This window comes from Echiichthys vipera (assembly GCF_963691815.1).
Source record: "Echiichthys vipera genome assembly, chromosome: 14".
Lineage (NCBI taxonomy): Eukaryota > Metazoa > Chordata > Actinopteri > Perciformes > Trachinidae > Echiichthys > Echiichthys vipera.
In genome coordinates this window covers 19,672,148-19,816,326 of record NC_139839.1, presented here as the reverse complement: position 1 = coordinate 19,816,326, position 144,179 = coordinate 19,672,148, and the positions used below count along the sequence as shown (strand labels likewise).

Here is a 144,179-nt window from a genome sequence, read left to right as displayed (position 1 = left end):
GCCTTGTTAAATCAGAAATAAGAATTCTGATTTATTGAACTCTGCCTCTGCAGTGACAGTAGAGTCAGTAACATCTTACAGTATGTTAAAGGCGGATGCATCTCCAGGCAATATATTTTTTCTGTGTATGTAAGGCATAAAGCAGAGGTTTAGTCAGCAGTCTTGTGAATTTGGCATAATAGAGAGTGTCACCATCCCAACATCTTGTGCTCAGCAGGATGTAAGTTGCCTCCCTGGTGGTGATCTTGTTTAGTTTCTATGTTGGCGTGTGCTATAATGAATGATATACTTGCAGTTTATCCTTATGAGCTGGAATAAATGGCGAGCATATATTTGTGCTATGAAATACTGCTACCGAGACTGTGTGGGAGGAAGAGACAGAAAGAGTGAGGGGAGAAGGGGTAATTGTTTAAGAGCTTGTTATATAATCACTGAGTAATAATTGCTGTAATTAGTAAGAATGTACATCCATCTCCTTCAGATCGGCTCATGGAAAAAGGGATACATTTGACAATAGGGCAAACAGATTGTTTTGTTGCTAAGATTACTTAGAGTTTAAAATCATATCAGATGTGGGGCAAATCTCCTCTGTATTCAAGCAGTCAGCGATAAGAGTCTCTGGCGATCCATAATGTTTGTCTGCAGTAATTAACTCGAGGTGAAGATTACAGGAGATTTCTTCTCTAGTGTGTACACATCATGCAGAATTCATATTCTGACCTAAGCCCAAAACAATGAGCCTCATTTATAGCTTCTGCTCCAGCTGATAGAGAATGGGTTTGACAGCGATCAAAACTGCACAAAAATCTACCCGGCTGGCATTTGTCATTGATATGCATTTATGGCAACCGCACCATGCATTTTAATGCACTTTTACATTATAAGCAAGAGAACCAAAGGAGCAATGTACAATGCTACTGCAAGAATCAGACAGAATTGACAGAAGGAGTTCATTATATTAACTGACAATATTCAGGTTATCATATTATGTCAAGGTGTTATGTAATATGATTATTTTCAAACGGAAAAACGTCCGTATGTCGGCTCAGCTGTAGAATTCTCTTTACTTTTTGTAAGCATGGTTTGAATGACTTGGTATAAAATTAGGTGAAAAAACACAAAAAGCATCTACAGATAAAAAAAGTCTCATATATGTATTTTACTTGGCATTATAGTATAATTCAGAAAACTATCTACACTATAGAGTGTAGTCTGCTTAACTAAAGATGTTTCTTTTGGTATATTTCTTGCTTATTTGAATCCAGTCAAAATGACACAACTGAAGACAGGGCCGTCTTATTGGCATGAGGGCCAATTAAACTGAGCAGCAATTCACACAGACTAAAAGGTTTAAAGTGCTAATCTCAAGTGTTCATCTTTATTTTCAGCTTTGATCCAAAATCCCAAACATTTATCTTTAGATATTATCAATCATACTGTCAAATATCTTAGCATGACTCTGTTTATACGTATTTTAATTTATTTAATTGGAAATTATTATTGAAGTGAATAAATTAGCTTTTGCATCAGACAATGTTGCATATATTACATTTATACATATTATTGCAGGTGGATATGTTTTATGAAACAAAAATGTGATTGGGGTAATGAGAACGATTTAAACACAGTTAGATCCTATTTGAAACTAGCTTTAGCCTTTCAGGTTAACTGTCAAGAATAAATGCCATTATACTGTCAGGGTAAAGAAACATCAATATGGGTTTTTGAAAGGGTTAACTATAGCACTGCATCCTCAGCCATCTGTGGAAGGACATCTCTTTAGATTGCTTTTCTCATTGTTCTTATGTGTTCTAGGTTTTGGGGAGTTGTTTACGTTTTCCTAGAGAGCATGGGCAGGGTGGGTAACTGTTGCTGATGTGGGCCTATAAAACCTGAGGAGGCACTGAATGTGATATACAAATAATCTTGACTTATCAAAAAATTGTTCAGATGGTGCTGAGCTGCAAGAGATGCACTCAATGCATGGTGCTGTTGCCCTGCATGAATGACACTTGGATTTAAATTTGAAGCCCCAAGTCCTTTTATGATTATACATTAGCATCTTCAAGAACAATTGTAAGCTGTATGTGCCACTTCCCAGTTAATCCATTATACATCCATCACCCATCTTAAAGAAGCCACCTCTTTTGCTCTCTGAGCGCTGCACAAGCCAGGGAAAGGGTTTGACTGTAGAAGCTCCTGCTATTAACAGAATTAACTCCAGCCAGGAGCACAGCTCAGGGAGAACACACCAATTCCATTATCTCAGCTGGACGGTGGCCATTCTCTCTCTGCCACTCTGCAGCCAAAGTGCTCCAAGCATGGAGCCCACCAAACCGATTGTACAGTGACACAACATGCAGCAACTCTCAAGTGCACTCTATCAAAGCCTTTCTGCCTGAAATATTCATCTAGCTTGAAAACCACATTTGAATCTTAAAAAAAAAAAATGGAACAAATATTTGATTTGTTTTTTCTATTACACCTTACATTTAGTGAACTACAATGCACCCATGAATATTTGGTATACTTCCATTTACATGAATACCCTTTCCTAAGACATTTCCCCCCTCAAATGTCCTTACTTTTTAATAAATATGAAGAGACAATAGTTTGAAAAATTATTATATAAAGAAGGAAATATTGTTGTAAATAATTGATAGCATACATTATGGTTCATTAATAATGCAATACTGGGTGATAAAGTGGTCATTACATGTTATATGATAATTATAATAATGAAAATAATAATAATAATGGGGAAAAATTGGAAATTGAAGGTTTAGTTTTGCTACCGGATAATAACGGGCCAAAACAATAAGAATAATAATATAGAAGGCTAACATCAGGTACAGGGTAAAACCAGAACCCATCAGCTACCTGTCTGATGGCATTTAGCCTCTGGGGGAAACAGATAACCTGTGGCTATACTCGTTATCCGGATCGAGACTTCCTCGCTATTCACTAATAAAAAGCTATATTGTCATGAGACAATAGCCAATGGGTTCCGTGATTGCACTATGGCAAATGCATTCCGCCTTGTTTGCTCTCCACACGGACTATTTGCCTGCATGCAACCAAGGCCTGCTCAAAATGATTGGTAAATACTTCAGACTATAAATGGAAACCAGAACATGTCTGCTACCCAAATAGTGTCCTCTTGTCTACTGATTCTACATTCCTGTGCAGAATCTATTAGAAAGAGGGTAACTTTGGGGCATATTATTATAACTAAATAACAGTAATGTCACACGTTTTCACAGTATGCATGGGTATTACAATCATAACATCAAAGGACCTACCCTCCACACATTGGTGACTTTGTTTCTCCATCTTGTTTTGTGCCTCCCACAGTGAGCATAGCTGTGAACCAAATGGACATGGACATGGAAAAAACAATTAATAATGATATTACCAATAAGGAAAAATCTGAGATGTGTTTTCTTCAGTGTTATTCAGCTATGTTGACCATATATGAATATTAAAGTAGAAAAACACTCCGCTCAAAGCGACTTGACTTGTCACTTGGACCCGAGGAGGGTGTCAGTGCTTCATAGTCAATTTACACAGTTGAAATACAGAAGGAAGACACAGATGCTTAAGAGTGTAATTATTTTGATTACTACTTTGGATAGATTGAGCAGTGCATAGCATAAGGTAATTCCAAATGAAGATGTTTATAATTGGCTGTGTTGATTGTCTTCCAGGTAAGTTTATTGGAGGTGGTTCAATTGAACATAACAATTCTAAGTGATTGTGAGCTGTTGTTTTAAGGCTGAAATTTGACTGAGTGATTCTATTGGGTTAAGAAGAAGAAAAAGCTTCTAATTCAAGCTGCCATCACATTATTTTAGTTTGAAGAGTGAACATAGCTGGTGTGGTTTATGGATTTAAAAAGCAATAATTAAAACAATTATTAGATTTTTCATTCACTCTTTTGAAAAGGGATGTTACACATTCCCACATTTGTGAAGACTGCGAAAGAGGAATGTGGGAGCCTATAAACTGTTACATAGTTAAGTGTTCCAACTGTTACAACTTGATTGTACATGATTGAGTGTCTAACAGTAAATGTATCCTTGCTTCAGTCATGTATTCAAGTCTAAATTACAACAACACAAAACTATACTATACACTATATTCTGTACACACTGCTACTGTAAACTAATAGTAAACAGGTTGGGATAATTCAGCTCTTACAGTGCAATATAAGTTAGTGGTTAACATTTCCTTTTCCATACTTTCTTTCATTCACTTCGTTTATTCACTCTTGGCTATTAATTATTTCCAAGTTATGATGTAAAAGAAAATATATATGGATATCCCATATGTTACACTGTTGCCCATGAAGTCAACATTTTTTACCTCTTCTCATGAAATGATTGTTACATGTGATTTATTCTTGATAGATAAAGTGTATATCTTCTCAAAACTTTACAGATCAATCTCTTCCAAATATATCACAGTTGACATTAAACCGCATTTAAATAAAATTAAAAGAAGACAAAATTATTCCAACTGTATGGGCAACAGTAAATTCACCTGTCATTGTTCAAGTTAAGTTAGAGGGCAACATTTTGTGATATTAAGTATTAAATTGTTTTTCTACAGTATATCGTTGGATGGAAGCATACTCTCAAAGCCAAGGACAGTTTTCAAAACACACAATACACTGTTAATATTTGTTGTGATTTACTGAAGGCTGTATATGCACTCATCTTTTGTGGGTGATTTTTGCGATTTGATAATAAAAAGTTTATGTTATGAAGCAGCATTTCTGGATGTTGCCTAAACATGAGAATATCTGTCAGCTGAATTTATTGAGTATGTATTATCATTTCTGTCTCAGTTTGCAGTCTGCACTTTATGAATATCCTTAAATGGAAATGTCACATTTAAAAGTAAAGTAGACTTGTCATGTTGAGGGCAGATAATAAGAAAGTCTGTGAACACTGCTGCAGTTTTCCTGTGGTTTCTAATGGAACCCACCACCCGCCCACCTGTAAAGTTAAGCAATTTGTCAACCGAAGAGCTTACTTTTGTACTTTATATATATATAGCCCGTTGTGTCCTTGTAGGCACACAAGAGGCTATTATCATACTGTAAGTAATATTTCTCTTCAGTTTTATTGTTGAATGTATAACAAATGAAGCTTTCTTTTTCTCCTGGTTGTTGGTGAAATGGTGTTAGAAAGAAAGAGAGAACACACAGGCAAGGCAGGTAGAAAGGGGAAAAGACCAGGTAAGGAATACAACAATAATCAAGTATTATCAAACACATGAGTTTCACCCAGGAGACTTCCGCTCCTGCTCCTGTTCCTTCGTAAACCAAAAGTCGACATTGACTTATTTTAACTTACATTACGTATGTAACCCACGCAACTCACATTATGTACTTACTTATGTTATGTCACATATGTACGTTACATAATAAATGTACTTATTCAAATCAAAACCACGTTGGTCTGTTTTATTGCCCATATGCTCAAAGAATAAGTTGAATAAGACTTGAAGACAAAATGCCTTGTTATTCTTTTCCATCCTTTTTTAATTACTTCATGTTAAGCAAGACTTTTTTTTTCGTTAACCTGCCACACCACAGAGCAACTATTCGACCAGTCTTCACAGCCAAGGAATTCTTCCATTGTAGACTCTTGACCGGGTAGTTCTGTTGCCTAAATGTAATCATAACCTGCATTGATGAAAAAGGAAGCCTAAGGGGTATCCAGAGCATTAAAAATGTGAAGCCTGGGGTTGTGACTAAGCGGCCATAGAAGTTTAGAGTGAGAATGTGTTGTTGCAACCATTAACCATTTACTAAAAAATAAATCCTCCTGGTGTACATGAGCAAATCAGGGGAAACATTGGAATAAGTCCTATATTGTTGTTGCACTGCGACTTGTTTACAATATCCAGTAATAAGACACAAATTTATTACCGTATGTTTGACACATAGCAACTGTTGTTCTTCTCTAATAGAAAATAAGCATTCTGGAGCATTCTGTGAAAAACAAAAACAAAACACACATTCTTTCTTCGCACGAAAACAGAACACATTTATGTCTTAGTGTTTCTCAATGTAGGCATCAAAGAGAGAGGCAGACACAACGAGTGCAAGGCAACATGAGGAAAGAAAAGCTAAGACTGCACACTGTGTGAACTGCATTGTTATTTCATACAGAACACTCCCGTGACATTTTTTGCAACATACATGGGTAATTCATAGCAAGTGCAGGATCAAAACAATAAAATAAACTGTCAGAGAATCATATTGAGGTTTTCAATACATCCCAGGGGAGATACAGGGAGAGGAAAAAGAGAGAGCATAACAGAGACGGTAAGTGACCAGGTAGCTCAAATTATCAAATAGAGCATGTCAATGGTGTTTAAAGATTATTTTCTGCAACTTCATCCCCCAGGCAATCTATTCTGAGTGACAGAAAATGTTGTTAGTGATGCAGTTTGGTGAAAAAATGCATCACTTCCAAATATTCATCCATTCTAAATAATTTACATTTGGAACACTAAAAGTGTATTAACTAATGCAGTCCTTGTAGTGATCCTCAGTTTCCACAGTCTGCACATTGCAATCCTCTTTCCAAGGTTCTTTAAAATCGATATAAGTGGGTGGTAGTAGTACACTTTGGTTATAATGAAAGCTTGCTTTCTCATGGGCCACTGATTTAAAGAGTTCAAGCTTCAGAATTTAAACTGTAAAACGAGTAAGTGTTGAAGAGGGCCTGCCTGCAACACTGAGTATGATAAATAGATCGAAGGACAAAATACATAGATTTAAGAAGATTGTATAACTCACTGGCCAAGTGTGAAAATGAGGTACTCAGCATACATTTAGCTTTGCTTTAATTTAACAATGAGCATCTGAACAATGGGACACAATTCTGACTAAATGCAACATCTTTAGTTTGTGTATTGATCGATGAAGATGATGATGATGATGATGATGATGATGATGATGGTGATGATGATGGTGATGATGATGATGAAAGTTGCCTTCTCTTTGAAACCCTTATGATTGGAATTAGAGTGGGATGATGATTCTTTTAATTCTTGCAAGCTGTCCAACTGCAGTGAAGACACTCAGGGCCGGTTCATTTGATTCATGATTAATTCCTGAGAATGTGGCTGATCAACCACATTTTGTGGAGAGCAGCCAGCCAGAATTGAAGTCATTCCCAAAGGCAGGCGTAAGATAATTGTGTTTGTCCTCGACACTCGTTTTGTGCTAGCAAACTTGTCTACACACTTAGGTCTGTATAGGGTAGGCTATTGTACAACAACTGGACATTGATCTATTTGCAGTTTCAGCTCAGTTGAGCCATTTGATTTCATGTATTATTCAATGATCCAGTGTTAATGCCTGGATTTGGAATAAAATGTCAGTTACAAGTGACATGGATATCTCATACTGTCACACATTCAAGCTGAAAATAACCCAGAAATAAAGTACATTATTATAAATCCAGATGTAAAGTACCTAAAAATTGGTTATTAAGTAATATGGATTGTTAATGTTAATATTTTAAAAAATACTCTCAGGCAAATGCATTTAAAACATAATCACTCAGACACTACTCTTGTGATTTTGATTAAAGCAGAAGGGATGATGATTTTTGGCACTTTGTTCTGGCAATAATGTACACTTCTGTGCCTGGCGGGGACATAATATTTCAAGGTCAAACTTTCAAACTTTGCAAATATCAAAAGTGATTTGACTTAGATGAAACCAAGAAGGATTGGGCGGTAAGTTATTTAGATGTTTTTGAATGTTATATACATCTGTAAGTCAACATTAGATTCCAGCGTTTAGTGTAAAAATGCCATTTTACTCTGCTAAAGGATCACAGTGTGTTAAAAACCACAATCCCAGTATTGATATTACTTTGATGAAAATGAGGATGTCTTGAACTTGCATCAGAAAATAGAAGATTAAACGATTTCTTAACCAAACAAAACAAGAAGCAAATTAAGATGCAAAGTTGAAAAGCCTTTGGCTCACAGTCAAATCGAGCATTAACTATTCATGCTTTTTATTTGATATTATAACCAAGACAAGTATTAGTAAACTGTGTGCAGATCAACACCAGACACAAACCAGCTTTAAGTAGTAACAAAGAGTGAACAATAACACAGAAAAGAGTGCACAGTATTAACAGGATAAAACATCTACAGTCCTCCCAATTAAACTTCCCATTTTCTAATAGTGCTGTAGTAGTAGGACACATTGAAACAGAGTATATGTCATTCAGACAAGGACTGTAGCTGTACACAACCTTAACATACTGATGACAAGTCCTCATATATTTATATTCATATTCATTCACCATGCAACATACTACTGATTTCATTTGAATTAGTTAAAAAATTATTCTTCATGTAGAAAATGAGATTGGGGGCATACTGGTGGGAGAGAGGTTGGGGCACACATTACTTGGCCGCAAGATCCCTGCTTCTCTACTCTCATTTCCTGTCCATCTCAACACTATGAAACTGTCCAATAAAAAGGCAGAAAGCAAGACTGACGAGTTCAGGTTATAATAAGATTGAAATGTTAAGGCCAACAACTACAGCCCTTTATATAAAGCCTTGCATATCATATATATATAACATTATAGACTTGAGCATCGAAAACACTGCATCAGGGTTGTTGCGGTCTCTGATAGTCTGCTGCACTACCGAGAGACCATTTCATCAGACTCATTAAAAAACCTAGTAATTAAATGTGCCTTATATGCCATCCAAGCAATATGTGGTAGATCATAATACACTCCAGCTAGTGCTAGTTTAAATGGTGCAAATAAGTGTTGCCCTAATTTCCATGATTTTTACAGATAGCCTTTTCTTTGTATTCAGTATTTAAGTGTTATTCCCTCTACACATATACATACAAGCACATTTGTGTTCTCTTAATCTCTGCCAGAGATTGGAAGCTGCTGTGTAGTGTTTAGGGTGTATCTTCAGTGTATACAAGCTTTATAAATGAGCCCTCAGAGAGACACATCTATGATCTGTGATGTCACACTGATGTACAGCCCGAAGCTGTTCTTCTACTTCAATGGGTGGGAAACTGACTGGGAGGATTTCTTAACCATTATTTATCAAGCGAAACCTGGATAAGCACACGCTACTGTTCAATGTGATTGTAGTTGATTCCCACAGCAGCTGTCTAGTACAACCATAGTGTGATACTATTGATCAGTCAACCTCTGCACTTCACCGCCTGAGTGTTTTAAAAGGACAATATGTGATTCAGATGTTAGCTAAAGGACTGACCCACTGCTAAATGTCAAAACCCCAGTACCTGATTGGCAGGTCTATTAATACCAAAGCAAGAATGCATCTAAATTATTAATGCCCGATAGTATTAGAGGATTGTTTGCATTAGTATTATTAGACTTTATATTGCTATATTGTCAAACATTTCAATCAAAATAAGTCTGCAAAAAAAATTGATTGGGCCCTTTTGTTCCTTTTTCTTATTGTCTTGTTGGTTATTCATCACTGAACACAGCCATCTGTGTCCTCCCCACACATGTCAATCCACCAAGTACCATTTTACAGTGTGGCTGAAGGCTGTATAACTACGAGAAACCATTTATCATTCTTTCCTATCAGTATTGTCAGCTAGTTTGAGGATTCAAACTAGCAATTTTGCAGTCACTTGTCTGCTTTTCCAACTCTACCTCTTCAAGGCAGATTTTTACTTTTACACAATTCCTACTTTCTTGCCGTATCATCTTTGTGAAATCCGTTCAAACAAAACCTAACCTAAAACATCAAACTCTGTTCTGCTTATGTCACAGTTTCCTTTTCTGTCCTTTTCCAAATCAATTATACATCAGTGTGGCATCACAGATTTGGGGCTAAAACAAACTCTTTTTCTGCACAGGAGGAGACGGTGGTGAGTGTTCACTAATGCTGAATAAACTGTCCAAGGGCAAAGGGATTGCATCTCAAAATCATCCAAATTTATTCAAATTCACTGGGATGGAACTCAATTGAGAGTGTTTAATATGCTGCTAGAAATCCAAGTATGTGCTATTTTATCTATAAAAGCTAGAAATTATCTGGAAAGAAAAGAGGAATATGCAGGTTAAATGACACAGAACAATTTCTGCTCTTATGTGGACCAAAGAGGTTAAAGGCTTTGCATCCATGAGGAAAAATGCTCTCCCCATGCATTTATTTATACGCTGGCTGTTATGGCTTTTTCAACTGTCCCTACAGTGCTGTCTGCACTTCCAGCACCTCTCCACTCTGGCGTACATCCCCTGGTGGGGCTTGACTGCACTGGCGAGCATGTAAAGCTTGTCTCAGAGCACTCTTCCCACTGCCTGGGGAACAACACCCTCAAAAAACACCTACATGGAAATGCAATTAAAAGCTTCTGTCTCTGAATAGTACAGACTGTTTTAGGGGAACAGCGGCAGGACATCTAGTGTGCGAGCAATATGGTGCGGGATGGACGGAGGATGAGGGACTGGTGGGGGGGAGTATGCCATCTGCATACTCCATCTAAGCCACTCATCTTACATCCATCTTTTCAGCACTCAGTCTTAATTTAACAGTTTGTATCTGATGAAACACACTCATGTTGCGCTTTATTTTTATAGTAGGACTAAACATAGCCATTCTACTTCCTCCACAATATGTTCAGGTTTTTTTTTCACCACAGCACATGGGTGTATATACATACAACTGATTTCATACAATGACTGACAGTAGGCTACAGTGCATGACAGCTTAGCAATATATCTTATACGATAAAGATCTTACAGTCTGTATTTCTTCGATTTGATTCAGTATTCTAAGTCATCTAAAACGGTGTAGAGATTGTTTTCCATGAGTAAGTCCTACCTTTGAGAATGTCCATTGAGTGCAAGGTAGCAGGGGAAAGTGGAGTATGTGAGCCAAATATTTAATTGCACAAATGTTTCTGTTAAGGATTAGTCCGTCTCTTAAGAATTCTTGGAAGGACGTTTCAACCATGTGCATTTCAACCTGTGCTGTAGTTATGGATTTCAAGCAGTGTCTAAGTATTTCCCTAGAGCTCTTAGCTATGATATAGCATACTTTTCCAGTGGATCTCCATTAATCCTGATTTTATAAAGCAAACCAATCAAAAGACCTCATACCTATCCCCCTGTAGCCCTTGTAAGTACAGTTAGGGCAATGATTAAGTTGCTTCCCACCGTTATATCCACTGTGGCTGTCTCTCATGTGTTTGCATATGATTGTGCAGGCCTCTGCATAAAGAGCTTAATCTAGGTTTGTATGTATCTTTGTAATTGGGTGTGGAGATGTGAAATACCTTTGTGATATATGGAAAACCCCCAGATCCAGTATAGCATTTGGTGGAAAAATGCTGTCATCTCTTCAGGCAATGATCCTTGTCACTTGCAGTTTCAGGAGGAATCCTTAAATGTGTGTTAAATAGGGTACATAGACACAACATACCCTAGCCAACACAAGTATCTTCTGGCCAGTTACGCCTCAGTTGAACAAGGTGGATATAATCGTGGATGTCTTGTATTTTTTGTGTGCAGCAGATGCTGAACAGTATTAAAGATCTTTACATGCCTTATCACTGACTTTAAAGCACTGAATTTTAACATTGGGGCAGTGCAAAGATTACATTTGTACTTAGATGGCTGCTGATTTTAGATGCCGATGACTTTAGGCTCAAGACACACGCAAAGTGCTGTACCAACATTTTAACAAGAGTTCTGAAGCTGGTCAAGAAAACACAGTGTTGTTGTAGTAGCAACTATGTCATTTATCAAGTGTTATCTCCTCTGTTAAAGAAAAGAACAGGGATTCAAGTGCATCTATGTGGTTTTTATGAAATCTGGGTTTCTGTCATGTTGTTGCTTGTTGAATCAGAACAAAAAAAACAACAAAAGAAGTCATTTAGTTACAACATCTCCTCCGTTTTTTTTAGCCATGGACCATTTGTGCGCCGCTGGAAGGCTATCAAAAAAATAATTATCATTTAACAACATGAAATTTTGTTGTTTTTTGATTGCAGTGTGGGAAGACTAGAAGACAGTTATAATTACTTAGAGATTACCATTACTGAAATTTATCCCATAATATTGTATGAATGTAGAGTTTCTATAAAGGCACACCATAAGTTGTGTGGGTGCTTGATGCGCTTGCACATGCATTCAGTGTCACTGTATAATGAATATATGGGTAACCATTATATATATATAGCTGGTTTTACTTCAGTACAGTACATTTGTATTGTTAACTAGCCCAATAGCTGTTTTTCAGGACTGTACTGATGAAACTTCCAACATAAATGGAAATGTGCAACACAGTCAGCTTTTGAGTGTTGCTATGAAATACGGAAGGGCTCCTTTTGTTGTGTTGTTTTTTTCTGTGCACATTACATACAGTACACTTGATTTAATACAGTCTTATGTGTGTGGTGTGATTTGAGGGAAGGCAATATTTGCATTTTAAACCCCATTATGCTTTGAAAACATTGTCAAAGAATGACAAAGCTGTGAATACAAAGCACTAAAATAAAATGCGGAAAATTAGATGGTGAATACAGGCTTTTTGCCACACCACTGTACACCATTTGTTCCATTTTGCATATTAGGCCACAGAGTGTAAACATAAATATGATTTTTAGTGGTTCTTCTCTTCGTCAGCACAAATGAGATTGCTGTGTTTTTGGCCCTTGTTTGGTCTCTCGATGCAAGCATTCCACTGCACAGTGTGCTCTAACCCTAGGTTCATATTGCCTGCGCTGGAAATTACCATGGGCTTCTTCTCTACTCTAATTGCTTTAGATGCTAATTGGACTGTGGAAATGGCCTCCTGAGTTTCATTGGGGATTTCCACGATCTGAATTCAAAAATAAGCGAAGAAGCAAAAAGGTTTTCCAATTGCCACAAGACATCTGGATGGCCTTGCCCTGAAAGCATATTCATAATTAATACACAAAGTGTGGTGGAAGGTGGCTTTTTTAACTGAAAGGTCTTCCTGCATTACCCCAGCTAAATATGAAAAGATGTAAACGTGGCATGCAAGAATATGACATTTGAATTAGAGCGTGCAGCTTTCATTAAATTTAAAGTATAGAGGCTAGACATAATTTCACTGTGCACTGCCTTGTCAATGAAAGTGAAGAGCGGAAAGTCCTTCAGATGATCATAAAACCTCAACACAAACATCAGGTTTTTTAAGTCTCTCTGTGTTTCTAAACATGCATCTCTACACCACACATTGCGCCGTCGCTTCAGAAAAGCATCTCTCTCCCGATGTGGTCGATGGGGAGATGCTGGAACACTTGTCACTCCACTCACGGCCAGGAAACTTTTGTTGGCTTTGAGGAGCTGCAGCATTTATTAGTGCACAAACTGCAAGCACTTCTGTACATTCACTGCTACTGCATAAATCACTGCGAAAACTCTCTTCTCTGCTCCACTTGCTTACTCATCCGCTTATTTGGCATTCATCAACACAGACACACTCCCTACATGTGAGCACACACACTCACACTGGCTATACAATGCTATTCTCTTAATGAACTACATAATGTTTCCTTACGGTGTATGCTGTCAGTCTCCTAGCTTATGGTGACGGAGATATCCGGCTGCTAATCGATTTTGTGTTTTGACCTTTTAAGCAGCGTTAAACTCTGTCTCAATTACCATGCTTTGTAGGTGTAACTTTTATTGCTGTGTGTATCCCTCACCACCATTCATATCTTCTTTGTGTTTCAATGCTGGCTGGCAAACCAGCTTATATGTGCACTACTGCCACCCACTGGACCGGTGTGTAGAGCGATGTATGGCAGGAAAAATAACTATAACAAAACTTAATCCTCTTATTATTAGGTTAAAGTATGATTAGAAGATGTGTACTTCCCATGTCTTTCCTAGCAGATTCCTAATGCAAGCATTCATATCTATGAAAATGTATAGGTACTTTAGGTTTAATTGGATCAAAAGTGTGACTATCAAATGAAATATTTGAAGAAGAAAATGAAAAAAATTACTAAAAATCAATAACTTTAATTTATTAAAAACTTCACACGGAGAACCAATTAAATGTAGGGCCTTAACTCACGTTCAGATTATGAGATTGAGTATTCTCAATAAACTTATCGTTAATCAAGTAAATATTAGTTATCACCAATAATTATCAATCAATTACCAGAGTTCCTTGGGGCACCACCGTCATAGACGGAGTGACAACTAATATAAAAGTCTCATTAAATATATTAAACTACTAATTAAGGGTTGAACACCGATAAATGTAATAGTTTGATAAGTTGAAGGATGTATAAGTTCTTTTCTTAGTAGAGGCTGGCTCATTCACCTTTGTGTAATATTAAATAAACAGACATACGGTAAACACTAACATTTATTAACACATTAATAAATGCAACAAAAAAAAACACACAATAAACTAACTAAAGCTAACAGCAAATGTGTGTGTGTGTGTGTGTGTGTGTGTGTGTGTGTGTGTGTGTGTGTGTGTGTGTGTGTGTGTGTGTGTGTGTGTGTTTGTTTGTGTGTGTGTGTGTGTGTGTGTGAGTGTGTGTGTGTGTGATGGGAGATGTTTTGCGTTGCTTGATGCCAGTGGCTGATTGAAGAAATGTTCTTGTTCTGGTTGTTGCTCTTAGACAAAAGAGGACTCAGATCGCTCTTTGTTCTGCTCACTTGAGTTGGTAACCGGTTGGTTAACCTTTGCCAGTGATCCTACACCATACAGGCCATTTTCAGGGCCAAGGGGACAGCGGGCAGCTGTTCCCTGGATCCGGCAGGAGAGCGTTGAGTTGGGTGTGAAGATTCGAAGGAAGAGAGGCCAAGAGAGGTGGCCAAGAGAGAGAGGAAGGGTGTGGACTCACAGTTTTATAGACACTGATGATGTCATCACCAGAGGTCAGGTCAGCCAATGAACAGTTTGGGGGTCCCTTGGAGAATCACACCTGGGTGTGACCTGTGGGGGAGAAGGTTGCATGGCAGGCCTTTGTTTGTTACAACCCCTCAAGGACAAAGGCTGCCAAGCTTTGGGCCTAGTTCTCATAATCAAACTGAAAGCTCATTTTAATCCAGAAATGAACAATCATCTTTGGGGTGCCGATTGCATCTACAAATGTAACTATGATTAGATTGTTAAGAGCACAAAGTCGTTTATAAGAAATAGATAGATACATAGATTTAGCCACTTCATTTTGCGCTCATAGTGCACCAAAGTTTCTTAGGACTGGATCAGTGGTGAAGTGTTGATTTTATATATGGCGTGTGGTGTAGCATCAGACATAAAGGTCATATAGTGTTGTGCTGCCATCATTGCATTTTGAAAAGTGTGGCAAACTAAAACGATGGCTGCCCTGAATGACTATGTTACAGAAAGGCAGGGCATCTAATGGAGACAAGCTCTTTCTATTACAACACCATCTGTTCCACTGAACAGTACTGCTGGCAGCTGCACACATGTTGGAGTGAGACCTAGAAACTAGACAGAAAGGTCTGGGTCCCTGTGCTCTGAGAAGACCTGACAGAGCCAGTTGTATTATAAAAATGATCTAATTAACTAAAATGATCAACAGAGGTTTGTAATATCGTCAGCTTGATGTGTTTTCTGACAAAGTGTGTTGATTGTTGAATTTAAAGGTGATGTAACAAAGGCATACATTAATCATAGTGGAGTATTCATATTTGTTCTACTATAAGGATGTGATTAATCAAACTAAATGAATGACCTTATTTAATGTATGAAAAATATGTGCTTTAGTATGAATGTGTTCCATACAGTCACTGGCATACTATAAAATACATGAAAGCAATAAAATGTGGCTGGTGATTTGGTCAGAGGGATTCAATGTGAAGCCATCCTTCTACATGAAACATTTATGTCTCCTAATTCTCCTTGCAGAACCTTTGAGTGGTAATAACATGTTTCTTTCCGCTTGGTCGTGCCAGACGAGCGACAGGAAGACTGTAGGCCATAATTATCCTGTTTGTTCAGAGGCCCAGTGCTTTTTATTATTTAAATCTCCTAGGGCTGTGAAAGTGCTGAGAGGCAATTCTTTCTCCCATTTTTTGCCATGCTGTGTTAGTCAGTGTTAATGCCGCTCTGTAATTTTTTGATGCTCTGTTTGCTCAGTGTTCATCAAGAATGTGAAAGATGCCATAACCAAGGAAAAGAAGTGGCATTACAGTGTAAACAAATAACTTGAACAAATTGCTTTGTTCAGACATAAGTACTGATGATAAAAAAATCAAATACCCGTATTATTCTGAGGCATCAATTATTGCACAGGATGCAAAATTAAATGACTCCCTTCAACAGTACAAACACACAAGGGGTTATAGAGGTGGCAGTATTTTTCTTTCCCCTAGACAGATTGCAATATTAATGAATTGTTATGACTCTGCATATAGTAGGTAGGTATAAACTAAAAATATCATAAAACAAGAGTTCTCTCTAACAACACCTTTCACACATTGCCAACACATTCTAATTGTTTTCTGTTTGTGTATTTTACTGCAACATACAAATCAGATTGTCTGAGACTGGAGAAAACTTGATTCAATTAGTCAACATCAAGATAATTCTTATAATATACAAACTGCAAGGGGTTATCGTGACATCCGCAAACCCGCAAACCTATCCATACAACATTTTCTCCCACTTTTTCTTTCTCTCATCATCCATGGCTGACAACTTTTGTTGCTGCACTGTATGTGTTGTGGAAGTCCAAGATACACCAGAAAACCAAACGTCTCTTGTGCTAAATGGGAAGTTTTTCTAGTGCTAACCAGTGCTAACTTGGTTGGTAGAGAAGCACAACTGAAAGCTTCAAACAAGTAATAGACATATATTTACACAACTTACCTAGAATTTGAGCTTCCTTGCTGACTAGCATCCACAGCATTACGCAAATTCGCGTGAAAAGTTCAATATTTTCAATTTGCATGATGAGGCAATAAACGTGGCAATGCATGTTTCACATCATGTTTTCCCATCGCATCTGGCCTGAATGCAGGTTTAAACTGGCCCCACATGAGAAACATGGTTGTGATTGGACCAGGAAATCCGGAAATCTGTCTGATGGGAGAGGGCCAAACATATCTGACAGAACAAATGAAACATATATTCAGCAGATTTGTCTGGTTTCAAGGTTAGGTGGGTTAAGGAATTCCTAAAAAAATAAATAATAATAAAATTCCCACATTGCGGTTATATGTCTCTGCCAGTCAAGCAGTCAAGACTTTGAATTAATTTAATAAAAATATGTTAAAGTGTAATTCCGGCGCAAAATCATCCCATGGTCTTTTTTGGCACAGACATACATATACACATCAGTAGCATGATGACAGTGAATGAAGCACCAACAACGTAGTTAGCGAACCCGGAGTTTATTAAAAGAGTGTTTTGAAAGACTTACTAACTTGCCCCGGTACCGGCTCCTCGTAGTAAAGTCCATTCAAGACGATTACCAAATGCAATCCAAAAGGAAGGAGCCCATTGGTGGTGTAGGGATACTAATGCTACTGCAGATGTTTGGTGTTATATTGAGCAGTATTAGTGGTTAAAACAGTCATTTGATGACTTTTTTGATGTATGTAAGTGCCGAAAACAATCATTGGATGATCTGCGCCAAAATTATACTTTAAGTCTTCAACCTGGCAGCACAGAGACAATCAGCACAGTATTAAGATTAGTGTCACCAATTAAGTATCTGACCACGTCTTCCCTCCTGTGACTGAGTTCTGAAACATTGTCACAGTGAAGTTGACCTTCAACCTTTTGAATATAAACTGTCCCCACTTCATCATTTATCCTATTAGACATTTGTGTGAAATATTGTCATAGTTAGTGTAGGAATTCTTGAGTTACCAAAAAAAAAATGCATTTTGTGAGACCACAGTGACCTCGACCTTTGACCTCCAAAATCTAAACAAACAAAACTATACATTTGTGCCAAATTTAAAAAAATCCCTCAAGAGGTTCCTGAGAAATTGTATTACACATGTTTTTTTTTTTAAGGTTAACCAACGTAGCTACAGACTTATGTCCGTAACAAATCAGTTGAACCCAAACCTTGATCTTTTCCTAAATATTACCAATTAATTATGGTATCTCAACTTAACCAAGCAGTAATGTTTCAAGCAGATTTACCATGTGTTCAAAACTGTGTGACAATTTAACAATGTTAAACAGAACTGTCACATAAATCACTTAGGGAATTATTGGCAAACAATCTAACATGTTGCTTTGTTATGAGGAAGTGCTGGTAGTTGGGGTCTCTTGTCAGGTTTTAGATGTCCAGGAGTTGTTAGCAGTTTCACCAAAAGAACATTTCCGATGTATTCATTGAAATGAAGCTCTGCATAAGTTTAATCAGAAAGACTATTGAATGTTACTCATTCTCATTCCCCGCTCTCTCTCCAATCACATCCATACTGTCAATATTTTTTAAATGTTTTCCTCTTGTTGCTGTCAGCTGTGATTTCAGTGTGAATCATCGTGACTCCCCTCCACCCCATTCAGCTTCAGTGTCCAACGCTCCTCTTTTCATTATCCAGATCTCAGCACTCTTTTCATCCACTACCAGTGTCTAGACTCCATCAGGGGGCGATCTTATACTACTCACAGCTCCTGTAACCCTCTAAAATATGATGACAACTCGATAGGGTCTTATCTCCATAGGGGCTCATTTATCATCTATTGTGCACTTAATATAAATAATTGTTCACTATAATGAGTTGCTCCTGATGAAACAACAGACATCCTGCTGCATTAGTACTGATAATAATGTATTCACTTTTTTTGCCATCTGTGTCCATAAAAACACATTGTACTGGCACTATAAAGATATTCTACAAGTCACTCTTGCTTTTTTAAATTTCTACTGTCATTATGAAAACATTTTCTACACTCTATTAAAATATTTCTTTTCTATGTGTCAACCCCCCCACAGGCTTTCTATGGAAATTAATTCAGAGCTGATACTCGGCAGCTCTCAGCACACAAGCTCATACAAGACGAGACAATTGGAAAAGAAAGAAGCCAGAGCCTGGGAGAGCAGATATATTTGAGCAAGCCTGAAGAAGCGTGTTTTGCTTATGCTGCTTGGAATGAGACCCCAGCAGGGCAGTACTGTATCCTCTGTTCACTCAACTGTGTACCAGTAAGGGAGTAGGCTTTAAAAGGTGCTTTGGTTAGTCTCTTGCTGCATTTGTGGGTCTTCCTATAACTCTTAGTATAGTTTTAGACCCCATCAGATGACACTTTGCTTAGGTTTTTTGACAAACTGATTTCAGCACTTGTTTGACCGTGAAAGTAATTCACACTTTGTTGCTGCTCATTAAGAGCTACTTTACTGTCTCCAGCTATGTTTATGACAGGGTCTGACCAATAATAGGCTTTTATTACACATCAGTCATTTAATGTTGCTGAGGTTCCTCCTTAATCAAAAATAATAAACCCCTTGCTACATCTTTTCTTTCTTCCACAGTTTGGATCTACAATGCCACGGGGGTAGGGGGGTTTCTGCAGCTAATGTGGCAACAGCCAATTATAATTTGGGATTTAGGGATAACTGTGTTCAACAAACAGATTTTTTTTGGATGTTTGATGCATTTCATTCAAAACTTCTCTTTATATCTTTTAGAAAACCTTTGTTATTAGCGAGTACCAGCCAAAACAGTAAGACTTATCATAATTGACCAGTATCATGTTGGTATAATGCTGTAAAATGCATGACAAGTGGATCAGGGGGAGGAGGTGGAGGAGGTGGAGTGCTACAAATACTTGGGAGTTGTGATCGACAACAGACTGGACTGAAAATCTACCACTGAGGTGGTGTACAAGAAGGGGATGAGCAGACTCTTTTTCCTGAGGAAGCTTAGATCCTTCAACGTATGCAGCAAGATGTTGGAGATCTTCTACCAGTTGATTGTTGCCAGCGCCATTTTCTTTGCTGCTGTGTGTTGGGGCAGCAGCATCAGAGCCAGTGACACCAACACACTTGATAAAATCATCAAGAAGGTTGGCTCTGTACTTGGTCTCAGGCTGGAGTCTTTTGAGTCTGTGGTAGAGAGGAGAACACTGAACAAACTGTTAGCCATCATAGACAATGATCAGCCCCCTCTCCATCACACAGTGGTCAGACAGCGGAGCACCTTCTCACACAGGCTGCTCCAGCTCTGCTGTCGAAGGGACAGATACAGGAAATATTTCCTGCCACATGCCATCAACCTGTACAATAACAGTTAAACCTTTCAGAACAATACAATCGGAAGCACCTTATGTTTTTTTCTCATATGTCCACTGCACCTTAGATTATTAAATGTTTACAATTGCACTACAATTAGTCCGGTTATTTATACATGTTAATTTTTAGGTATCTTTTATATTGTATTTTTAAATTACTGCTTTGATGTGTCTGTGTGTAATGCTGCTGTTACACTGCAATTTCCCAGCTGGGATCAATTAAGTATTTCTATTCTATTATTTTCTATATTATATATATTCTATAAAATAACGCTGTTTGCAAATCATTCCACCAGCCATTGCTATTAAGTAACCGACGGCAGATCGATGCAGATGCAGATGCAGATGCAGCCAAGCCATAGCCAGCATAGGTTTTGTGAGCTAACATTAGCAAGCAAGCTAACACCAGCCAACTAAGCTCACAATATATTTCACATGTCAGCGTTTCTTCTAGTATTGTTATCAGCACTGGGGAAAAAAGGGTTTTGTTTAACCACTACACAGTCCACAGATGCTGCAACTCCGCAGCAGACTCCCAGCCAGCGTAAACCCCCAGCCAGTGTAAACCCCCAGCTAGCATAAACCCCAGCACCGAGGGTCCGAGACTGCTCCAAGTCTGATTCCTCACCAGAGCAGTAAACTAGTTACAAAACAGCTGCCAACCTTAGGTACATCTCCGGGCCGCCACTGCATAATGTATAACGGAAGAAAAACATGTGCAGCCAGTTCGTTTGTTGACGAAAGTGGACTCAATTTAGCTAGCACTGGTGGCTGTAATCGAGCTGGAAAGAGACAAGGGGCTCAAGTCTGGAGCGTGCTAAACGTCACTTCCTTTGGATTTCCCCCAGAAAACTCGTTCCAAACCTTTAAGTCCACAGGCTGTTATAGGCAACCGAGAGAGTTGGTAAAGGTCTCAGTTTTTAAGTTGGGTAATAATCGCATCCCCTTTTCTTAGCAATAAAAAAAATAATACATGTAAAACGTTACACACCGGACATTTAAATATGTATTTGCAGTTTTGGCCTTTGGCATTTGCCTCCCTATAGGGGAGCATAGGGCTTAGGTCAATCATCACAATTTGAATAAGGCCGGAAATCCAGCTTACGCTGCCTTACATCATGGTGCAGCACAGTGCTCAACACTTTCACACGGGCTGTGGTAACAAGTACGATAGCATAATTAGATACTAATAGAATATTTTTCATCCTAGACTTTTTGGCAGAGAATATATGAGCTCAATTATCAAACCAAAACAAAAAATATGAACCAAATCATGACTGAACATACCTGGAAATCCTCACCTCAACAGAGGATGCCTTCTCCTCTTCTTGACCCTTTTCTTCCCCTGCTCTATGAAGCTGTCTCCAAAATGATACCAGCCGGATATTTACAACCCTTAAAAGCCATTTGACAGCCCCGCCATAAATTAGCGAGACATGTTTATCAGCAGTGCCAGGCCACACTTGGAATTTTAAAGAAACAATCCTCGATAGATACAGTAATCTGTCTTATTCATATCAGAGATATAGCAAATTTTAAATAACAAAGAAACCATCATGGCACAAAAGATGAAGGTTGATATCGTTCTGTCATTGAGATAACATCAGGAACATTTTTCTTTACTCCCAAGACACTAACTTACAGTATGACATTAAAGTATAAGACCTAAGGGTACCACTGTCCTTTGGTAAATGCTGAGATGGCACAAAAGCATCTCTTCCCCTCTAATGCTGCCTGTTTACAGTAGGCTGGGTAACAGAGTTGAGGATTTATAGGCAGTTGTGAAATGAACGAGCACAAAGACATGAAAATGTCACAGTTTGTCAAATGGCTTGTGACCTGGAAAAAAAGAGCACAGTTTACAAAGCAGTATGAGACTTTTCAGGGTGTACACTACCACATGCATAACAATGACTAATGATTAGCCCTGGCATATCTTTGCCACATGCTTTCAAGTTTCTATAGTTAAGAATGAGCAAAAGTTTGCTCGGCAGATGAAGATGAAATAATCACCAACCACATGCACATGAGCCCCTAACCTAATTATAGCTACAGTAAATGTAAGGCATACTTCTGCATGAAAACAAGAACTCCATTTAGTCTACTGCAGTGACTATGTGAACACCCACACACATGTTCTCCTTCTAATGTAAATCATTTCCTCCATGCAAATTACTTTGATCGGGTGTGTAGTCATCCATTCATTTAACTGTTTGCAGCATCAACATAAAAACTAAACAGTGAGATTAAAATTGAACTGAGCGAGCCAATTGCCTGTGAGATAAATAGCTTTTTATTATGTTCTGTGTTGCCAAAAGGCATATCTTGCCAGAGTTTAGCCTCTCAAACCTGAATCACAGGGGATGGAAAGGATTTCCTGGGTGTTAATGTATATCGCCAGTGGCTGCTTATATGTTCTGATGTGGTTTTTTAATATAAATGGAAGTTATTTGTCAACGGGTGGTGGTGGTGGTGGTATTTAACTATCAATAGAAAGGACCTTTTCAGTCATTCATATTTCTGATGTGTTCCCTAACCTCTATATGTAGGCCTATATATGGACAAAGACCTTATGGTTACTTGACTTTTCCAAACAGAGTGGGAGGAATTTGTTTTTGCAGCAGCAGGTTAATTAGGTTCAGCTCAGTGTCAGCTACATCGCACATAGCCAGACACCTATATAACATCATAACACATCACCATGATTCACTAACCTACCTTACCTAACCTAAAGCTGCCTGTTCAATAAATCCCTCCATACACACATTTCTGGAATTACTAGTCAAGTCAAGTCAAAATATACCAATTATAAGAAGCAGAGTTCAGAGTCCTTACTCCAGATGGGAAAAAAAAATCCTTCTTAAAGTTGCAGATGAATTAAATATAGTCGTGAGTGAAGAGTGTAGAAACCATCTTTTTCTTAACATCACTCATAATGGAAAACCAAATGTACACAGATAACACACAGTCAGAATCCTTAATTTAAACACAGGGCTGTAAAAACCCATTATCAAGGAAAACTTTCATTTATCTGATAACTTTAGTGTCATCAATGTTTCGGCACATTTCTTACATGTTCTTGTTGTGATCCAATATGGTTAATGAGTCTTGCCAAGTGGGTTGTGGGATTTAATGGGAGCCAGCTGTGCATATCATTGGTTTTAATAGCCGATTGTACAGATGATGGTTTCTTACTTTGAAGCATATTATTATTATTATTGTTATTATTATTATTCAATTAAACAATTAATTTAATCACTTTAATTCAATTAAAAAAATAATCTAGGATAATGAATTGTTTCATATCCTGAATGATATACAGGGTTTAAACATCATGCTAAAACTTCAAGGACAGGACTTCAATTGTCAAGTAACAATCACTAGTACTAAACACTGCAGCAAATGTGGATCTTATTGTTAGGTTGAATGTAAATTGGCAATATTTGTTAATTATAAAAGAGGACAAACAGCACTTTGATTCAAAGGCTACAACAGCAAGAACCCCCAAAAGGCTGAATCATCTGTGGCCAACTGCAGCAGTATGGGTCCACTTGTAGTTCTGCTTCCATGAAATATTTGCATAATTTTGCCTCTCTCTGTATATTATTGGTCTAACTTTTTAATAGGGCAGTATTTCCAGTTGTCAGTTTCAATTGCTGTTCCCCCCATCCCCTCGTCCTTATATTCAAACCACTTACCTTCTGTGTCCCACATGGGTTTAAAGGCAATTAAACGTCAACAAATGTACACAAAACAGCAATCAACCTCCTAGTTATGAATGCTGCCCTGAAGTGAACTCCCGCTGCATTTTTCCCCCTGAATTTGTTCCTGCTTGTCAACAGCCTTTACCAAACTTGTCCCCTGAAGTGACACAGCATTAAACGATATGAAAAGATCTGAGGCAAAAGGTCGAAGCTATATGACTGAGTCTAATATGAAAACAAATCCTACTCGTGGTCTGTGAACGCTGCTATTACACCCCACAATATGAAAGATTTGGACGGAACCAAGATGATTTCTGATGGTTTTTTTAGCATTCATTAACTGTGTACAAATGATAGAAGGGTTTGAATTTGAACACAAAGTCAATGTCAAAATGAATTTATCCGGAGTTTGTTGTTACATCTAAGGTCAAGATAAACAATATTAGATATTTTCTTCATGTTTGCTTTTTGGTCAGATTTAATCCTATTAGACACACTTTGCAAGGTCAGTGCACAGTGACAAAGGTTAAAGTTCAAATTATTTGAATTCAGTGGGCAGCAGAAGTGTAAAATCCAAGATGTGTGTGCAAAGCTCAGCAGGTTTAGCATCATAGTGTTCAGAGTTAAACAATAGCTCAAGCTACTGCACATCGATTTTGCTACTGTGTATGCCTTAGAGCCTTACTGTTAGTGACACTTAAAATATTAGGTTTTAAGCTGTGGTGTGGTTTGTCGTGGTGATGAGATGGAAAGAACTTGAACTGGATTTGTATATTTAAGATAGATGTAGATGTTCAGCAAAGATTGTTTGTATATTCATGAAAATAATCTTTAACTAACCCTAAAAATTTAGCCCAGCACTATGTCACGTTTCTATAGTAACTTATCATAGCCACTCAAGCACAGGGCTATCTAACTGAATTGTGACATGGGGGAAAATCATTCATTTTCAAAACTAGTATGGATTTGTTTGATTTGATAGAACATAACAGTTCAATTTCATAGATTATTATTTATTTTTAGATAGATTTTTATTTATTTAATATGGCAATTATGTTGTATATAATGTAATGAGACCTTGTCACCAGGAGATGGCAGCAACACTTTGTTTCAGTGACAAAATCACTTCCCCTCCCTTTCTCTGGCTGGTTTGGATGTATGAGGTCAGATTAGTATCCCTATTGTTTATCCATTCACTGTACATTTGAAATCAAATATCACTGCTCAGAGTTTTGGAAGGTAAAGGTGCACCACACGCGCAAACACACACATAAACACACACACACACACACACACACACACACACATAAACACACACACACAAACACACACACGCACACACACACGTTGCCACATTTATATTGCTGTTTATACATATTGTTTTATTTCACCAACAGCCTACCAACAGTACACCTCGCAATGCCTCAGCTATCATTCCTCAAAATCTAGTCAAGCACTTCTCATACTCCAATGTATGTGAATAGGCCCTATCTTCATTACGTATCAGTTAAGATAGATATTAAGTTGGATTCAAGCAAATCTTCATAATATATTTCCTCCTGGTGGAATAAGTCTCCAGTTTCCCTAAACCTTCGATACAGGTTCAACCTAAATACCTGATATTATTTGGCAGCTGGTTCTAAGAATATGCTGGGAAGAAAAAGACATGTATTTAGTCATGTGGCGTGACACTCATCTTAAACACCAGATTACTGTTTTTCACCACTTGATGGCGGTGCAACAGTGTAACTGTGGACATCTGCATTTAGCTAAATGTGTAAAGCCACCCATGTTACATGGAAGCTTAAGGCAGCAGTGATTTAATTTAAAACATATATATTAGTAGGGACACATACACAGCATGCACTGTAGAAATAGGATAACGCCACAAACATCTTCTCATGAGAATGATAGACCAACAGAGAAAGGCTAGTGACAAAATAGGGTCCAAGAGCACTTCAATAGGCATGTTTCTACTTTTCATTGGATCAAAAATAACATTAAAAAGGATGAAAACACATTCTATATAATAAATATATATATATATATATATATATATATATATATATTGTGGCATATCAGTCACAAAATATCTTGCAATCAATCATCTTGCGATGGGATCACACTGGCTGTGATGCCAAAAGTGTTTGTGTCCCTGCTTACTTCCTAAATCCCTACTTTTGTTGTTCACTCCCATCATCTAATTCAGTCTGCATTGTGATATCAACTATACACCTGTAGTGTTTTGTTACTTGTACAGTTGTGACGCTATTGCGGTGACAAAATCTGGCTGCAGACAGGCATACAGAAACATAACTAGAGAGACCATCTTGTGATGGGATTACAAAAGCTGCAAAGCCAAATCGGGCTAAGATTGTAATGGTGGGCCGGCCCCTTCACTACTCCCTTACCTCTACTTCCAGCCCCTTGCAGGGGCCACATCCATCTACATATCTCCACACTCATCTACATTGTGTTTCTTGCACAGTGACACCATCCATGTGACAAAATCTGGTCACAGATAGATATTTAAACACCTAGCAAAAGACTTAATCACCTCTGTGTTAGTTACTACTGCATTAGGTGTCTTCAGGACTATGTTTTGGCATGATGACACACACACAGACTCCAAAAATATGAGCATTGCTTTTGGAGATTGGGATCCTATGTAGTCCTCTCTTTCCAAGCACTCAGATTACCATAGTATATTCAATTTAAATGTCTTCCTTATCAACCTAGTTGAGCAAGAGAAGTCCAGCAGACAGCACTGTTTGAAATGGTAAACAGCATTGTGTTACCGTCACCATCAGTGTTATGGAGAGAAAAGGCAGCCTGCTGGCTAAGTTTTAATGAATTAAACAGAGCACTGTGTGCTGTTCTAAGATGAATATTTCATTATGAATGTCACTAGCATGCAGTGAAATGACCCCTGCTATGTATAAAATGACCAGCACCCTGCTAATGTCTGTGCAGTACTTTGGCAGGGATAATTAGATGAATCTCTGCCCTGAAGATGTCAGGCTGTTCTGGGGTCAGTGGGGTGTCCAGTCTGGTGCAAGGTGAGTGCAATATAATGTAATTATGTATCTAGTGTACTACCCACTGAATGTTTTTAGCTGTTGATATCTCTAAGTGGGCTACCCGTGGGCATATCAAAGCCATCCACTTTTCTCATCGCTGTGTCCACACACTGCCAGAATAAATGTAATTTCAGCTTGATTTTGTTCGCTATCAATTTTGATAGGGATAAAAACAACTATAAGAAAAAAAAGAAATAGTAAATAGCTATGTTAAGTTTGATTCTTTTGCAAAACAAAATATTTCATATTCCAGTGATTCCTTGATATATTTTAATTTTGTCAAAGTTATCTGCCAATGAACTTTTCGCAAGCCATGTGTGTCAGCCCAAGTTAGTCTCTGTGGCAGTCATTCAGCAGGGAACGTGGTGAAGTTGTACAAGGTGTGTCAGTGAGATACAGCAGAGTCAAAAGCCTGGGGCACAGTGTGTATTAAGGTTAATTCAAACTGATTAGATTAAGCGGTGGTGCTGTTGCTGTGGGGAGCAGGAGTATTGTGGCTTGCCCTGCCGTGAAGTGTGTGTGTGTGTGTGTGGTTGCTTTCTCATCTCATGCTTCTAAGTGAGCTTGTAAGGGTGCTTACTTCATCCTTAGGGATAGCAGGTCACATGAGTTCACTTATTTGATAGTATATATCCAGCAGCTTGTCACGCTTGATGGGAGAGTCAAATTGGCAGGGTCTGGAACATGGGACGTACTCTGGAGGAGGTTGGTGAATGCTAGTTTTTATTAATAGCACAATCCTCCTGACCATTTTCCCATTACTTACTGCTTATTATATTTAGTTTTCTCTGTGTAGTGTCTCAATATTATGTAGTCCATCCCAGGAGAGCTAAAGTCCTCCGTTATTCTTCCTTTTCTTATGCCTAAGTTTCTATAATGCTGCCTGAAACAGAGCACTAAGCTATCTGCATGAACATTACATTACATTGCAGCCGTTTGTGTTTGTCTTTTCCTACTTTGACTGTGTGATGTCTGCTAATCAAAAGCTTCAAAAAAAAAAATCATGAAAGGACCTTCCAGTGCTTCTCCACGGGCCTTTTGGAAGCCCCTTTTTCATTCTGTACAGCATTTACACTTTGAGTGTGTTAAAACTCTCAACTGAGCTACTGTATTACAACATCAAAGATTTGAGGAAGAACCCAAAAACTCCTTAACAGTTTTTCAACAAATTTGCCTTTGAGATATCCTAAGTAAAATGTGTTCAAACAATAGTAGGAGTCTACAACCACGCTAGTAGCTCTATGCTTTATGATCATGTGATGGCAATGTTAAAAATCCCATTCAGACACATTTTAAAGTAAGTAAAAATGTTCTGCTGTGATTAATATCTGGTATAACATGCTTTTCCCACATAAAAAGTAGAGGGGGAAAGAGTAGTGAAATAGAAATTCTGATCTGGCCTCGGCCCCGCCCACCACTGCTGCTTGAGCTATGTTGACGGGTGAAAGATCAATGTGCATCAAAATGGCTAGAAACATTGGAGAGATTAAACCATTCATATTTGAGTCTCACACTGGGTTTAGAAAGGAGATGGAAGCACTGTGACACTTCCTTTCAGTGCCCATGATAATCAATATGCTGCAGATTCAGTGTCCTTTCTGAACCCTGTGTCAGTCAGACAGAGACTCAGATGAGGATTCTGTTGTTCATCATGATCCCCGACTAGCAGTATATTGTAGTGTTAAGTGTATTTAGCATCTTTTATTTTTTAATGTTGTTTGTTGGCTTGCGGCTGGCAGTGGCTGACACAGCTACGTTGATGGTGTGTTTTTGCTCTCAGTACTGACAGTCTGCTCTGCCCTGGAGGTTTCAGGTTTGAAAGGTTTCTGGCTTTGCATATTAGACAATGATTGGCTTTTGAATCTGTGACGTAGCATCTATTGCTTGTCCGGAGTACGTTTGAATCTCAGAGAAAGGTGCACAGACATCTCCCCCATCAGTAGACAAGACGAATGTGAAAACACTTCTCTGGAGACAAACTTTGCACGGATACATGTCAGTAAAGGTCAGACAAGAAAAAACACATTTTTGACTGAAGGGGATCTTTAAAAATCTGATGTTCGGCAGACCTCCTTTCACAACAGCCCAATACTATACCACTACATTTAATACCTAATTCCTCGAGATATATATATATATATATGATATATTTCTAATGCACTTTTTGTATGTATATATACAGAACTGAATATAATTGTAAATATAAATACGATTTAGTTTTGGTTGTGACATCCTTTATTGCCTATTTAATTTAATATTCATATATATATTTTGAATATTTAATCTGTTTTTACATTTTCTGTGTATGTTGCATGGACGGGGCTACAGAAACATTTCAATGTGTAAACCTATGTTATCCTAATGTTTACCATGCCAACATTTGCTATTTTTACTAAACACAAAGTACAGCTGAGGCTGATAGGGATGTTATTGGTTTTGCAGGTATTGGTCATAAAAGAGTACTGAATGCATGTACCAAATGTCATAATACTCCAATCAAAATGTGTCAAGACCTTTCACTCAAAACTAAAAATGTCAATCCCATGATGGTGTTACAAGCATAACTAAACTTTTTCACAATCCCAATATGATCCAGTGAAATACCTAGAGAATTCCTGCTTCCTCAGACAGCTTAATATTTGACAAAAAAAATAAATTTATCATATTCCTGTCAGGAGTCAGTTAACTAGTGAGTGAGTTCTGCAGAGTATTATCCCAAAATTGTTTATTTGCATGAAAAAGGTAACTCAGACAGAATGAAACAATGAAACAACTCTAATGAGCATGATTTGTTATTGCTTTTCATATAATATGTGTGGCTGCTAAACATACTTATTCCTAAGTATGTTTGCACATATGTACAAATAATTTGGCCTGGTGATGATGTGGTGTAACAATAAACAGTGAAAACGTATAAAGAGAATATGAAAATGTGCAAATTATTACGGATAAATATATGTTATAAAATACAGTTGTGCAAAAACGTGAAAACTATTGTCCAGCAGATGTAAAAGTTCAAGTAAGTGCGAACATATAGTATGTGCAAAAAGGGGAGATGATAATACGGACGAACAATCAAATCCTTATTTGCATATTGTGACACGTTGAAAGGCAAACTGTCAACTTAATAAATATTTATCACTAAATAGAAAATATATAAATTGTGTTGCTGAAAGTGAAATATGCAGGAAATTAAAGTGTTGGTGACTGTGCCTCACAGAAAAAGATGAAAGGAAAGAGAGAGACCTGGTTTACTCAGAGATACTAAGAGAAAATAATGAACAGCTTGGTTAAGCTGACAGGTCTTAAATCTGTCTGTGCTTTTGTTTAGATATGCAGATCCATTGGCTGTGAGGATGTGCTGCAAACCTAGCTGATAAGAAAGATGTAAACAGCTGATATTACATAAAGGAGTGCCAATTAAGGTACAACCAGATGTGATGAAAACATTAGAAACCTGAGACTGGAACTACCTGTATACATATATATATATATATATATATATATATATATATATATATATACAAATTACAAATCAAAATACTGTATTTGATTGCTTGGGGTTGGAATGAGAAGATTAGGACAGTGCTAATTTGCGTTTTGCATTGCACAGTTTGTTTATATGGCGTCATTCCATTACAGGATTAAGTTGAATATGCGTGGTGCAGTTTTTTAATTTAGGTAAAAAAAAAGCTTTTAGATGCTAAAATATGCAACATGATGACTAGCAGCAGTGTAACCATTGACTAAAAGGTGATCAGATAAAAGCAACGTCACTGTGCACAGGAAAGAATATGGCATCAATTAAACCATTTTTTTTTAAGATAAAGAACATTATGTGAGAACAGTACACAACTATGTTTCCTTAGTTCATTTCTTGTCACTGTGATTGGATTTTTTTGCAAGTAGATTGCTCATCTGCAGATCCTCAATAAACTTTATGTTATTCAGTGCCAACTTCAATCTGAATTAAAATATATACATCACCTAACGAAAATTAAATCTCAAGAAGACATGGCTGGATATGGATGGTACACTTGCATTAATGTTAACATTGTTTAAAATCACATCAGCCAGGAATGAAAGTGTCTACATCTCCCTTCCAATTAAGCTCCCTTTACATATTAAGTACTCATTTTAAGCTCCGGGCAGCAGAGGATGCATTTCAACAGAGTTGGATTTCCTTTCATTCTGTCTGACATACAGTATATGTGAAGAAAAGAATTCTAAGCCCCACAAGATTTTAGTGTTTGGAGCAAAAAAAATAAATAAAAAAATAAAAATTCTGCAGCCAAATTGAGACTCTTCATCTGTAAGCTGCTTTAAGCCTCACTAACGGCTTAGCTTTCCCTTATTAGTATTGGCTGCTGTGTAGATTCAGCAGACATCCCCTTTCCCTCTATTTGCCACCCATCTATTTACCTTTGATGCAACCGTGTGCACTGATCATTTCAAGCAGACCCCTTAAGCTCCCTCCCCCACATCTTTGAGTTGCATGTTAACAGAGTGTTGTGGTTTTATGCAAGTAGATCTTATTGATTGCTCAGCATCTATGCTCTTTAAACACGGATTCCCATCTCAAAGTCTACCTGAGGATACATTGAAGCAGAATGTGTTAAAATCAAGTAAATATGATTTGAGCTGCCTGCTCAAGTGAAAATGATTGCAAATGTTGTCAATAGTATATTTCACCATTGGAGGTGAAAGTACTAGGTGAGTACTTCTTGTTTCCGAGGACAACATTTTATATCTGTGAGAAGCACATATTTTTCTGAATAATCAAAGAATATGCTGATTTTCCAGCTAGATGTGCAGTGGGTAGCACCTCTCCTGGGAATTATTGTAAATGTGTTGGATATATTCCTTTGTATCTTTGCAGCCTTGAGAGTGCCATCTATTGTATGTCATGTATTGAATTTTCTCCTGTGTGTTTGACACCCCAAATGACAGCACTGAATGAACAAGCGTCTAGAGGCTGCAAACGGCTTTATTCTTACTTTGGTACATTGTTTGGAATCAAATGGATGCTTTTTTATGTGATGGAAAGATAGGTCTGAAGTCTTGCATATTTAAAAACTGCAAACAAAGTCTACAAACTATTTATTACGACTTAGTGAACATTAGGGTGGTAGAGGCAGAAAATGTGTTGCTTTTGAGTACTGCATTCACAAAAGGGCTGTCAGATTCCCCTTATATTGTTTGTTTACCACAGCCCATAAGTAGGGGGCAGCAGTGCAGTACAGACCGTTAGCTGCTGTTGTTAATTGCTGCTTTGGGAAGGTGAGAAAAACAGCAGTGGCAGAGAAGGCAGATGCTTGTGGCAGAGGTTGGATAAACATACTGAAAAGTGTAAATAGTTCACAAATGAGCAGCTACTCTAACTGACTTCTAACTAGTGAACTCTGAATGTAAATGTATGTCACTTTAGAAGTCCTGATGCAGATTGGTGGGAAATATGATTTGCTTTGAACACAAAGCTAAAACCAAAACAAAAAAAAAACAGGGCAGTAAGCCAATGGCAAATATTTAAAATAAGTACTTCAGCAGCTGCTCAGCACCCACAGCTGTGGCACAGTCTATTTGATTACCTCCTAAAATCTTTATTATGTCTTCACATAATATACTGTATGGCAGACAGAATGAGAGGAAATCCAGCTCCATTGAAATCAATCCTCTGCGGCCAGCAGCTTAAGTTGAAAACGTGATACGTAGTTAAGCTTAATTGGAAAGGAGATGTTCACACTTCATATACTTTGTGAATCCGGTTGCTTCTGTACAGTAGATATAAACCATAGAGATAAACTGAGTAGAAAGGACACTGAACATTGATTGTTTTCTGTGGTGATGTGACTAGCACAAAATAATAAGAGTGCAGTGTGTGCAATGTAATGAGTTCAATAGTTCAATGGTTGAATTACTGTAGTTCAGTACATCCAAACAACATATATAATCTCTATGAACAGTTTACACATGTGAAAGCAGTATCTGTAAGCAGCATCTGTAAGCAATGGGAAAATATTTGGGTAGTGGAAGCGGTGTGGTTTCTACTCGTAGTCTGAGCACTTGACAACTCATGTTGAGCAGGCTTGGGTTGCATGCAGGTAAACAGTCCGTGTTGAGAGCAAACGAGGCGGAACGCATCGGCCGACATGCAATCACGGAACCCACAGGCCATTGTCTGATAAAAATGTAGCTTTTTATTAGCTTTTTGTTATTATTTATCTGCAGAATGATGCTGTCTCTCAACTCCAAATCCATTATCGTGTCTGAAGTTGCTATTCAGACGATAAGCAATGACCACCGCTGGAAAGAGGAAGTCTGCTGGCTACACCAAATAGCCCAAAATATTAGCCGTTTACCCTAGGCCTATCTGCCGTTAGACAGGTAGCAGATGGGTTCAGAGGCCGAACAAAATAAAACTAGAACCAAAAACGTAAACCCATGAGATCAAACCAAGGAATATTTACAATTCCCTCATGAGTTTATACCCTCGTGGTTGAATGCACTTCTTTGAAGTCGCTTCGGATAAAAGTGTCAGCTAAATGAAATGTAATTACAAAGGCTGCTCACTGCACTGTTGGCTCATCACATAGGTTTTAGGGTCAGTATGGTCAGTATTTAATTCAAAGTATTTTAGGCTTGATACTTTGCATTGTCCTGCATTTTTTTGCTGTAGATCGGGAGCTCTCCCTCTTTTTCGGGAGGCAATAATGCTGACGATGGTCATGATGGAAGCTCAAGGAAAAAGTCCTGAAAGATAGTCTCCTAATGGGTCTCAGGAGAATGGCTACTGGCACTGTGGTATTCTTTGTCATCCACTACTAAATAGGGCTGTCCCAAATACCATTTTTTGAGCTTTAGTACTAATCAACAATGAATATTTGGATATCAGTTGCCAGCAGAGGGGAGGGGGTTGTTAGATTAGCAACATGGATCAGCCGGTGCTGTGACAGTTTGCACTGGTACCTATTATAAGAGGTCACTGTGTCTATCTTCATTAGATCCCCTGAAAACGACACCAGGCTGCTACAGTGTAACTGTACAGACCTCTACAGACATCAGACTGCTTGTTTATAATGCATATTGCTAATCAGTGGAATAGGTGAAACCACTGGCAACCACTGTGTACATATACATTATCATACAGATGCAAAAGTTATACAAAACAGAGATCCACTTACATAAAAAAATAGCTCCATAGAGGTCAAAAACTCCACAGGGAACCTTGAAATCCTAGCATATGGATGCAATATTATATGACATTGCTAGTTTAGAGCCAATGTTGGTCAAACTCACTGGATACAAGTGTGATGTGGAACTTTGAATCCCCCAGCGCACAGACACTGCAAAATGGACTTTTCAGAGGAGGATACTATATCCAACAGTTAAACTCTTGGAATTACCTGTATAACTAACTATTAATTATGTTTATATACTGTTAGATTCTGCACTTAAAGACAAACTACTTTAAATTACTTAGATTTATTGTTATGTGCCATAAAACATGAGTGGTTCTTTAAATCTGGCAAAATAAGGCTTAAAGCATAACTCCGGCGAAAAAAGGAAACTACGGTCTTTTTCGACATAAATATCAAATATGCCACCGAGACGAGTTTTATGGGTGATCACCTATCAACAGAGAAATCCCGGAGACTCACAAACAGCCAGAGGTGGCTAACATTGAGTAGCTCGGGGAGGAGCCCGAAACCATCCAAAACGGCTTTTTTTAACCACCAATATTGCTGAAAAATAGCACGATAAGTAGCATGAAACGAAAGCACCAACAACGTAGTTAGAGAACCCAGAGTTTATTAAAAGAGACTGCTACAAGCCTTAGCAGTTGGCTATGTCCATATTGAAAGGCAACCCGAACAAGTCGATTAGCGAATGCACCATTGAAGTTCGATAGCACTGAAATCGGTCATCGACTTGTTTGTCCTTAAAACGAAGTAGGAGCGGTAATTGGCAGTGGCACATTAGAAGACTATAATGAAGCAGTTGGATTAAATCCAAAATTCTCCAAAAACTAGACTTGCTCAGCAGTGTTACTTACAAAGTTACTTATAGATTAGAAGTTACTTGAATTGTTTACTTTTAGTTGTTTAAATTAAGGGTTGGGGTCAAGAATAAAAATCTTCTATCATGGTTCACATACTTTTATTACACACTGGTAATGTCATTATCTACTTCCTATGCCTACATTAAAAATACCAGCCATGTGACTTGTGCTGCCAAGTATATCATTAATCACTGTTTTTAATACTTAGACAATGTCATTTACCAAGCACTGAGACTGCTATGCTGTTTAGGTAGCTTATATGAATGTAACACAGCAAAACAAAATTAGGCCTAATGGCCACTGCAGAAATAATTCATCTGCCTGCTCATATTCTCATCATCTCTCAAAAACATAGCCTCCAAAAATATCAGTCATCATACAAACAACAGTCCTACGTTTGAAAAAAAGTAATACACTGTCATTTACTAAAGGACTTCACTCAGTCAATATTAAATCTTGTGTACAGTATTAGGGATGGCATGTTACATTAACAATACTTGACAATGTTCTCTATCACTAAGGCCAGCCGTATAGGCTGCCTCTGCCTTCACTTCACGCTTCTTCTGGCATCAGTGGATAGTGGAAGAACTAAGTTTAGCTGATTTACTGCAGTGACACCTGGGGGCATCGCTATAGCTAAGTCTTCTATTAGAGATGACAAATGAAGTTATAGCATTAACAAAGTTCAGGAGCAAAGATATTTATAGCCTATTGCTGTTTAAATGTCTCACGTTCATGTGTATGTTCTCAGTAAAGCAGCCTCACCAATACCTGTCTTTCTAAACCTAATCACTTATCCGTCTAATTTTATTACCTGATTTAGCAACAAATAATGAGCTTCAGCTTGGACATTGATCTTGCTAATGAAGATCTACCAATTATTTTCCAACTGTCCACCACCCTCAAGCTGTACCACAGTCTTACACTTTAGCTTCATTATGGGGGGACTGACGATTCACCAGTCAGTACTATGGGTGGACTAACACCATGGTCAAGCTGTGTGTGTACATAGATAACACTCGCAAGCCAATCATAACCAATTATTTAAACATGCTCACAGTACGTCATCGGCTCTGCCGTGCTTTGCTGTAGCCTACTCCATTGCTATAAAAGGGAGTCTAGGGGCTACTCTTGCAGTTGTAAAACAGTGGAAAATTGTCTTGAATATCGCAACCTCCGCAAAATGACTCATTTGACTTGTTGTTTGGAAGGTCTAGAAGAGCCACATGATGGAATTATTTTACTCCTACTCAAGTTAGCATAGAGCTTAACTGTAAATTAAGTTAAGCCAGCTTGGACTGAAAGGATCTTTTAGGGAAAATCAAATCCCTCTCTGCCATGGAAATCATTTAGAGCACAGGCAGTGTCCGAGTGAAGATTGAAACGTAGTGTAACCAGTAACTAACTTGACAATTTTGTCTGATATCAGGCCATTGCATTACACTGGAAAAATCCCATAGTGAGAGAAAATGAGACCATCATGAAGCCTTACTGTATGGTGATACAGTTTAAAAATCAGGCAAAAAATGAATTATTTATTGTCGAACTTTTAGTTGTAATTAAGTATTAGTAATTATTGTTTCCCAACTGGTATGATTCTGTTTCACAAACATCCTATTCTGACAAAATAATTCGGATCTTAAATATAGACATTTAGCAAGTGTAAATAATAGGGAATGACGGTTGGGGAACTTGTAAGAGAAACATTCTGTAGTGTGGTCACAGTATAATGTAATACAGTTCTCTAACATGATACATTCAACTGGTATGGTAGTATGTTGGTGATAAAGGTTTCTTTAGGGGATATATTGTAAGTCCTTAGCCCTTTTACATTGCCATTGATGTTGGAAACAGCTTCCTCGCTGTCATATGGCTTTATACCCACTATAGCCTCTCCTTGCTAAATTTGAACATCTGAAGGTGATATTCACAATCACCTTCTAATTCTTCTTCTTCTTCTTCTTCTTCTTCTTCTTCTTCTACTTCTTCAGACACTGTTGTTTTCAAAACTTGCTTTCAAGTAAAACGTGTTGTAGTGTTGTACTTTCTGTTCCTAAAGCTTATATCTGCTTCTTCAACAAATTTGATTTCAACAGCTGAATTGTGCTATTGGGCCTGTTTCATGCCAGGGGATATGAATCATTATGTATATGAAACAATGGCACAGCAATGATGTTGAGTCATATATCATCCTTTCCATTCTGTCGTAACCCCATAGAAAGGGGTTTTGTTCGGACTGATGGTGGGATCGGAAATGACTGGCTTCAATGTTGTGGCAATTCAAGTGTCTGAGTAATGTTAGGGTAGATGTAGTAGGCTTCATGTGAGTATAGGTCTGCTGCCATTTGTCTCACAGACAGTAACACTGTACAACACAGTGTCCTTGGCTGTCCAAGGTTGAGAGTCAGGAGTATTGAACTTTCCACATCAAGTGTGAGCCTGTACACTATCTCCATCTCACTGCTATGTTCAGTCATCACTGGGAATACGACTTCTAATGTTATCCTTCAGCTACAGTTAAATCAGGGCTTACTGTATCTGTTGCACCAAGATGCTATGCTAAAAAGTCTTGTATGAACTAGGGCTGCTCAATTATGGCAAAATTCCTATCTAACACGATTACTCATTGACAGTAGAAATATCATGCGTTTATTGAACTTAAAAAAAAAACTTGTCTTTTATCAGTGGGTTTTCGTGAACTAGAATATAGAAAATAGAAATAATAAAAGATTCACAGTACAGCCTGTAGCGGTGTCATGGCTGGGAGCTGAGGTGACAGGGTGCAGTAGTGGTGGATGTCCAAAACTCCCAAAACTCCATTTCAAAGCTGCAGAAAAGGATTTGCTGCTTTTTACACTGTCTCCGCTCTGCTCCACACTCATAAAAGGGTAAAGGACAACGCTAGACTCATGAGACTCGCATTGATGAGACCATAACATTAGAGTATGTTACTATGATTTCTTATGAGGATGAACAACATGGCTGACATGGTTTACAGTGCACAATCAAATCTAAAATCTAAAGTGTGGAAAAAATGTGGAGTCTATAATAAGAAAGGAAAACTTGACAAAAGTCTGGCCATGTGGGGCAGTCTCTAGTACAACTGGGACAGGCAAGCAGCAGTGCCACTTTTATAGATTAGCTTATCTTAATTTATTATGGAAAATGAATGTCTTCATTAAACAAATATCACGGACGCTATCTGATTGCATTGTAACACACATCAAATCATTATATGTTAAATTGCATCGTTCCCTGAATTGTATCAAAGCCCCTATAAGATACATATCAGATTGTAGGTGTAAATGGATTTATAGATGAAATTTAGAATCATCTGAGCTAAAATATAAACAGTGGTGCTCTGGTTTGAAAGCATATTCCATCTGAATTAGAAGAACAGATGAAAATGAATGAATACCAGAAATGTATTCCCTATATTCCCCACTGGATTTGTGTAGAGGTGCACCCTGAACTACCTTAGCAGTTACTGCCCATGTGAAGTAGCAACAACAATACCAAGGTTGTTTTGGATCACTTAATCTCTCACCCTGTTACGCAGTATGAGGCCATAAACCTACGGTCACTTATATCCACACGCTCCTTCCCTTGGTCATTGCCCGGAAACTTCATGACCATAGGTCAGGGACACACGGAAGACTGACCAGAAAACGTAGAGTTGGAAGTGATGCGCATAATCGGCGGTCACACTCACTGTTCCTCTAACTCCCACTCCCTGACATACCTGAACTCTTCTGTGTGGATCATAGGCTCCTGTTAATGGAGAGTACCATCTCTACAGAAATAGGTGCAGCCTGAGCTTGACTGTAGTCTAAAATGAATATATTTTTTCCTTACAGAAATGCTTATTTATGCGGCAAAAGTCCTCCAAAATCTAATCAGATAACTCCTCTACTGTCGAGGAGTGCACGGCAGGTTTCGAGGGGAAAACCTGTGGTGCACGTATTAGGTTTCTGGCATGTATTGTTCTTGAGTTATTATGTTCTCAAGACTGTGCCTACACAAGCAGATGCCACAATGATGCCATAAAGTCCCACAACACCCAGATGACAGACACCTTTCATTAGATTTAGCTCTGTTCTTCTTGTGAATTGGAACCACTGGGCTATATATCTTCATAAAAATATAGAAATTATTAGAACTGCACAGTAAGGGACCAGTGAAAAACATAAATCTGAAATGGCATACACTTGATACTTATCCTGGTTCACATCTATATAGTTATGTATTATGTATATAAAAATCTGTGCTTATTTGATTTTACAAACAAAGAATCAAAAGGGAAGAGAAGAGACACATATTACTACAATGTATTTATCAATATTCAAGAACCTTACTGTCATTATGCAAGCACATTGAAATTGCTATGGCATCAATCTACAGTATTGAGGTGTTGAATGATGTGTGGTTGGTGTAGGAATACTGCACATAGTTTGTGGTTTGGAGTGACATGTAAGTAAACTATTCAGAACAGAAAGGAATTGAAGGGAATCAGAGGATAGATTACAGCATCACTGGCAATTAATAAAATAAAGGATTAATGGTATACAGTGTGTGTTTTAAATTTCTAACTTGAACAAGTATTATTATTAAGTAACCTCTGAGGCTGAAAAATACCATAAATACAGTGCCTCAACTGGCCACCTTGGGGCTGGATCCAAAAGTGAGTCATGTTAAAATACCCAACTTTATAGCAGGAATTCACATGGCTGGTATTTTTAATGTAGGCACAGGAAGTAGATGATGAATAATTGCAAATATTTCCCTTCATGATTTCTCTATAGAGGGTGAATTATTTCATAACTCACCTGTTTAAATGATATTAAAGATTAAAGTTACGCATAAGAGTGTGCCACTTTGAGTGACAGGTGTGTCCAGTCACAGGTTGTTAGCATACTGTTTATTCTAGGTTATCAGGCACACATGACATCTCTTTTTCCTTTGGGTGACATTACTACATCCATTATTTTATACAGTTTATGGATTAGAATTAACTTTTTGTTTCATATTCATAATTTACAAGGGGTTTTATACTGTAAGTGACTTAATCCAATTTTTAAATGGAGCACTAACAAATATATTGAAATAAAAGGGAAAATCTAAACATGACATTAGACTTGTAGCCTGTTGTCATGTCAGACTGACTGATTGAAGTACCATTCTGTTTAAAGCATTCAAACTGCCAACATTGACACATGATCTCTTTTCGGCTCCGTCTTATGGCTTGTTTTTCTATTTCCTTTTTCTTAAAACCAGAGAGCCATTGCCGTTTCAGAAACATCTAACAAGATTAAGAGGTGAGTGCTACATAACTCTCTCATCCATCTCATCCTACCCGTTTGAGGCACAGAAAGAGGCCATTTCTATGGAAATGCAATGTTTACACGCATGGGAGAAGTCTATTATCTGCCATTTTGAAAATGTTAAGAGCACAGTGCTTCCTTGGGTTTCTCCCTCATTTTGCTCTCAGCATTTTCTTCATTGTTTTTCTATTTTTTTCCTGTGCTCATCCAGAGGAAAAACAAATGGTGTAAATATCCTTGCGCCTGATTAAATAAAAGCCCTTTCTATCTCCTACATGTCTATATCGCTAGAGGGATCACTAGTGTCCCCCAAAGTACTGATTCCACTTCAAGAGGCTGAATGGGGCCTTTTTCACCTTGAAAGCATTTATATGGAGTTGGTAGGATTGGGCCCTTCTCTCTCCACTCTAGTAAGGTGTGTCAGGAGTTCAATGGCATTTTGTGGAGCGTGAAGGTATACAGAGGAAGCAATGTGTCCACTACAACAGAATAAAGTGATAGTAATGCATTGACAACGCCATCCATCTCCTTGAAAAAAAAACTACATCTCTTCAGAGGAGACATCTTGTGGTGTCTAGTTTTGATTTCAAGAGTCCTCTACACAATACTTTAGGAATGTCACCAGAACAGCCTCAATCTAGAAAACTCTGGTACTTCATGGGGCTTCCTAATATCATTACAACACAAATTTCAATTAAATTACAATAATTGAGCCATATTTTAAAACCATGAAATGAAGATACGTCAGACATTTTGAGCTGCCTATTTAAAACCTGTCTGATTGCTTGTGTGTGTGTGTGTGGGTGTGCGTGTGTGTGTGTGTGTGGGTGTATGTGTGTGTGTGTGTGTGTGTGTGTGTGTGTGTGTGTGTCTGCTCATCCCATTCATTTAGAAACAACTGAAAATATGTGGAAAAAACATGATCACAAACAGCAGATAGGCTATTTTATTAGCATAACAGAGCTAACACATTGTGTTCCTAAACCATCTGTTGGTACAGTCGATCGAAGAGTAAACCATTTTGTCACTTATGGTAACACTATCAAATGAATGACTGCACTCGAGGTCAAGATGACGGAGTTAGCATGCTAATCCTGACAACTAGCCTCCTAGGCGAAGTGAGGGCCAGTGGCTAGCTGTCAATCAAGATGCCGCGCCCCTAATTAATAATAAACTTTGTCCTCGAATAAAATAAAAACTAACCTGGTACAAAAATTCAACCCCCTCAGAGTTGTCATGGAGATATGGCCTAAATAGACGGACTTGAATGTTCTTTTTTTGGTACCATTCCTTAAATAGGATTAATTATGTTGTGAAAACTGCTCTATTATGAAACCTACCCCTAGTGGCCACCCAACAAACTGCAAATTTTGGCACTGTATCGGATCAACCAGGATTTCGCCAACTGGTCTATTTTTTAAGCGTGACACGGTTGGATAAAGAAAACACATTTCTAATCTATTATAAACAACGAGCCTATAGATAGCCTATATTATATGTGATATAAATGATGTAAGTCTGCTGAGCCCCTTAGAGATTATTTCTGGGCTGGATGTGGCCCCTAGACCGCCAATTGTATAGGCTGACTGTAGGCAAACCAAGGCATCTAAATCATGTATACAGAATATTATCAAAAGGTTAGTGCATGAGAAGCCAGTGCCGATGGTCTCTTCGGAACTATCTTTATGCAGATCTTAAATGAGATAGGGATTTTCTCCTTGAACAGTCAACTGGACCTTCTCCACTTCCACAGTCTGCCTGGGGGGGGGGGGGGTGCTCAAGACAGAAACTCACCACAGCCACCAAATGCCCAAGTAACTGCAACTGATGGATTATACAGTGCATTACAACACAAATTATCTCATATGGAGCAATTTACAAGTTAATACAGTACAACTTTATTTTTTCATATGGAGCAATTTGAGAGCCGGAGTGACCCAGTGATCTACAATCCTCAGCTCCATCCACGCTCCACCTCTTTGCCCATTTTTTAATTAGCCGGTAGTTAGGGGATGTCACTAACTGCCAAGATGGTGACAGCCAGAACCTCCCACACTGAGCTTCACAATGGCTCTACATAAACCTACGAGTGACGTCACAGAGACTTTGTCCATGTTTTATACAGTATGTGATATCAGCTTAACACAGTACTATCCGCTTGTCACTGAAATTAAAACTGGTACAGCAAAACGAAAGCTGCACACATTCAATTATTGTTTGGAAATAAACCCAACCACAACAACAGTGTTCACATATTTTGATGTAGAAATTTTAAAATGCAGTATGATAATGTGGCTTTAACCACAAAAATAGTCTACTATGGCTTTTAAAATTTCTCTAGTTATACATAATACGAAAATACTCATCATTGTACATTTCAAGGCAATGTTTCAAGCATAGACTGAGCACCCTACGCTGTTAGACAGAGCTTTGTCACTTGTATACAGATCTTGGCTTTGTGGTCAGGACACATGTCTACTCTGTCTACTCTCACTAAGGCTGAGCATGCCTGGTGTTGAACACACTGTCACACACACCATCTGTTACCTCCAACACTCCTGGCTTGGACAAACATGGTTATGAGCAGGTAATGGTGCGGACAAAACTTGTGACCTTGACACTGTCTTCTATGTGTGATCAACAGAGAGGGAGAGGTAGATTGATGAGAGTCAGTAGCCCTTTTGATTTTTGTTTGTGTGAGAAAGGCAGCAGAGTCCCACGTTGCCTGGAAACATGTCTGTCTCAGCATGTGATGAGAGATGGAGTCTTTCTCTGCCTCTCTTATCTTATTCAACTTAAAGATAAACATCAATTCACCTCACTCAATAAATGTACATCCTCTTTTTCGACCTTATGCTAGACATAAAATGCCATTATGCAATTACCTAACCTCATGCCATTTTCTTCTGGATTTCTCCATTTTAATGCGATGAACTGTATATCAAGGTGCTTTTCATATCATACCTATTTTGAGAGGCTGTGTTAATGTGAGATGTTGAGAGTAAGACTGGCTGGTTTAAAGTTGACCGGTATCTATGAGTATACAGTAATGCAAGTTCTTTAATCTATGGTATTATTATTTACAAAAAACCCAGTCCAGTTTTATCAATCATAGTGGTTTATGATTTCATATGATATAAGTGCAGAAATTAATAAGGACTGCTTGAAAATGTTTCTCATATTTCATTTACTTATAACATTTGTCTTAAATGAGCAGTGTGTATGATTTAGGGGTGTTGGGAGAAACTGAATATTAAATTTATAACTATTATTCGGGAAACTAAGAATCGTCTTTTTGTTCAACATATTCTCATCAATGGGCTTGTTAGATATCCTACAAAAATGCACAACAATTCGTATGATATCTTATTAAGTAAGACATCCAATGTAACATTTTGAAAAGGGTTTGTATGAAATCTAGCAAACTAATATTTAACTAAGTTAAGGCAACAAAGGGTGAGGGTTAAAGGGTTACCTTACCCATTTTAATCAAGGTCCTGGTCATGGAAATGTGGGCATTGTGCTCAGATGAATGGTGTTTGGCATGTTTTGGTGGCGAAAATTCCTACTAAACAGAGGATTGAAGATCTGCCAAAATTCGCCAGGTGATGCGTTTCCTGGATACAGTGCCCACAATTGAACACAATGTCAACATTACCATGACACAGACCTGGATTAAAATCAGCATCATATCTCCTTAAATTTAATTTAAATTCTCCCCTGACCTATATCCAATTCAGTTCAGTCCAATTCATTCAATGGGACGTTATGTATCATTGCATCCGATGCCGCAATCCGATGCCGCAATCTGATGTCGCAATCTGATGTCGCAATCTGATGTCGCAATCTTATGTCGCAATCTTATGTCGCAATCTTATGTCGCAATCTTATGTGTGATTTAAGTATTCCCTCAACATAATTTTTTGAGCACTAAATATTAAATGCCGAGCCTAAACAATGAAATGCTGTACAATCAGCTGACATGAACTGTCCTGACAGATGTGAGCAAATCACATGACATATTATCTATAATCTCTCATTTGTGTTAGTTACAGTAGGTGCAGTCTATGTTGCATACCACTTAGCAATAACTATATATGAGTTGCAGTGGTTTCATCTGAAGGCATGTTCTTCATACTGTCCCAGACATCATGTCTATAACACTTACTGTGTCACTAGATGATGCTTATTAATCATCACATTTTCCAGTGTCCTGACTAAACATTTGAATATTTATATATTTGCATTTAGATACTGACTGAATTTTGGCTTTAGCTCCATTTCAGTCTTCCACTATGTCTACTACTTACTCTCCCAATTCTCTGTGGGCAGAGATATTAGATTAATAACAGCATTTTTTTCTAACACTCAGTGTTCATGATGAACAGCAGCATCACTGTGTATGAAGTAATTTGGTACAGTTAGGACTAATGTGTTGTTGAAGTTTGCTTCTCATTAAAGTTCACCTTGATGCTTTTGTGAGGTTATTAATTTCTTCAAAGGCCTATTTATCGTCTCCTTGTACTTCTGAACGACAGGGCGTGCAATGGGTTAAGGTCACACTTTGTATAAAATCTGTGCATAAATCTGGAACAGTCAGTTACAAGTAACTTAAATCCTCCACTGCACTGTGGTTTATCAGAAAGGAAAATAAAGTATTTTGTTGTTTTGTTTTTTTCAAAATGCCAAATATTACAGCACTTCTGTTTTTTGAAAGGCATGTATTATGTAAGCATGAATAAAAAGCTATTGAGAGGCAAGAGGTCTTCACAACACCATAAACTGAGCTGAGCTGCCATAAGAACAATCTGACAGGAAAATTATATTGAAAACCTCATTCTGTGATGGATGAGATCTATCCAATTAAAATTATTGTGTTCACTTTACACCTCCTTCATACAGAGCTCAATTTAGCCATCGTTGACAATTACTATTCAATCTACTGCCGTGAACACAATGCCAAAAATGGTTTAATTTCACCCTCTGGATCAATAACACCTGATACAGCCCATCTCATTCTCGCCTCACAGCGAGGAGCTGCATTTATAATGCTATTGACAATATTGAGCAGTATTGACGACAAGGATAAGCACCTCAGGCAGCAGGCGGGAATGAAGTGCCATTTCTTTACAGCTGTACACCTTTTGTAAAATCTTTTTCAGCCATGAAAATGAAAATAGGATGACACCTGGTAAATCTGATAAACCTGGTAAACCTGGTTTGTATTCTTTGACTTGACACGTTTTGTTTTTTGCAGGATGTAGTACACAAGGATTAGGAGTTCATAGGAGAAAAAGTAAAAAGAAATAATGCATCAATTGAGGTCATATCTTTAAGACTGAGGAGGTGTGTATATTTATTGGACAAACAAAATGGCTCCAGGGACAAAACTGAACTTATCAAGTTACAGTTGCAATGCTGCATACCAGAGCATTAGAATGGGGAAGGTTTATTTTCTTTTAATTGAATCTTACTGATATACTTAATGTGTAAAGGTAAATCTGGTAGACTGTCCTTCATGTTAATCAAATAGATGGAACAGGAGAACAAAAACTTAACAGAAACCCTTTTGTATAATAAAATTACATTTGATTGTTTTGGGACAGCCATGCAATTTCATATTAAAAATTATGATTAAAAAGTAAATCAAAGGTAGTGTTAAGACAACTCATTTGTACAAAAGCCAAATTGGAAGAATATCACCTGACTGAATCTATCAGCCGTTTGTGTGTTAAATTGCCTCCCAGAAAAATGAAAAGAACCTCCAGTGAGCGCCATTATCAGCATTAAATTCTCCAGAATGCAAAGTGTTGCTGAGTTTTAGTGTTATGATCTGTTGTGTATGTTATATTCGCTGGTTAGTTTCTCCCAGGGCAGCAGAGAGGAGAGGAGAGGAGAGGAGAGCAGAGGAGAGCAGATCAGAGGAGTGGCTGCGCTGCTGCACCGTGCAGCTATTCACCTCTGATTGAATCCCATCTCAACCTTTCATCTCTCAACTTGTCCCGCGTGAGGATGGGCGCGTTTCCCTGCGGTGGGACCCGGTAAAGTGTCAGAAGAATGCGGTCGGGCGGGGAAACCGTCAGTAACTGGAGTGTCTTTTGGCGTCGGTGATGTTTGCAATTGGTGACTGCAGAAATCTCCAACGTGTCGGCGAGTCGACGGACCTCTGCTCTACTGGTGCGCTCCTGGAGAGGAAGAATAGACATGTGAATGATTTCTTTCAGGTTGAAACAACCGATCTGGTTCTTTTAGTTCAGTAACCCGAAACAGTTAATTATCCCAAAGTCGCACAAGTGGAAACAGGATTTATTCATTGATTGTTTATTTCGCTTGAGGAGGAATTCATGCGCCGATAGCTTACGGGGCCAATATGCCAGAATGGGTCCGCTACAGTATTTATTTCTCTGTGGACTTCTCTACACCCAAACCGACGGTAAGTCCATCCACACATCTATTACTAAATGTTATGGTTGGAATGATGTCTCGCCTCCCGTTTAGCCTCAGAAAGACACACTTGGCTGTGACCTGAAGCATATTCGACCCATGGTCTTGTCAGTTCAAGTGCATCAAATACAGTAGTACCCCACATGATGTACAGCGGATTTGTTGTTCCTCTTAATTCGAGTTTAAAACCATGAATGCAGCATGCCAGTGCGCCATATCATACTGTTGGTCCATTCGGTCTCGACATAATAAATTGTGCCAGCCTGCCAGGCCAACTCTTTATTGTCTTAGGTAGGAGAAAGTTGCTCATTTATTCATAAGGGCTGCCCTAATTGAACACATTTGTTACTGGAGAACAGTCTTTGGCAGCTTTAAAATGTCCTGTATTATCACAAGTAGGCTATTGTCTTTTTTGTACCACTCTAAACTTTTTGCCTTCCCAAAGAAAAAAAGGTCTTTATTAATTATGTTTTAATTAATTGAACTCCCTATATCCCATTCTGGTTGTCTTTTACTTGTATAGTACTTCAGAAGTGTCAAAAACCTATCTTGTATCAGACTGTGCTCACTGTTTGCTATAATAGACTTATCTTGGGTCATATCCTGTGTGGCCTTCAATGCAAAAGGTTGCTCAGGCAGATGATGGAGCAAACTGTATTTCCTATAGGGCTAATGTGTCAGAGGAAAGCTGCTTACTCATACTGTAAATTCTGTAAATTCACCCCTAACTGTTTGTGGCAACGATACATGGACCAAAGAGACATATCTTAGCTTCTTGACAGGAAGTGTTGTCCTTATCCTGAAGTGTTTTGTACTGTATTGTCCCCTGTAGCCCATACAACATAAATCTTTGTCAGTGGAGTAAATGAAGTACAGGTGTGGATTTGGGTGGTTTCAGGACACAGGAGTTGCTGTGTTGCCAGTTCATTTTTGACAGCACATTTGTTAAATCTAAAACAAAGCAATACAAACACTGAGGGATTAATCCTACAGTGTCTTAGTGAAGGTTATAGTGATGAGCTTTTGTTGACATAAATCAGGAAAGTGTTGATTGAACACCAAAATCATGCTGGAGGCTGCATTTTGTATCGAACCGCTGCTGAAAGGAGTTTCTAATATTTTGGCTGCTCCATTTTACACGCATGTAATCCGCACATCTCGGACACAGTCTCAACAGAAAAATGACAAGCTTCCTAGGATTAAATACAGAGCTCTCTATTTATCTATCTATCTATCTATCTATCTATCTATCTATCTATCTATCTATCTATCTATCTATCTATCTATCTATCTATCTATTTAGCCCTTTATCTACCTACCTACCTATCTACCTATCTACCTATCTATCTATCTATCTATCATAAATATTCCAGATTTTTAATTTGCACTGTTTGGATCTGTTTTGTGGTTGCAATGTGTCAAACTTAATTTTCAAACGATTTAGTACTTAAAAGATTGGTGCTCTTCTCTGAATATTTTGGTTATAAGCCGAAATTGAGTTTCTCTGAACTCCATTGGTAGACAGATGTCACCTCAAAGTCACTTTTATTAGAGTGGTCCCTGCTTACAAGCCCTGACATGTTCCTGAGCAGCTTTTTTCTGCCAGACCTTGACTTTCAGCTTCAGCACCATGGACAGAACTCCATAAACAGACCCAGTGGTGGAGAAAAAAAGGCCTACAGTAGGTGTACACAGAGCCTGATGCTTAACATTTTTAAGCAGTCCTTAGGCCCATTTTTTTGACCAAGAATCTTTCATTTTAAGACATCATTGCATTTAAAAACCTTAGCAGTTGTCAGTACAAGACTATTCAACACTTAAAATGCCAACATTTAATTCAAGGAGCCACATAGAAAAAAATACATATCCATCAATCTATTCATTTTCTATACCCACATATTTATATTCATATAAATATAATGTATACAATATATTGAGAAGAAACCCAGCAAACCACTTAGATGTGTTGCCAGTCCATCAAAGACTGACGGAACCCCGCAGGACCTTTTTGCCGTTACATGACAGTACCAACCACTGAGAAACCAGGCCACCCACAACTTAAATCATCTAATTTCAATTCTGTTTTTCGACAGCACAAGTCAAATTGTATATTAGCCTCAGCAGAGACTGGGTAATGGTACAACCAATTAGAAGAAGTCTGTATTCCATGGACTGTGTATTTGTTTGTTCGTCCTTGTGGATCCACACAAATGTTACTTACCCAAGAGACATATGCATAGGTTTTTAAAAGCATGTTAAAAACATAATGTATAACCACGATTTGGCGTGTTGGCGCCAGCTAATGGAATGCTTTCTGTCAACAAACCTCTTAACATTATAGACAGGCACATCAATTTTACTCACATTTGCAGCTTTATTTCTGTTGCTGTGTAGCAGCCAAACATCATGGTTGCCGTTGCAATTTGTATGATTTGTCACCATCAAAGGCAAAAAGACAAGTTACTGTGTAACATCATTGTAATTTATTTATATCTTATTTATTACTTTGCCTTATGGCAGTCTAAAAATCCTGTTTTAGCCTGAGTTTTCAATACTCACTTACTAGGTTTGTTTGCATGCACACAATGGAAAAGTAAGACCTTTTAACACAGATATCATAATGTGCTCATACACCATGAAGCAGATGAGAGTTGTGATGTTGTGTCTGTAATCAAACACAACATATGGGTCATTCCTCTGTGACGTTTAGAGGCAAAATTTAAGAAAGCATTTGGTAATTCACACGGCCCAAAAAATTGGAAGAGTGCGCACAGTTAAGGTTGCCAACTGGTTTGCGTTTACACAAATGATGATTGATGATTAGTCTTATTAGGATAGAGTTGTTCTCATGAAATTTGCTAAGGATTAACTATTAAATACTCAGGTTAATATAATAATGTAGTTTTTAAGGGAGAATTACGTATCCACATGGAAATCCAATACAGCAGTCGCTGTTCTTCACTCACTGAGACAACATCTTTGATGATGTCAGTGTTTGATGGAACATGTTAATGAAAAAGCTAATGAGATGTAATGACTCTTCAGCTCCTGTCTGAAAGTAAATATGGGAGCCTGAGTGTAGTAACAGTGCATGTAGGAAAGCCAGTAAGAACCCAACACTTATCAACTTTCCTTTCAAGGACTGGAATAAAATCATACTTAGTTTTAGTCTACCAATCACATTTACAAATATATGTACATCTAATGTACCCTGTTTGAAAAGCAGTGGAAATATAGTGTTAGTGAGAGATGAGAACTATATAAAATTTTTTCAAGATTTCCTTATTTTCAGAGACATGACTACATGTATAATACACTTCTCTGTAAACGTACTTAAATAAGTAGTGGCATGGTAATCAACAACTCCCTTTCATGAACTATTATTTAACTATCGTTTTGCAGTCTTGCTGCTGCAGCAACATTTTTGTGCATTATTTATGTGTATGTATTTATTATGACTATTTCTTTTATGGGACTTTTAACTTTTCACTTTTCCCTTTTCCCTCTAGGGTCTCGTCTCCGCCAGGAAGACTTTCCTCCCCGCATTGTGGAGCACCCCTCTGACCTCATTGTGTCCAAAGGGGAACCAGCCACACTCAACTGTAAGGCAGAGGGCCGTCCAACCCCCACGGTGGAATGGTATAAAGATGGGGAGCGCGTTGAGACGGATCGCGACAACCCCCGCTCCCACCGTATGCTGCTGCCCAGTGGGTCCCTCTTCTTCCTACGTATCATCCACGGACGGCGCAGCAAGCCCGACGATGGCAGCTACGTGTGTGTGGCCCGAAACTATCTGGGAGAGGCCGTAAGCCGGAACGCATCTCTAGAAGTAGCATGTAAGTCTGAGTTTTCATCATATCCCTCTAGGCACAAAGGTATTGCCCTGGTCAAGGGAATATCAGTGTTGCATGACAATAAAATGGAAATATTGTGATGCAGTATGTATTGAGGTTGGTGACCTTTTGTGGGGTATATGAAATGTGAAAATGTTCATGTTAAATCTGAAAAAAGGTAGAATGTATGTTAAATTAAGCATAACATTTTGGGGCTGTTGTGCTGAGAGATCCATATATGAGATGCCATCTGTCATAATATGAACAACGTCGCCGTTCCACCTACGAGTGTGTGTATGCTTAGCCGTGTGCATAACGTGTGTGTGCATATTTGTATGTGAATATGTTTTTCAGACTGCTAGTGAGACCTGTTTGGATGACCTGTTTGAGTAATGTATGGGCAAAGCTGTGAATCGCTCTAGGGAGGGAGAGAAAAGGGGGCATGATTTTAACCTAGCTAACTCTCTCTCACTGTTAGGATTTGGAAAGATGCAGCCTGCTCCCAGCCAGTTCTCTCCCTGTGTGGGAGAGATGCGCTCTGGGCTATTCACATTTCCATTATGTGCTAAACTGAGCTGATTTCTTGCCATGGACAAGATACACACACGCTCGGATGCACACATAGATATACACGCATGCACACACAAACACCCACTCTGTCGTTCCTGCTCTCATAGAGATGTAGTTGAGTAAATAAGGAATTCCAGGCAAACAGTATATTGCAATTTGATTTTAAATTTATAAAATATTTATATGCCTAATTATTTCTATATACATGACTGTTTAAATCATGAAATATTTTAGATGTTGGACCAAACTTGACTAAGATATATCCTGTAGTAGACTCTCCCCATTAGAATTATGGGCTTCACAGTGGTATTGTGGCATGTGCTGATTCGTCACCCACTCTGGTTTTTGCATTTGGCTTTAAGGGGAACTTATGAAATAGGAACGGGGGTGGGGGGCTTTGGGGTGGAAACTGAGATAAGAGCCCTGAACCTAATAGCGACTCAGTCGAGACATTATCTGAGATCTTTGTGTTGTTTTGTGCATCACATTTTCCCTTTGTCTTATTGCCTTTTTCACATTAGACACATTTCCACTGTCTTCTTTTACTGTAGCTGTTTCCCCTTGCTTATGAAACTTATGAAAGGCTGGGTATACACGCATATGTGTGCATGTTGGATTACAGGATACAGCATAGACTTTTACATATAAAGTAAATAAATGAGACATTGTGGTGTTTGATATTCTAGTTGATTACTATCTAGTACTAAACTACTATAACAGTATCCTGGACTCACTGTCATCATAATTTACACTGCGTTATATTTCACATTTACATTATCTTGAACAATACAGCTGTATTTTAAAGGACCTGTATTGTAAAAAGTGACATTTCCTTTTTTTTGTATTATGAAGCTGGTTGAGGAGCCATATAAGAAGAAATGAGTATCAAAGTGCTCAATCCACAGAGAAATGCACACAGCAAATATTCAGGAACTGTGTCCTTAAAATAGCCGTCAGGACCTCTGTACTAAAAGAGTTTCAGTCAGAAGGTGAATACAGGAATATTCAGGCTGTATGAGAAAAATAACGTGTTTTTAAATTGAAGCATGTAAACATGTGCTAGCTCAAAATATACAAATGAACCTGAAAATGAGCATACTATGTCTCCTTAAAAATAGTGAATAACGCTCTCTCATAAAGAAACCAGAGACCCAAAGCTGTCGTTGAAGTGTCAAGAGACAAATGTTATAGCCGCTCCACTGATTCCCTTGAATGAATAGAGGCTGACTTTATGAACACAATGACTGTGTCAGAGTGATTTTGTGGGGATTTTCTGGTTCTCCTTAAATACAATAAAGCTCATTTGTATTTTGCAGCTCAAACAGCTATTCTGAATTCATTTTCTGAGTTAATTGTCCCATTCATTGTTCTGTAGGAGCTGCAATTATTATTGACAAATCATTTTCTTTCAATTGTTGGAAAAGAGGTACTGTATGCTTCATATGTGTCAGCAACCCATATGGAGGGTAAAGTAACAAACACATTATATTATGAAAATAACAAGCAGCAAAATATCCGGAAAATAACCCCATATCTTTTGACATCCACTTCCTAGTTGTAGAAGCTACATCCAGATATCTAGCTCACAATGTTCCCACAAATTTAGTTGTACCATTTTGTTCTCATGCAGACAATGTCAATAGGTTGTTTTTTTGTGTGGACCTTCTCTTACATAAAAAAAAACAGTATGTCCAAGGCAGCCTCTAGTCTTCTTTGTGTAATTCAGAACAACATGGCTATAGGGATGCATAATCGCAATACTCCTGCAGGGGCTACAAGATCCTGCCAGTATTGCTGCAGCCAAAGTTGTCATGCAATGCTGCGGGTGGGAGCGAGCGGGTAGATGAAAGTGCTGTGGGGATGCTCTGACAGTGGGCTTAGCTCAAAATGGTCTGTTTCCTTAGAGTCCACACACATCTTCAAATGTTCTAATGGGCTGTAGCATTATAGTTCAACCACTGGCTTAGAAAATGTTGCTAACTTGAGGGGTGCTGCCTCCTCTGGGCACATTTGTGCTGTACAAGCTCAATTTTGGTAATCGTCATGCATTTATGAGCTTCAGTCTGACTTAAATTTGAAGGGGCATTATTCATTTCATGTGATGAAAAACACTTCAGCTGTTTAGGATGGTAGCAAAGATTGAAATATGTAAATTATGTAGACATGGCAGAAATCTACATCTGGCAGCCTGGCAAAAAACAAATAATAAACTTCACAACAGTTGTTTGTCCTATAAATTAACCAAGCCTTAGTAAAATAAACTTATTTCTACACAGTTGCTTTTCCATACACATTGCACAGTAGAGCTCATGACAAATAATCAATAGACAGTAACCTTGCAATTTATTGTATATCTTGTGTTATATTGATTCTCTAAGCTCGCTGTGGGTAAAATGCCAAAAAAGAGGACTACACAAAAAAAACAGGAAACCCCCAAAATATCAGGTTTCCTTAAATTGAAGACATCATTAATGTTTTCCTCACCATGTATTTATTCCTCTTTTATTAGTTTTTTAAGACATTAACATATGTGTTAGTATCTTGTCGTTACAATATGAACATACGTTTAATCCATTTGCGTGGTTCTTTCAAATTTTCTAAATATTATAGCATATTGTACTGTAGATATTACAGGGAAATGGTTTGTAGCCAGATTATGTACAGTATCTTGCTTTGGTTTAAAATGACTGAACTAACCCAATAAAAGATTTCTCAACTATGTTATTGTCAGACTGGATAAGAAAGCCAAAAGGAAGACCCTGGAGAGTAGCAAATTTGATCCAAGGCCAGTAAGGGAAAATTCACTGATCAACTGCTAGGCCATCACTAGGGCATTAATCTGAGTATTTTCACCCTTGTTGAAATTCTATTTCCTGAAGCGTTGGATGCATAATTGACACAAATGATAAAATCAGCCATTTCACAAAGAAACAAGGCCATGTCTGTTGGTTATTAGATGGACGGTGTTGTATTTTTTGCTTGATAAACAAGCATTGTGTCTCTCATACTGTTGCAGCATGTCACTTGTTCTTCACATCCAAGTATGCAATTTTAATAATCAACAGCCACCTGCTGTCAATGTGTACAATCACACATGGCCAACCACCGAGCCAGCTTTTCACATCTTCAGTCTGTTTATTCAGACGCTGCAGCTGAGCACTACTTCAGAGCAACGTCAACAAACAACTGTGCGACCTCCAGGCCACCAGCGGACTGGCACTAATCATCAGAGTGAGTGGCTGATGATGGAATTAGAACAGCTCCCGCAAACTATTAAGAAGGGACTGAAAGACATAAATAGTGATGTGTTGAAGGGAGGTGTGGGTGGAAGGGCGGCGGATGCAAGGGTTTTTAGTACAAAACTCGAGCAAGATGAGCCCCCCTCTGTTTGACTGTGTTAAGTGAATTAGAGGTATAGTCACTCAGCCAGACAATCATCAATTAAATCCTCCCAGTTTCAGGCAGCCAACATAGTAAGAAGTAAGCAGCCACAATGGTAGATAAATCTACTTTTTAGTGCAGTGTGGTGATTATTTTGATGAGAGGCTAGCTGGACATTTATTTTAAACGTTAGTAGAATAAGTGGAATAATAACTGTTGTCATTATGTTGTTACGTGAGGCTATACTGTATATCATGAGTTATTCTGAGAACCAAACAGACATTCAGCACCCCCATATAGCCCAAATGGAATGATCCATTGTTTCATAACCTAATTTTTCACGGATTCAACTGTGAGATTGAATCAGGCTCCCTAGGTCGAATCATCAAGTAATACGTTGGTATAATTTTACAATGTTCACCACAGTTACTGCTTAGCACTACACATGTGTATGACTTTGAGTATCATAAGTGTTATTTTGCTTAAGCTGATAGGAAAATCATTCATTTTGCAGGAATTTGGTTATAAACCAAAAGAATCAGACAAATTAAAATGTTGACTCTATGATGACATTAGATGGACGTTTGTACCAAATTTTGTGCCAATCCATTCATTAGACATTTAAATATTTCACAAGATAAGTGAAAACTTTTACCTTCTGGTGGAGACAAGATCATCAAGGTCATTAGGTTTCATCCTCTGGGGATCATGAATGTTTGTCATGGTAATCCATGCAATAGCTGTTGATATAGACCAACCAAACAACAGACATTGCCATGCTATTAGCATAGCTGAATATATAAGCATGGCTATAAAGCAATAGGGGTAAATGAGAAAATATGTTGTTTGTTTTGTTTTGTCTTTTGTAATTATGGTGAACTAACCCACAAACAGAGTACTGGCTATTGAAATTGATATAATGCGATAGGCTAGATTATTTCATTAGAGATGTCTCACCACTGCAAAACCAACATTGAACATAGCAGAATGTTAGCCAGAGAGGTGCTATTTTTGTTGATTTTCTCCATACAAACAGTGTTTTGCCAGCTTACCAATAGTTTCACTTTAACCTTTGGCAAACTTACTTACAAAACTAAAACAACGATTTTCCAAAGGTCATCTCCATCTTAAAATGAAAATCTGCTACCTGAAAATGTTTTGCTTTCCTGTTAAATAAATAAAAAAAGAGATAAATAAAACATTTGAGAATATGTTACTTAGTTAGTTAACTCAATAGATTTGTTAGTAAGTTAGCAAGGCCAGAGACCAGGGGCCTGTTTAACCAAATATGCAATATTCAAGATGTGATTGGCAACATGAGATTGTTTCCTCTCTCTCATTTTCAAATTGCACAAAACAAAACAAAGGGCATAATTACAGTACTAGTTAAAGTGGCCCGGGAAAGGGAAGTTTTGGAGTCCCCTGCTAAAGCTGCTGCCCCCGCGACCCGACCCTGGATAAGCAGATGAAGATGGGATGAGATGAGATGAGATAATTACAGTACTACCCATGAGTATGGAGTCAAAAATTGATCTGCAATTTACGAGAAGCATCTCTCGGAAGCATTGCTCGGAAATCCCTTTCATGAAACTGGCCAGGAAACCAAGAGCGGATCCCTTATGCCCACACAAGTGAGCATCCTAGAGTCACCCATTCATGTCCTTTGAAATATGTAAGAAGCCTTTAGCACATAATCCGTGTTTATAAACTTAAGCAAATGTATCTTAAGCAAAGATATATGTATTTTGTGTAATGCTATAACACACAAGATATATGAAAAATCAAATGTGAATTTAATGTTATAAGGTTATACAATTTAAGCCATTAAGGTTATCTAAATCATGTAAATTTGACCTCAACTTGTGTTGTATTACTTCCATGTTAAGAAATCAACCACACCCTCATTCTCTGCTTCCTTGTCACTGTTTTCTCTTCACTGACGGGCATTTCTTTGAACCATTCAACACAGTAGACTTTGCAGTAAACAACATTAGCCTAATTGGCATAATTTGAGAGTCAAAGCCGTTCTTTCTCCAGGCATGAAAAAGTGTTCTCTCCCAGAGCGCATCACATGGAAGGAATCATTTGTCCCACCTCCATATTTGTGCTTTAAAACTGGCATACACCACAATTAGAAAGTAGGACAGGCCTGGGTTCTGGTTGTGATTTTTGATGTGGAACCAAAAATGAGGTTATGGTCAGCCGTAGATATTATCAAGCACTAGTTAGGGCTAGTGTTGAGATTCTGAAAATGTAGAACACTTACAGTAAGGTTCAGTAGGAGGCATTCTCTGGTGTTTTGGAAAGTGGCAAGTTGCCATCAATCATGCATTTCACTCTTTTCCATTGACAACATCCAAGCCCGCCAGCCCTGTGTGTTCCCAGGCAGACTGTCAATGTTTTCTTTGAGTAGATAGGTTGGCCACATTGCACCATCTGTTGCCAGTCCAACAGCCCCCCTGTGTACTTATCCCCTGTTTGCCTTCCTCTGCCTTGCTCTCGTTAAGCCAGTAAAGACTATGGAGTTTTGTGAACTCAGCTCTTACTGTTGCTCTAAAACTTTTTAACAGAGAGGAAACAGCGGGTTTTAGTTAATGGAGCTATTGTGTCAAATGTCCTGGTCCTGCCCCCCAACCAGAGTCGTGTTCCATCACCACTCCTTTTTATTCTTTACACAGATAACTGCAAGTATCATATGGAGGGTAGCTGCTGGGTCAGATTCTCAGACGATACAGCACTCTTGTCTCTCCTTCAGGGTTCAGTCAGACCATGGCAGCGCCCAAACTACAATTGTTAACTGGTGTGATGAGAAATTCCCTGACCTACACGTGTCAAAAACAAAGGAGTTCATCATTGATTTTAGGAAAAATAATAACATACCTAAGGCTAGATTTATTTATCTCGAGGAGGTCCAGATTGTTTACACCTACAAATATTTGGGAACTTTGTTCGACTCTCAGTTAAAGTTTGATGCAAACACCAATTCTACTGTTATACTCGGTCAACAGAGAGTATAACAATACTGAGAAAGTCTGTCAATGTTTATAATTTTAATCATGTTTTATCAGTCATTTATTGAGAGTCTTTAAACCTTCTCATGTATTTGCTGTTTCGATGGCCTCTGTGTGAAGGACAGGAATAGCCTGAAGTATTGTGAAGGTGTACTCCAAAACAATCAGAGTTTGACAGATAGACTTATTTTCCCTTTGGGAGAAGCGTGTGATCCAAAAAGCTAAAAAAATAGTTGACCAAAACGACCACGCCATCTCCCAAGAATTCATATTAATAACTTCAGGCCGGCACTTTGTAGCACCACTTAGGAAAAGAAACTGCTACTCAAAGTCTTTCATTCTGTCTGCTATCAGGCTTTTAAAAATCGACAGTAATCTTTGGAAATGAACATTTAATAGTTTATACCATATTGCTTGTGTATCACTGTCTCAACCTTAATTGTATGATCTTTTATTATTTTTTTGAACTGTATACTCCATGCTCAGCCCATTGTTTTCGCTCTTACATACTCATGTGTCCTGTCTGTTGTCTGTTTGTACATTTTGTTTAGGCTGTGGACTGCTGAATTTTATTGCCCTCTGGGATAAGTACAGTTGTTTGAACTTGAACTTGAACTTGAACTAAGATGTGTAAATCTTTCAATATCCCTGCACTACAAGGATAGTATTTTTAAAAGCCTTAGTTTGTAATAACACTTAAAAAACAAAATGTAAAAAAAAAAAAAACAGTTTTCACATATATTTCCGATTCCTATCACATTGTGGCATTTCATGCAGTGGTGGCATGCTGCTGTTGTTAGGCAGCACATAATCTGCTATCAGTGTCTTGTATGCCAGTGAGCTACACACATAACTGTTTATAGCAGCTATGTTAAAGCAATCAAATACACAGCAGTAACTGAAACACTAATCCGAATATATAGCCGAAGGTTCAAGTGCCCCACTAATTTTCCCTTAGCTTGATGTGTGTTGTTTATGTCGTGACAAGTTTTTTCCGTTTAATCAGATACTGTAGCTCCGGGTAGTCAGTAATAGGCACTTCTAGCATTTTTCTCCCTTTCTTTTGTTGACAGTGCAGTACTGAAGGACCCCCTGAGTTCTTATGATTAGGCTGCAGAGAAAAAGCTGTAGAGAGTTTATGTGCTCAGAGTTGAACTTTTTCGAACTTAGGGCCCTTAGAGCTTTTGTTCAGTAACAGAAAACACTGAGAATTGCTTTAAGTCCTTTTAAATTAATCAGAAAAATATACTGTCCAGTACTTAAAACTTTGCAACTCTATAATTTGACCCAAACATTGCAGTAAAGCAGACTTTTTTTTTTTAGAGGGTAAGCTTGTTGTATTGACAATAGCTTTAATACTGCTGAATTGAAAATTAATATAATAATGACAGATGACTAATTGTGGGCCATTTGCAGCCTGCGTCTTCAGTCTTGACTGATTAATTTAAATCTGCCTGCAATGATGACGTAAATGAAGGTTAGCGTTAGTGTTGTCTGGTCCTATAGGATGACAGATGAAGTCAAATGTATGCATACTGATGTACAGTTGTTTACAATCTGTGTTCTCACTCCATTTAGAGTGCTGTAGTAGAATCCCATTGGACTATTTACATTTTGTGCATATTGCTGTCCAATGCAGTGTTGATTATAATAGCATATTTGACTGTAATATGGCTGATGAAATGACTATACAATCTTTTGAAAAGCTAGACAGTCTCATCAGTTGTTAGTCAGTCATCAGTTGTCCATGTAAGATGGTAATACAATAATACCAATTGGTTTCCTACAGCTTTAGAACCATATAGGATATTTATTTATGCTTATAACAGTGTAAATGCTGAGGTGTCCAGGGTAGGCAAGTGGAACTAATTTATGCATATTTTTTGGCTGAAGACAGTGAGATAAGGGGCTAGCATCTGGTGCTAACTGGACCATGCTCACTCCTTGGAGGTCTGTGAATTACGAGGTTCGCTAAGTTAGCTAAGGGCTAGCATCTGGTGTTAATTGGACCATGCAAACACCTTTAAGAGCTCTGGTGCACTTTCTTACAGTTGGTTGGAAGAAACATATGCCTGGTGTGAAGAAGGATTTACTGTGTTGAAGCGTGTTGTAGCTCTCTAATTCTCTTAAGCTGATGTATGGGTGTGTAAATTCAAGATACAGTTCAACATGTTGTACTTGTCAGATTCATTTTAATACATTTGTACTGTATATGTTTTCCAAAATGTTTTTACACATTCAGTGGCCACTTAATTAGGTACACCAGTACATCTTAAGCAATCCAAAACAAAGGTTCTGCCATGAAGTCTACTTTTTGATGCCTATGATGTTCAGCTTTTGTTGAAACTCATAGATTATATTTCTTTGCCTTGAAGTCATCGTCAGTGCTGGTTATCTGCATTATATTAAGAGGTTTTTCTAATATTCTCGTGCATGTAAATTGGAAGGACAAAAAATAAAAGAATAACACTTAATTTCAGACACACAGCAAAAACGGAACATGTGAGCTTCATAAAGCAGATGTTACGCCAGGGCTATTGTAATGTATAGCATTCGATTGACAGGTTCCCTAATAAAGTGGCCACTAAGTAATTTTCTCTTACCATGTTATATTCATTCATTCATTCATCTTCAACCGCTTGTCCCTGTCATTGTCGCGGGGGGCTGGAGCCGATCCCAGCTGACATCGGGCGTGAGACGGGGTATACCCTGGACAGCATGCCAGTCTATTATTATATTATATTTAATATTATAAATAAATAATAAAATATAAAAAATATAATTCTCTATAATAATGCTACATAATCAACGCCCGTCCTTTAAGTAATGTTCATATTGAATTCTGATTTAAATGTCAATAATACACCAACTCACCATTACATCTATACCCCCAAAAGAAGCAATGGTAATTTACAAGGAAAATGATGACAAAAGATATTTTTTAATCAGTATGTTTCCATGAAAAAGACTAGAGTGCTGACTAAATAGAAATAGACTATTGAAGCAAAACGTATGATTAAATTATATAATCTGGATGAATGTAGTGCTCAGTTGATTTGATTTTTTTAATTTCCCCTCCCTCATATAACTAATTAAACCTTCCTGGGTATGCTGTTTTATAAAATGCAACATCAAGTACAGGGCTATTGTTGGATCTTCTTGACCATAAAAGACATAACTAAAACCATAGTGTCCATAGGTGCCTGATGGGAGGTATTGTAAAGAGTTCATGAAATAGTACAACTTGACAGTGCTTTGAATGTTATCAGCCAATTAAATGAGCGTTATCAGTTGTTATAATATTTCATCATAAATATAAGATTGTATGGCCCTACTCTACCTCCTAGTTTGCTCAGTATAGGCGAGTATCACCTTGGTAAGCTGGATCATCCAACCCCTTCAATTTGAGGCACTAGGTACCTGCTCAATCGCAGTGCTGTAGCATAATGAAGTATGAAGAACAACATCATAGGAAGACCAAAAACCACATAAGAAAGATGGTTAGGATGCTGGATTGGGGAAACAGACATAGCCAGGAGACAGGAGGTTTGTTTGTGTGTAAAACTAAAAGTCACTGTTGAGTAACAAATCACATTGGCTATGCAAGTTAACTCTCTTATGTATCATTCTTAACGTATTTATGCCACAAACTAGTGGCGCAATGGACTAACATTGATCAGTATTCCATGTGGACCAATATCTCCGGTTCGGCACACAAGTGATCTGCAGATTGATTTATGAAAAAAGCTGTGCGCATGTTCAGTCGACACACTTGTTAAGAGCAGCGAGGTCATGGTGAGCGGAGGAACTGAGGAGCTTGAACGCCCCGCGCCATTTAAATCCACTGTATGGGAGCATTTTGGCTTCCCTGTCCAGTATAATGATGAAGGAAAGAGGCTAGTGAATAAAACCGTGATGGTGTGTAGGCACTGTGGCACAAGAAAGCCATGTGTGAGAGTCACACAGGCACTCATCTTGTGTAGGTAATGACACAAGCATTGGAGGAATGGAAAAATAATGATAATAAACAAAAGACAAGCTCATGTTCATTTTCTTGTCTTTTTCTTTTTTTTTGCTGATCCAAAAAATGATCCGATCCGTAATTCTGATCCGAGGAACGATCCGAACTGTGAGTTTTTTGATCTGTTGTACCCCTACCATAAAAAGTAAGCATTTTACCTGAACCACAATTTTTTCTTAAACCTAACTGTAGCAGGGCTCACTGACACCATGAGTAACCCTCAGCACAGCGACAGCCATGGCAGTCCGTTCACAGACCACACAATTTATTAAACGACGGCTCACACACTCTCATCATAAATTCTACAAACTCTTCAGCCGTGCACCTCATTGCCAGGCTTCCCTCGCTCACAGTCCAGTAGCTCACAGGTGTAACACATTTGAATAAACAATCTCTCAAAGTTCAAAGTCTGCCTGTGCGAGGAATGTGGCAGTCATCTAAAGGCCAGCATGTTTCTGCGTTTAAAGGGAGAGTATAATTGCACAATGTAAGTAAATGTAAGTACCAGCCTCGCCAATTAGATTTCTTGGCTTTGCTCTCATGAGCCATCCCCACTAATCTCCCTCCTGCAGCTGATTGCCAACCATGCCCACCTCCACACTAAAAAAGCAGTTTTCTTGCCTTAAAGTTACCAAGTAAGGTTTATTTTGTTTGGATTCACACCAGGAGCTCCCTGGCCAAGCTAATAGCAACTATTACCATGTGACTAGATGATAATGGCCCTCTGGACCTATTAGTAGGTATAGCAGGTTTCTTGTTATCCATATCTATGAGGCTGATAACCACTGATAACAACCATCTAGTGGAGTGATGCCATTCGAAACAGGAGAACTTGACAATATAAATTCAAAAACTAAACAAGGCTGTATAGACCATTTCCTGTTGCAGTGTATGTGAGTAACATCAACCCAAAAGAAGTTAACAAGGACCCAGGCCTTTGCCTAAAAATGGAAATCCATTAAAAAGGGTCTGTCAAGTCCAGTCTAATGAAAGCAGCAGTCAGTGCCATCCATTAAGAAAACTCTGGTAAAGGTTATATTGGGTCAAGCTGCTCCCATGCACCTGTCATAGCCTGTGACTGTGGATCCCTGTTATTAATACACCAGATATCCCTCTGCCTGAGGTATCCTGCCCACAGATTAAAAAAAATCCTCCAGCAAAACAGTGTAGAAGGGTTCAACTGCAAGCTACTCCATTCCTGACTGACAGAAAGTTAATCTCATACAGTGAGAAAAGTTTACCGTCAGGGTAGCCTTAAGTGTCAATGCTTAAGTTGCAATATTCCAAGAAAAGTGGTGAATTAATCTTATTAATTATAGTCCCTGCAAGTAATTGTGATTAATCACATATCAATATGACTCAAGAGGCAACATTTTTCAATTTAAATGGATTTTGGTATATGACTTAATCAATGAATAGACACAAAAATTAGTTTAAACAACACATTGTGTATATTTATATCAGTGAGCACTAGCTTTTTGTAAACTTTTACATCTGAAACACATTTGTTTTGGTTTATAAAAAATAAAACAGTACTTAGTACGGCATATTCAAGTTAAGTGGAATCCTAACTTTGCAAAAATATTTAAAATAATGTCCATGGCATTAACAGTGCTTTTTCTCCCATGTTTTCAAAAACACAGAAACAAAAATGATCCATCAACTAATGATAATCCCTCCAGTGTTGTCTGTGCTAACGTTAGCTGCAGCATGTTTGGAGGCTGAAGAGTGGGAGGTGAAACCTTTCTTGCACAATTTGCACACAACTGTGCTCTTGGTCGTTTTTTAGAACTCAAATGTCCGGGCACTCTCATCGGTTTCATTTCTCTCGTGTTGTGTCTTGTGCGTCAGTATTATAGGCCTTTCGGATACTCATGCAATGAGAAACGTTCAATACATTGCGATTAATTGTGTTATTTTTTTCAATTGTGTTAATTTTTCTTTAATTAATTAAATTTTAATTAATGTGTTAAAGTCTCAGACCTAATTTATTTACATACAGACAAATAAATATTTCACACTACTATCTCTGTCAGATGCACAACAGTCACCAATGCTATACATATAGAAACATCATCAATTTTTTTTGTGTGTGTACACATCTGGGCTGGGACTTGGAAAAGACCATACCACACAACCCATTTTCAATATGATGGATCACAAAATGATTCATTACACGCTGCTGTCTACCTTTCAAGGTTGTATATTGTGATATCATACACAGTATATTATTGGCTACAATTTAGTGCAGTCGTGTTTCAACATCTGAATTTGAAATATGGCTATACGTCTCCTTTTAGATGAGTTGGCGTTGGCATAAGCTACTCCATTAGCAGACCTTGAATGAGGCCTTCACACTATTACAGATACAGCTGTAACTTATTGCTGCTGTCGTCAATGGAAGCCTGCAGCTGGGTGTAGCCTTTAGTTTTCTAAAAGCTACATCCACCCTTTTTAAACCACTATATAATGCCAGGTATCAATGTCGGGATGAACAGAAGGGATTACAGTTAAAAAGGTAATATTCAAAGTGACCCCTAGCATTTCCATGTGCTCATACAACATGTGTCTCATGAGTGCATTTCCTCATGATTGATTGTGTGTGCATCTAAGTGTGACAAAGCAAAGTCATGTGTCTCTCAGCAAAATGATAATGGTTCATAATTGTTGCTGTGTGGTGACTGATGTGCAAACTGCATAAAAATTATGGGTAAAAAGGCATCTTCATGCAGATCTGCTTCCAATGAAAAAAAGAAAGCTCACAGGCCATATTTACAAGTAGTTGTATTACAATGTGGTATCTTCATACTTTTCTGCTATTTTAAGCTGGACTGGAAGATAGTCACTTTGTTGAAATATCTTGTCTTTTCATGGTGTAATGCCACTCATTTGAGTAAGTTTATCCACTCCCGTCAGTGGTCTCCAGTCTGGCAGGGTTGATGAGAGTGAAGAACATCACCAGCCAGCAAGAGAGACTCTGTAGTTGGTTTATTATTCATGTGGCCTACCCAACATTCCACCAATCTAGGCCAAAGCGCTGTTGTATCTGCTAAGTGTGACCTTCCAGACTTCCGTTCGCCCGTTTATTCACCTACATAACATCAGTTTGCCCAGAACTCATAAACAACTCCTTCTATCATTTCCTCCTCAAAAGAAGAGGAGAGTGCCAGGGTCAGGGCAGCAAAAAAATATGACATCAGAGTTCTCCAGTGTACACCTCAGTGAGTAAAAAGGAAAGGGGATATCCGGAAGCTTGATTAATTCATGAAGTCCGCCAAATGTAGCGTCTTTCTTTTATCCAACCCCCCAAGCCCACACACTCTAGCATGTGTTTCTGCGTGCTTTTTACCTGGAAGAGGTTGTTTCATAAATAAATGCTCTACACAACACAGAGTGAGCACCGTTCAATGGCCTGTCACAGCTTTTAATACCAACGAGTGCTGCACCCCAATGCGTGTCAATTCATTCTCCACTGTTGTACAGCATGTAATTGCAACAAAGCAGCATATAAGTTTACATCCACATATGGCGTGTGTTTGTGTAGAGCAAGCAATAGTTACTGTTGGTGTTGTGAGGGCAGGGCGATGGACTGGATGACAGATTCCGAGCCAGTGTAACAGGGGTCTAAATGCTTTATCTGAGCTGTTAATCACCCTGCACTGCATGCCTTCACTTTCTGTCCTTTACACCAAATTGACTGTTTTGAAATCTCTGTCTCTTCATTATCCATTAACATTGTTGAAGCTAGGAATGGCGTTACATCCCGTACAATAAATCAGGAAACCATCATATTAAAAAAGGTTGGTGTTAGCTGGTGTTAGCTGGTGTTAGCGATACCAGTAGTTAACAATGCAATCTGCGGTATTTGCACATACAAACACCGTAGCAACATGTCCACCAACAGAAGTTTGACAGTAGACTGCTGTATGTATGCCTGATGTAATGAGACACATGTATATTCCTAGGTCAGGGTTGGCAAGCTTCTCCAGACTTTCTGAATGGAGAATCGGGCTTCAGGGGGCGTTTCAGTTGAAATTTCCAACCACGAATTCAGATGTTCCAGTTCCAATGGAATGCCTCAATAGTTTTGTCTTTTCTGACTTTACATTTTTTCCAATAAGCCCCTTGCATAGTCTCCCACCACCCCCCTCCCTAGATTACTGCCTCATCTCCAACATCAAAACAACATGTCATTTGTTGTCCTTCAGTTCCTCAACCCATAGACCTGGTGATCCGTGACCTCCAGAGCTTACATATTTACTCAGTATTTGAGGAATTTACAAACCCATTTGGTTTCCAGGATTTTAGTATTGCTTTTTGGTGGATTTGTGCACTGCTACTATACTCCACTGACTGTATGCTGTGAGGACTTTTAAGTCCTTTGCCACAGCTGTAAAAATCCCTTATCTGAATTAAAAGTGATAGGAAGCACACGTCTTGAGCTACAGGGCCTATACAGGCTTTACTTCATACTTATAGACACTTTACACTAGTTCACAATAAAGGATGGCATGCCATGTAATTGCATTTGTTGTAGAAGTGAAACTTTTTTTTTTTTCTCAAACGCTCTTTCCTTCATAACCAGTGATTTCTTTTTTAGTCTTGCAGGAGACTGGAGGAGCTGCTGTGTAAGTCAGAACAAGGGTGATTGTAGGCTGAATTGTGGGTAATTGTGTTGCAAACACAACAAGGATGTGGATGTTGCACAGTAGCAGCATTTGGTAGATCTTAGAAGCCACAACACTTTGCTATTTACTCATTTTACCTTTTCTTCGCAGCGACCCTTCATACCCAGGCCAAGTGCCCAGGTAGGCACAACCAAACATCGATACTGAGCCTAAATTCATATGCATCATTAAAGCAAGCTCTAAACACTGACTGGCTATCGTAAACATTTGACTGTACTTCAGTGGTTATCTCAGCAATACCTGGCTATTAAGTCTAACGTAACACCCTTTCAAATTTCCAGGTCCAAACTCTCCGTTGAAATAAAACAGACACAATGGCCGAACATGTGAACCATTACGATCACCTCTAATGTCAGTTAGACACCTTTTTCATCCTTAAGAAAGACAAACAACGGGGAACACGGCACTGCTGCGTTGTAGAAATATGAGGCCTGGACCGGCTTGGACCCGAAAATAATATTTTGAAAGGGCGTTACGTCACAACTTAACAGCCGGATAGAGGAAGTCGAAATAGACATTTTAGTTTAAAGAATGCAGGTAACATCCATTTAAGTACACAGAAGGCAACAATGTGGAAAGCAGTTTCATTAAGCACTTGTGTTCCTGTGTAAAGGATGATGCTCTCATGGTTACTGGGTTAGCTTGGTCTCATGCTCCAGTAGTTAATGTGCACTAGTCCATTGCTGCAGATGTTGTCCGCATGGGGACTGGAACTGAGGAGTGACCAACAGAGCTCAGCATGGGGAGGGATGGACAGTGTGTTCCAGAACAGATGTTTCCAGCCTTTTGTCATTTGGGCTTTAATCTGGTCAGTGGAGGGCATTAGAGAATACAGAAGGCAAAGGGGAGGGACGGTGCATGCATGGGGACCCCAGCTGTCTGCACCCGTCAGAAGACACCCATCTCAAATTCACATTCAAGCTCCTCCCAGTCAAATCCGTGCCCATGTAGACATGCAAACCAACCAAACAGCACACACTTTGTAATTGGCTCAGAATTAGGGCACATGGTGTATTGTTGAACCTGTGGAGATTATGCATTATGCTTGAATCTGTGGAGATTATGCAGGGCTGGGATATTATGCTTCCATTTCCTCTGATTGCCACTGTATTATTTCCCTGCGTCTGCTGTGCTGAATATCCCACTCATTTCATCCTATTTTTTCTTTCTAATATTGAACCTCATTTTCTTTTCACTCTCCTCTCAATTCCCTTCTGTTGTTCTGTACTCTGTATTCTTCTCTCCCTTAGTACTCTCTTTTACTCTCCCCTCTTCACTCTCCACCCCTCCTCTCTGCTTCTCCTCCTTAGGGCCTCTGGCTGTCTCCCCACAAGTGATGTTCTCCTGGCCAGATGATGCATGCATATCTCTTGTGTCTTCTTGATGCTAACTCACGCCGACATTTGCACGGCATTGTGGGATTATGCCCTCGGTCATATTTCATGTAATGATGAAAATGATGATGGTGATGAGGATTCAGGGAGGGAGGGGCGGGGCGCTTTTATTTTCTGCCCTTGTCTTTCCTTCAATATCAATCAGTGCAGTAAGATAAGACCGGACACAATGGGTGTTCACAGAAAGTGAAGAAGGAATAACAAGTTTTGGTGTGAGTTTGGATGGGTTTGATTTGACTTTCCATATCTCTTGAGTAACACTCAGTCTGCTATGTACAGAACCAACTTTTGGTATTATTGGTATTGCGCATCAGTTTTGAATTTTAAACTGCACCACTTCCCCAGTTGCTAATCCCTCGGTTGTCTGCTTCTTTCTCATTTTGGATGTTTTTTTTTCTTCACCTCACGGGCAACCATGTTTACACGAACACCATGTTCTGTTGAAGAGTCAGGAAGTGAAAATTGTCCCTAATAGAATAGCATTTTCCTTGCAAGCACGCTAACAAGGGGAAATGTGTTCTAAGCAAAACAGAGTTAGAGGGAAACAGGGAAGATAAACACATTCAGGGAAACAGGGAGGGGTATGAATATTGGACTAACCCTGGAGATAGGGAGGATGAGTGGGGGCTATAGCAGACTTTTTACCCTCCAACAGTGTCTCTCCTGTGTGTGTGTGTGTGTGTGTGTGTGTGTGTGTGTGTGTGTGTGTGTGTGTGTGTGTGTGTGTGTGTGTGTGTGTGTGTGTGTGTGTGTGTGTGTGTGTGTGTGTGGGGTGGAGGGCTGTTCACATTTCAGAGACCTGCTGGTATAAGCAAAGCTGTGTCAGTGGATATACCATCAATGGAAGAGAGATTTCTTCACAGTCTTTGCTACACCCTAATTAATCTGCTTAAACCTGCTAGGGCTGTCTCCAGCACTCTTACACATCAGGAAAGCCAGGCAGCTCTGAATCCAACCAGGATTTTCTCCATGGATGCCAGTGGAAAATCACTCGAGCCCCACAGCTGACAGCTTTCTGTCAGAGTGTGCAGAAATGCATATAAAGTAGAGACAAACATACACCTCATCATTTCCCATGATGGATGTTGTGTGGGGAAGCAGTTGTCATAAGGGGTCATAAAGGCCCTGAAACAATCAGGTTGTTGGTTCATATTGCCTGCCCACATCCTCTGCCTGTTGGGTATGCTGTAGCTAACAGATGAAGCAATTAATGGTGTGTAGTGTTCTTTTAGCCTTGCCCTAGGCTATAGTTGTGATCAAGACCTTACACAAATACCAATGACAAAAGGGTGACAATCATTGTTTGTCTCTTTCACTAACTGTCACTGCCAGAGCTGATGTAAAGGTCTGTAAAAAGTAATTGAATAGAATAGAGTAAATTCAGACATGAATAGAGTCAACTGTGAAAGCTGTTATGAATCCCAAACTTAACTTAAATCCAACATATACACGTAACTCTATTCATGTCTGCTAAGCAATGTGCTCTTAGGAAGTTTTGTCATGCACCATTATACAGGTCTTTTGCCATGACAGACTGCAGATTCAGTGTCAAATAATTACAGCTGGTAATTGCTAAACTACTCTTTGCAGGGTATTTCATGTATTATTATTAAATGTTAGATTTTACATAGCCAATTTAAGATAGATAAACTCTGAATCTAAGAAATGATCGTAAAAACAACACAATAAACAATATAAATAAACATTAGATTTCCCTGTTTACTTATATGGTCCTATCTAGGATTATGATTGGATCTGTACTAAGGGGCTACTTCCTGACTTCATGTTAGAATCTTTCTGTCATGATGTGTAAGAGTGAATACATATAACAGTGCATCTTACAAAGCACTTTATGAGTAAAATTGTGTGGTTTTAGTTGTGATAAAGTAAGGATGGATGAATTAAATAAATAAATATATAAACGTGTGTGTGTGTTGATTCTGAGGAATTGGACTACAATCTAATGAGTTAGAGCTTGCTCAAGGACAATTAAGTAGGGAAAAAAACAGTATGTAAGTGTGTTGGATATCTAACCTGTACCATTTCAATTGCAAGACAATTAAGGTAGTTGACCTGCCTGTTTTGTGGATTTGGAATTTGCATTTGCCATCATATATCTTGAAGACAGACCTCTTTGAGACAGTCTGCTTGAACTTGCTTAAGTAATATTCAGTCAGATGTTCAAGTGCTGCAGTTTTGTGGCAACATATTCACATGTCATAGTGTATTTTTGTTTAATTAGGGAAATCCCCTGCCAGCCAAAATGGCATGATAGACAAGACTAAATGACTAAGTGTGTGGTTCTCTTACTGTACAACAGGGCTAATCAAAGCCATCATTTGCTCAAATCCCTTTAGAGTTAAAGCTATCAAACCGTATTTTAGAGCAGAAAATAAGCTTTTGGTTCAATATAAAAAAAAAATCATGAGATAACTACATAGTACGACATAATACATCTTGATTTGTATGCTTCAATATGGGATAGTGATGTAGGGAGACATAAGTTTAGTCACAGCCGGCATGCTATTATGTATAGTCCTCACTTATCAAAGGACAGCAGCACTATCTAAAGTCATTTGATAAGTGGGAACTATTTCTTATTCCTGTGATCTAATGGTCACCCTCTGTACTCAATTTGGACGACTGAAAAGTGCCAATTAAAAGTTGTTTGCTTCATACAGCTCACAGCCAGCGTGATGCCTCACTTTGCCAACTCTTTTTTCCAAAACAAAGATAATGCAACAGATGATCTTGACACACGGATGTCCATTATCAACATTAACGTACCATAATTATAGCCCACTGATGAATTGACACGACTAGTATAAAAAGCTCAGAATGTCCAGAAAAAAGCTGGCTTAAGTGGTACAAGCAGTGCTAATTTCGCATAATTTGCAATTCAGGGTACAGGTTTGTGTGAGTGCACTTGTAAAGAGGCCTTTCTGTTTCACTCCCAGTTTGATTCAGATTGCCTCAGATAACCAGATGCAGTTCAACACAAGTCTACCCTTGTGCAGTCATCCGTACAGGATGTTTTCCACCATCAAATATGGACATTTATCTTTTCTGGTTTGCATATTTTATAGAATTAATTCATGTTTCCATTAAGTATTTACAATATTAGCTTTTTTTATTACAAGACTATACTAAGTTGAGTGCCAAGGAAAGGGACAATTTTGTAAATATTTAGTTCTGTTCTTCAAATTGATTAATTTATAATCTTGCCCAGGCTCAGTACAAGGGACTAGTATAAATAACAAAAAATGATTATTATCGCTTCACAAATTTAGTTTAGAACTTATGAGTAGGCATGTTTGAATCTATATAACGCTATTAATAATAATAATAATAATATTAAATAATAAATAATTATAATAATAGCTAACTTTGAATAGTTTAATTATACTGTGAAAACGGCCTATATAACATGGGGAGGTTATTGAGAAATTGCTATATTATGAAACATGCCCCTAGTGGCCACTCATGAAACTGCAATTTTTGGCTCTTCAGTATTGGATCAACCAGGAAATTGCTGTTGTTGGGGCTTGAGTCTGACTCAAGTTGGATTTTCCTGATTTCTGATTGTAGTTAAATGCAGCATAACTGTTATTGAAATTAGGCCAACAGACCAACTGCTGTCAGCATTGCACTAACTTGGCGGCTTATTTACATCTAGCCCGGGAATGCGGGAATGTTGCCACAGACCAAGACTAGTACAAAGAGGCTAAGTAATCAATCAAAGATGGCGCTGCTTTGGGGGTATAACACATGTGCAGTAAAATCCGGTCTGCAATCATATTGATTGCCATGATGCTAAATAGGTGGCACACTATCATAGAAAGAGAACAGCACAGCTCTAGTTCCACTGCGCATGTGCCATACCCCGAAAACAAAGCCATCTTTGATTGGAGGCCTTGCCTCTTACTATAACATTGCCACAGACAGGGATAAAAAAAGGATAGTAGAAGCGCTTTCATTAGTAGGTCATACGATCAATCACCATTATTTTAACTCACTCTTTGATAGATAGTAACTTAAAAGACATTGGAATAGATGGAAATCTTATGGAGTACATCTTTAAGACATGCATGCACACATGCAAGCATACACACTGACAAATGCACACACAGTTACAGGCAGACAATCAACAAAATTATGTTTTAATTGGACTTCCGGTGAATGCTAAGGCAGAACAATTCCAAAACCACCATTCTCCTTCTGTGTTAGCTCAATTAATCCCTGATTGGAACTAATTACTTGTGGAAAGTCTGAAACAACGGCGGATATGAAGTAGGCTGAGCGTGCTTGGCTGTGTCTCCTTCACTGTTTAATGCAGTCTTCCTGCCAAACAAATCAAATATTTGATGACAGAGTGTCTAATTGCCTCCTTTCTCTCTCTCACACACACTTATTCTCTCCCTGCCTTTGATTACCAAGCATAGACAGGTGCATATGTAGATGAGTGGTTGTTGAGATTTATATCCACACACGTTGGTTTATACATTAACACTGCAATAGATGTTCTCATTGACTAATTCACCAGCCACCAGTCCAATAGCCGTACTTGCTGTTCTCCAACCATTAGAACACTCTGGTCTGGCTTCACCCAGGCTATTAGAAGCTGTTAAGCTGTCTGAATAAACTCTGAGCTAATGATTAGAATGCATCTGAAATCTGAACTCCATAGCATCACATTTAGCAGCACTTAATTAATCTTAATGGATTCTGAAATAAGCCAGCCAAAAAAAATATCTTATCCATAAATTACTTTTCTCTATTCCGTACCACACATTGCCACAAAGCACTCCCCAGGGTCACTTAACTCTCACACATTAACGTATATGTGTGTGGACGTGGCGTATGTGTGCAAGCACTTGCAGTAGGCACCAACTAACACACACATCCTCTCCCGCAGAGAAAGTGATGAAAAAGTGTTTACCACAATATTAGCTCCTTAAATCAACCTCTCTTCCATTTTTCTTCTCCTCATCACCTTCATCCCGCTCTTTAATTTTTTTTCTTATAAGATAAGTCTTTGTCTGTCTTTTTATGATGTGAGTGAACAGGGACAGTTAGGCACTGCACCATTGCAAGCTCAGTTATTTGAAGGGATGCCATTTAAATTTACTGTTGAAGTTGAATGAATGGTTTCAGCAAGTGGTGTTTGCAGAATTATGTTTTATTTGTTTGCATGTGTGTGTGTGTGTGTGTGTGTATGTGTGTTCTTGATGGTGCGTGCGTGTGTAGTGCCTGCCACGGCGTCCTTATCACCTCCTCACACACCTGCTTCCCTCGAAGACTGAGCCTCCCCTCTTCTCATGCCTCCCCATCAAAGCCAGATTCAGCCACAGTTGTCGCTTCCCTTTCCCAGCATGCATCCCCCTCCCCCCTGTCTAGCTGGTCTGGCTTGCGTTCAACAGCCATCACTCCCCTTGTATCAATGTGTAGTTCAGGCAATGAGACCTTGCTGGTATCATACCATCCCTGGAAAGAAAATTCATGCAGCTTGGCGGATGTACGCATAGGTGCTGTGTCTCTTGGAAGGACTATTAGGGATTAGTCTACAAGGACTACAAACTGCTAAAAGCGCAAATCCTAAAGTTTGTTGGAACTGGGGGGAAGGACATTTTACTGCAAACTAGAGGTACAAATCACATCTTTTAGCTAACAGTCACTGTCATTGAATGTGCAGTTCCTCCTACTAACAGACACATAAGCATACTGTACAAGGATATCATTTTGCCCCTATTCATTGGCTAGGGGCTCACAGTAAGTTCTGTCTCCACCCGACCATCTTATAATTGTGATTGTGTGAACACTAATGACACTTGCGCACTTAGCACAGATTACAGTCCATTCTTGAAATGTGTTTTTCCCTAAACCACAATAAAACAGCATCATTACCAGTCATATCCAATTAAAAGGCATCTGTGTAGGTGGTAGCGATTTAAATCTTTTCCAGTCGGCCACAGTTCTCCATTGGAAACAGATTCCTTCACAAACAAAAATACATTTTAGAGGAACTTTAATTAAAGCTACAAATCTCAAGCAGAACAACAAAGAGAAGAAAGAAGAAAGACGGTAAATGGCAGAAATGCATCTCAAGTTGTTGTGAGTATCTTTAAATCTTCTCTAATAGCTAATGCAGGAGTTTCTTGTTTTAGTGTACACTTTGGCATATGCAGTGGTGTCAAATAGGGCTGCGACTAATTTTTGTTTTCATTATCGATTAATCTATTCATTTTTTTCTATATTTAATGTTTGGTCTGTGAAAAAGTGGAACATCAATCACCATTTACCAGTGCCCGAGTTACAAGATAAGATAGATAAGATTAACTTTATTGTTCCACAAGTTGGAAGTTTGTCTTGGGCAATTCATCCATGCTGCGACCATGGAAAACAACATATACAACATGAAACAGAGGCATTACGACAAATATTAAATGACCCTAATGGTGTGTAATACACAACATGGTGCCACACAGTGCGATCTCAACACATTCCTGATGAATAAATAAATAATTGTATATCCATGAAGTGACAAAAACTCTTAAAAAATAAATAAAGAATAAAATAATGAATAAAATAAACCCTCGTCATCAACATCAAGTGCAACAGTAGCCTTGAAGAATGCTAACCCAGGCCTATTCTGGCTTTTATCTGCCACTATTTAGAAGCTTAATAGACACAGGAATAAATGAGTTAAAGTCTTCAAATTAATTATTTTGCCTGAGCAGCGTCCAAACCCAAAGATATCCAATTTAATGTCATAGAAGAATCAAGAAACAAGCAAATATATAAAAATATGAAGGAGGAACCAGAAAATCTAGTATTTTATCTTTAAAATGGCATAAATGATTAATTAATATTCATTCAAATTATTGTAGATTCTTTGTAGCTTAATTAATGGTTTCTGCACTAATATATAGTATCAAACTAGAGCTCAAAATAGAAATCATGATATCAAGTTCCTGTGAAGTTGGAGGGCCTGCACTGTGACATTTCCCAGTGAGACGGAACATTTGAGCAGTGTACAGGATATAAATGAAATCCTTTACATTTGATTGAACCTCTAAAAAAGTGGCCAGGCTTAGACTTTAGCATGATGCAGAGCTACAGAGCAGAGGACTTTTGGCTCCACACACATACCTCCCTTACCATGTGTTTAGATCAGGAGGCCCTCCATGCCACCAGCGGCCAGGATCTCTCTGCTCACCCGTCGACAAAAGTCTGCATGTACCTGAAGCAACTCAGACTCGGCCAAAAGCCTTGTAGACCTCAGCCAAATGTTTGGAGAAATAAAAACGTTGGGTACATACCTTAACCCCAGATTCTGACTATATGTATTTTTGCCCACTGACACAGAACACATATCTCTTCCCACCTCTTCCCATTTTGCCCTTTTAGTTACTAGGACCGTGTCTGTGAGTCAACCCACTGACGTTTTTTTTAAGACTGGTGTGGCTAGCTAGTCGCCCAAAGTCTCATTTAATTTGAATCATTTTTTGTAAACGTCCGTGATTGTAGGATGAGTCATTAAGCATTTGAAACTGTTTTACTTTACAAGTGAAGTTCAATAGGAAGAGAGGGGACAGGGATTTTGATGTAAAAATACTCTGAACCAGATTTTCTTTTTACATATACTTGGCATGGATCAAGAGATGAATTAACAATGAATACAGGGAAAGAGGATTTACACTGGGAAAATTTATTTTTTAATTTAATTGGAACTTTAAGGCCACTGACTATTACTCACTGCAAAGAATTCACCAGTCTACACTAAAAACACAGACTGAATGTATTCATTGTAGTTAGGCTGCAAATATTTTCCTTCTGCACCTGTTCTGTTTTGTGGACACAACTCTTAGCTCATAGGCCTAGAAGCGATGCAAATTCATCTCGGTTCTGTAACATGGCAACATATATGAATGTTATATGAATCTATTTTTTAATCTTCTTTTCTATAACTAACAAGACCTTCAATCAGCCAACCACTTAACACTTTCAAACTGCCTCCCTACCTGTCATTGACGTACATACAACATGAATTCACCATTAATTTCCCTTCCTCTCCCCTGTCATTCACTCTCCTTTCACTCTCATGTTTCTTACCTCTTCATTGCAGTGGTAAAGTGTGCACATTTTTAATTAACTTTGTCAAAAGAAAGAATGTCTTTGGATTTCTAATTAACAGGGTCTGGGGTTTAAGTATACTGGAGAACTAAAATGAGAATCATTTCTTTGTCTCCCCTTGAGGCTAGGATTTTTAGGAGCAATTTTGTGATGTCTCATCAAGCATCTAGTGCAGGGTTATCGTATCAGGGTACTCACCACTTTCCTGATTGGTTTGATGATAATGTGTCTGGTAAAAGATTACATTTTGCTGGGTGCCTTTTTGTATCTTTTTTCATAGTGGATGTGCACTCTTTACCTAACAGGAGCGGCATTTTAGTTTACTCTTTGAAACAATGCAAACATCATTCATGCATGTAATGTAAACAATCCTGCGTCCAGTCACGGAGATTTTATGCCAGCATCTGTATGTGTGGCATGCGTCCCTCCCTCACTGCCTGCTCAGCCCTCCCCAGAGAGCTGCAGCATTAATAACTGTAAGTGGATAATGCCCTAGCTTGAATTCCGATCAAGGTTTAATAAGAGCATGATTCAGTCGGCCACTGGCGGCAGGAGGCACTCTGTGTGTGCATGCGTGTGTGTGCGTGCGTGTTTGTGTGTGTGTGTGTGTGTGTGTGTGTGTGTACATGTGCCTTAACGTAAAATGTAAGTGCATTACTGCTGTCGCATCCATGGGTTTCTGAACTTTTGTCTTGAAACCACAGAAATCTGAGACCTAAATGTGCGTCACATTTATCCGTCCGGGCATCCAGGTCGAACTGTGGTCAGCAAAAATTAACAGGAGGATATCATGAGTCATTAATAATGTAATCAGGAGGGCAGATGTAGTTTTCTGCTAATGCACCTGTCTTCTGTGTACTGTGGTTACAAACCACTGCAGGGCCTTCATTTTTCATTCTGGGCTTGTGCCAGTGCATCAGTAGGTGACTAAGATGATTGTGTCATGGCTTGTTCTTGCATCTACACATTGGCTTCATGCTTGCAGCTGTAGATGGAGCATCTCTGCAACACTGTCGAACACCATGCACAATCAAGCGCGGTACAGCTCTGCATGTATCGTCTCCAGTGAAGTATAAACGCAGCTCCACAGAGTTAATTGGAGCGCTGCATAGATTGTATATGCCTTCAACAGCCAGTATTCTAATACAAACAGACTGGTAGGCACTGCAACACTGAATAACATAATACATAACAGCATGAAGAACAGGGAACTCAAAATGTACAGCAACTTCACATCGAAACACTTAACAATTATTAATGTTTCTATGTATTATGTAATATTAAGTTCTTCATAGAAGCCAAAGGACAGTACAGAGGGAGCATTATTCATGTTGAGAAGATGTGTGTCTGTGTTATGCTGAGAGCCATTAAACATGCTATCTGTTCATTGCCATTAGCTCCAAATGCTCAAAGTGCAAACCTGACTTTGACATCTAATCCTCTTACTCGGAAGAGGACTAATGCAGGCAGAGTGCGCAGTCCGTCCCACAACCAGATCCATTTTTTATGTGAATGCGTTGAACGGCATTTGTATTGATGAGAGTCCTATTTTCGTTGTCTCCCCAATCTCTTTTGACTCCCCATCTCTGTGCCTGTCTCCCCCTCCCTCCATCCAACCAGATGGCCTCCCTCTAACAGAGCAATGACACCAGATGTGCAGTTCCAGTGTCGACTCAGAGACCAGCTGGGCTGAGTGTGCCAGTGGTTCTGTTAATGAAATGGCTATGCTGTATGTGTGTGTGTGTGTGTGTGTGTGTGTGTGTGTGTGTGTGTGTGTGTGTGTGTGTGTGTGTGTATGTGTGTGTGTGTGTGTGTGTGTGTGTGTGTGTGTGTATGTGTGTGTGTGTGTGTGTGTTGTTTACTGTGGTTCAGTGGCATGTGACAGTTGGGAAACTCTCTGTGGGTGAGGGTTTCAAGAGTGAGCCACAGCGAGTTGCACCGCAGCTCAGCTCAGCCATGCAGTGCTCAACAGCACACCCACCAAGGTTGAAACTATACAGCTACCCATCCAGAATAAACTCTCTCTCTCTCTGTCTCTCTCCCTCTCTCTCTCTCTCTCTCTCTCTCTCTCTCTCTCTCTCTCTCTCTCTCTCTCTCTCTCTCTCTCTCTATCTGCATTGTATCCCCACTCAGCATCTTGCTATGAGGCATTCTGTTTTTTCATCTGTAGAGCTGTCTCTCACAACCCCCATCTTCCCTCATACATAATTATATATTCTTTCCTCTTACCTATTTAGCAGCAAGGGGATCACTGGTCTTATTACTAATTCATACATGCTCCTAAAACAAAGAAGTAAAAAAAGTCTAGGGTAGAATTTGTCCAGCCGCAATTGTTTATAAAGGAATATTTTAATTTTAATGAAATATTGCTCTACCAGACAGGAATGTGAGTGCAAGCTAACACTATAATGAAAGTTTCATTTTGATAAAACCTCAAGCCCCAGCTAATGAAGTTGTTACTACATGCTGCGCTCTGTAATTTAGGAATTTGCTTGGGGAAAAAAAATCATTATTATGTTAAAGATAGTTTTGCAGACCAATTAAATGATAAGGAAACAATGAAGTCCTGTTTGTGTGGCAATAACTCTGACAGTCTCCATAGGACAAGAAGACAAATGAGCTAAGTGAAAATGTTCTCGTGAAAAAGGTGCTCCTTTTAGAATAATGTAATGCAGAAATGATGGATATGGAAGCCTACATCTCTGTGATAGCCTAGTTATCTGAGCTGATGGTGTTTTGCCCCTATCTCCTAGCATAGAGATTAGGAAGGGGGGCTTAATTCCTACACCAAATGGCTGACGAGGTGGATGAGATTCTGCAAGCTCTTAAGCATGCTCTGAAAGAAGATTCTCATACTTACAGGATAAATCATAGCCTTTTGAATTTTTGAAGGGAACGTGGAGTCCACTCACCTTTTTACTGTAATATTTTTAGCTTTTTATGAGCCAGAAGAGGTGCAGCCGAGTGACACATAGGATTCAGTCCATTAAGCCAATGGGGGCAAAGATGTGATTCCAGATATTGGAGACTCTTAAGATCTACAGTAATCTTTCTTGCTGAACCCCATCATATCCATGAATAGTTTGTGCCTGACTTTTATGAGATAACAGTAGTAAATGGTACAGACATGTAAGAGCATAATGAATAATAATAAATTAAAACTCTTAAAATAAGACAATTTCCCCTACATACGGTATTTAAGACTTGACAGTCACTAATTTCACACCTTTTACACATACATTCACATACGTGATTCTCTCAGGGTCAACTACTGATAAGGTTTGTAGAGATCTGAAGATAATGTCAGCCATTTGGTCAGTTAAAACCACTTTTTTGTCCAGATTGATTTGTTTGGGCCTATGGCTGTTATCACAAACACTTTCAAAGTATGAATTTAACAAGGGGAAATATGACAACAAGAGTACAGCCATGCATCACTCAGTGCATTAACATGCAGTTTAAAAACCTGATTATAATGGGTTTAAGGGCATACTCCGGTTTCACACCACACCCGGGGTTAAATCGGAGTTCTCATACCCCGGTTTACAGACCTAGAGAACTCCTTCAGTTCCCTGATTATTCATGTATGTAAACAGCATTCCTGGATTACAGTCGAGTTTCTCGCCCGCGCATGCTCCCCACTCCGTGGCAGAAGTTTTTGACCCGGAAGTAGAATAAACCAGGAAGCTAGGTGCCAAAAACAACGCGAAAAAAACATTACTACCAAGAAGACCCGTTTCTGTCATTATTCTGTCCAAAAGTTGGCCATTTTCCCCCGCCTTTGTTTTTGTCAAAGGGGACCTGGAAAATAAAGCCACATTTAGATCAGCTGTATGTTGGTGGAGCACCACCTACTGTACCGGAGGTCGAGTTACTCATTTTCCCATTCAACCCCCACTCATGAATACTGGGAACTTCGATACTCTGATTATTAACTCAACCGGGGTTAGGCCATTTCGGGTTACTCGTGCATGTAAACACACTGGGCCTCATTTATCAAACTTGCGTGGAAACGGGCGCAGATCTGAGCGCATAATTGGTCGTAGGAAAGGACCCACGTGTGATTTATGAAACATTCGTATCTGACCAATCTCAGCGTACGAATGAGCGGGCCTTGATAAATGCTGCGGCTGAATGCGATCGCCATTAACATGTTACGCCCTTAAATATTCCTGGTTCGGAGGCCTCGCCCACTGAGGTCAAACATGGAGAGGAAGAACGCTGGTTAGAAAAGAAACTTTTCCGACACACAGATCGGCATCCTGACATCCGAGATGGAGCAAAATAAAGATGTGCTTTTTGGCAGTCTTAAGACTGGAATAAAAGGGGCCCATAAAAACACTGTATGGAAACAAAATAACAGAGGGAGTCAAACCGAAGCAGCACTCCACTGTGACCCGAGTGCGCGTGTGCGCACTGTTGGACAGGTGTGCCGTATTCAGCACCCCTGCTGTGAAAGGCACCCCTCGTATTATAGGTGATATTAAAAAGATCCATTTAATTCATTTTGTAATTATGGCTGCAGTTTATTTCCACAGAACATACAAAAAAGTTTGTGATTTTAACTCTTTAAAATAGTTTAAAGACTGTAAGTAACCAATGTTCTGACCGTTGTGGGTTACCTGTATATAAACTACTCCTATAGGTGGAAACAACAGCCTTCTGATCTAGAATATAACCTATAATGTGAGGGGGTGCATTTCACGGCAGGGGGCTGAATACGGCACAACACCGGCGCTACCGGCGGGTCATTAGGTATTCCGTAAGAGGATACCTTTGTCACCTAGAAGAACTATACCAAGATGTTAATCATCTGATACCTTGTTTGATTTAATGCAATTTATCGAGGGTAGCCACGAACCGAGGAGATGACTTTGGCTCTGCAGTGCATCTTGCTGCGGCCGTGCGCCAACTCAATCATTCATTAATTCATTGTCGGGGTCGCGGGGGGCTGGAGCCGAGCTGTTTTGATATTTAAAATAATTGCGTGTGTGTGCCCCCCGGCCACCTGACCACCACGTTTAAAAGCGATAGCAACATCACCTGTACATTTATGGAGTGGTAGTTTTGGCGATTGATGAATGTGTAATCGTTCATGGATGGTGCCTTCAGACGCACATGAGTACAATAAATTGCTCCAACCACGATTTTTATTTTTTTTATTGGTTTTAAGAATCCGTTTTGATCTGTTCTTAATATGTGACTGCTTATGCTTAATGACAGCTGAGCTTTGTTCATTATTTTCAGCCAGATTTTGCTGTGCCGCACCGCAAATACACAGGCTGAAATGTGCGTACACGACCTCAGACCAGACATGAGATTTGATCGTAGCTCACGTCCAAATTGATAAATGCAGTTAACAGAAGTTTGCCAGGAAATGGTCGTACGCACGTTTTTCTGCCGTACGTTCGTTTGATAAATGAGGCCGACTGTGTGCTGTGTTTTAACACAATGGTGCTTTGAGCTAAATGCTAGCGCCAGCAATCTAATATGCTCACAATGATGCTGATGTTTACAGGCATGTCTATCATGTTGACCATCTTAATTTAGCATTAGCACAAAGTGAATTGAGTTGATCCCAGTGCACTTTGGGTGTGAGGCAGGGTTCACTCTGGACAATCTGGTCGTCAATCTTTCAAAGGGCTATCACAGATGGACTGATACACATTCACACCTACTGGCATTTTCCAATTCACTGAACCTGTGTGACTTTGGACTGTAGAAGGAAACCAGAGCATCTAGAGGAGACATACACAGATACAGGGATGCAAGTGATGACAGTGTTTACCACTTTATGTTTGTGCTGCCCTGTGGATTTCATTCTAACATGAACTCAGATATACCTGTCTATGAATATTTTAATACAGAAATAGTTCATCTACATTTTAATATACATTAAGTGGGGGCTCAAGACTCAATGTGTCAGTTGGATTCCTGCATATACCGTTTTTACATGTTAATCTTCACCCAGGAATTGTTAATTATTAATAATTCTTAAGCACTACTTGATATTTTTATGCAAAAGCAAGTCACTTTTTGACATTGCCTGTACTGTGTTTATTCAACATTTCTGATTCACAAAATGTTATGCTATACTCAGGCACCAAATATGAAAACAGCAGCCAGGTAGACTCCACACGTACTGTAAGCCAAGTAATAATTTGCCGTGGGACTGTATGCTCCAGTGGGTGTGTTGTTCCACGGCGTCTCATCAATTACATTCCCTGAGAGAAAACACCCGGCTGTTTTCTGTTTCTTCCAATGCCGGGGTTAATGGTGCTTTTCTCAAAAGCCTTTGCCAGCCAGTAATTGGAGCAACTTAACAATCATAAGTGCAGTCTTTGTAGTGTAGGGAGCACAGACTGAATGCAGCTTTATTAACTATGAAAAGCCAACTTTTATTGATTGACCCCTTCTTCATTCTTCCATTTCTTTCATCTTTCACTTGTCAGAGCTTCTTGGTTTTTGTACTTCACTCTGAAAAACAACACCAACCATCTTAATAGGACATTATAATGAGTAGACAATATCCACACATTCTAGTCCCCTTTTAACATGTATTTGATAGCATCTCAGTGCTTACCTAGAACATTAGAAGGTTTAATAATTAGCAGGGGAAGGAAACAAGCTGTTCATTCGAGTTAGCATTTCCTGAACAGTCAGTTTTTTTAAAGCCATTAAATTAATGAATGGAATGTCTGAATTATTTAGCTGTTTTTCTGCCCGCTGTAAGTTTGTCGAAGGCCAGCAATGGGTTAGTCAATGTCATCCCATTTCTGAATTGCTGTTAGTATAATCCCTGTTTAAGGTAAATACAGAGGTTTGCAGGAATTTTCTTTTTTTTTCAATTTTTTCACCATGATTTTATTAAATAGTTTAATACATTTCAATAGTGAATTGAAAGAGGACAGGCTGTGGAAGCCAACTGGGCATATTTTGTTTGCACTGTCTGTTTGTATGCTGTGGGAGTGTTGGTTGATTTTCCTTATCCAGAAGATTAAAGCAGGATTGTCAGTTTCCTTATGCCTTGTACCCAGAGAATATGGGTTGGCATCCATGTATGTGCTTGCATCTGTCAGTCATTTATTACACATCCTTCACTTCTGACCTTTATTCTTTCTGATTTGGACACAGATGTTTTTCTTGTCTCTTTTTTCTCTCTCGTTCATCTGACCACAGTCCGGGATCGGGCACATGGGGCGTTGTATGCAGATCAGACAGTTCAGCCAGTCCAGATTGGCTCCAGTGTGTCAGCAACAGAGAAGTGCAGCACTTCATACTGCAGAGTCAGCCTTTTACAGCAGTCATTTTTTTACCATGATTTAAGGGTTATTACATTGCCTGCAAAAAAAAGAACCAACCAACCCATTGTTGTGCACTGTACAGTATTTCATCAGAGAGAGCTCTCAGATAGCCTGTCAGTTGGAACTCAGATTCACAGGTTATGTTACCATAAAGCAAATATGATTTGATCCTGATAGAGTCAGATAAAGCATGAGGCTAAAAAATTCAAGATTCAAGAGGGTTTATTGTCATTAAAGCCATATACAGAGTGCACAGTGCAATGAGATAACGATTCCCTAGAACATTAGTGCTACATAGAACACAACATGCTACATACAGGTATATAGGTACTCTAAAAGTCTTACTTACTATAATGCAACTAAGTAAATCCTAAAATGTGGATGCAAATAACGACACTTGGCCCAGCTGGCACAAACGCAAGTCCCTGGTTAAGATTCTCCAGGCATCTCTTATGAGAGATGAAACTGTATATACATTTCATATCACAATTATAGTGACCAAAATTGTCACGGTCATCATTGTCGTCCCACTAATGTTAAAATGTGCTGAAAATGCTAATGCTAAATGCTAACAAATACTGATACAGACCTATTACCCTTATTACATATTTTATATCGAAAATCATCAATAAAATTTGCAGCACATTTTTTTTGTATTAACATTACAATAATAACATTTTCTCTCTGCATGTTCTTCAGCACCCTTATAAAATAGAAAATATGACGTCACTCCAAACTCCAAACTCTGTTAGAAGGCTGAAAAATCTCACCTTACGCCATGTTTTCATTGAAGCAAAATAAACCTACATTGCTACACCTGCATATGAAAGAATGGTACTAACTTTGGTTGATGCTGGACAGAATTTACTGTGAGTTTTTTCAAAGTGTTTTAACGATAATTAGGTATAAAACGTATTAAAATTAATTAAAATTAATTAAAATTATTAAAAGGGCTACACGGTGGTGTAGTCGCCTCACAGCGAGAAGGTCCTTGGTTCAAATGCCGGCTTGGGCCTTTCTGTGTGGAGTTTGCATGTTCTCCACGTGTCTGCGTGGGTTTTCTCCGGGTACTCCGGTTTCCTCCCACATTCCAAAATACATGCATGTGTTAGGTTAATTGATGACTCTGAAATTGCCTGTAGGTGTGAATGGTTGTCTGTCTCTGTTCGTCTCTATGTGTGCCCTGTGATAGACTGGCGTCCTGTCCAGGGTGTACCCCGCCTCACGCCCGATGTCAGCTGGGATCGGCTCCAGCCCCCGTGACCCCGACAGGGACAAGCGGTAGAAGATGAATGATGAATGAATGACGTATTAAAATGTAATACTATATTAACCATCGGGAATTTTACTACAGTTTATCTTTAAACTATTTCATCCCTAAGCACCACTGAAGGTAACAAACCACAGTGTCTGTGGATAAGCATGTACTGCTGTGCTTGATGAAGAAGAGGTGACAGTGGTCATAAATGTGCCACCACATGCGGACATGTTCAGCAACAGCTTCGTCCAACTGGTCAGCCCGTGCTTATTTTGAGCTGAACTGAAAACAGAGGGTGTCAGCTCTTTGTGTTGTTTGGTGTTATAGCAGCCCTAGTGGCAATGCTTAGACTGCAGCTCACAGCTGCTTTACGATTTTCAAGTGACACATTCAAGAACGCAGCTATGCCTGAAATCAATCTTGCGTAGATCAAAGCGTCTGCGTTCATGCGTGGACCATTCAGCCTTTAAGGGTGCCACGTGCGTCGGTATCAGACGCTGAGGGCGATTGACTAAGCTCTCTGTATTTGATGAGTTGGGAGTGAGAATGGGTTTTAATATGTGTTATCTTGCAGAGCAGTACAGTGTTTCTTTCTTAAAAATATTTATTTTAAATAAACCTGCAGTAAAGAGAAATCATAGAAATAAGTTACCTAACAATAGCAACAGTTCAGTTGTGTACTGACAAGTATATCCTATGGTTAAGGTATACCAGACACATTATAGCTCACTATAATTCACTTTCATGAAAGTATTGCTCACATTTTAACCTAATTTCAGATGATTTGACAAAAGAAAAGCATTGTGTTTGCTTAGGCTATTATTATAATAAAAAAATAGTTACTAACTAGTTAATAATGTTACAAGATTTCACATTTTATATTCCATATTTGAAAAAAAAAATGCCCCATCTCTAGTGATGTTCTGCTAAATTAGTGCATTTTAATTCTGATTCTGACAAAAAAAATTAAAGGTATTATTGTTATTTTATTGAATGAAATTGTGTCAGCCACCTCTGTTTTCTCTTTAGGTGTGAGAACTGCAGAGTGTAACATTTATTTAAAAAAAACGCCATATGATGCATCACAAAGATTTTCTTGTTTGGAGCTGCTCTCCAGGACCCACAGATTCATAGCTTATCATGTCTAAAAGTGAGCGTCAGGCCAGTCTGCTGCCTTTAGCCCACTTGGCAGCCTGGTGGCTGTTGCTCATCTGTCCCCAAGCCAGTGTGAGCACATCACCGATCTGGACCAGGATTAAAGGACCTAATACTAACAGCTGTGCAGAGATTAGCCATGTCAGTATTTACAGTTATTTTGTCAACCACTGCACCGCATACTCTGTTCAAATAATAAACTGCTATATTTGAATTCCTGCCTCTATTTACTTGGACCTTGGCTTTAGATTCACTTTTGTCTTAAGGCAGGCGGAGATTGATGGAATGATGTAATGTGGTAGATTGTTTTGGAGGACAATGATGGTTGGGACTATTACTGAGGTACGTGGATAAACAGAGTTGGAAGAAGGAACCTCCTTTGTTTCACAAAATGAACTATAAACAGGGTGTGTGGATGAAAAGCAATAGAGAGGAAGACGAAGAAGACGAAGAGATAAATGATTAACTTGGAACATGAACGTCTGCAGCATAACGATGTTGATGGATCGAACAGTTTTATCATATATGCGTGTGTGTGTGTGTGTGACACAGACAGGAAGAAATGTGTGCGACTGTGTTTGCACACGTACCTCCCTCTGTGTGTGTCAGTGTGTACCTTCACCAGCAAGCGAATGAATATGCATGTGCGTGTTCACACAGGGACTGACGTGCTCTCTCAGCGGAGACTGATCACCCCATGATGGGCGATCACTGGAAGATTGGACTGATTTTCCATACCTTTCCGTCTATGGAAATGTCATATATAAAAAATGAATGCCATTTTCTGAAGTGGCGACACAGTCTTTCATCTGATAGATAGTGCATTTTAATCTGCTTAGACACTTAATGTGATGGAAGATGTAGAAAGAGATCCTGGGAAGGTGTTGAAAAGCTGCTCTCTTTGTAGGCGCAGGATCTGTGCTGGGTGGCCTTGGGTCTACCAGGGGTGTGCATAGATGTGATTAACAGAGATTTGGGGTGAATAATCTTCTAAGCTGCTCAGTACAGCATTGGTGATGGGGGCTGGGGGGGAGATGGGAGGAGCTTAGGGTAACTGAAACATATACCTGGATCCACATCTTTTCACGTGGGAGCCGACTTGTGGCTTTCAAATGCTCGACTAGGACCCCACCGAAACATCATGGAAAGCCGATCTGTACCTCTTAGATATATGTCGACCAAAAGTGACAAGAAATTGCAGTAGAGAAGTTCAAACTTTAATTGTTTGCAGTGTGTCCACCAGAGAGAACTGAGTTTTTTGTTTTACTGTAAAACATCCATACGTAGGTTTAGGTCCTGTAGCTTACGCTAATATAGCAAAGATGGGACCATTGAGGGTGATTAATGTCCAGCGTTCCAGACTCAACTCTTTGAATTTTATGAGTGCAATGCCTGAGTCAGTGTGAACGCACTATGCACTCAAAACATAGACTGTGAGTACACAGAGTGCACAAATTGAGCATGTGTCCAACAGTACATTACGTCAAAATGAAATTTAAAAAAAAAAATTTTAGTCAATATATCATTATCAGATTTTTTTTACATATCCAAATCAGTGTCCTGATTTGGGATGTCACGAAAAATGAATACTTGCAATACCTTCGGTTCTCAAATAAAACAACACTAATGATGCCTATTTCGGGAGATGGGGGGGCACCGGAAGTTTTGGTGCTGTGACTCTTCTGGAACTAATGAGGTCAGTATAGTGAGTGCTCCAGTCATACTTGCATTCAGAAATACGAGGTCCCGAAGAAGTGGAACTTACATGCCATAACAAACCACATCTGGGAGATGGCAAATTGCTTCGCCCCAAATTGTTGATAAAAAAGCCACCATGAGTTGTGTATGGAAGTACTTTGCATATGAGGCAGATGGCCGACGCGTTAGCCTCAATCCGCAGAAGCCACTATGCAAATGATGCTACCGTGGTCTTCAAGGGAGGCGATACTTCCTTTTTAGAGTTTACCTCAACAACAATAAATGTTTAAAACGCGACTGACACATTTCCTCAAACAAAACTATAAAGGCGGATTGCATAGGTAACGTTATGTTTAAAATTGTAATAAAGACTAAACAAGGAGGCATTCACAAGGACTGCTGCGGTACAGCTACTAATTCAAGGTGATTTTTGTTTTTATATATATATTAACAACATCCAATCGTTTTAACAAGTTAACATTTTTCTTTTTTGTCTGTCATATTTAAATAAAAGATACATAACCTTTGGGATTTCTCATGGTCACATCTGTTGCAATGCCTTATTCTATGTAACATACTTGCTTTAGGTTTAACGTTAGCCTGTACCTCGTAGTAATGCACAGTATGAATGTGGAGTTAAGGCAATGTACAAGTCTGATCCAGTTCAAAAAGATGTATAAAAAAGGAGTCTTCATAAAGTACAGAGAGGAAGAAGGAAGCCATAATCACAGATTATGAAGATGTACTAAAAAATAAAAGGATTTCAATGTGATAAAGTTTGAAAATGGAGAAGGGGTGGGATAAAATAGGTTAGTAAAAAGTAGTAGTAGTAGTAAAAAACAAACAAAATACTGTTATTCTGATTTTGTTATTATAATTATTATTATTATTGTTTGTTGTTTTATTGTTGTTTTTTCCTTTCCTTTACATTATTTGTAATTATGTGGTTATTCCATTCACATGTTTGAAATAAAAAATAAAAATAAAAAAAAGAAATGCAGCCTTGGCTAATCAGTTAGCATGCCTCTTTACATTTCAATCCGTCTTATCAAGTAAATACTTTTGCAAATGTTCGCCAACCTATTTTATGTTAATGTTTTAACATTAACTACCTGCCACCACCATGTCTATAAAAATGACTGCATCTACTGTAAGTAATTAGGTGTGCGTGTGTGGGTGTGGGTGGGCTGGTACCAATGTGTGCATTCTCCAGAATGAATAAATTATAAGGTGTTGCACTACGACCAGTAGTTGTACTGTATTCTGTTACAGAAATTCATGTTTAAGTAAATGGGATCTTAGAAAATCCTTCTTTTTTTTTTACTTTGGTATCGCATTGGCACTAAGAATCATGTAATTGTACTGGTATTTGCACTGACTACTTAATTTTTGGTATTGTTATATCTCTAGTCCTGACATCAGTATATGTCGCGCTTGTGTGTAACATGGTGCACGGGTCCGGGGCTGGGGGTAAATGTATTTTGTCCAGGAATGGGTTTACCTCCATGTCACATGAACCTTGTGTACTCTACTCATATTTTATCATTTCAGTTAATTTTCTCATCTAGAGATCAAAGGTCAAATCAGTGCATACAAAGCATACCATACATTATCAGCTCATGCAGTATCATGACATTACCATATTAATTAGTTTTCTTTTGTGCTGAATACCAGCAGTACTGGGGGTGCAGTTTGCTTCGTAGCTCCAAGCATTTATTCAAATGCATTTGCACATATCTTTATACTATCCAAACATGCACATATTGTGGCCCATCTGTATGGGCCCATGCAAAGAAAGACATAACCAGAATGTTGAGGTAAACACAGCTTAGTGCCACCATCTCATGAGATGTGTTTGATCATGCAGGGTGGTGCAGACGAACAGATTATCGCTGATGATTTTCGCCTTCTCTAACATTACTTTCTTCCATTAGATCCCAAAAGTCAAGGCAACAGGGAAATATGATATATATGAAAAATGTTTAAGCCTTTTTAACCTTTAAAGGTCTGCAAGAGAATGCATTTTTATCCAGTTCACTCTATTGTGACGGTGACGACGATAATGACTATGAAACACAGCAGCATGCATAATTTTAGTTAGAAAAGATGAGTGCATGTAAGAAAGCTCCCTCTCTCTGGGTGACCGCTGCTTTAGTGAAACAAGGCGGATAAAAGGCTAGATTCTGATCCCTGACTCATTTTCCAGCTCATGTTGTACATCACCGCAATATTGCTGAAAGAGTCTGTGATATCCATGGTCTTTGAGGAGAAATAATCAGATCTTCTTGTTCTATATCTTGCTTTCTTCTATTTTTTTGCCATTTTTTCTTCTCTTATATTTATCCAATAACAGACAGAGCAGTTTCCAGGTTCAATTAGATTTGGGAGAGGTTCCTTTAAATACTCAAGAAGATAGTAAAACAGAACATTATAATTAATTAGGAATTTAGCATCCTTAAATGCAAATCATGAACTAAGGTCATGTGCAAAAATTTGTATAATGCCCTGCACACAAATGTGCATCTGGATTTACAGTTGTAAATAGATGAAATAGTCAGAGGAGCAGGCAGATTCACAAAGGTTAGTCTGAGAGATAGAGGAATGTGTTCGAGTGAAGAAATGTGTGGAGACAGGGGTAATTAATTATAGATGTGGAAATGTGGTCTGAGGGAATGCTGTTACTGTAACTAGAGGCATGGCAAGTGAGGGATGAGGGGATGGTGATGTGGTGGAAGGGGGGAAGGGGAGAACCCTCCTCCTATACCATCTACAATTTCAATTTACATTACATGACAGGAGAATGGAGGTTAATTAAACATGACAATGCTTGGGCGTTTATTGTTAACCCTTCATGGTGGTTGACTGGCTCCTAACTAAAAGGCCAAAGAATGCATAACAAATATGTTCCAGTCCGCGCCAAAGTGTGAATTTCCATTCAAATATCTCACGGAAAGAGAAGTTATGAGTAATGATGAGTAAAATGGCCCTTATGGTTGTGTGTGGTACAGATTTGATTGAAAGGGGCAAAAAAGCAAAAGTCCTTTGCATGTTTAAGACCAAAAATAACGGGAGTAATTCTAAAGTCAACAAAGGGAAAAACAGCATTCATCATTAAATGTTGTTATCCCCAGTTTATACAAACTCAATTGCATCTAAAACTCTGCTAAATTTTGTTTTGCCAGAGGCGTGTCCACTCCTCACTGTGCATCTATTTCCAACCTTCATATTGATGCTAATTGGACTCGACACTAATGATACTAAAAAAGCAAAATTGAAGCAGTGCTAGGTTTTTTGAGGTTGGAGACTGCTGAATTTGATTACCATGGAACTCCTGATCTCACGCTGCCTTGGAGATTAGACTTTATGTTTGGTTTCAAAAATGGAAATGAACTTGGGTCATATTTGGTTCATATTTGCTACAAATTGTTGACGAATATGTTTGAATAAAATAAGGGACATTTTTTTTACTCACACACTCAAGCAATGGTCAGTAATTTGAATTAATGGTAGTTACGGGACAACAACCAATGAGTTACTAGAATGAAATGATAAAGTGATAATAATGAGTAATATTGAAATGTTGTCTACATGCTGGGCGCCATATTCTTTCTGTGAACATGGGCCTTGATTTACTCATGTAGTGCCATGCTGCTGGAAAGGCAGGATTATAATAGGTAATGCACTTCTGTACTGAGCTTGTAGCCTTGGGGGACACTGTGTAAACGTTCCCCATCTCCCTGCTGAGCTCAGTCCTGACTGATTGCTGATGACTTTTTTAGGGCACAGACATGTTAAGTTGTTTATTTATTCAAAAAATCCCCAATGCAAATAGCCCTCTCCACTCTAGATTTATCCTGCCTCACCCTCCACCCCACCACCATCACCAAAACACACACACACACACACACACACCCCGATTGTGTGTCGGCATATCTGTCTTTCTTTTTCTGTCTGTCTCTTGAGCAGTGATGATATGTTGTGGTGGTCATCAGCAAAGTTTGTGATATAAGAACAGGGCATCTTTTTTGTTTTTGTTTATGTCTGTGTGTGTGTGTGTGTGTGTGTGTGTGTGTGTGTGTGTGTGTGTGTGTGTGTGTGTGTGTGTGTGTGTGTGTGTGTGCATCCATCAGTGTGCCTTTTATGCATGTGACAGATATGGGACATTCTTGGCTGCCGTTGTGAAAGTGACACAACCCTACAGGCTATGGTGTCCAAAATGAATCTTCAGCAAACTCCAAACCACAATTTAGCAGACCACTGTCATAAGAAATCACTTAGCTGTTGTAATGCATTTTCGGAAGCTGGATCACTAACTGTATAAAGCTTTACAACAGTAGTTTGGTGAGTTTAGTTTCAAAATACCTGACATGATGCTCAGGCACGTAATATATATAAAGGAATAGCACCTGATTGTTGTTTAAACCTGCTATGCCGAGAGCTTGTCCACATGCAGTACATCTCCTCTTCATTGCATCTGGGATTTCCAAATGGTAATACAGCCATCTGCTATACCCAACAACTCGCAAGGTGTAAGTGTCTTCATCTTGCCTCATATACAATTCTGTTTCTTTTTGCCTCTGCCCTGTTGCTTTTCAGTTCTACCACAACAGTTTTCTTTTGGATGGGGTTACAAATTCCCCTGCCGGAGCAGCAGCCTGCCTGCACAGGCAAACACACAGACACAAAGACACACACAAGCATGCACAAGCAAACAAGCAGATCGCTTCAAAAATAAACAAAATGATGCATGAGTTAATTGGGTTGTAAGTTTGTTACCCATCACCATCTGTATGTCACACCTGATTTACTTACCATTATTGGTTATGAAGTGAATGAATGTCTTTTTCAATTCATTAATGCTCTGAACTTACTCAATTAGCGCCAAATTAATAGGTCAAAAATGATTAGAAAATGCAACTCCTTAATCGCATCAGAGTTTGAATCTCACTAGCGGCTGTTTCTGTCACAGATGCATGAACATACATGGATACTCTATATCTACATCTGCATTTTACTGATGACATTGATTGTCCAGGCCTATTTAACCTTATTGTATTGCCTTTGCATTTTATTGTTCATTGTTCAATCTACATTCCTTGATGATGTTATGTACATTAAACAACAAACAACAAATTGAAGGAAGTCATTATGATAGGAATACCCTTTACTTAACCTGATATGACAGATGGTTTGTTACAGAGAACCATCAGAGAAGCCATCATTGGAAACTGTTTGTTAAAAGAAAGGTACTTTCAAAGAATAGTTGGCAGGTTGTTGGATGAACCATCTGCCTATCAAACTCTTGCTGAAGCCAGTTGGAAAAAGAGTGAAAAACATTTTTTCCATTGAGAAAAGCCGTCAGTGCTGTTCTTTGCTGTACTTTGCTCTTATTTCAATGAATAAATATTAAAATAACAATTGCTAACAATTGCAGCATCTTCACTGACCTCTTTAGGAGTTGCTATTGTTGTCTTAAACAAAAGTCTCCTCTCTCTGTCATCACGCTCACCCCTTGATGCCATGATTCTTGTATGATATCGTGAGAATCCACCTGCTGTGCAAAGGAATACTTTTCTATGACCGATGCTAGAGACCTGGTTGTTATTCAGCTTTAGCTTAATGTCAGCGAACCCCAAACAGTAACACTTGAGCTGCTTACTCATTAGAATGATTTAAATTAAAACAAGACTAAAAATCTACACCATGCAAGCATCTCTGTAAAGCTGCAATTGTGGTGGTTTGAGCCAACTGCTAACACATATCTTAGTTTAGCGTGTTAGCATGCTTACATTTAGAAATTAGCACTGTACACATCAGGGCTGTCAAGTGTCATGCATTGAGCGTGACAGTCATGCATTTCGGTCTTTTATCATGCACTCCTGCCACACATTGTATTTCTCATGCAGAAAAACATTTTATAATAAGCTGCAGCGCAGTAGCGCCGCTCTCACGATGGAACCGGCAGGAATCAAGTGCATCTTCTCTGGAACTCAGTTGAGCTGCCACTTACCAGCCAATCAAAAAAAAAGATGGGGGCTACACAATGGTCAATCAGAAAATCGCACCTTTGTATCTGGGTGAGATTTAACGCAACAACCAATTAAAAAAAAAGCATAGTTTTATTCATGTGATTCTTTTTTTTTGTTTCGTAACTTTATTCACTCAAACAGACTTACACCATTGATTACTGTTCGATCTTCAAACAATATAACAATAGTAAAAATAACAATATCGCTCGAGGTAGTGCATATATCATAATTAAAACAAAACATTTAAGTACATAAATCATTACAGATCAAATTCATTACAAATGGCTTTGGTTTTCGCAGCTTTACAGTCGGTGCAATACTTTAGTGTGTCCAGGTGGGACTTAAAGTAAGGAATGAAAACAATTAAATTAGGTTTCTGGTTTGCACATTTAGTGGTATGTATATAGAATGTACCTTATAATAAGAAAATATTCATGACATAAAAATAACCCATATTTGATAAGAAATATTTTTTTTAAATACCCTTAAAAGAGGGAAATGTCATGTAGTGTTTGACTAAAAGAGCATTCCCTAAAAATATGTTGTGTTGTTTCATCTGTGACATCACAAAAGGAACAGAGAGGATCAACATTTAACAGATATCTTACAATGCCAGAATTAACAGGATAACATCTGTGCATCCTAGGGTAATGGGAATTAAGCATTTGTATTATTTCGTAACTTCCCAAAGTATGGGACAAGTTAACATTTTGACTAAATGATGGGAAAAAATTATGTGGATCACAAAAGTTATTTCAGTTCATACTGAGGAGGATATGAATGTGTGAACCAAATGTCATAACAAAACATCCAATAGTTGTCAAGACATGTCAACTAAAAAACAAAAAAAATAACCTAACAGTAACTATAGAGGAAAGCCAGGGAAACAGCAAAATGATTCAGATTCCCCCTTGGTGGAATAGTTGAATAGCTGTAGAGATATTCACTCTGGGCTAAAGTGGTGGACTGACCGACAGACTGACATTGACACCCCTAGAGCCATAGAGATATTCACTGTGGGCTAAAGTGGTGGACTGACCGACAGACTGACATTGACACCCCTAGAGCCATGCTGCTAGCATGGCTTAAAACAAAGGTATTGTTGGTGACAGGGACTGAGGAGAGTTGGAGGTCCCATAGAGGTCCCATAGAGGTCCCGTCATGACTGTCAATGTCTGTACTAAATCTCATGGCATTACATTTTACTCTAAGCCAAAGCGGTGTAACCACAACTGACAGACAAAATACATTGCCATCCCTCAGCCATGACAAGGTGACTATGCTACAAACAAAAAGCATTGTTCCTTACTTTTATTATTTTGGCTCTGTCATAGCATAACACTTAGCAACTCTGACATGAATCCTTATAGAGAGACAGTAAATGTATACAAGCCTAGTGGATACACAAGGCATTGTGTGTGCAATAGGAAATGCATTATCTGATAAATGTGCTGCAATGTATCATCACCTACTGTAAAGGAATAAACAGGCTCCTCTAAATGAATGTATTTGTTACCAAATTAAGTTGATATTCTACATTAGAATGATTTGGGAAACTGAGCTGAGCAACGTGCATCAAGATCTCAAGTGGGAACTTCATGGATCCGCTGGTGAAATGGTGAAATGAAATCCAGTTGTAGAGTGCTGCTGTAGCTGAAGAGGGTCTCAAGAAATCAGGATGGTAAGACTGAATATCTCAAAATGCACATCAACCACACCCCCCTCCCCTCTCATATTAATCATATAATGAGTCCCTGTATAGTTATTTGTATTCAGATACTTCCACCTTGTCCCATTATTTTACCACCCATTGTGCCATGAAATGAAGCCCATTTGCAAACCATTCTCCTTCTGATTTGATAAATGAAACTGGTGAACGAGTGAGCCCCCTGAATGCCGTGTTTGAATAATTGAGCAGTACTCAATCAGACAACATTAGGCAGTGGTGGCGGGCCCCGCCATCTTAAATAATTACCATCCAACAACAGACTACACAAGGGTGCTGCCTCCACAGGGGCTCCACATTTGAGATCAATAGATTAGAACAACACCACCACCACCTCCCCCCCCGCCAAGCACACACACCACACACACACACACACACACACACACACACACACACACACACACACACACACACACACACACACACACACCACACACCACACACACATCTCCCATGCCTTGATAAACACCACCTACAGCAACATGCAAAGGCCTGTCATAAAAAAATCCTAACCACAGAACCGACAGTATCTATGTATTTCGACAAAGACCCCACCCCCATACCCTTTAAATTCACAGTAGACATTTTGTGTAATTAGTTAGTCACTTCCAATTTATCCAGACATGATTTATTATGTACACTATCAATCAAAATTGTAATTTTGGGATGATGTGCAAATTGGAAATATCCCCGAAATTGAAAAAATAAGTAAAACGTACAGGAGAAATAAGGAATTTGAGGACTTTTAAATGAGGTTGATATAATTGCAAATGGCCGCGACCTTAAAATCTAGTACCTGTAGAAGCCAACATAATATATTTCGTTTATTCTGTTGCTGTTGTGTCGCAGTTACTGTACATAAACGTTATTGTTTAATTAAACTATCAGTGCTACTTATAATAAAAATTATATAATGATATATAATAATATGATACTGTACCCATTATCTGCCTTACTTTTGTGTAATATGTCTTGAATTATCAATTTTTTTCCTGTCTGTTGGGTTTTACAGTCTCTTGAGGCAAGCTTTGCTTTTTCAGAAGCACCTATAATGTGACAACACATGAACAGAAAGGTTGTTGTGTGACCGGATGAGTGTTTTCTGTTTGGAATGGGTCACTAAGCGTACCGTACCATGTGTCAGCCAGCCAAGCATAAGGTATGTCTGTGCCAAAGTGGTGTCTGCAACTGAGACTCATTTACTCCCGCACAGACTGGCTGTGATCGACAGCTGGGCCGAGGGGGCCTTTGGCTCCTTCCTGATTTTCTTTTTCACTAGAGGTGTCCCATGGGACTTGGAATTTGTGCTACAGTATATCAGCAGAACAGCTTATGGCTGTAATGAGAATGAAAAGCAAACAGAATACCGAGCCAGTGTTTTCATTCTATGTTGCTTCTAAAAACTATCTTTTAGTTTTAGTTATGCACCATGGATTTGATGCACATTATACACATCTAGTCTCAATATGCTGTTGACTCACAAAACGTCATAAGTGACTATTCTAGTTTAAGTTTTGAATGAAGTCACAGATGCAACTGTGACACAGATTAACATCCTGTAACAAAGTTGGTTAACTTAAAAAAGTCAAATCTGTTTGTTTGACCCATCCACCACCCCAACATCCTCCCTACACAGACTTTAGGGCTTGTATCTCATAATAAGATGCTTGCACAATGGAGCTATACAGATGGGGAATCTGATGTTTCTAGCAGAAGTACGTAAATGGAATAAACAAAAAGAGAAAATTGCACAGATATCAAATCCAGTGATATCATTTTATTCCTGCAAGTATGATTTATTTTCCCCTGTTAGTATTCATTCTGAAATTAGAAATGACACTTGCCAGCAAATATGTACTCACCAGAGTTTCTTTGACAAAAAAACATATTTTATTCTTTACAACTTGTTTCTTTGATTTTCACAGTTGATTGTAGCTGTTGGCACACATGATACTGTATTATTCAAAATATGCCTAGAGTAACAGTTTAAGAGTTTGTGTTCACAAAAACAACATGTCATAAGGTATTAATGCAAAGCGAGCACAACTCATTGCAGGATCCAAATTGTAATCTCTATTTTTAACCACAATTCCAGTAATGGCTTATAGTACAGTTTTTAAATTGATATTTGGGATAACAGTTTTGACAGAAGTAGGAAGTTTTGAAGCTGTAACCTTTTAACTTAGCAGCAGCTAGCTCATATCTCTGTTCAAAATGCACAAGTAAGGCTTTCACAGGCATTGCTTGACGATTCTTGATGTTCTCGCTCCTTTGAACACAAACTCAAGAACAGACATCCCTGCCATTGATAAATTACATGCCTGTCCAACAGTGGAAGGATGCAAGAAAAAACACTCATAAAAGGTATTCTAATGAGCTAAAGGTGTGGATGTTCAAGATGTAAAAAAACTAAACAATTTTGGCATATTTCACCAGCTGTATTTCAAGTAGCTGTCATGATTGCAGGCTATTTTGTTCTGTATTATAGAGTTGTTGCCCTTCTGCTAGCTACATTATTAAATCCACTACAGAAAAGTGTACTGGTCAACTTTCCACATATTTTTCAACAGGAACATCGCAGAAACATGTGCAGCTGTTGATAAGATATTCTGAAGCCATTTTACCCCTGGTCTTAAATGAGACCTTGCACATGTTCCCTCGTCATTTCATAAAGCTACATAGAGGAGTGTTTCAGTCAATATCTCTGGCTCTTTCATACATGCTGTGGTGCAGCCTCTTTTCAAGCAATCAAGGTCTGACCCTGTGCCTGCTACAAAGTACAGGGCCCATCTTCAAACTGCTGTTTTCATCCAAGGTTTTAGAAAGAAAACTGTTTCAGCAAGACTAATATATTTTATCGGTCAAAATCATTTGAAAATATGTTTTTTTAGAGCCTACAGTGCAGCGTTTGATACTGTAGAGTAGATTGAATTGATTATTGTATCGCATTTTTAATATAATGTTGCGAAATGTCTCTGTTGCTATTCCAGGTTCCCAGTGGATGCATTTTTAATGATTTGATGACCCTTTGACTTTCCTTCCAGCACAATCATCAGGCCAATAGGTGTATACTTTAATACTGTACTTGTACACAAGAAACTACTTTAACTTTAATGGACTGAACTCATTCATACTCCCCGGAGGATGAACCTGTGCTATTATGGACTCCATAAAGTTCCCTTTTCACACAAGCTCCAGGTCAAATTGTCCACCTGACTGCCCAAACATGTGCATTTGCTGTCACCACTATGTGGGTTTATAAAAAACGACTGGTGTTTTAATGTTCATTATGAAGTTAAGAACAGTATCAGTTGGTTATTGTTCTATCCAACATTTTCCCTAAGTGGGATGTAAAGATATTTGTATTAGGAAACTGTTATAGGTCTGTAGAGATTTATCGAGTAGTTGACTTATTGTCCTAGACCTCCCTTGTGTGTTGCTTCGAAAGTTTTACTTTCCTTTTATGTTTTTTGCTCTTCTGCAAGTGTCTTTACCATATATATTGTACTGTTAAGCCTACCTGGCTTTCCACGCTCTTACATTTAGCTACTGAGATCAAAGATGAGCCTATACTTATACCCTCAAGGGGATTGCTGTGTTAATAAAGACAGAGAGATTGCTAAAGGTCCTGTGAGGCAGTCTACTTGATAAAATTATCTTTGGACTCTCACATTAGAAAAGGGTGGTAGAGGTCAGTAAGCCCAAGACAGCTCAGTCTCAGAGTGCCTTTCTGGTTCACTGGAATCTGATGAAACTTCAAATTAATAAAGTGAATGGGCCACTGTTCCAGTTGGGGGTAACAACCACTGCTTCCTTTATTTTAATCTTGTAGTGTTACGTGACGACTTCAGGCAGAACCCACAGGACGTGGTGGTGGCGGTTGGGGAGACTGCCAGTCTCGAGTGTCAGTCTCCACGCGGTCATCCAGAACCCACCACCTTTTGGAGGAAAGATAAAACTCGTCTTGACCTCAAAGACGATAGGATCACGGTGGGTTACTCTCCAGGGAGCACTCATCTGCCTTTTATGTGACCCTTAGACTCTGAATCACACACTCCATGATTCACCAGTTCACATTTGCCAGGAGCTGTTACAGTGGATACCACTTTGTAATCAACTGGTTCATTGTGAATTTTTTTGTCAGGTTCGTGGAGGAAAGCTGACCATCTCAAATACCAAGAAGAGTGATGTGGGGATATATGTGTGTGTGGCCGCCAACATGGTTGGGGAGAGGGAGAGTGAAAAAGCTCAGCTGTCAGTGTTTGGTAAGAATTCTGACATATACTCTTTGCCAAAAGGAATAAAGCACGGTATTGACTGCACACTAGCACAAACAGTATCTACCAGTCTGTCAACAGTATATTAAACATCTGTGTTATGTGTGCAACCCACATCCAGAAAGACCAGTGTTCGTGCAACGGCCTGTAAACCAGGTGGTCTTAGTTGATGAGACTGTAGAGTTCAGGTGTCAGGTTCACGGCGACCCACCTCCTACACTGCGCTGGAAGAAGGAGGACGTGGACATTCCCCGCGGCAGGTGAGGGTGTTGTGCATTTGTTCTTGGATGCATGTATGTTTGTGGGTATATTCATAGAATGGATATGCTGAAGCACAGCTAATGAGAAAAAGATTAAAGATATTACACACCAAAATTAATTTTCTTTGAGCTACTCATGCTAACAACAAATGAAAGCCTGTCCATTGGTTGCTTTTGACAAATTCTCACTTTCAAGTACCACTGTACTTTATACATGTGTGTACATAAGACACTAAAATATGCATAGGTAGACACTAAGCAAGATCATATTTACAATCTAAAGCAATCATATACAGTAGCCCCACGTGTAGTAGTATATATGTGAAGTTTAAAATGCCCAGTCAGTGATTCATTTCTGTGGTAATTTCTTTGTGATGCTGTTGTATTGGATTGCATCATATTGTAAGGTGTTCCTGGGTTAGGGTTCACTCTTGTGTACCCACATCATAAGCACATGTTAATTGCCTTGCAATCCCATTAGAGCACTTATTTTTTAAGTCATTATCAGCCTGTCATGTGGGTCTTGATAGTTACTGCTCAATGCTTTATACTTTTAATTACAATATGTCTCATTATACAATCTGGCCATCCATCAAAACCTTTTAGTTCCTGCACAGTTTTAGTATAGGTTAAATAATTTGTATTCCTTCTTTTAATCATAAAAAACTATTAACAATACATTTAGAACATACTAGTATTAAGACTGCAAAAAGGGATGACAAACTGTGATTTCTGCAAATGTTTTACGACTAAATTGAGCATTAATTACTATGTTTGTAACAAACAGTTTAATTACAAAATACAGGCAAGCATTCTCTCTGAACCTGTCGACCATTTCCACGACAATTTTAAACACATCAGGAGAAGGCATTTGGCTTTCACTTGGTAGCTTATTTAAACTGCTTATGGATAGTTGCATGTAAATCCTATAACATCTAAAATAACCTGGTTGATCCTGGATAAACCTTACCTACTTGTGAGAAGCCTGATTAAGATGCCTGATTTAATTTTATATTAAATCAGACCTAGTAACCGAGTAGTAAACTGTAGCAGTGTTTTTCCATATAGTCTTGTAATTTGTGATTTATTCCTCACTTTAAACTGTTCCTCTGCTTTTGATTGATGGAAATTTGTCAGCTAAAACTAATTATGAATGCATAATTAACTATGTAATTATGCATGTATAATTAACGAATTTGTTCTTGGATATGTATTAGGTTACTGATATTGCTAACAAGCATCAGTTAAATCAAATACAAGAGTATCAATTTAACAGCTAAAACATGAAGTACACATGGAGCATGTGATGCTCAAAACCTAGTGAGTCAACAATGATAAATAGGTCAACTAAAAAATTTTCCCTACAAAAAGAGAAAAGTTTACTTCTGTTACAAGTTTAATTAACACCTGTTGCAAGCCATCACTGCTCCATGAAAACAGTGGTGCGTCAGAATATATTGTGAGGTAGACTAAGTGCCTGTGTCTCTGTCTGACAGTCCGTCTGCCTACCTGTTTTGTGCCCTCTACCTCAGTACCCCTTGACTCTAGAAACATGTCCTACTTTCAGACCTGCCTCGCCTCACTTCCCTCCTTCCACTTCTTTCATTCTTTTCTTAAACCCGTCATTCTCCTGGGAAGGCTGTATCTGGGTCAGAGATGTGCTGTGAATGGAGTCCTCAGCAGTCTCTGGACAGACCCTACAACCCCCATCGATATTCTCCCCACACCCTTTGCAACATCTATTTCAAATGTGACTTTTTCTCACCCCTTGTGCCATTTCTCTGCCTGACTTCTCTCCCATCTCTGAATCAGTATGGCTGGCTAGACAATTTCACAGGATCTCTCATGCCAAAAGGGACCCCAGAGAGGGAGAACCCGACTCCTTGCTCTTCTACTCTTTCTGTCTGTAGCCCCTCTGACGCGCTTATCTAAACTCTAGTAGCTGAGATGTTTCTCCCACTCACCCACACCCACCCACAAGGGCACCACTGCTGCCTTACAGCATGCTACACTGGTGGATGCACACTGATGCATGGAACATATCTATGAATTAGTTATTTCTTACTGCTCGGCTCATTCATCAAATTCAGTTTGTCAGACTGTGCCACTCCCTTACTCTCAGACTGTTTGTCTATCTCTTCCTTTCTCTCCATCTCTTTGCTCGCTCTCTCCCACAAAGACACACTCCCCCCACACATATAGTATAGCATACTGCACAGCCCACACCACAGCGGGTAGCTCGTCTTTATAAATATTGAAATAGTGGAACAGTCAGGGTTCCAGCTGAAAGCACCTTTCATTTTGCCATGCCTTCATCTCAGCATAATTGCTCCCCTTTTTCTCCTTCTGTGGCAGTGTGTGCAGCAGGGAGTCTTAATTGTCTTAGAAAGTCTGTCTTTATTCTGTCAAAAATGACACAACCTTTATAAAAGCTTTACTCAGTTTACTCAACCTTGATTCAATTTCTGCGTTTGTTGATAGTATTTACTTTAATAAAATGAGCATTTTTAATATGCATAATTGCTGTTGATCTCCCCGTTTTTTAACGTGAGGTGTCGCTTGACTTGATGTCACTGTTACCTCTCTGTCACCAGGTATGACATCAGATATGAAAAAGAGGACTTCCTGCTGAGGATAAAGAAAGCATCAGTCAGTGATCAGGGAACCTTCACCTGCCTAGCAGAGAACCGTGTGGGTAAACTGGAGGCCTCTGCGTACCTGACTATCAGAGGTGGGTAACTACTTGTGGACTCACTCGTAGCAAAGCTCATAACCCATCCCTCATATTTTTTGTGTCTCCCAAGCAGACCCAAGGACAATCAGTCCTTTATTGCCCACTTTAGGAGCGTTATTGCCCCCCTGCTGTAAGGCTCGGGTCTGGCCTCAGCATTTCTTTTATACAGCGGGCTGATGTAGTTGATTGCTCCAGATCTCCAGCCAGGCTCCAGATATGAGCAATCCAACCAGCTTTATGTGAACTGTTATGACTTCTCCTGGGGGGGTCATTCTCCATCCTGCCCACTCACTCCATATTTACAGCACATCAATGTGAGGAAGTTATTTCTTAGTAACAGTTGATATTGTAAAAATGAAAAATATTGCTATTTCGCAAATCAGTCCCCCCCTCTGCTTTCTATTTACATTGTCATTATAACTTATTCATAAGGAACACCTGGTTTTGGAACCAACCCGCAACATATTCTTAACACCTCGATAAGCATATCATACATACTGTACACATCACAAAACTCATACATAAACTTTATTGCTTTATACTTTATACATTCTTATTCTTGTTCCTATTACTCATGCATGAATTGTTTTATATCCCGAAAAGATGTCTTGACCCAATCTTAAGAGTAGTCAAACAAGACATATATTAAGTGATATAGCCCTTATGTCAAGCCAGATTTGTGCTTGGGTAAAATATAATAAAACATGTATAGTGAGTTAACACAGGTCACTAATAAAAAAAAAAAATGCTGCACTGAGGCAGTAAAACTGGACTGGACATTTTCAAAAATTTGAATTTTTCCAAGGAAATCACATTAATGAGGTAAAAGATAAACCTTAACTGAAGGTTGAAAGAGACAGGTGCTTAAATTGTGCATTTCAGACAGAGGGTGAATACAGTTGTATTCAGAGAGACAGCATGAGAATAATGTGTTTTTATGGACACTAAAGCATGTAATCATGCTCTAGTAGGAACCCCAAATAAAAACCTGAAAATGACCGTAATATGGGACCTTTAATCTATTCTAAGTGTGCCTTTGTCAAAGATCAATGTGACATAAGTGTTACAGATACAGTTTGAGCTAGTGGTTTTTGGCAATGGTTACCCTCTCCCCTCACTTTGCCAAGATGCCATTTACCTGAGGCCCATGCCATCACCAGCTTTTGGTGACTGAGCTCCCCCCCTCATCCCCCCTGAACATCATGGATGGAAACCCAACTCCATCTCATTCATTTCTGATTTTCATTCTTTTTTTCTGTCCCTCTGGTATACTACTCTGCCTTCCTTCTCTCTGTGTTAATCTCACCCACACCATTGTTGTGTCACCAGCTCGCCCCGTCGGTAAGTAAGAGCTGATCCCATTGTGCATGCATTGCTCTCTTTCTGTTTTTGATCACACACAAGTATGCATGTACTTTTGTGGCATTCCACAAACACATTCATCAAACTAATATTGGACATGCATATCTACATTGTCACTATCAAACCTTGACTTCATCTGACAGACTTCATAGGCAGCTTGGATTCCAATTTACCACCTCACTTTTTTCAAGGTATCCAGATACAGTATGATTGATATGCCTTAATTAAAAAACTGCAATTGAGAAGGATGTTAAGGTACCCTGCAAATGATCTGTTACAGTTCATTCTGATGTTCTGGCAGCTGAATGAATGGCTTGTGTGATTGACATAGTCAAGAAATAGTTCTTTAAGAAGTAACAAAGACCTAGTGCATGAATCTTTTAGCTTGTAGCTGGTACTTCAGTCCAAGCAACTTTCTTTTAAACTAGTCCTTTTTTAATATGCACTTTGGAAGTATTTGTGACTGTGTATTTGGACTTGCTGCTATTGTGTTATGGTTTATTTTACCTTTAACCTCAGAGGCGCCCCAGTTCGTAGTGCGACCCCGTGACCAGATTGTGGCGCAAGGACGAGCAGCTACCTTTCCCTGCGAGACCAGGGGCAAACCTCAGCCCACTGTCTTCTGGCAAAGAGAGGGTAGCCAGGTGAGGATACTGACTTTGAAAAAAATTTACTTGTATATGTTTATCTATAGGTATGCATAAACAAACATACATTTTGCAGAAGCATCCAGAGTACATCAACTAAAATATAAAAAATGGCCAAGGATCTGACTAAAAGGATCAAACCAGGTTACGGTGGTTCTGTTCCGCACACAGATAATGAAGTGGTCATTTATCACCAATCTACACCAGTGTGACTGGCAAATTCACTTAGCAAGAAACGATGTCATGTGCAGCATTAGAGTCATTAGACATAATGAAAGCAGGCTGATGTCCTTTCCTGCCCGTCAGCTTGTCTGCTTGGGGTGCAGAAACGGACAACGCTGATGCCTCAATTTCATGCCCATGACTGCAGGTTATTATAGCAAGATTATCACTCTGGGGGTATACTGCCATTCAGACCTAGTAGGAAAAAGACATTGACCCACTTTTCTGACTAAATTGTAACTAATTGAAGGAACATGTAAGCAAATTGAAGACATGTCTTGAACACAGCAGCTATTCTTTTAAAGTCAGTTGTGTTGGTCATACGATGGTTTTTGTTTCGGTATGATTTAAACTACTCAAGAGCCAAGAAATCGCATTTGAGTTCATGAATTTTACCAACAGAGCTACTGGCAATGTTAAGGATATGTGCTGTAATAGCCCCAATAATCTATTTAAAGCTGTGGATCCGTTTTTGCGGGACACAATATCCATAGATATCTATATGAACTATAGTTCATGAGGCTTTTACTTCACATTACAGTCTTAAAACAACTCGATACAGAAGTTTTAAAGAAAATTTCTCATCTCATCAAGTGCATTATGGATTCCAATTCCTAGATTGTATACCTTTGGGTTGTTATTGTATTGACATTATTTTCCACTTTTACTCCCTGTAGGATCTTCTGTTTCCCAACCAGCCAACACAGGAAGACAGCCGTGTTTCTGTGTCTGTGAATGGAGAGTTGACCATTTCATCTGTGCAACGCTCTGATGCTGGGTATTATATCTGCCAGGCTCTCACCGTCGCAGGCAGCATCATGGCCAAGGCCCAGCTTGAGGTAGCAGACGGTAAGGCTGAACTCACACATACTAAAATATGAAAGACACTTTATTTTAGTTACATTATGTAATGAAACAGCACTAACATTGGCTAATAGCAATTATCTTTAAACAGTGTAAACCTTCATTCTTATTGTTGTGCCCTATTAGTTTAATTACTGTATGCATCAGGGAAGCATGCACAGTATTCGTTAATACAACACATTATGTCATGATTGCATGGCTCAATAAACAGGTAATTTCACCAGAATAGAACCATTGCTTGCCCCTGCATTGTATTATCTGGTCCTAATGCCTGGTAGTTGACATAAACTGCTTTATATAATAATTTCCTAGAATTATGGACAAAGTATAAACTTGCAATTACAACAGCAGTTTGAAATTACAGTTTCTTTCATATAGCTTAGGTTTTACTTCAATCACAGGATTGTTGTAGCAATGTTGTCGGAGGTAGCATAATAACAACATTATAATTTAATAGCCTTGTCAATAGTATTCTGTATTTGTATGTGATGCGTTTTAATTGTGATGCATAGAGGGATTTAAAGTCATACAACAAACAAAGACATATGCTTGCAGCAGTCTGGCTATTCAAAGGTTATGTGTCTGCCCACACTCAGATTGGCAAAGAGGCATATGTTCTAAAAGCCAGTCACCTACAATCATTCATTAAATTATCACCTAACTGTGGTAAATGTAAATGGTCTGAAAAGACTGAAGCTGTCTGAAATAAAACTATCTCCTTGATGGAGAGACACTTTACTTTTTTCTTCCTTTTTTTTGACAAATCTTTAATGTCAACATTAAGTGCTGAGCTGCTGCCAGCTGGGAGCTGTTTATGCCCTTCTCTCCATTTGTTTCTTGGCTTTTTCTCCCACACATTATTAAATTAGCATCTGTTGAAGTGTTTTTGGAGAGGAAATGACTCCAGTTCTGTCACTCAGAGGAAATTGATCAATATGAAAATGTTCAGTGCAGAGCACCAGGGATGGGGGAAATGTGGTTGATTGATGGCTGTAAATGGAGAGTTTCCACATAACTCAAGATTAGGGATGTCCAAGAAGATCCTGCTCTGGATGTGAACTTTCCAAACATCCAGATAAGGAGTAGTGCTCCAACCAGGGCGTTGGGTCAGAATGCAGGAATCTTGCACTCTAATGCGCATACACCCAGCATTCATGAGCATGCAAGCTGAGTAAGGGTGTTTGTGAGAATTAAAACTGAGGCCATTTCTTTCTGAAATTTGTTTGAGAAGACAGACAAGTTGAGATGCAGCAGATGTGGTTCGTTCTATAGATATGAAACTGGGTCAGCATTAGAATTCAATGTAACTGCTGGGAATACAAGCTGACCATTGCCGCTGCCCTCAACAGAAGCAAGCTACACTCTGTTCAAAGCAATATTTCAAGCCTACAGGGGAATATTTGATGCTAGATTTTTTGTGTATCGCTTCAACCGGTCCAACTGATTCCTACAGACGCTCAGGATGCCTGGAGGTTGAAGTTGCTGTGATGCTTGATCAACTAGTACAAAGGTCGGTCCGTGTACATTTTGACCGTTTGTTTTTTTCGTTTAAACCAATGAACGAGAGAGCGGAAATACCATGTTTTTTTCGTTATTTCGTTTTGAACTATAAACGAACAAACAAACGGTCAAAACGTAAACGGACCGTGCTGTGTCGTAGAGGGATTTATGCTTCTTATTTGATATATGAACTTAACATCACATCCTTAAAGACCTAAGGGGTTTGACTGTTGGGAGTTGTGACTGGTTTTGTTCAAAGTGCTGAATTCTTTCTTTATGGCATATTGTTTTTGAAATGCTAGCTTGTTGTTGTTACCATAGCTACGGTAAACATTCAGGTAACGTTAGGTACGTTAGAGTACCATTATTATTATTAATATATGGATAAAATACAGAACGACAACCCATGATACTTTATTGATATACTAAGAGCTATAATTAACGTTAGAGGCCACAGAAGCTGTATAATTTAGCCTATATTAGCTTAGCTATAGGCTTCAAAACAGTAAGACATGAAATCCAGCATTTCTGAACAAAATCTTCTACAATAGCAATAGTCAGACCCGTTAGAAGAACCATAGCCAATGTGTTACGATAAGTTATTGGATGGCTGTTAATCCACAACACGTCACTGTATCACAAGTCAGGCGCCATTCACTGGCATGGTCCCTATCCGGACACATCCCGTTTAGAGCAGTTTCCAGTCTTTTCTTGGTGCTTTTAGAATTAATTTACATACTTCAAGTGAATCTACAAGTGATATTTCATATTTGTACATGGACATTTGTACATCTAATTAATAAAGAAAGTGATTTTAATGAGAGAAAGCAGTAAGAAAGTTTGGGCGACGCTCAGCCTGAGCGGCTCAGGTGGAATGAAGAAGACTTTTACGCTGTATTTTGGAGCTATTGAAGCATGTCATTTATTATGAAGGAGCGAAGTATGTTCCTGGATGTGTTGACAAACTTGTCTCTGTCTGGAGCTCAGTGTTTACGGCGAGGATATCAGGGCGTCCAAGTATGGCCAAGGGTACCATACGGCTAACGTTAATTCACCATTGTAAGCATCCTTTTGAACGTCTACTGTAAACACAAAGCTAAATCTGGCCGTTAAAACAATATATGGTTACAGAAGTAAGAAGTTAGACTTTAGTTTAACACCATTAAATAAATGAAAAACATTACATGAGCATTCATATTTGTAGGTTAAACAGAAGGTTTGATAGAATTTAAAAACTGTCTAACTGGTGACATTAATCTGTTACATGGTGATGTTGTAAGATACTCAAGCAATCTAACGTAAATAAAGAAATGGAACACAACCATAAAGACACACTACCATAATAGCAAATGTAGTGCTTAGGTGACATTTACCCACACAGGTAAAATAACACCAGGACGTGGTCTGAGCAGCCTCCTATAGAGATAAGTGATAAACAATCCCGAAAAGCAACATTTCATTATTACCTTTGTCACAAAAGCCCGGAGTGATTGCATTTCTAAGACGACTGCAGCTAAATTAGAAACAGCAATATGTTGTTGTTGGCTCTATAATCACTTGGGGGTAATGGTAGCTTGCTATACGGTACATGTAATGTTTTCCTGAAAATATAATACTAGACTGCCTGCCTTTAGCCAATATAAAGACTAATGCTCAACTGAAGTTGCTCATGAAAGACTGTTTATTGAAACATTTATTTAATCTTCATAGCACTTTCACATATAAGTGAAATCCCAATAAGTGCTTGTCAGCAACACGATGTAGATAGTGTTTATAGTAATGTCCACAATTCTTCCTCCATAATCATTGGCATATCACATATGGTTCTGCTGACTGCACCTGCACCTAGTTGTACTTGATTTCTCTGCTTTCTTGAGTTGCTGTGTTCCTCATTGTGCTGAAGGAGGTGTGATGACAGATAAGGCAGGGGGAACCTGTTGTAAACACTTGTACGAATAGAGGAAGACCTGATAACAGTGGAGAGCAGCAGTGAGGCAATTGGAAGTGTGTGGGTGTGTGTGTGTGTGTGTGTGTGTGTGTGTGTGGGGGGGGGGGGGGGGGGGGGTTACAAGACCTAGAGAGCTTCAGCACTCCAGAAATTATTGTTGCAGAGTGCAGAGGCTGTTTTCTGGATGATATAACATGTTTTAAAAAGCTTTAAAAGAGCTGTATTGTTGTTCTTTGTGGCATGTTAATTAAGGGTTTAGTTTTGTATGTGTGGGGGGGGCGGAAGTTGGCAAGAGGGAGGGAGTACAGCCATGAGTCAGAGCAGGAAGAGAGCACCATGGGTGAAGCATAGTTAATCCTCACCTAGTAATTAAAGCTCAAAGGTGTGATGCAGTGCCATGAGCGCTCTAACTGTGGGGAAAGGCTCACAGAACCATCACTTCCTCTCACAACAAATCCATCAGATTGAACCCGAACATCTTGGGCCTGCAGTCACTAATGCAATTAACGCAATCACAAATTAACACCTTATGATAAGGTCATGTGTTGTTTTTTTTCTCTTCAGATCAGGCAAACTCTTACTAGACTGCAGCATGGCAAGACCATGACATCAAAATTACAGTGCTAGAAATGTGTATGTCAAAAAGTAACACCTCATCCTTGATTATTATCCTTAGCCTTGAAGGACCGCCCTCCACCGATTATCCGACAAGGCCCATCCAACCAAACACAGGCATTAGGGGGTGTGTCGGTTCTAAGGTGTCAGGCCTCAGGGGACCCAGAACCCACGGTCACCTGGCGAAAGAATGGCGCCAGTCTGCTTGGAAAGGACCCACGATTTTCCCTGCTTGAGCATGGCAGCCTTCAGATCCAGGGTACCAGGGTGAGTTGGATTACAGAGAGATGTACAGGTATATACATAGGAGTTAGGCTGCTGCATTGTACATGTAGCATTATGTGGCACAATGGCCTTATATGCTAGACACTACAGGTGAATAGGGTAAAATGTTTAAGTGATAGATCTATTACACATTTTCTGAAATGTAATCATGAAAGATGCAAATTAGGTGTTAGGGCATTCATTATGTCTCATAATATTCCCAGAACAGAAATGTGAATATTGGATAGAACCAGGTTCAAAATTATTTTTCATTTTGCTGACATATTACAGTCAAAGATTGTTACAGAGGGGATTTTGAGTATTTATTTTTCTAATTGGAAAATACTGCCATAAAAATTAATAAATAAATCTTCTCTCTTTATGACTTAAAATTCAGGCTAATAATCATATATGAATAAAACATTCTGTAAAAAACATCAGAATAAAGTTCTCAAGTCATTTTCAGAAAACAAAATAAACAAGTATGTGTATTTTGTTTTATTTTCCTTATTTCTATTAAAAGAATATTTATGGAAGTGAAAACAGCACATAATCTTTTGCCTGAAGTGGCCATCAACTCTATTGCATATGATAACATTTTACATGGGGACTTTGCTACAATAAAGCTTAAGCTTTTGCCAAGGTTCCCTTCCTTTGGTCCATGAAATTGTAGCAATCAAGTTTCACAGACAATCATTCTATCAGGACCTGGGGATTCATTAGTAAAAACAAAGGATTGTTAATTACTCTGTGAGATAATGTTTTACCCCAAAATGAAAATAGAGTTGTTTCCTACAGTATATCAGTTGAATCTCCAGTAATTGTGAGGACACACATTTCACGTTCTACTTACTGGAAAGTTCTTCATGTATACAGTGCAATGCAATTCATTTAAAATAGCTGTGTAATAAATACACATATAACACAAAAGCACAAACACACATCTAGTGTTAAAGTTTTTTGTCTTTGTACATCAAGTCCTTGCATGTGAAAGACGAACGAGAAACCCTCTCATCTTCGAGCTGATGTCAGCTGAATGTAATTTAAATGGACAAGTGCAGTCATGTTGCTTTTAAAAGATGAATAGTGAATATTGATTTTGAAGTTGTTAAACGCTGCTATTTAGTCTGAATCTCTGAGGCAGCAGTTAGTCTCGAGGACTCAAGGACAGGGACAAGTGAGAGGAGTCTAAAGGGGGTAATATTATGGAGGAAGTGCAATATACAGTGTCCTGTCACAGTGTCAAAGTGCTCTTACGGTGTCACTATCTCTTGAGATATAGCATAGTTGTGAGTGACTCCTAAGGCATTGGCAGTATAAAATAGATTGTCATATCTCTTATTCCCTGTGTCAGCACTGATGATGATAATGTTGATGGCTATGGAATATGAGGTGACTATTATTGGAGGAAATCAATTAAGGAAATTAATGTAAGCTTTTACTGGGCTCTTTTTTCATTGGCCAGTGTTAAAGTTTTCTCATCTACTCTCCGGCTTTTCTCGAGCCAAATGCAGGCCAGTGGAGGTTAATGCATTTTTACTGTACTACTAGCTGTGAACCTTCTTCACAAGCCCAGAGTGACGCAAGAGCTTGTAGAAACCATCTGGGATCAGAGTTACAAAGACTATTGGAGTCAGTCGAACAGGCTGAAAATCTGTATTATCTGTATTACAGAGAACATCTTTATGGTTCAGTTTCATACAGACAGCTTCACCTAATGCTTAGTGTTCAATTTGGATACTGTAACAACTCTGAACTCTCAGCCTAGTTGCTTAAATTTCTGCAGATTAAACGGAACTTTGTTTGAGCCTTAATAATAATATAATAATCTGTCTTCCTTAGCTGTCTGATTTGGGGTCGTACACGTGCGTTGCCACCAGCTCCAGTGGAGAAACATCGTGGAGTGCCTACTTGGATGTCAGAGGTCTGCTTCAGTGGAAATAATTCATATGAAAAATTAACATATGCATATCAAGCATAACATTGCTTAATGTATTCCAGGTATTCATTTAGTCTCTCTACATTTCCTCCTTTGTCAGACTCCACCGACCTCTTAGACTTCATGTCTCACAACGCAACAGCCCTCCCAGGGCCGCCCTCCAAGCCAGAGGTCACTGATGTTACCAAGAGCAGTATCTCATTGTCATGGGAACCAGGGCCAGAGGCAGGCTCCCTAGTGTCCTCCTATGTCATCGAGGCCTTTGGGTATGTCTATGACCTATGGCCTCCAGCTTTATTTAGTGACCCCAAACTTGCATGGCAGTAACAGTTGTGGGGGGTTCTGTGGGCACTCAATCAAGCCAGGGCAGTTTCAAGCAGAATATTCTGGAGGCTTACAATTCAATTCAGTGAAAAATTGTTCTGGTATTTAAATTTGAACGTTAATGATTTGGCATGTAAAAGCTCACTTCAAGCATGAAAATATTGGCACCTCAGAATTAGCTTTTTATTATTACCATACCAAAAAGTTGAATATGAGAAAGGACTACAAATGTATACTGAGTGATTACTGTTAAGCCTTATTACTTTGTTTGATGATGATAGAAAGGGTTTCTAAAGATTTAATAAGAGAGTATGGCATTTTATTATTGTGACGTGATTTATGCTTCAAGTCTCTGAGAGCCAGTCTACCAATGTTGCCCAGAATAAACTGTCTACACTACTTTTATGAGAACATCTTCCTAATTAATTTGATTTAATCATGCTCTCTCTACAGTCAGTCAGTGAGTAACAGCTGGCAGACAGTGGCAGACCATGTGAAGACCACTGAGTTCACAGTCAAGGACCTACGACCCAATACTGTCTACCTGTTCATCATCAGGGCGGTCAATGTTCAAGGGCTGGGAGACCCGAGCCCCATGTCTGAGCCTGTCCGGACCCAAGGTAAAAAAAAATATTAAAATAAAAATATATTGTAAGGGAATCTTAGCGTTAAGCATCATTACTCCACTCTTCATGCCTGCATTTCTCTCTCACTCTCCCAGACATTAGTCCCACAGCACAAGGAGTGGACCATCGTCGTGTACAGAAGGAGTTGGGAAATGTGGTGGTCAGCATGCATAACCCTGTGGTCCTTAGCTCCACTTCAGTGCAGGTCACATGGACCGTGAGTAGTTATATAACTTTTTCTTAATTTCAGTGATTTATAGTAGTTTTACCTTCAAACCAGAGGAACAGATCCTGCCTCAGCTGATTTAAGAACTTTATCCTTGGCATGTCACTATGTTTTGGATAGTTGGCACATGCACAGAGTAAACACTGAGGGATGGCTGGCTACACATTCATAGTTTGAGCAGCTGGTGCTCCATCAATTTAGAATGGTTTGAGGTGATGCAGGAATCAAGACTAATGTTTCTGTTCAGGACAAATACATCACCATTAGGTGATACATGTGTCAAATGAGGCAGTTTGCAGTCAGTCCTTTATCTGGGAAATGTTAGTTCTGTCTGTTGGCAAGGTGTCCCTACTGCCTGCTGCTGTAAGTTAATGATACACCTTGGATGGGCTTGCACTAGTTGGCTATTTCATGCTGGTCTGTACAACAACCATGCACTGTAATACTACTCTCAGATTGACACAGTGACAGTGTGTGTGGATGTCGACCGAGCACCATTTGCAGACTTGTTCATTACCCAATGTAAGGTGTCTGTATTGAAGTGGTTTGTTCGATTTGGTCTAACGTCTTTGTTCATAGTTATAATAATAATATGTTATTTTAATGCGCTTTTCAAGGGAACCAAGGACACTTTACATGGAGGCAGAACAAGTGACAACACACAGGGCAAACAAAATTAAACAAAATAAATAAATGGAATAGTGGTGGAAATGTTTGCCAGGAATAATAAGTATTTAACAGAGTCCGTAGACTGTGGAGGTGGGGTTTTTTTTAAGAAATGGATGTGACATTACGGGTTTCTGCCGGGAGAGAGTTCCAGAGTGTGGGGGGTGCCATGCTGAAGATGAGTCCTTGAAGTGATTTGTTTGTGAAGAAAGAGGATTTTGTAGGAGATGCTGGACTTGATCGGGAGCTAGTGGAAGTGGACGAGCATTGGGGTGATGTGCTGCCGAGGGCTTGGTGCAAGTCAGAACCATTGTAGCTGAGTTCTGTACATACTGCAGCTTCTCCGGGGCTTTGCTGGGTACCCTGAACAGAACTCCATTTCAGTATTTAAGACTTGAGGTGATGAAGGCATGGATGAGTCTGTGACTGATGGCTGGGGCCTGGAGGTGTTTTTGAGATGGTAGGAAGCATTTTAGTGATGGATTTGATGTGTGACTGAGAGGAAAGGGTGGAGACTGGGGATGAGCAGATGCTGCAGCCGCTAACATCAATAGGAATATCTTTAACCTTCCTGCTTGTTGCCTTGTGCCATGTCGTTTGGGAACAGTGTCACAAATATATTTTTCCCATTTTTTTGGATTTCATATTTCAGTAAAGTTTGATTGGACAATCTGTTCCTCTGCTAGATGTCAGGCAACAAAACACACATGTGTCACTCATCTAGTTGTAACCATAACCCTTATTCCAGATTTCATCTTTATTAGTTCTGTGACTATTTTCTAAGACAATAAGAAACACACAATGGTTATTTATTTTTATCCATGGCCTCAACTACATTAATTCTTATTCAAGTAACAAGGCTACAGAGGGAGGGAGAGAGAGCGAGAGAGAAGAAGAAAAGAGTGTGGGGGAAATTCTACCGCAATGAGTTTACTGTGATGTTGAAATAAAGAATTCTCAATCAACTAGAAGTGTCTTGTTAAGTTAATTCTTGCAAGAAGGAATAACCCAATCACAGAGTCAAAAGAGTCTACCAGTGAGCTTCAAAGAAAAGGAAGTTGTACATTAGCTTATATAGATGTGTAAAGGCCATCAGAATGTGTCAAAAGGTCAAACACATAGACTGTATAAAAAATGGACGTAGCTTCTCTGTCAAGGTCCTTTCTCTCAACTTGATCCAATCGTACTCGCCCCTGGGAGTCGCCATTTTGTCAGACTTTAACTCCACCTCCTTTCCTCTTACGAAAAAAGGGCATGATGTGACGTTGGGGGGCGGGAGATACGTCCATCTGGATGAAGTATACCTCCGAGGAGAAGTAAGGGCCTAGCTGTCAAAAAAAAATTCATCCTCTTCAGTGTTGTCATGGAGTAATGACCTAAACGTACAGACTAGAATGTATTTTTGCACCAGGCCTTAAGTAGGTATAATTATGCTGTGAAAAACGACCTTTTTAACATGAGGGTCAATGAGAAATTGCTCTACTGTGCCACCTGCCCCAAGTGGCCACTCGGTGAACTGCAATTTTTGGCACTTCCTTATTGGATTAACCAGGAAGTCGCTGTGGTGGGGGCTTGGTCAAACAGGAACCATCATGTGGTATGATGCATACATTTTCTAGCAGACGCAGACTTGCTGAAACCAGACGGAGCACATTTGTTTTATAAAAATCAGCAGTTCAACTATTTATTAAACAGGAAGTGTCATAAAAGAGGGCATAAAAGTACAAATTGTATTTTTCCATTACAATAGATCCATCCTAATGTATTTTGACTGGTCTGATGATAAACAACTGTTTTTTATCACTTGTAAAAGCCTTGTCTTGCTTCTGTCCTTGTTAACAAGCCATTACTATGAGTTTTATGTGTTACATATTTTACTCTGTCCCTGAAACGCACCAGTGAAAAAGAAAGAAACTGTTTTGTTACAGTATTTTGAGTCCGAATAGTACTGAAGATATGACTCAGGGGTGCTGTTCAGCTTTGGCAAATAGACTACAACTGCCTCCATGTGCTTTCTTGCTCCTCTGCTGCTAATTAAACTGTATGATTAACTAAGCGTGCATTGTCACTGACAGAGGACACAAACTGAATGCTGATCCACAGCTCCAAAGCACTTTACTCACAGATGTACACCACCTTCCACATCATTACCGTACAGCATGTCTTCATTCCACTTTCTCCTTTTACTCTCCTCTCAGGTGGAGAATCCATCCCAGTTTATTCAAGGCTATCGTGTTCTGTACCGTCAGACGTCAGGTCTGCCCTCCCCAGGGCCATGGCAGATACAGGACTTGAAGGTCGCCTCAGAGAGAGACATAACTCTCTCTGGTCTGAAGAAAGGCATCGTCTACGAGATTAAAGTACGGCCATACTTTAATGAGTTCCAGGGTGCAGACAGTGAATCCATGACAGCACGCACCATGGAAGAAGGTAAGCGACAAATTCATTCTCAGTTCTTGCTAAAAAATCAATTTCTCTGCTGACTTTATGTTGCAAGAAATGTAAGATTTAGTTGCTTATGCATGAGCAGATGCTCTTGTATAAATGGTTCTATCCACTCTTATATTTAGTTGCCGCTAGTAATGGCTTCATGGCTAGATAGTAACGGATAATGGCATTTCAAGTACACCAACCCACACACGCATGCTGCTGCAGTGCCTTGTCCCATGTGTGTGAAAACAGGTCTACCAGACAGCACAGTGGGGGTCTGTGACAAGCCTGCGCCTCTGTGGGCTGGTGGGCAGAGGGGGGAGGGCAGAATCTGTCTCCTTTGACATAAGCTCAACCCTCTCTGCTCCTCTGCGGGCCCCTGCTGCCATTTCTCCGTCACACACCAACCAGACCTTCGTGATATGATACACTATGATGACACACACATTTTCAATCACCAATTTATTGGTGATAACACTTCTTGGTGTCCTGCTTGTGCGCCAATCGTGCAGGTCAATCAGCTACTGATTCTTCTGAGGTTAAGAGCCAAAATAAGTGTAACATAACATCATTTTCTTGCATACTTAATTAATTTCTAAAATGGACATCCTCCAATATAATGTGCTTAGCTAATTATAGGCTTAAGAAGTAAGGGCTTGTCACAGGATGACAAAAAAAAATGTCACTCCTTCTCTTAGTCATAGCTTAATCAGATCTGAACAAACATATACTGTATGATACACATGTTGTTACATCAAATTGGATCACTATCTTCAGTGTCCAGTCTGAATAAACATCCATAAATCTGCTCCTGAGGATGTTCCTTATAACTTGCCTGAGAATCATCACATTTTGAAGTTTTCTTCAGTATCAGAGTAATCCAGTGATAGTTCTCTATATTTTGGAATCCTGACCTGACACAGCACATTTTTGATTGAAAAATCAGTCGATCCAATGAGGGCCGTCTACTTTTCAAGTCGTGTTTACATTTCTAGTTTGTTTTTATTCCGTTTTGCTCCACTTGAGAAAAACTTTGCCCATCCTCAACCAGTTCTGTATCATTACAACATGGCGGGTACATTCAGGTGGAGAAGTCTGTGCCTCATCATCTAGAGGACCTCTGCCGGCAAATGAGCTGGGAGCGCCAGGCAACACAAAGGGCAAAGTGAAATTTTTGAAAATGTTTGCTTTAAATCCACTGCAAAACAGAATGTTGCCAGGGCTACATTATGTTGGTCTCTTGTCATTGGTTAGGGATAATCAAATACCCATCCCCTGCGGAAATTGGTTAGAGTTGAGGCAATAAGACTGAAGATGGAAACGGAGTGTAATAAGTTAACAATAGTACATTGGAAACAGGAACTGCTAATTGCTTATTTTGCATATAATAGTGCCAGTTTGCCAAATGTTAAAAAAACAAAAAAACAAAAAAAAAACAGGGCTAGCCTGTAAATGAAAAGAGAAGAAAAGTCTTTCTGAGTCCTAAAAGTGGTACAGAAACATCATAACAGCCATCACCATAACAACAAAGCAAACTCCATTCACTGATGAGGACCTATCTCATAAGGTTGAAAGCTCAGGAACAAGCTGGCCCATGAGTTGAGATTGCTTCCAAGGTCAATAATGAATTTGCATGTTTACTTCACAAACCCTGTATTGGGCCTGCTGTTTTCATTGATTTGACTGCATTCAGGTGCTGCACCAGCTGGACTGTGTGGACTATGGCTTGTACTGAACTAAGAGCAAGTCATGATGGGGCCATTAATGCATCTCACTCACAGTAGGAGGATAAGGATAGCTATGAATACGGGATGCAAAGGGAAATTCACCTCACTGTAGCCCAATTAAAATGGCCACACAGGATCACTAGAGGTCTTTGTGGATTGGGGCACATGCTCTTGTTACTTGGTAGCCTGGAAACGAGGCATCATGGTACGGGAAAAATTGGTTTGATCTGCTGATACTCGAGAGCCTGGAAATGTGCTGCTCTGCAGAATTATGAGAAAAACACTCTATCCATCAAAGGCAGATTGGGAATGTGTCACTGCCTTAGTGAAACCCTAGCAGAGGGCGTCTTAGTGGTCGCAGAGGTCAAAACAGCTGGTGTCTTCAACTGCATACAGGGGGGAATTGTGTATGAAGATTAATGATCCTCATATCCTTTCAATGAGATGTTGGTGTGAGCAATGTGGTCAGAGGCAGTAGGCTTTGTGACCACACCACCATCACTGTCATCCAAAGGATCCTCAGGCTTTTAGCCACTGCCGATGGTGAATCAAAGCCAATGCTATGGTGTGCTGAAGACAGATAGATAGAGTTTATTTTACATTACATGTGTGTTAAATGGGGACAGGTATGTTGGCATAGTAATGTGTGCTAATTCCTGAATTAATTAGTTTAATCGATGCACTCATTTACATAACAGGTTATGTTTACTACTTTATACGACCTGTATAGCAGGACATTAAGCAGCTTAAGTGCCTTTTGTTTAATTGCACAGCTGTGAGTAAAATCTGGAATGTTCCCTCAGACAGTGGAAGCATTAATTGCTTTGAATTACTCTGTTCAGCAGTCTTAATATCAGCATTAGTCACATTATTAAGAGCATACTCTGACTTTTTCCGCTGCTGTGACTGTTTATTGTAATGTTATCCTGAGTCATTACTGGTATTGTAGCCATTATTCATCTTCCGGGATTGTCCTCGTACATACAGAAATTGCAGAACTACACCTAATGGTTCCTGTCCTCTCCTAATGTAAACCTTTGACTGACCTGGCAAGCTCCTTCAGTTTGCTGAAACAGCACCACTGAAATACAATTTTGAAAACTGGAGCCCACTGTCTTGATGCTGCAATCACATAAGCCAACCAAAAATGTGTATGAATGTATGAGTTAAATCTCCTCTTTTGTCATGATCATAGTTGAAAGAACTATGTGAAACTCAATGTCTATTTTAGTCATCCATAGTTATTATTGTTTGTCCATGTGCGAGTACAAGTGTCCAACAGCTGAACAGCTGTGTATCAACCATTTTTTTCAGAAAATTTAAATGCAAAAGCCAAATTATAAATTAACAGCTTTGTAAACTCGACGACTCTCCAACACTGGTGGCAGTTTAAGGTCTGTGTTGGACGTTTTCTGTTGTTTCCCTGAATAGATTTATGATTAATATTTGATTTTGCAAAATGTGGCCAACAAAGATATTGGATTGCCTTAGAAATTATGAGCCAGAGAGCCACAGAGAAAGTCTTGTTTTTCTGAATGTTCATTGGCAATCCAAATAAAACTCCCACTGTAGTCCCTGTCTAATCTTTGTTTTTTAAGCAAAGATTTAAGATTATATGTGTCCATGCCAGATGGTATCTCAGAATAAATATATCATAAGTGTAGGAGTTCTATATTTGGCTTTCCTGTCATTAAATGAGTCATTTTATTAGTGAACCGTAGAATCATCACTATATTGTGACAGTACATCTGTGCGAGTTGGTTTAACAGTAATTGCTTCAGAAAGTCAATAGTCCAAATGGCTGAATATAGATATCCTCAAACTGGGTTGAGTCAATTTGTTAAACGTAAAAGAAATGAAGTGTCTTTCATATGGCAGATTTAATTCCTTTGTACTGCCAGGCTGTCAGATATTTTGCCGACATGCCATATCTGTTTAGAGCCTCTCTTTTAAGCACAAGTTAAATCATTCAGGGAATTTGTTTAATCTTTTGAACTTTAAAAAAAATATTCTTTCTGACTCAACTGAACCAGATGTTGTGTGCTTTCCAGCTGTCAGGGGACTGGAAGAGGTCAATATCCGACCTGGACACTCTTTCTTATACTCCTTATGGCCCGGCCCTATTTCTCTGATCAACCAATACAATCACTGCTTGCTGTTGCCTTTAGAGACTCTGTGCATATGTTTGTTCCATTTCTCTCCAACCATTTACAGAATTAAGCCCATCTGGAGAACAGTCACAGTAACCATGTTGCTCTCTGGCCAGGTGGCAAATAAGACAATCCCATCCAGGCCCACCTGCGTTGGCTTTTCTGCACTGCTGTGGCATTCAGTGCTTTGCTTACATTGATCCACCGCAGATAGAATTTTTATTTTTTCAGTTCCTTAATTGGGTTCAGAGTAGTTATTTCATCTGCTCATTCAGAACATAATGATAGTTTTAATGGGAATCGTGAGAAACTGCTTGCCCAGAGCGGTTGTGTAGTCCATTCAGTGAGATATGGTGATTTACTCTGTTGCATAGACATGGTGTATGCCTCCTGCTACCTGCAGTCTCTTTAAATCACCAATCTGTCCATGCAGGTTATCAGGCCGGAGTTTGAATTTGGCATTGAGAGGCATAACGCTACATTTCTGTTGACAAGCCATCTCAGAGTCCTCGTTATATGACATGGACACTGACCATTTTCATTCAGATAAGATATGCAAAATTGAATACAGCTACTTTACAGCCACATTTACATGGGGCTGTAATGCTTCTAGTCCATTATGGGAATGATGTTAGCTGCTGGGCTCAGCCATTTTTTCTTGGCCGAGGAAATTCCACTCATACCTAAGCTTGTTGGTCTGCTTGGAATGGTTTTCATATGTGCAATTAGTAAAGTGCAATATGGACCTTAAATGCTTGTGTATAACTTATGATGCCAGGAAGTTAATAGAATATTAAAGCCAGTATAAGGAATGAATGGTGCATTGTTTTAGGTCCCAGTGCATCCCCAAAGAAAAAAAAAATCCTACCATAAAGATATGGATTTGAGATGAAAAATTCAGGGCTACTTTTCTCTCCGGCACCATCCTGCGATGCGATCACACCAGTCATGATGCAAAATTAGGCCAGGGGTGTAAAGTGGGCAATAAAGACACATTGACATACCGACACACACACACACACACACACATACACAGAATCACAAGATGAAAACAATACCTGTGTCACTGTTGCAGCTGGTAAATACAGTAAAAAAATATATAATTATTTTGGATTTCCTTTTTCTTTTATCTTTTCATCCCCCCTTGACCCATCAGCACCTGGTGCACCTCCACAGCAAGTGACAGTGTTGACAATAGGAAGCCATAACAGCACGTCCATCAGCGTGTCATGGGACCCTCCTCCCTCTGACCAACAGAATGGCATCATCCAGGAGTACAAGGTAGGATCAAACTGCCCCTGATCCACTGTACAAAACTGAATATTTGAGTAATGTACTGCACAACATAACAATGAATTTTGTCTGGCGTGTTTTTCTTTGTCAGATCTGGTGTCTGGCCAACGAAACCCGCTTTCATGTCAATAAGTCTGTGGATGCAACCATCCGTTCAGTGGTAGTTGGGGGGCTGCAGACTGGAGTGCAATACCATGTGGAGGTGGCTGCAGGCACCAGCGCAGGGGTGGGGGTCAAGAGCAAACCCCAGCCCATCATCTTGGGTAATCCACTCACACATACACACACACCAAACCTGGAGTCAAATGAAATGACCTCATAATGGGGGACCTAGGTCTCCATCGCAGACAAGGGGGTCTGGAAAAAAAAAGATTTATCAATTTATTGCATTTGAAGAAAGAAGATTGCGCTTTACAACGCAGACGTCTACTGAGAAATCAATCGTGGTTCATTAAGTGTAGTGTCTGGTAACAGTGTGCCAAGTACTGTTAGCCATATCAATAATCTTCTTCAATATGTTGGCAGCTGGTGCTAACAAAATAGACAGTATTTTTGTAGGAGCTTATCAGCCTATCACATCTTATCAAATAGCTAAAAGATGCCCAGAGTATATAAGCCCAGAATCAATATGGGAGCCCAGGCCAGTGTCCAACAGCTGTGACTTTTGACTGATATATAATAACACCCTTAACGCACAGAGAAAGGGAAACACAGGCCTGTGGACTGAAGCTTAATGATGGTGGTGGTGGTGGGGGTTCATGCTGGAGACTCTGAATCTAATTTCACAGCACAGTAGCTGCAACGGAAAATCAAACTCTGTCAGAGCTGCTCTGTCAATCTCATGTCTTGCAGCTCAAGTTGATAAGTGCACTGCTGAATTGATTTACTCTGCCTACATATTGGATGCAGTGATGCCGTTTTTTGTGTGCATTTTTTGGGGGGGGGTTTCTTTTGTTGCCCCTGAATATTATTGATATATATTTTTTCATTTCTCCCTGGCCTCATCTTTTAGCTGTTCTCATGTTCCTTGTGTATTTAATATACGTTGTCTTTATTTTCTGTTTAAAATGCATAATTTATCCTCAACAATGGATATTTTACTTTTATTGGAAATATATATATGTTTTTCCTTAATTGAGTTTCCTGTAGAGTTATTAAACCCACACTTACAATTAGTCAAATACTACTGATAGTTTGTTCATTTTTCCTTCCTCTTCTGTCAGGTATTTATTTTTTTTGTGTGTTCACATTTCAGGCATTTTTGAAACCACAATGGGAATGCAATTGATTTTATATTTATCAAAAATTATTTTCTTTCACAGCAACTGTAAAAATATAATTATTTGTTCATTTGTCTCTTCCGTGTGGGTGTGTATTTCTATGCGGTGCCCCCAGGTGCAGAACTGAAGGATGTAATGACGGGATCGGAGGGCAACAATAGCATCTCAGACGTGGTGAAGCAGCCGGCCTTCATCGCTGGTTTGGGAGGAGCCTGCTGGATTGTCCTCATGGGCTTCAGTGCCTGGCTGTACTGGAGAAGGAAAAAGAGGAAGGGACTCAGCAACTATGCAGGTAAAAAGAATCAATTTACATGGTTCTGCACCAACACAGATTTTCAAAGCACACTTGGTCTCTCTTTCTGAGAAAAGCTGATGTCATCACAGATGTGACTCCATTTGAGCGGGCTAAAACGCAGAAAAAAGGAAATATATTCAGCACAGATGGAAATGGGCCCTATTTACTTTAATTCACTGTGCACTGGTGTGCAACAACTGTGCTGAGTTCCATCAGCACCACACCTCAACAGTCTAATACATTCATGGGAGATAAGTAATTTAACATCCCCTTCCATTATCAGAGCATGGCTGGTGTTGTTTGCACATTAACACGAGACGCGTCTGAGTTTACATATGAAATATTCTTTTTATCCCTCTGTGAGTCAAGCATATAGCTGTGTGCCATTATCATAATGTGTATTGCAGCTATAGCTGTAGTGACTTGGGGAGAGAGTGCTGTGATTTCCTAATTCGATAGGGATTTCCACGATTGATTGCTGCTTCTGTGATCCCTTCTCTCAAAATAAATTGAGGAGTTAAATCCCAAAACACCGTTTGAAAGAAATTTAGCATTTTTTTAAGAATGGTTAAGATATAAAATATTCTGTAATTTATTTCTAACTTCAGTTGTATTTATATAGAACACTTAATACTAATGGTGTGTCACAATCAAATAATGAAATACAGCATTTCATATCCAAATAAACATTTTGTTCCTTTCTCTTTTTAAGACAGGGCCCATACTCTAATTTGTATTTTGGAAGACGCAAATTAATAAAATGATGATGGTGCACATCCCCCAGGGGTCAGATGTGTCACCTTCATTTGAACTTTATCCCTCAGGGCAATCAGCATAATTCAGAAAATGCTGGAATGCAGAGGTTAGATGCATTACTGCCTCGAGTTTCATTACCATGGAATCAGTGCTGACATGTCATCAGTGATAAATGAACAGGCAAAAGCAAAGATGAAAGGATATTTTCAGACCTGCTTTCCTGAATGTTCTGCATCTTCTTTTATATGATCCATGACACTTTATCTACTTTCTTCTTCTTTTTAAATTGCAGTCCAATCCTTCACCTTCACTCGTGCAGGTATGCCTTTTGATTGTGCATTATATAATTAAAATATCACAGTAATTTAGCTGCCTACATTCTTGACAGCAATAATGTTTCAGTCATTCAAATTGATGGTGGTACTTTGCATTTTTAGACAAAATAATTGCTTTTTTTTTTCTCATTCCTCCATCTTTTTTCTATAAGTTACATTCCAAAGAGACAGAGGCCTGATCCGAAATGGAAGGTAAGAATTTAAGTTACCTTACAAAACCCAAGAAACCCTTCAGCGAGATCTTTCCCACTGACACTGACATTTTACTGCCACACAGAATAATGCTCAGTCTGCCTTCTCAAGAGCCTATTGTTATACCTGTAATGAAGAGTTCTTTCAAGATGTATGGAATTTGCATACATTTTCCAATATCCCCGCTGCTTACTCATTTCAGTGTATGATTTGCACTGATGTACTCTTGATGAAATCATTAATCACTTCTTTGAAGTGCGTGCTACCAGCTAATGCAGGTGATAGTTCTATTCACTGGCTCTCCCTCGGCTGCATCTGAGGTTGCTGGCAGAGCAAGAGGTCGTGGGAGGAGGAGAGGGGTGATGAATGTGCTGTTTGAAAATGCTTGGCGTACAGTACACTGTGATGGGTGGCATTTGGGGATGGAACAACAAAAATGCTGGACCTTGAGACGCCACTTAGCGGCCATGAGAATCTTGTGCCAGCCCAATATGAAGCTCACCTTTGTATCTACCAAACATTAAAGAGTACAAAAGAAGGGGGCAAATTTGCTTAGCAGAAAGTGAAAGAATGAATGTCCTTTTCTTTTTCTTTTTCTTTTCTTTTTCTTTTTCCTCCCCATTCCCTCTTTCCACTTTGTCACACCTAAGCAAGCAGATAAGCCCAGAGCTAGAACAAATGTTCCAGATAAACAAAGAAAAATAAACAGTTTCTTGCTTAACCCTGTGTGCATGCGTGCATGAGTGGGCTTCTCCACATTATATACTCACAAATGTGTTATTGTGTTGGTGTTGGCACATGTTTCTAAGCAAATGTAGGCTATGTAAATGTAGGTTTGTGCTTGTGTATTCTAATATGGAAATTATTGATGTAATTGTTTGAACACCTTTGAGCCATCACCAAGTCAGCTGTGAACAATTCCCTTGGCACTTGGCGAATCAGCCTCAGTGGAAAATTCCCTGTGTAGCTGCACATTAAGCAAACATATGTGAATGGGATGCACGAGGCATGTGAATGTTTTGCCGTTAATGCAGCGGCTTCAAAGAAATGGTTGTAAATTGTCTTTTTTTTCTCCTTGAATTGCTGCCTACAACTTTCCTACCTTGAAGTCAAAGCCTGTATTCATGACTGTTGTATTTCACTAAGACAAAATGACACGGTAGCTTTCCTAAACCACCTAATGGGCTTTTGCTGTCTCTGTTGCTATGGAGACAGTGCAGCAGTGTAGCTGATCTGCCAGAGGCTCTCCATGATTCTCAATTTAAAATGTAAATTTCTGTTGTGCTAAGGCTCTAAAGTGGATTTAGTGTGTATTTAGGCCTGCCTTGTTTCTCCGGGGAGAGTTAGGGGTGGTGGAGTTAAGGGGAGAAAGAAGTCTGATTTATAGACTTGCCATTTTATGTCTCTCTGTTGTTTATTGTTGCCTGTGCACCGCACTGCTCCACAGGCGAGAATATGCTGAATGAGTTTTCACATCAATTTGTTGTTGATGCAGCAGGAAGAAAATGAGCAATACTGTTACGGTGCAAGCTGGATATTTAACTATGTCGGCGGTTTTCTCTCTTACCCCTTTTCCTCCCTTTGTTTCTTTCTACAAACATCGTCTCACAGTCGTCCAGGGCTGTTGAAAGCGGGTGACCCAGGCCTCCCCTGGTTGGCTGACTCCTGGCCCTCCACAAGCCTCCCAGCTAACGGAGGCTTAGGGAGTCCAAAGGGCGGCAGCAACTTTGGCCGAGGAGGTACGAGACATAAACAGGCAGTGGTGTGGGAAAACAAAGTTTTAGCAATGCCTGGTCAGACAGTTTTGAAGCTCATCTATTGGGAAGTGCAGTGACAGGACATCACGCATAAGCATGCACACACAAACAAACACATGCATGCAAATTAAAAGAGCCTTTGAGGGCAATACTTTACTAATTTGATTTGACAAGCCTGGTATTTGGCTTAAATGTGTGGTGTTTGCATAATAGTTTTTGCCTGTCTCATGCCCTGCCATTGTGCATTTTTCGAGGTGATGTGAGACTGATAGTTCAAGTGCATGTGTTTATTATGTATTTTTGTGTTTGCATGTTCTCTCTGCTCATTGGATCCCTGTTGAGATGCAGGTTATATGTGTGCGAGACAGTAGAGCTGAAGGTTAGCACTGTTTGAATATCCCTCTTGTGAACACTCCACCATGCTTCCACAGCGTGTTGCATGCTAATTGCGGTAGTAGATAATCACTTTCATTTATATCAAGTCCATTTGAGACCTGTATTTAACTAATACAGAGTGCCAGAGCAGCAGGGAGTGTTAATGACCTTAAAGATCGTTAACTTCATGTCAGTGTATCTCTCCATGATCCCTTTTCCCCTTCCATCCTCACTCTGTCACCCTCCTCTTTTTTATCTCAGATGTTTTACCGTCTGCAGCAGTGGAGAAGACGGGCACCATGCTGTCTGATGGTGCCATCTACAGCAGTATTGACTTCATGGGGAAGGCAGGCTACAGCAGCCCAGCGCGAGGCAGTCAGCCCACTCCCTATGCCACCACCCAGATCCTCCAATCCAACAGCTTCCATGAGCTGGCTGTGGACAGGCCAGATCCCCGCTGGAAAGCTTCTCTCCAAGCCCAGCAGGAAATAGCAAACCTGGGCTACTCGCTAACTGACAGACGCCCTGGCAGTGGTATGAGCCATGTTGAAGATAAAGCGCAATTCTTTTTTTTTGTTTTTTTAGGTGTTTTTCTTAGTTGATGTTTGCACTCTTTTAATGTATCTGTGGTCTCTGTGGAGGGATTGCAGCCATAGACATAGTGGACGTAGCGTCCAGGTCTGAAAAGTGAAGCCTTCTTATTTTTGGATGTTGTTGGTGTTTTGGTCCTAGAACTTTGACCATTCACAGTGTGTTTTCACTTCATAAAATGTAATTGTAACATTTTGGCTGCCTAAAAATGCTTTGTTCAGCGTTGGGTTGCACCTTGTTAACCAACCTACCTAGCTAGCACAAACATTAGCTGGTAACTTAATGATAAACTGTCACTGCAACACGGGCTGTACTGTGTGCAGATGAATTGTGCCAGTTGCCAGAGCTCCCCACTCACCACTGGAAAAAGTCAGTTGGATGACACGCTGTTTGAAAATTTGCAAAGTTTCCATCTTTAGTTTTTATATTAGCGCAGCCCCGCGGAAACAACACTGCGTAACACTAGCGCTCCTCCCCTCATCCACATATGCTCATGTCCGGTTTCAAAAATCCAAGACGTCGACGGCAAGGTTTCAAATGGGTAGTTCACATTCAAATGGTTGATGTGACGTCTTTCAATGTTGTGGCTGTGTCCAATTCTTTTATTCAGTCTATGATTGCAGCAGTGCTTGAATGCCCAGTAAAAGTAAAAGTATTTTCTGTAAAATGACTACAAGGGAGGTTGGTAAATTAAATCAGAGAAAGAGCAAAATGAAAATGAAGGAATTTATTTACATATTCACTGAAAATGGAGCCGTAGGATAATGTTCTTAATTTCTCTTCTGTCTTCATCACAATTCTACCCCGGGAGCTCATCTAGCCTAGAAATGTCACCCAATCATGACGCATTTTCTTTGGGTTAACTTGATTAGTGATGGCGGAAAATCCCTCAGTGTTCTGAGTTATTTATGCAGTGTATATACATTTAGTGAAGTCATGGAGGCATTTCTTTCTGTGCTTTTGCACAATAGCCTGTGTGCTCAACTAAATGTCAGGCTTACCAGAGATAAAGTAAGCCACGCGGGCAAGCTGTATGGAAGCAACTTAAAGTGCTTTTGCTGCAGATTTTGGTGCCTTTTTAAGAAATGTCAACATTTTCAAAAAGTTCTTATTTGCTGTCGGGCCCACAAAAAGAAGGAAATGATAACACTGGGTTTGGAAATGCTCAGATAGCAGAGAAAGATAGACGATAGCTTTCAATGTGTCTATTAGAGTAATTTTAATGTATGAAAATATTTATGCACAGCAGAAATTCCTTGGCATTGTGAAGTGAAGACTAAACTTCCTTCCCTCTTTGCCTCCCAGGTGCAAAGGTTGGGAAGAAAAAGAAGGTGAAGGGTGGAACAAAGGCCTCTAAATCAAATGGGACATGCTGGGCTAACATGCCCCTGCCTCCACCACCCATGCACCCTCTCCCTGGTACCGAGGTTGACCTTGATCGTTACCCCCAGGAAAACCATGGAGGAGGGTAAGATACATTCATATCTCATCAATCTCTACCCTAGAAAAGATGCACACACAAACACAAAAAACACACGTTGACAGGAGAAACACATGCAAACACAGAGGTCACAATATCCTGCACCTGTGCCCAGAGTTTGCGTGTGTGTGTGTGTGTGTGTGTGTGTGTGTGTGTGTGTGTGTGTGTGTGTGTGTGTGTGTGTGTGTGTGTGTGTGTGTGTGTGTGTGTGTGTGTGTGTGTGTGTGTGTGTGTGTGTGTGTGTTGTAGACAAGAGCTTCGTATGCTGTTCACACAATGCTAAAAGACCTGAAGAAAAATATGTTGTATTTAAGGTATAATTTGTAACTTTTTCGCATTAAAATGTCTAAAAATGACTAGATCTGTGTTATATATTTTGTTAAGTTTTGTATACTTTCATTATCCCAAATGTAACAAACCAGAGAAATCTGTAATTATACTCAACGTAACTGTCCATTACATTTGGTTGCCTGCATCAGCGTTGTGGTTGTCTGCCAGAAGCTTTCAGAAATGTACTTTTTATCCAGTGTAAGCCACATTTAACAACACACTTCTTTTTAGTTCTTGATCCTTTTTAATCAGAATTTTAGTCATGGGCATCTGGATCTTAACAGAGCAACAAGCTGAGCAAACATTGGCGGTTTGGCCAGCTGAACAGCGTTGGAGAACCCTGAACGATGAACACTTAAGGAATCTTATCCTGGATAATATAATGACTGCAGTGACGGCAATGGTGGTTAAGGCAACAACTCCCATGAACTACACTTTTTCACAAAGTCACCAAATTGCTTGTTATTGTTATTGTTTTAGCAATTTAGACCAAAGTTAGATCCATTTAGGATCATATGGGTACATTTATAGTAAGATTCTGACTATTTATAAGTCGTAAGAATATCTTTGTCCAATTAAATCCTTTCATATTTCCAATCCTCTTCAACTCATTGTAATGAAATGTGCAGCAAAGTCAATGTGTTGTGTGTTGAATATTACATGAAACATTTTGTCCACAGATATGACAGCAGTAGCTGGGCCCCACCCATGTCTGTCCAGACCTACCGCCACCAGAATTTGGACAACGAGGTAGAGGAGGAGAGAGGTCCCACTCCTCCCCTGAGAGGAAGATCTTCCTCGCCAGCTGCGGCTTCCTTCAGCCAGCCCTCATCTTCCTCTCTCAGCTCTACCCACCACGAGGAAATGCAGTCCATTTTGCAGGCCCACTTGGATGAGCTGACGAGAGCTTACCAATATGAGGTGGCCAAGCAGGCATGGTAAGGAACTTTTAAAACTCCAGATAACTACATTTTTAGAACCATCTTCCTTTTTACGATTTGATGTATTTTATGGTAAAAAAGAAATAGAAAAGAAAGAAAAAAAACCTTTGTGACTGTGAAATCATTTGAAAGCTTTATACTATGTGGATGCATCACCATTTTGTTCAAATATGTTTGCTTTGCTAGGTAGCAGATATACCTGCAATTTTATTCATTTCATTCTGTTGATAGTTTGGGTTTTGCATATCAATGGCCAATGTATGAGCGTCTTATAATACTGGTATTTACATGTGTCAGCCCAAACCTGCAGTCCATGTTTCTTGCGAACGATAAACACAGCCCTCATTGATTGCACCTTTGATGGAGCACTGGAAAACTTGACAAGTCAGAGGCGACACGTGTTGGAGGGTAATGACTGGGTTTAGTCTAACATGCTGTTCTGACATTGGTAAATAGAGTTGGTAATTATGCATGCATCTCCTCTATGGCGGGATGTGAGCCATCATGGAGGACAGCTGTGGGGGAGATAACAGGCATGTTGGTGACAGCCCTGCCCATCCAGATATCCTTTATCCAGCCCAATTACAACTCCATTGTGTTAGCACAACACACACCAGCGCTGAGAAAGTAATCAGTGAAATCACTGCAGGCATTCACAGTCTCTGCACATTGCATGTCTACCTTTCTGAATATGCACTGATTCTGCATTATGAAACTTGCTTTGCAGTATTTACGCTCATTAACTGATCTTCATTGCTTTTTAAAAAAAATGCATTTTGTTCATTAATATACAGTATTTCCCCCACAATTAATTAGGCACATGAAGGGCAGTCCAAACATGTCCACCCCCCCCATCGCTCCAATGGACTTCATGTCCAGCACATTGGGTTCTGAATTAGGAGCGACTCTCCTTTCTGAAGAAGACGAGGATATGGAGGAGGAGGAGAGATACGCTGTGGTGTCAAAGAATTTGTGTGGCTTTGAGTACACTACTGGTCACAGCGTGGATAACCTTGAGGGCTCAGGTATGTTGTACATGTGGTTAAACAAATTGAACTCATCGCTTTTAGTTGAGTAGACCACCGGGGCATTGACAGAAAAATACGCAGGCTGACAATTAACTGGAGTCATTACTACATCAATTCAAATGTGCAACATATGATGAAATGGGAAGTCCTCAAATAAAACCCGTACAACCACAGATTCTGTTTGTTTCCACCCTCTGATATGACTCACAGGACCTTTTCATAAATTAGCGCCCCTACCAGTTAACACTTCCTTTTACCTGAACATAACAATCACAGTTTTAAATACATGCTTGATGTTGTGAAACGGTTGCAGTTTAGTTAGGTGTAGGCAACAAAACTACTTGGTTAGATTAGGACGAAGAAGTGTATTTTTAAATGGGCTGTTTGTTTATACTTGTTTTCAGGTTCCTCCATATTTTGTGTTTCTACTAGAACATCTTTATATGTTTTATTGTTCAAAAAACACTATTTCTCTGATTGGTCAGCAGTTTTGGGTGTCCTCTCCGTCTGTGTACTAGTGCAGAAGACGGATTACAACAGATTATATAGTGGAAGTTTTCTAGCAGGAGTGTGGTTGAAATAAAGCCATATATCTGGCTGCTGGGTGCACAGATGTATTGCAAGCTTGTGTGCAAATCACCGGTGGCACCCTATAGATTCACAAACCAGGTCCAAGTATCAATACAAGACAAGACAAACATTCCAATGATACTGTTTCTTACAGCTAGGCTTCTGAGTTAGGAACATGTTTAATATGAACACCCGACATTGTAACATTATATACCTGACAGAAACTAAGGAAAAGAGATGCCATGTTTGCAGAAAAAAACATGTCATTGAATGTTTAAAAAACATTATCTTTTAACGTAATCCAGGGTTCTGCAGCATCGTCCAATATCAACGCGCTTGTCTGCCAATAGGGTTTGGACCACTGAGGCAGCAAACACTGTGTGTTGGCTGGCTGAACTATCACCTACGGACACACTGCATAGAACAAAGACCCAGAAGTACAATAGCCCATTTAATCACACACACACCCCCACACACAGACACACACACAAGTCTAGTGGGTGTCTTTTAGGACATCTCATAATAGATCGGGAACATGTTTATGTAGCCAGCAGGGACAGTGATTGGCACTCAAAGGTAATGAAATCTAGTTGATTTGTTTTGTTTAAAAAAAAAAAGTAAAGTAAAGCATTTTTATAGGCTTAATATTATTCAGATATCCTACTGTAGTTTAAATCACACGCCTTTTTTCTCCGGAGATATTCTTTGTCTAAGAGATATTCCGACAGTCTGTGAAAAGTTACTTGAAGCCATTCTTGCATAGACATCAAAACCATAACATAGAATATTTTAAAAAACTTTAGTTGTGCTCTATTGAAAAAACACACGGCTAACATTTAAGATTTGATGCATTTATAAATAGGGTTCTGTCTGAAAGTGTTTCTTTAGAGAGAAACTTGAAGGCTTCTCCCACAGGGACAGAACTGTACCATTTTTAGACTCTATTGTTTGATAGGTTAAGAGAATGACTTGTGCATTGAGAATATGTGTTTTCAACGCTTTGAATAAAATGTTGAAGGGCAAAATTCAGGTCAGTGTGACTAAAAATATTTACAAACAATAGCAATGCAAACATTTTACCGGTTATATTTAGCTGTCACATATTGGAGGTGGTTGTGTTAGAACCGTAACAGGCAGACTTTAACAATAGCTTCAGTCCAGTGAAACTAATTATGAACAAAGCCAGCGTGGTGGAACTATTTCCACAGAGAGTGCCATATTGCAGTGGCTTAATCTAACTCAAATGGAAGGAGTCTCTGTCTGTGTGTCCTGTGATTTTCTCAACAACCATTCATCTGATTGACTTCACACTTGGCAGGTGTATCACTGAGGACCCAAGGAAGTGCAGTGTTGAGTGTGAGCTCTTCAGATTTATGGGACATATTTATTAGTAGTGCGTTATATACAGTAAACACTGTGTAGTGTATTCTGAAGGGACCCCTATTAAACCACTGAAGGGCATGCTGGGTAAAGCTCTCTCTGTGATGGTTGCTACAGTACATTCAAGAACACAGAGACAGAAGGTGTTTTTTTTTCTGGAAATAGCCTGGTAGCTGATAGCAACTGATAAATACACTCTCGCAGTGTCAATTGTAAAGTTTTTTGGATGAGCAGTTCTCGAGAAAGCTGCAAGCAGCAATATCAGAGGCCAAGTAGTCGGTCTGTGCCAAACAGGCACATTTTGAACACTGCACTAGTACTTTAAAGCCATTTACTACTACAGTACATAATTCCATGATGTCTGATGTCTAGAGAAAAGTAGAATGAACAAATTAGCTGTTTCACAATCCTTTGTGATGGAAAGTGTGTGTGTCATCTTTAATCCTCCTTTCAGGACACCCCATGTTTATTTAACACAAAGTTGACACAATGAATGAACTATGAACTTGTTTAGTTTTGTTGATTGCAGTTCTGAGACTATTTCTACTGGCTGATTCCTCTTGACCATTCACATAACACTGAAGTGTCTAGCTTGATCCACTGCATGTGAACCAAATATTTGGTCAGACACGCCTATCCAAATCTCTATCTTGATTAGCTCTCTCTCTCTGTAGGTAAAAGCTCTCAGCAGTGTCGCTCAGACAGCTCTGGCTTAGCAGACCATGGCGCAAAAGGCACACATAGCCTTGGCCACAAGAGGGCACCGCTGACTGGCCTCAAACCACAGACAGGCAAGGTCGGGACTCTGCCCAGACGAAGAGACACCAACACAGACGGTAGGTTCAGTCGTCTACACTCTCAGTCATTATTTGCCAGAGAATCCTCTATTATAGTAATTTCAAAGAGGAGTGTCTCTGTCATGATTTCTCATGTATCTTTTGCCAAATACCATCATCTACCATCCACTCAGCAGCCCACACACCGGCCATGAAGTCCCTGCATAGCGTGGGTTCCCGCATGAACAGCTCGTGGGCAGCTGCAGCCTCAGACCCCTCTGAGGAGTGCATGGTGACCGTGTCGACACTGGAGCGGCAGCATATGGCTTCCTGGAGCGGCACAACAACATCCAACAGGGCCACCCTGAGTAGGGGTTCCCACAAGAGACCTGGCACAGATCCCACCCACAATGGGCATCCTTCCACAAACAGCACAGAGAAAAGGGAACACTGTAGGTATTAATCCTCACGAGGATGTCTTTGTGTGCACATTAAACATAATGAATGTCATCTAAGCACACAAATATGATCTTTATCTGCAGAGAGAAATAACGTGCCAGTTTTACTGAAACTTTCTTGACATTTCTATAATCCATTTTGTAGTTTTGACTGACAAAGAATAACAGAGAAGCTGTCCAATGTAATAATTATAGAGCACACAATGAGTTATGGCTGTCACTTCTTTAACCATTTGTAAAGAAAGACAACTCAAATTTGCTTCATCGAGTCACTTGTGACAGCATGACAATAAAGTTTTACATTGTATACCTGTCAATAGAGATAACCATTTGGGAAAAATGATGCTCCTCCATTTTTTAATAAGAAAGAAACCCATTTCTAGCTTTCATCCAAACTGAGATACATCCTGGGATTGCAAAACATACAGTAGATTCAGATATAGCAAGTTCATTTTTTTCAATTCCATGTCACCCAGATTTAACATTGTTGTTGTTGGTGTGTCTGCTCTTCCAGAGTCTTTGTGATGCATCATTCCCCGGAGTTGCTGCCTGTCCCAGGACACCTTGTTTGTAAGCGCTATGAGATTTTCTCTCTGCGAGTGACACAGAATGATGTTTGGAGGACGGAGAGTCGACAGAATGAAGACAAAGGAACAGAGTGCGAGATAGAAAATGCAGAGCTGTAAATGTCATGTACAGACACAGACACCAGTCTCACAGTGTTATTTTCATTCCCCTTTTTAAAAGCGTAAACAGTAAGTTACAGTATTTGTCCGCTTCTTTTCTTTCTGTCACATGGTGTACAAAAGTTCACACAGTGGAGATGGAGAAGAAAAATCACAACAAAATGACTAACTAACGTGAAAGAGGACTTGCATAATTTGTAAATATATTTTTTAATGTTTTTCTCTTCCTTTTGCTTTGCTATGCAAGCCAAACCCAATGTAGTCTCTTTTGTGATTTATTACTGTGAATGACTTTCATTAATGCTCAAACTGTTAGCTTATTTTGATGAAGCTACTGTATCGTTGTACTTTGCACAGAGCGTTTTGGTGAAAATAAGCACAACCCCATTGTCAGCTGAGCTGAGGAGGAGAATCATAATGGCAAAGAGGGAAGTCTTTGTTAAACAGAACCTATATTGAAGATATACATTAGGCCGTGCTATACTCACTTTGAGAAAGACTCATATATTGAGAGTAACAAGGAAAAAACACCGGTAAATACTTTCAAATAAGAAGCCAATATAACAAACTGTCTTTTACACTACTTGTTGGGAATCATATTATGCATTACACTAACAACGGTTCTCAGCAAACGGTTACCAGATCATTGTTTGATAGAAACCATAGAAATCATCAGTTGTGATATCCAAAGCAAAGGCACAGAAAAAAGGTATGTGTCTCTTCTCTGCCGTTCACAGAAAAAGAGTATGTTAATAAAAAAAAAAAATATATATATATATATATATATATATATTTGTTTTGGTAATTATTTTCCAATTACATACAGTGACAAAGTGACAGTGCAATATTGAAAGGACAGTAAAGGGAAATTTCCAGACCAAATTTGTCCTGTCACCTGAAGACAAATGAGATGCAGAGTTTAACGACAAGTATATATGATGTTACACTGTTGAATGGTTATGGGTTTACATTGTCACCTTACAAAGATGTATAAACTCGACCAACTGCCAAATTTGAAGATCTTTTGAAAACATTTTAAAATGCAGCCAATTAGCAATTCCTGCCAATGAGATTCACGATGCGATGTCTTTCCACTTGTTTGGTTGGTTTTGTTCTGGTCATTGTTCTGGTAATGGCTCACCCTTTGAAGAATCTTTACCTGCCAGATTGGTTTGCCCTCAGGAATACGCAGCCACATATACAGTTGGGCCGTTTTTCAATCCTTTGATGCAAAATAAAATGTGTAAATGAAAATCAACCAGATATCTCCTCACAATGCCTCTGAGTCTCTTAATGCTCATAGCCTCACCCAAAGTCCATTTTGGAATTTTGTAATTGGTCATCATTTGTTTCCGTTTTAAATTGGAAAAATTCTCAAATTACAGTATTGGTTTCTGTTCATCTCAATTCCCTTTATTGATCATATATAAAAGTGTCTCTAGAAACATAGAAATTTTTAATTGCATAGTTAGTTCATTTCTCCAGGGATTATATAACTCACCCTCTGTCTGAAACCCTCTGTTTTAGCACCTGTCGCTTTAAGCTCTCCTCCAGAAAAAGCAGAGTATATGCTGATTGGTCAGCATTTTCAGGTCTTCCGCATTTTTGCTGTCCGTGTCTCTGCACCTTCACTGCATCTGGGGAATAACTCTAATGGCTTTTTTTAGGGGCGGCAGTAGCTCAGTCCAGAGGTGACTCGGCTGGTTTGAGTCCCTGTGTGGACCATGAATGGAGTGTGGACTGGTGGCTGAAGAGGTGCCAGTTCATCTCCTGGGCACCGAGCAAGGCACTGAGCCCCCAACTGTTCAGGGCGCCGATACATTGGCAGCCCCCTCTCTCTGACATCTCTCCATTATTTGCATGTATAGAGGTCCTGTTTGTGCATGTGTGTGTATTTCGGGCCTGTGTATAGAGGTTAGTTGCACCGGAATTACACTTAAAGACAACATCAGCCATGAGACAGGCCACACTGTTCTTCTGAGCTCAATGCCCACATTGCCATGACACAGACTTGGATAAAAATCAGCAAAATAACTAAATGATTGATTATTCTGCTGGATACTTCTGACTTTATTGATCTCCCGGGATTCTATTTCTCAAACACAGCTTATGGCAAAAGTTACATAAAACATCTGCACACTCTTCTGATAGCTCCCAGCAACTTTGATTTCACAGAGAAGATTTCGATCTAACAGAGATCTTGGTCAGGCGTTGTCAAATAACTATCACAACCCAGAGCAGGGTAAAGATATAGAATGCCTCTTTTTCAGAAGATGCTCTGGATAATGTGTGATATCCATACTTAACATTTCCTTTAGATCAAGATTAGGTATGTTCTTTTATAACTTTTCTTTGAAATATGTTTGCCTTCTTCATGGAGACAGGCTTGCCCCCTGTATGGTAGTGTCAGACAGTGTTATCCAGCTCTGCTCTGATTGGTCCAGTGTGAGAGTAGGCCTGGATTTAAGAGTTTTTTTGGATGTGTTTGTACCCTACTACTTGATTGAATGACATACTTGATCAATGTCCCTGCATCGCTGAGCACTTCTGTACATGTACGGAGGGCGGATCACCTCCAACAATTGACAACAATTGTCTTGACCATAGTTTTAACAAGTTTCAGATAAAACTTTATTCTATCACAGAGGAGCCAGGAGACACTGAAAGTCAATCAGTTATCTCTGAATGACAGCTCGCCTGGCATAGACTTGGACAGCAAGGACAGCTTCAGGCAATGGTGTAATAGATGCTGTGCGCAGTGTGGGACAGCCTTTCAATATTTGTATCTTGAGACAGATAGATAGGGATTAGGATTGTCTGCAGATACTTAAGCTTTAAATCCAACCGTTTGGCTTTCCAGAGGTACTATGGGGACAGGAGAAATGGTATTGTGTAGTCTATTCTATACTCACTTTGACACAATTTGGCTGCCCTACAGGGACCCCCCCCCCCCCCACACACACACACACACACACACACACATACACACACACAGACACAAACAATTCCCCCACCGAGTCCTACACAGACTCCTCCTAATTTACCCCGTTTGTAGTACATGTGCATTTAATGGAAGAACAGCAACATATAGCCGGGCCCACAGGGCCCAATTACAAGGCTCCACCTGCATTTACAGAGTTACAAATCCATCTTATAAAGATGTAATTTAACACATTGGTTTTTAAATGGTGTGGTCACTATAGGGGTGTTGTGGTTCTTGGAAAAAAACAGATTACTGTCACTGCTTTTTACAGCTGTGATATTTTAATGCATTCAAGGGAACAATTTGGCCTAAAACTGCTTCACTTCTATGGACATCACTACAAAGTTACAAAACATTGCTATGCAGGATTCTTTTTCTACAGAAAACACTAGCACACTAGCAGCAAAAATGACAATAAAGCATAGATGACCATATTAATTTACTCAGTATTTTTCATTACTGTTCAAATTCAAGTGACAGTGAGGAAAGCTTAAACAATATCAAATATATTTCATTGCCTTCACCATTTGAAAGTAATCGATGGGCTTCAAATTAAAGGTGTTAATATGAGTAGTTCTTGGTGGTTTTGACATCACATGCAGTAATACTTTGTTTTTCATCTTTTTGCAGGTGGGGGGGGGGGGGGGGAGCAGTATAATTACAGAGAATATAAAGCTCCACTATTTATTTTGAAAAAACATTATGGATAGCTGGGTAGGTTTTTCACCATTTGATGCACAGTCAGGATACCTACTCCTGTAACTGCATTAATATATATATATATATATATATATATATGTACTTATATATTACAGCATATATTGTACAGTAAGTGTAATTTGTATTACATTATATTTTATGGGTATATTATAATATACAATATAATATAATATAGTGTTGCATTCTAGTAGATAAGAGATACAGATAAGAGATGAAATATAAAATAAGTTGCAAGTAATTTATGTCTTGTTATGAAGTAAAGATTAGTGGTGATTTATATATATCAAATTCTAATCAATATAAATATTATAAATAATTAATAATGAATAATAATGGAGAAGGGGTGGGACTTAATAAATTGTACTTCTTCCATTCCTTTTTGAATATGTAAATTAAATGAATTAATGTTCCATGTTTTGTTTTTCTTTGCTTTAATTATGTTGTATGTGTTTTTTGTCCGTCTGCAATGGTACGATTGTTTTGCTTTTTATTATTATTTTCATCATTGTTATCAAAATGATATCATTATCATTTTTTTATTTTAAATAAACATTCAAAATATATTAATCCCGGAATCGATCCATCGTTCAATCAATTCTACTGTATTTTATTTAGCCTTTAAATGCTGTGCATAACAGCCAGGCTTTACTTTCAAAATACAGTAGACTTGATGAGCTGCTTTTATATCTTACTCTGCACATATTCATTATTGTTGATTTAAGGGAAGAAGAAAGGGAACCATTCTGTCTCCTATGTTAGAGCTCAGTACTGCATGAGCATCATTTCATGAAATTTTCCTAGTGTGGACGGCCTTTTCAGTAAGAGGAGCCTATAAGTAATATTGTCTTTCAATGTTTATCTGACTCATGACATTTTCTAATTGCAACATTCAAATCGTTTGGTGGTTTACGTGTGCCCCACCTGGGACTCATGGGTCCCGCTTTGTGGCTCAGCAACCCTGAGGGGAAGCCAAAAGCTGTTGGTCTCCTGGACTTAAGCTCCCTCAGTGACCAATTTATTTTCATCTTGTGCTCACCCTGATGGTTCATCTACTTCTTTTATGTTGCCACATTTCATTCTGCCATCGACATGAAACAGAAAGACCTCTCCTGGAGGTCTCTGATAGAGGGCATTTGTATGCTGGTATGAGCATATGTATCTTTGTCCTGCTCTCACCAACTCACAGATCTAGACACCGTCTCCAGGTCTCAGCTGAGACATGCACTACTGTTTAATCCTGAAAGCAAGACCCAGCCCCAGTAGCTCCCCTGGAGATTGGAGTCGGACACCTATAGTTCAGCCTCTCTAGGATTGTCTCTGCACTATTGCATTGTCTTGACTTACATTTTGACTGCTGGTGTTGTCATGGGGCTGTCATTGAGCCAGGGCAAGATCCCTAAAGCTTATCAGAAAACAATCCAAAGTAAAATAACAGCACCGGTCATGTTTTACTTAAAGCCCCCCTCTACTACTAAATGTGTTTTACTAGTGAAAATGCTCCGACAATGGACTTTTCAATGAAGAAAGATACATATTTTGTCCAGAAGTTACATTACAGTATGTTACAATTACGCTACATAAGGGTACGTTCAAACCAGCCTTGTTTTGTTCAATTGAATGAAACCCTGAAGCGTTTACCCCCTTGGTCCGATCCGTTTGGGTTGGTGTGCATCTGCAATGAATAACGAAGCAAAAAGCAGATAAAGAGCATGCCCGTACCCGTAGTAGAAAATTGATATACAGTACAGATACTATACTAATCTTAATCAAGGATGAGAAATATTTCATCATACATGATGTACTGTATCATAGCTTTTTGTGTGCTGGTAGGGCCCTATGTTGTGCAGAATTGCCCTTTTTAGTTTTTTTTCGCCCTTGCCCTTCAAACAGTCCACCACTGTTGGGAGGGGCTGGTTGTCTTTTGATCCGCAAACTGTGTGACTGAAAATCAAACAATTTCCACTGCATGAATTTTGTTTAGTACAATTTGGACAACTTGAGTTTTTCCACTTGGGAAATTTAAACAATGCATCATTCTTAGTTTGATTCAGGAACCAGACCTTTAGGTGTGAACCTGCCTTCAGATTAAAAATACCTAGATACTCATAGATTCTGGATCTGAAATTAGGGACATTTGAAGAATGGTACTGAACTCGCAAACCAATTTTAACATTAAAGATGTGACTACATTGATACGCGGACCCATGGTTCAGTCAAAATGTACCATGAATCAGCCGATTATGAAATTATGAGTGGTTGACAAAACTTTTCTGCCTCTGTACAGCGTCAGCATAGACTCGTGAGGACGGTAGTATAGCAGTAGAGTAGCGTTGCTTGTGAGAAAGAACAACATGGTCCACATGATTGACAGTGCACCATTAGATCTAAAATCTAAAGATTGGAAGAAGTAAGGAAAACACTGGTACGATCTGTAGAAAAGCCGTCCAGCAGCATATTAAGATGTATTGCATTGCACGCCCCTAATAGGTGCAAAGTACTTAAAGCAATCACTCAATCCTAAAACATGTTGTCAGTCTTTCTTTCTTTCTTTAAAGTGTGTTCATATATTGTAATGTATTTTGTTACAGCCCTTTGTCTCTCATTGTGCTACAACATTTATATTATATTTTCTATAATTGTCGCTAAAATTGCCCCCTCTCTCCTGCTGCTTTAAGAATAAGGATAAGGATGTCATCATCATTGAGTGCAGCCTTGAATTCTCCTCTCATCCGCCACAGTGAGTCCTCTCTTGGCATCGTAGGACACATTATCCCCTGGTCAGCAGTCAACATTTATAGTGACAAATGGTGATATATCTCCAAAAACAAATTTGAATTTACCACTGCTGGATTGAGCTCCACCTCACCATCAGATTCATTATATCTGACACCTCCTAATTCCTCACCCAACTGTCTGCCTTAAGAGAAAGTAATCTTCTTCAAACACATCTGCAATAAATTTGAAATCATAAATTTGCACTTCATTAATCCTGCGCCCCTCCACTCATAACTTCTTCTCACTCAACGCCAGTGTCACCTCACCCACTGCCTCCAAGTAAGTCAATGACACAGAAAGACATTTGCTCTCAGAGGTAAGAAATGCTGCATATCTCTGACACCACCTGTTTGTTTCCCGGCTGTGAAGCTAATCAATGTCTTCATCACCTTCAGACTTCTTCCCTGCAACAGTGCCTTCTGCACATCCTCAATAAACCTCATTATAAAGAAAATCCTGTCGCCTGAATGATTGCATGTACCTCTTCAAGAGGCCAAACGTGTGGCAGTTCTTTTGCCAGTTCAGTTCTTTCAGTGATTATATTTTGGATTATTTTAAGATTCAACATTTAGTGTGTGATAATGGGGGGAGGAATTGAACATCTATAAGACATATGGTGTGGTTGAGCAGGTAGGTCAGAGGAGAGGAGACATGTTCATTTGCAGCATAGCACTTAGCCAAACTGTCTTGATAGATCTGTTCCCTTATAAAGAGTTGTTCCGGGGGGGGGTTACAGCCATCAGTTTCACTTTTTCTGTCAGCCTCTCTAGCAATTTGCCCTAGCTGTCATGGCCGGATTTTTGTCAACAGATTGCAGCGAATCTGCTGGATAAACATAGCAAAATTGAAAATGAAATTTGGCAGTACACACACACACACACACACACACACACACACACACACACACAGTATCTTAGAAACCAAGGAAAACACTTGTAAATAACCTACTGTGGACAAATGTCCTTGAAAAAGTAAAAAATAAAAGAAGAGAGAGAGAGAGAGAGAGAGAGAGAGAGAGAGAGAGAGAGAGAGAGAGAGAGAGAGAGAGAGAGAGAGAGAGAGAGAGAGAGAGAGAGAAGGGGGTGAAGACAGCCATTCATGGTGTTGAGAAATAGTTTCCATGTGAACAGCATTACTCACACAACTGAATGTTACTCAGAATTCTATTTGGTTGCAATCAAGTTATTGGAATAATTCATGAATCGGCTGATTGCTTGAATGACTCAGTAAACATATTGTAAAAAATAATCATAATAATGTTGCATATTCAAACTTTCATTTGATTTGATTAATGCCCTTGCAGTTTTTAATCATTCTTGCCCTCAGAGGCAATAATAAAGAGGATGACGTTTGGATTGATTGTTTTGCTTTTTTAATTCAGCAATCATGAGTCAGCAATGGTGATTGTAGTGGACATTTCTTTCCACTGAGTAAAAAAAAATCGCCCACGATTTAGTTACATCACATCATTCAAGCTGGAAGTGATAATTGGACAAAAAAGGTTAGTGAAAAGGTGCCATAGTTGCTGACAGCTGGTCAGTTATAAAGGAGGTCAGCCTTTTGACACAAGGACACACGCAGGATGGTCTCACGTGTATTGGAAGTCCCTTTGTGCCTCTCACCTACTGTAAATGGGCAAACATAAATGCAGCTATTATTTGTTGACAATGAAAAGTAATAAGCAAAACACGTGAGAATGACTGTAGTAGATTTTCTCTTCACAGAAAACATCAGGCATGTTCAGTATCAATATGTTGTTAGTTTGAGTGTTTAGTGCTTCCTTGGCTCATTGTGAGCTGAGTGTAATCAATATTGAAATTGATAAATCATTCTATTGAGGCTAATACAGTTTTTTAGAAATTACACTACTCAATACAACGGTTTATATTGCAGCATTTTTGTGCTACAGTAGCTAGCTTTGCAGTGTTTTTTCATTTGTAGATCAAGAATCAGAATAACCAAAAGGGATTTGGGTTCATTCTTGCACATTTAATTACTTCACCTACTTACCTACCGAATAGTGGATCGATTGAAGAACACAAATTATAGCTACAACCTTCATACTATTGTGTGAATTGACCTGAGTGATGTGGGCTGCTGTGGGTCATTGAGTATACAGGAGGGCTAATATTGGTGATTAGATTTTACAGTGCTGGGCGGCCCTCCTCATTGTGTTTTATTTTGTTCTTTTCCCAAAAGCTTTTTGAGGCTCTGTTGTGTTTGGAGATAGGCATAAGGACAGAACTGGCACTTCACAGAGAGGTATGATCCTACTGTGTGTGTGTCTGTCCTGTGTGTGTTATGAAATCTGATCGAGTTGGAAAACAGCCAAGTCAGGAGTTAAATTATTTCTAGGTTGAGGGGAGCATTACATTGTGAGAATTTAAGGCGTTGGCTTTTATTATCATCATTATGTCAGCCTCCTGGCTCCTTCAGTTCAGTTGACCTTCTGAAATGGGTTATAAATCTGGACATTGTATTAGCTGATACGTGTTCAAACACAGACACAAGTTTAACCTGCAACCCACATGAATGCAGTGTAAATGAGCTGCAAACACAACTATGATATAACAAATTTGTTGGCAAACAGTTTCCTATTTATACATGTTATAGTTACGTAGCAACATTATCATTCACTGACCCCACCTTTAAATTTGATGTAGGCGTACGAAATTTGGTAGGAAGATGTAAAGTATTGAGACTTTAAAAAAGCCTCATGTAGCCGTATCCCAAGTCCAACAGGAGTGACTTCAAATCTGGCATCTAAAGACCTTTGTGATGCTAAATTGTGAAGCTTTTGAGGATTCATGAAACGCTCTCGATGTGCAAATCTGAAAATTGGTCTCTTGGAGCGATATGCTAAAGCGATATGCTAAAGTCAACAGGAAGTTGGCCATTTTGAATTTAATGCCCATTTTCGCATATTTGCATGTATCATACTTTAACAAACTCCTCCCAGGGATTTAATACGATCAACTTCAAAATCAGCCAGTATCATCTCAAGACATGTCTTATCAAACGATACTCAGCCCTTTTTCTATTTTCTGCTTCGTTTCGCTGTAGCTTGGCGTCAAAGTTAAGCCTTTCGCCATGAACATGAAGTAGCTTCTACTTAGACGTAAATTGTCCAATCTGCACCAAATTTCTAATGAATAACAAGAGTCATGTCCAGACCACACCTGAATCTCAATTTTGACTCACAGTGAAAGCGCCCTAATTGGCAGCATGAAAAATGACACACATCATCCGATATACATGACATTTCCATTTGGGTTTCTTGACTTCATGTATGGAAACATAAGGCATCTCGCCATGAAACAGGA

The 144,179-nt window shown here is 39.1% G+C and overlaps 1 protein-coding gene across 1 annotated transcript; it reads left to right on the top strand.

Moving 5' to 3' along the window:
- Positions 1-46,769: 46,769 nt before the first annotated feature.
- LOC310956938 (roundabout homolog 2-like) lies at positions 46,770-134,378 on the top strand (the record flags this gene model as incomplete). Its single annotated transcript, XM_083927315.1, has 28 exons — positions 46,770-46,862; positions 50,383-50,709; positions 98,907-99,064; positions 99,219-99,339; positions 99,473-99,611; positions 102,206-102,342; positions 103,675-103,686; positions 104,227-104,351; positions 105,254-105,425; positions 109,565-109,770; positions 111,610-111,691; positions 111,807-111,972; positions 112,484-112,650; positions 112,752-112,873; positions 115,747-115,978; positions 121,012-121,136; positions 121,240-121,411; positions 122,544-122,720; positions 123,772-123,798; positions 123,967-124,006; positions 125,618-125,745; positions 126,400-126,672; positions 128,035-128,197; positions 129,220-129,477; positions 130,297-130,505; positions 133,133-133,294; positions 133,432-133,690; positions 134,207-134,378. Exons 1-28 carry the CDS (start codon positions 46,808-46,810, stop codon positions 134,376-134,378), a joined length of 4,386 nt encoding a protein of 1,461 aa, XP_083783441.1. The 5' UTR covers positions 46,770-46,807.
- Between the last annotated feature and the right edge of the window lie 9,801 nt (positions 134,379-144,179).